We start from the raw sequence: 144,179 nt of genomic DNA, 5'->3' as shown, positions 1-144,179 counted from the left end.
TTTATTAAATATTTATGAAATTATTAGGGTAAACAATTTAAATATTATAAATAAATAAAATAATAACTAAAAGATATCTTACTAAAAATGTATATTTATATTTTAAAAAAGTTAGTAAATATTGTATAATATTAAAATCAAATTTCATAAATACAATTTTAAGTAGATGACAATAATATCTGTGTTTGGGAATATTCGTGGATAAAATTCAGAAAAGATAATTAATATATGTAGATATTAATTCCAAGTAGCGAGTATTTTAATAATCTTTTATAAACGAGTCGGGTGTAAATATCATCTATCTATATTCATGGGTATTCTTTATTCACATAAATTTAAAATTAAATTTTAATTTAGGTTTGATTAAGTTAAATTTAAGTAAAACTAAAATTTAATTTATATTTTATTTGATGAAATTTAATTAAAATTAAAATTTAATTTATATTTTATGTTATACTTTTTTTGTAATTTTATTTTTAAATTTTATAAAATGTTTTTTTTAATATTTGCAAGTATTCACAAATACTTGCAGATTCTAAAAGATTTTTTAAATGGATAATCGACAAAGTAATAATGAATTTTTTTTTACGGATCAAATTGCGGATAGACACTATCCATATCCAATTTGACCGGTTGTCATTTCTAATTTGTAAGATATGTTTTTTTCCTTGATTTAATTGATGTACATGACCTCCGAAAAAGTATTGACATGAAAGGATAATAGAATAAAGTTAAAATCCTTTAATGGATTTTTTTTCTTTTATTCGTAGAGAAAAATAGACTAGATTTTTTGACGTGGAAAGGTAATTTATCCACCAAGTGAGGTTGATTCTAGAATTGAATAACTGCTTTTTGTGTGATCAATTTATATTTATAGGTCTTTTTTACATTAGTTGAAGTATTCAAAATAAATAAGAAATACAATCGATTAATGCATATTTGTCACTCAACTAAATATTACTATATATGCATATATAAATGTTAGTTATACGGTTGCATCTAAATTGATTGGATTGCATATTGTTTTAGTTGGATTGAATACGATTTGATTGGATAAGATATTATTATATTATAATATATGCATATCGTTCCCCAGCTCGATTAAATTTATTTAGAGGTTTTATTATTTTTTTTAAAATTATTTCTTTCGTTCCTAGTTTTGTAAGAAAATCTTAAATCGATCATTTTTTGTATGCATCTCAATTTTCTTTTTATTTTGGAAAATTTGATGTAATTAGTAATATTTTATTAACAACGTTAAAGAGGTATCATGTGTCAGTTCGTTGTTTATTTAATTGTTTTTAATTTTTGACTATTTACTTATTTTAAAAATTTTTAAATAAAAAATTTGTCATGTATCAAACTGATATCGTGCACGTGACAATGACAGTGACTGTGACAATGACCGTGACAGTACCACATGTCATTGTCATGTGTCATTTCTATTAAATAGTTGTATATTTTTAAAATGTATAAAATTCAATAATTTTTATTCAAATGATTGAGAGAGATGAAATTGCACAATTTTAAAATAATTTGAGATTAAATTGAGGCAAATTAAAAAAGATTAAATATGTTTTTGGTTCCTTAACTTTTAGTGAAGATTGAAATTAGTCCATGTTAAAAATTTTGGCCTAATAGAATTCTCTAACTTTAAAAATGCATGAATTTAGTTCTTTTAACCAAATTTTATCAAGTTTTTTTGACATTTTAAACATGTTTCTCAGCGAACATTGAAGCAGACATGTGTTAAACGTGTAAATAACTTAAATACTATCATGAAACGCATTTAAAAAGTCAAATAAACTTAAAAAAATTTGGTTAAAAGAACTAAATTCTTACATTGATAAAGTTGGAAGACTAAATTGGACCAAAATTTTGAAGATGAACTAATTTCCATTTTCAGTTAAGTTAATGATCCAAAAACATATTTAATCCAAATAAAAATTAAGAAACCAAATTGAGACTCCTAACGTGACAGTGGCACGTGGCACTGTCACTACCATATCACACTATCACTGCCACGTGGCATGACATAAACTTGACACATAATTTTTTTATTTATTTTTTTAAAATAAATAAAAACAAATAAAATTAAAAAATAAAAGAAATAAAAAAAATCATGAAATGACATGTGACACTTCTTTAAGAACAAATAATTGTTTAAGAGCAGAAATGGTATAATTAAGAAGAAATATAAATATTCTATTATTTAACTAAAAAACTCAAAAATAAAAAAAGTTAATGTTGTAACACAAATGACGTCTAACTATTATCCAACAAATGCACTGACTCAATTATAGCACAACAAGGTTGTATCCACAAGGATTTGATATGATAAAGTAGTAATTTATAATCTACTTTAAGTTTGGCAATAAAACAATACAAAGGTTGGTTTTTATAAAGTGAAAACATGTTTGAATATAAACAAGGATCATTGATGTTGATTATTGCCCATGATCCTCAATAGATTACATTCTTTATCTTAGTGTTCTTGGAAGTACTCTTAGTTGTAATTCTAACCTCATGTCTATAGCGCTAGTGCAGAAATTGATTTTTACCTCGCCTTATATGCCTCGGTTGTCCAGGAACCGAAGCATATAATGGCGCGGTGGCATTTTTGCAATTTCAGACAACTTTTATGCCTCGGTTCAGCTTAACCCGAAGCAAAAGAGAGGTATATGCTTCGGTTCGCCAAAAACCGGTGCCAAAGGAGGCTCATATGCTTCGATTACATAGACCCGAAGCCAAAAACCCACTAGTCGTTACCTCTTTGGCCCCGGGTGGGTCTGAATCGGTGCCAAATAGGGCTATATGCCTTGGTTCAATTAATAACCGAGGCCATATGGTTTAATTAGGACACCAAATTCGCGAGCCCCCTTTCTCTTCTTCTTCCCCGCGCCCCTCTTTGCAATAGTACCCTTTCTCTTCTCCCTTTGGCATGGCTGTTTCAGGCGCGGTGGTGATGGTTGGATGCGCTGCTGCCTGTGTTTCTTCTTCTCCTGTGATGTGGCTGTGCGACGGAGATGGTGGAGTTGCGGTGGCTAATGCAGGTTCCATGGCTCGTTGACGCTGCTGTTGCAGGTTGTGTGTCGCGGCGCAATGAAGCTTTGCGTGAACGTTAATGGTGCAGATCAGTGTTGGAGCGTTGCGGAGAATTCGTCTTGCTCTCGCTGCTGCAATGGAGGTGTTGGTCGCAGTTGCAGATCTGCGCAGCGTTGATGATAGTTCGAATCTGGCTCGCGTGCAGGCAGTGGATCTGTGTTGATGGTGAACATTGCAGGTGCTGCCTTAGTGGTTGCAGGTCCAGACATTGTTGTTGCTGTTGCGGTGCCGGAACTCGCGGTCACGGTGGTGCTGCTGAGCGTGACGCCGGCGAGGAAGCTTAACACTATGGCTCCGGTTCATTTAAAACCGAGGCATAAAAGGAACTCTATGGCTTCGGGTAACGACCGAGGCCAAAAGAGGTGCCTTTAGGCCTCGTCCCAATATGCCTCGGTTCCAGACCCAAGGCAAAATGAGAAAAATAACCGGGGCAAAAAGCCCTTACTGCACTAGTGTAGTATTACAATCTAAGGGTATCAGACGTAGGATGTCCCTATCTAGGTGAAGGAACCCTTGCATTAAGACAAGACTCTTTAAATCAACTAAAGTCGCATATCCATGTCTGGTATATGCTAAGTATTAGGATATTTGATTGGATCTAAACACTAAACCAAATGTCTTTATTATCTAGTGCTGATGAAGTATGATAAGTGATCAAGTCATCAAATTAAATAACTAACACGTAAAGACAAGAGCATAATATATATCAAACCAAGTGCAGTATACAAAGTTTAGAAGTTACATCCAATCCCAATTAGAAAGAAGTTAGCTGCTCATAATGATGTATACAAGAAGAGTATGGAGTAGCTTTCCTTCTTTCAAAGCTTACAAGAGATATACAATATAAACTTAAGCCATGGAGTTAATTTTCTATCATTTTTGCTTAAGTGAGACAATCTATAAAGAAATCAACATTTACTCTCACTTCCATCTTTGCTCAAGTGAAAGATTTTTGCTCAATAAATATATATATATATATATATATATATATATATATATATATATATATATATATATATATATATATATATATATTACATAATATGATTACTAACATCAATAATAAATATTTATATATAAATTTATTAATTTGTTAATTGTTATATACTCATGTATTCATAAGTGTGTTTTTTACATGATTTTATACGCTTTGGTCACTTAATTTTGCTGAACCTTAAACCTTGAATTACCAAATTATCACTTTTTGATTTTTCAATTCTCAACTTTTCAGTTTCAATGAATTTTCAATTTGTACTAATTTTTTTTTCAATTAAATACAAAAAATAAAGCCTAAACAAATTTCCCAATGGACAATTTTCTTTATGTTTGAGTCATACATATAAATAAATAATTAAATGTATTTATATTGTTGTCGAAAATTTTAATAAACCTTAGGATATAGAATTGAGAAGTTCCACAATCTTCGGGAAAAAGGAAGGTATAGGTTTCTTGTAAGGTAGGTAAGGAACTTCCCTTTGGATTAAATTATAGAAAATTTAAAAGCTTAAAGATCAAATTTTTATTTTATGTTATTTCTTTTGCCCTTTTTGTCTCTTAAACACGAAGGATTAAATAATTAAATTTTTTGGTTAATGCATGCTAGTAATTATGATAATTCGTTTTTTTTTTTATTCTTTTACAAGTTAAAGTAACTTAAAGGGCGATTTTGAAAAGAAGAAAGAGGAATTATACTTTATATGTGGTAGATTTTTCCAAATTAGTTGAAAAAAGTTCTTATGATACATAGTAAAAAAGTGTCGAAGAAATGCTCTGGTTCAAATCATGTAACAATTATTGTCCACAAATCATATTACAGTGTTTCTTTCACACAGTCTTCTTTTACTAATGCAAAGATAAATAAATATTTTAATATTTAGTTAAAGACTATAAAAATTAAATTCAAATGAAAAAAAAGTTAAAACTTGTTATTATAATTTTTGTGTTGACACAATGGTGTAGTTATTACACCGTTGAAGTGTGAAAAACATGGTGGTGTAAAAATGGCATTAAGAGATTTGTTCATGGCGATGTGGCTTACAAGGATATGAACAAGGTACCGAAGAGTGTATTTCACTTAAGACATTATGACTCTGTTTTGTCCTTAAAAGTGATATTTAAAAGTGGTTTCACAAAAATTATAACCTTTTATATATATATATATATATATATATATATATATATATATATATATATATATATTTATTGACATTTAGTTCTACCAAAATAATGTGTAGAAGGTTGTGAATGATAAATCTTGTAAAAACTTGTAATGACATTTTATCTGAAAGTATTTTATTTTGAACTTTCCTTTTATTTTATGCGCTCATTTAAAAAAAATAATATATATGAATTATTTTATCTATATATTTTCATATTTTATTAATATTTTTAAATTACATACTATACTAAATACTACAATTAATAATTAAATTAAAAGTCTTTTTACTCAATTATATTCTTATCAAGATGAAAAATAAATCTATTTTGGCATGTATTGTCCAAATTCATCTCAATTTTGATACTAAATACTAATACAAAAATAATTTTTTACGTCTTTGAATTTAAGTCTGACATAGAGGTAATTAACTTAAAAAATATATGCAATGACATTGTTATAATTATTACGACATTATTTACGTATGTTAGTTGGGAATTAGACTTAAAATGTGATTTTTTACGTTTGATATCTCAAACAATACATAAATTTATTAATTATGTGTAGACATTAAACATAAAAAGTCACATTTTATATTTGGTCCCAACTAATAAACTTACAAACTTTTTACCTTACCTTCACATTTTCGTTCTCGCGTCATTGTTTTCCCTCACCAGTAGAAAGACTCTTGTTTACTTCATTAGTGATCAATTTATACAAATTTAGAGATCAATTCTTTTGGTAGCTTATGTTAGTAACTAATTATAGAACTATTCACTATAGTGATTAATTTAAAAACTATTTTAATTATCAATAATTTTTAGTTTATAAATTAATATTTAAATTAATCACTGTAATAATTAATTATTTTTTATCACAAAATTTAATTACTAATATGAGATTTTCTTAAAGTGATAGCCCTCTGATACCCTAAAACATGATTTGAAATTTTATAATATTTAATTTCTTTTATATATGCATTTCTTTTATTTAGTAAAGAAGAGAGGGTACTTTTGACAATTTCCATAAAGTACACCAGAGAGCACCAAAGGAAAATATTTAGTTAAAATTCTTGTAAGGTTATTTAGGTACATCAAGAATAATAAAGGACGAGGTGTCCCAAGCACTTACCTTCACTCATGACTCATGGTTGAATGGCTAAACATTTCTCAACATCGTCTCTGCTTTGACTCAAGGAACATTAGTACGGAATGGTTGTCTCGCTAAGTTCAATACACAAAAATGTCACAAAATGTACGAATTATGATTTAGTCATAATATCTTCAACTTTTTTGTTCTTTACTGTTTTTCTACCAAACCTTCTTTTTTTTTCTTTCATTTTCTTTCCTTAATCTTTCTTTTATGGCTACTACTATACAAATGAAACATTTTATTTTAATTTGAATAAAAAACATATTATATGTTCATGCATGGGAATTAAGATTCAATACGAAATCATGCATAAACATAACATGGACACACTCATTTATTACTTATTCTCTATAATTTGCTTGGTATTTGAAGTATTAGATCCTGATGCATGAGCTTTAAACGAATTTAACTTTTGACTTATTGATTGTGAAAAGTGCTTTTTTTTTATGTACTTTGAGAAGTTAGTAACCCTTTTCCTTTGCTGAATGCTTACGCTATGAATCATTCTTTGATGCATATACCCTTTTGACAAGTCTCATTTCCTTAAAAGACTTGTTTGAACTGTCTATAAGATAAAGTGGGAAGGAATAACATATCTCATGTGCCCACTTACGTGGAGTAAATAATCTTAGTTTAGAGGTTAATAATGAACACATCTTAGTGGTTTTATTACCAAGACATAGGAATAAGATATGTTCCTAGTATGTTTAAGACTTGTTAAAGTTCTTGTACTCTTCCTTATTCACTACTGTTATCAATAAATTAGATTATTAATCAATTAATGAAACAATTATCCACTTATATAACTATTTTTAAATTTTTTTAATATATTAATTATTATCAATAATTATTGTTAAGACACTAAGCTAATTTATTGCTAGACAATGAATGAATTCTATGTCGTGCTTTGTTTCGGAAAATATTTTTACTTGCAAAAAGAACAGGACAAACACATTACAAAATGAAAATGATATTTTTTAGCTTAATCAAATTTAAGTTTTTCATAAATTTAGGTATTTTCAATTAAATCTATATTAAAACTTTTTGTTTTATGGAGAATTCAAAATTTGTTTATTTTCATTTAATCTTTGTTGTTTATTTTTTCCATTGATTGAATGATGTGGTATCATCTATGAGGTTTTGTGAATATTGGTTAATGTAAAATGAAAGTGACCTTTAAATTTCGTTTAAAACATATTAAATAATGATGCCATTATACTTTCTTTTAAGAAATATACTTTAATTCTAACTCAATTTCATAAAACTAACTTCCAACACTCTTTACCCTTTACATTGAGCTATACAAATTTCGTGTATGAAGCTAAACATTAATGTGTGATCTGATAATGACCTGATAACAGATAAAATAATATGTTCAACAAAGAACAAATTTTGTTAGGATAAATTTTAACGATACTTTGATATCATATTAAAAAGTGAATTAGAAATTTAACTCAATCTCACGTAATTACTTTATAAGATAAAATATGAACCTACTTACATACTCTAAAATGACTTTATCTATCTAATAATAGATGTTAACTTCAAAAACTTTACGATGATTTCACATCATCACTAAAATTGATCATGAGACCGTTATTGTTCTCATTATTGATATAAGTATATTAAATTAATCACAAAATCCCATATCTTTTAACATGTAAAATTAAATAAACAAAACGATCTAAAATAACCGCTAGATCCCCTAGTTAATAAGAAATTTAAAGGAGATATACACAATTGAAATTTAAAAGAAATTATATTAAAAATACCCAAAATTTATGTGGAACTTAAATTTAATTAAAATTTTCTTATTTTTAATTTTTAACCTGTTTTTAAAATATTTAAAAAAAATGTTCAACTTTTTTTAATTAAATATACTTAAAAAAAACAGAAAATACTAAAAAAGAATTATTTAGTTAATAGTTCGAAATGTCTCTTGGCTAAACACACAAACATTATCAAGAAGGTAGTTTTTATCTTAGACACTATTTTGTTTTTCAACTTTTTTACTCTTTCAATCACGGATCTTAGCATAATAAATCTTATCTTTATCAGCTATTGATTTTTCTCATATTGAGGATAATTTTTATCAATATAGATTACATATGAGAACGTCGTAAAAGACATCATTTTTTTTCTGTTATTCAAACGCGTGAATAATTAAAACTGTATTAAATAATCAAAATTATATACGCCTTCACATGCTGAAGCACTCTGAATATCTAGAAATATAATTGGAACATTTTTTTTTTAACTTTCTGTGCATGCTAATTAAACACCAATGGTTACATACGATCATACAATTAATTTGCTTAAAATTGGAACTGATCTTTAACTTTCTGTGTCACGCTTAAACGCCAATGTTATATATGATCATTGATTTATCCATTTATACATATATATTCAAAGTAAGAATGCAAATAAATGATAAGATTAATGAAAATGCATAATTTATTAACATAAAACAATAGGCACACTATTGCATGAAAAATTAAGATCAGATTACTTAAACATATATATACAGATGCATCCCCTAAGTTTACCACCCCCATTCAAAAGTTAAAATTAAACATTAAACTGTACCTATATATATTGCTTTACTTTCCCTCACCACTGTCTAACTAAGCAACACTAAACAAGTGGAAAATATATGTATGCACCCAAAAGAAAAAAAAAAAAAACATAGAAAACTATTTCTCTATTCATACATGAAACTTAATTTGCTTATCCACTAACTCTGCGATCTCAACAGTGGCTTCATCTAAATGCACATTTTTTTGCGCATCAACTTCAATGGCCATGTTCAGATCCAAAGAAAGGCATGGAGTTTTCTCTTCTGAGTTATTCAGATTCTCTTTTTCCATGTTTTCATCAGAAGATGGAGAAGTAGTTCTTGCAGGAGCTGAACTAAAGTTTTCACTGCTGAAAATGACAATGGCATCCTTGAGAGGCACAGATTCACCACAAGGAAGGGTTATAGTTCCATTTTCAATAGCTTTCTTCACACCCTTTTTCGAAAAGTGATCAACTTGGTCCAAATCTTCCATGAAGAACACCCTATGAGGATTCTCATTCACAGCTTCCCCAAACCTCTGAAGATAACTGCCTCCAAACTCATCTCTTGGTCTTTTATTTTTGGACTCCTCGTTCGTGGAATCACCACCAGAAAAACTGCTTACACCAATGGGGACAAAGTTGGTGTAAGAGCCAAAGACAACTTTAGCTAGCTCTTTTGAGACCGTTTCTTTTGCTCCAGAATCCATACCTTGAAAGAAAAACCAAGTTTCTTGTCTATCTTCTCTCTTCACCAAGTGATTCTCTCCTTTTCTCATCCCTGACCTGCAAAGAAGCACAGTGCTTGCAATCTCCTTAGCCGTTTCTTTATTTTGTGGAACCATTTTCTGCAATGCATCGCTGAGAATCTTTAGATTCTCGTCATTGTGCTCCTTGAACATTTGAGTGCTATCCAAACCTTCCGCTGCCTCACTTGAAGAAGCAGAATTGGGACTAGAATTGGGATTAGACAAAAGATCTGGCTTAGGAATGTTTCTCTCTGGCATGAACATTATCAAGTTTCCTTCATAACACTCATCACTCACAGTAGTCTCAGTGTATAACTGACATTCTTTAGAAACTTCTTTTGGTTCAGAAATGACTGGCCAATTTAGGTGTGTAAGATTGAAGCTAGATTTTCTTTCATGTGAAGAGGCTGAAGTAGGGGATGAAGGTGAAGGTGAAGATGAAATGAACAAAAATTGTTTTTCAATATTGGAGGGATAACCATGTGCTGAACTGCAGAATGAGTTCCATTTCCTGCAGATTTCCTTAAGCTTAGCATTTTCCTGGTTCAAAACAAAAACACATAAACATGTCAAGACTTTTGCTCATAAATTAATACCTTATCATTGAGTATTTTGAATGAAGAATGATTAACTAATTGTGATAATTACCTGATCATCCATCACGTGACTTCTCTCTTCCTTGCAATTTTTGAGCCATGTTGGCAAGCTGGTAGTGCAATCTCTCTTGCTTATAGTAATACTATTGGCGATGCTTTTAGCTTCTTTTTCAAAATTCAATGAGCAATCTCTGCAGCAAGTTAAATGTTTGCGCACTTTGGCCCGTTCTTCAAAAGATTCGTCCTTGAATGTTGCCTTGCTTCTCTCCTGAACTTGAAAATCACTGAAACAAAAGAAAAACAAAACCAAAGTATATATCACTACGAGGCATTCACTTGTAATAATAATAATAGCAGTAAAAGCATTCCAAGCAGAGAAATGTAGGAAATTAAGTGTGGTAGTAACCATAAGAATGATATATATACATAGTTAAGCCTTGACTTCTAAACTATATGAAACTATACAGGTAAAAACAATAAAAATGATTTATAGTTAGTTACCTATCAAAATTTAAACCCAGGCTCAGGCTACCAACTGGAACTGTGAAAGGGTGAAGATCCCAAATAGTTTCAAGGGAGGGGTGACATGCTTTGCCCTTCATGTATGTTCTAAAAGTTGCAATCCCCATAAGCCATAATCTACCATTCTCCCCATTTCCACTGATTAACTTTTTAAGCTCCATCACCATGTGCTCCACAGAACTGTAGCAGTTTGTTCTTTGCTCACAATAACTTGACCAGAACTCAAACAACCACTTGAGATCACCCAAGTATAGAATAAACCCTCTTCCCACATGACTTTTTACCAGGCTTCTAAGCTCTAGCAGCTTCCTTTCAACCTCCTCCTTGCTAATGTTCCTGAAGGAGAAAAGAGGAAGACTCACAAATTGCACAAAATTCCCTCTCTCCAACCTTTGCATCACTCCCCTAGCTACTCCCTCAGCACTAGCAAGACTCTCCCCAACAATCACCGTGTTTCTCCTCTTGCTCACAAGTGCATTCAAAGCACTGGTTACATCATCTACACCAGCAACTTCATCACTAACATGGTCCATAGATTTGATGAATGAGCCCCCAAATTGGCTAAAAGATCTTGGTGGGGACGTGTTGCTGCCACCAAGAACTTGAAGTTTGGTGGTGTTTTGCTCGGAAGCTTGTTCTTGTGAACAAACATCCATCGAAACAGCTTGTTCAACCCTGGTTTTGACAAGGGCACTTGAAAAACCAGCTTCTCTCATGACCCTGCTAATGCTAGGGTCATCAAGGATAGAGACTATGAGCTGCTCCACCTCAATCTTCAAGGCCAAAATGGGTTGCTGCTGGTTCTCAATGGATCCACGGCGTTGGTGAGCCTGAGCTCGCTTGAAGGCTGCAACCAAGGCATTGGAGAGTGAGGGAGTGGTGGAATATGAAGCACTCAGAAGAGGGCTTGGTGTGGAGGCTGGTAAACGGTTGAGGGAAACATTGAAACAAAGTTCTAAAGCCTTGTATTGGAGAGGATGAGAGTGACATTGAAGGCAAGCTTTGCGGAGAAGGCCAGTGGAAGTAGCAAGCATGACAGTAGCAATGTGAAGAGGTGTCACTTGAGCATGTCCTCTTCTTGTGGCAAGAGTAACAGCTTGTTTAACTAGGGTTGCAGCCTCTGGTGTCAGAGCTTGTAGCTGTATGCTGCAAACTCCTGCTCTCATCTTTCCAAAACTTTGGTTAGAGAATTTGGAGTTTTGATTAAACCTAACTTGATGGATCTCAGTATTTTGGTTATGGTTGGGAGAAATAACTTAAATGGGGTTTGGTTGGTTCAACTGGGATCATGAATTTTTAGTGCTAAGATAGTGGTAGTATGAGGAAGATGCAGATATATATTTATATATATAGTGGTAGCTCATGGTAGTGCATTTGAGGACACCAAGACTAGTGTCTGCGCCATTGATATGATGAGGGTTTTGTGCCTTTCTTGTTGCCGAGGGAAATTTTGGCTTTGCATGTGAAAGTGGATTGCATGTGATGCAACTTTCTTCTCTCTCTCTCTCTCTCTTTGGTATGTATGTAAAAGTTATGTGGATTATCAAAAGCTGCTTCTATTCAATCTTGTGGTACTATAAAATATGTTGCAAAGCAACAAGGTAGCTTTAATCACAGTGAATGGAATAATTGCTTTTGTGACAAATAAGCTCAAAACTTGATGATGGAAAGACAAAGAGAAAAGAAGGTGAAAAAAAGAAAAGAGGGAAGTGTATAAAAGGAGGGTGTTCTGCCAATAACGAGGTAGTGAAGAAAAAGAGGAGAGGACGGTCTGTCTGTTTGAATGGACAGTGAACAGTGGTTGTTGATTGGCTTTTCTTTTGTCTAATCTCGAGGAGATCAGGAATAATCCTTGAATGATTGATGGAATAATGCTTCACTAAATCGAATAAAATACTAGTAACAGTTTAGTATGACAGCATGTGAATGTTCTTCAAATGTGTCTCTTTGTGTTTCTCTTCTACCTTCTAATTCATTCCAAAAGTTGGCTTTCTTATGCATTTAATATGTCCAAATCATGCTTGCATAAATAGATAGTCCTATAATAACCTGACAAATTTGAAGAATGATATATATATATAGCACATGGAAGATGGCTCATATACATATATTTAATATCATGGTTTTCTGTCGAAATAACATGACAAAATAGATGATATATAGTTCATACAATTTGTCGGCTTTTAGAAATGCAACGAAAGATCGCTAAAGAATGACGTGGCATTTTATTGAATTTTGAACATGCTGTTCCAGAATTTTGCAAGTGATCAGAAGATTCATCAAACAACATAGGAGAAAAACACCGGTACACTTTAGGGTTAGATTAACTATAAAATATTATCACTCGTAAAAAAAAATCATTTATGTCAAACTTTCCATATTATTGGTAAGAAAATACCAAAAAAATGCATGATAATGTTTAGATAAATAAATACTGATGTTTTTAAGTCCATTATATAAGAAACCAGATAAAAAGTTTTTTTTTTTTTTGTCGATAGATCATTATTGCATCTAACGTGAGAGTAAAATTTTATATTGGTTACAAAGAATCTATGTAAAAGGTTTATTTTTTCTTTTTAAATACTTCTTTACATTATTACTCATTCGTCTTTTTTTTTTAATGGTTTGTGTTCTCGTAATTGTATGTTTGGAGTTCATTGTCATCTTCATCCACTTCGCTTCCTTTCCTACTATGTCACAAACCCCTTACCTAGCTAGTTGCGCATTATAGTCATTGCATCCCGTTGTGCTCACATCTTGCTTTATGACTACCGCTATCCAAAGTTGCTTCATAACTTTTGGAAATTTTATATCGTTTAAAGATAAGATGAATTTATAGTATACAAGAAGGTGAACATTTCATCTTATACAAACCAGTTTGGAAGAGTTGAATTAAATTTAAAATCTATTTGTTTATATGGTATCAAAGTCTAACTTAACAAGATTTGTTATTATTTGTTGGGACCATCGTGGTACCTATCTTCGAAATTCCCAATAATATATAGTTTGATGTTAGAGATATATGTCTCAACATAAGATGATGTGTTGAAAATCTCATATCAACTAGAGATAAGATGAATTTACAATATTTAAATGAGAGTCACTACAACAAAAAATTACCGACGAACAAAGTCTGTCAATAAAAATTTATTGTCGAATAGAAAAATCCATCAAAATTTACTAACATCCATAATTCATCGGTAATTATCTATCAGTAATCAATGACGGAGGTCATCCCTAAATATCATGATCTTGTCTTCTCTCTTTTTTTACTTTTTCTTCTTTCTCCTCCGTTGGCATGCCAATTCTTCCTTCTCATTCCCCCCTAATCCTCCGATGTAGTTGCCGCTGCCATCACCTCTTGCTTCTCCTCCTCTCCCCCCTTCTCTCGCTTCTCCAACTTTTCTCACTCACTTCTAATTAGTTTATAACAAATATTTTGTCACATTTGAAAGAAAAATTGATGCGCACTTTAATGACAGATTTATTGACAAAATTACAAAATACAATGATGACAAATTTTACACAAAAATTAAATTACTGACGAAAAATTTAAAAAATTCAGTTACTAACGAATTTATCGACAAATTTAAAAAGAATCATTACCGATTGATTTATTGACAAATTTTAAAAAAATTCAATTACTAATCGATTTTATCACAACATGATTAAAGCCCAAAGCTAGAACCTTGGTGCTCATTTTACCACGAAATTTATTGATGGAAACATCCATCGGTAACAAACATTATAATTTACCGATTGATATTTTCAAAGGATTGTACCGAAAGATCCATCCCTGATGGATATTTCTGTTGATAATAACAATTTTAGTTTATTGACAGGTTTTAGCGACAAATAATTTATGGACATGTACTTTTTTTGGTAATTAAAATTTTACAATCTATTGGTAAAATTCGTTTGAAAATTTTATTTTACTAACAATTTTTATCAATAAATTTTCATTGGTAATCTCGTATTTTTCTTATGGTGTGCAAATTCAAACTTATAAACCGATTTTATAGAATTTAATTAGACTTGGAATCCACTTCATAAAACTCTCTATAATGCTTTATTGTTGTTGCGTTTTGATAAGTTATCCATATTATCTCGTTAATGTCACGAGTTTCTTTTTGCTATCAAGTGTGCAAACTTTGTTTCTCAATTGTCATTTATATAAGGTATTTGTATATGTTTCAATTGTGATGACAAAAAAAATTCTATTTATTTATTCATTATTATTATTTTTAACAATATACTTATAAAATTTAGAGGCAAAGTTATACAGTGATATCTAAATATACTTAATATATATATATATATATATATATATATATATATATATATATATATATATATATATATATATATATACAATATTGTATGCATCTTATATCCACACCATTTAGTACATCTTATATTTCCTACAATAAAAGAGGAAGAAGTGTTATTTATTTACACTTTCCCCCTCATATACTAGTTTTCAAACAAGTGGAGGGAACAAGTTATGGATAGGGTTCAATTGGACTCTTGGGGGTAAATAGAAGGTAACTCTGATTTGTCCTTCAATGACAATCGACGCATTTGGAGCAGAGAAAAATATTAGTAGAGTTTATTGTTTCCTGAAATGTCACAAAATTATTCACTACATTGGTTTACCATGCGTTCTCCAGGAAAACAGCCACAATGTCGGCGAAGAAGGATCATACATGTTGGGAGTAGCCATCTATGATAAGGTTATAAAATTTTGTTTTTTACACACAATCATAAAATAGGGAAGTGAGACAAACATCACATAAAAATATACAACATATCGTAATAAGATAAAATAAAATGAAAATTCTCCCAAATCCATAAAACTGGATTTTATCATACTTTATAAAGATATTGATTAATTTTGTAGTGACTAGTCAAGATAAATGAGCTCATGGCCAACAAAGTAACTCAAGAACATCTCATCTTGAGTAATACTAACTCGTTTAAATCTCCAAGGTCATACCTCCAACTACAATAATCAAATCTTTATTTATCATAAATTTTATTTCAATATTAAACCATATAATTGTATAAATAAATAGATAGGATCAATGAATAATTAAAATAAATATAAATAAATAAAAAAGACCAGTATATAATTGGAGATAAATATAAATAAGTAAATGAGAGTAAATATAAATTGAATAAATAAGACCAGTGCACAACTGGAGATGAATATAAATAAATAAATGAATAGGAACGAGAACTAAATATAATTATTTTTATAAATAATTATGAACGATAAAAATAATCAAAGTAAAAAGATAAAATGATAGATGTTTCCTCCCCTTACCTTAGTTATTGTAGAAATTATACCAAGGTTGTATTGAGACTTTGATGATATATAAATTTTTTTCCTCTTTCTTACTTCTCACACTGCACGACTCTTCTTGTGTTTCTTTTTGTTTGTTCTCAATGTTTCTCTTCTCTTCCCCATTTCATTTACCTCATCCTATTTATACTATCATATGTAATCATTGGATTAGTTTAAATTGAATTCAATTTCTTTTAGTTTTGCTATTTTAGTTTAAAAGGAATTTCTTGTTCATAGATTTTTTTTTTACAGTGAAATGATAGAATCCCATTAGATGTTACATTATCCTTTCATTTCCTTTTTATATATATATAATAATAGTTTCTCTGACGATATATATTTGTTACCTTTTTTTTTATCCTTTTGCTTTAATGTACAATAGAGAATATCTTTATTTTAAGTTTCTGTACGGTAATAAGTATTTAAAAGTGATTTTAATATTAATTCAATCTTATAAAATCTTATAGCTCTTTAATTTGAAAATTAGTCTTATCGAATATGAAAATATATATTTTATATATAAGTGATTTTTAAAAAGAAATCTAATTAATCTTATTAGGATATATTTTAAATTGTCCTTTAATTCTAACATTATATGAAAAAGAAAATTTTAGCTAAATATAATTTCCTAACATAAAATATTCTTCCTAAAATAAAATATATATTTCTTATATATATATATTATAATTTAGTTTTATTTCTAATTGATACAAAAATAAGATTTTTAATGTCTTTACAACAATCTATCATTGGAAAATGAAATAATTTTACACGTTGAAAGTATATTTTGATATTTTAACATATTGAATCCATTGGTTGTTATATCCTAATTATTGTATAACTTTGATGTTAGATTTTTATATTTTAGAAACCCAATTATTGGTGTTTAATTGACAAAGAAAACTTTGGTTACATACATAAAAAAAAAATGGAAGATAAAGAAAACAATCATCTCAATGACAGAAACCTAAATCAACATTTTAATAACAAATTTAGCAATACAACGTATGTCGTCGACTTCTATTTATTGTGTACATTTTTTGTTCATTACACTTACCAACATCGTCTAATCGATCATTATTAATGAGAAATTGATGTTCCAAGAATTTATAAGTAGTTGAGTAAGTCTTTTTAAAAATAATTAAGTTGCAGTGTCTTTTATTTTAATTTCATTTCAAAATTTATTTTATATTATTTTTTTTGATATTACATCAATCATGTACACACACCAATTTAACATCTCATTGAAGCATAAACTATAATAATAAATAGGGTAAAATTCTATTTTGATTACCTATTTTTTATAAAAAAATTAATTAGATCCTAATTTTTATTTGGTTCAATTTAGTTTTTAAGTTTTTAAAAATGATTCAATTAGATTATTTCCATTAGATTGAAGTTAGATTTCCGTTAGGATTTATGCATCAAATCCCTCTACCTAAAAAATAAAATCAATTTGAAAATTTAGATTTTTTAAGTAAAGTTATTTGATGTATAAATTCTAATGGAAATCTAACCTCAATCTAACATAAAGGATCAAATTGGATCATTTTTAAAGATTAAAAGACTACATTGAACTAAATAAAAATTAGAGATTTAATTAATTTTTTTATAAAAATTAGAGGTCCAAAATAGAATTTTAAGCTAATAAATAAAAGTCATTCAGTTAACTTGTTATTTATTAATCTTACTCAAAAGAAATTCTATTCCTTTATGTAATTAAGTGTTTCAAGTTTTTTCTTTTAATTTTTATTATATACTATAATTGTGACAAAATAACACTACTTTTAACAAATAATTTTTTTATTATTATTTTCAATATAATACTTGAGTATATATTATCTCATGTTATCAATATAGCAAAATTGATTTACGTTAAATATATTGGTTTTAGAAGATAGCCAAGGCATGATTAACTTATTAACTTGTTACCCTCTTCCGTAATGAACGACTTAGTTTTATTATTCTAAATTAATTTCGAATGAATTGTTGATGTTATCCTTTTCTTAGTTTATTTTTAAATTAATTGTTTCATTTATTTCAATAAAAAGTCATGTACTTATTAAAAAATAAGTTGCCTATTGAAAGTGATTAACAAATGCTATGGCAGTCATCAATTTATTGGTTTAATTAAGAAAAAAAAATGAGGTATTTTTTTTATGGAATACTAATCCAATATGCAATTTAAAAATCATGCAAATATTTGCATAAAGTTGAGTGGCTTTGGTGAAAAAAAAAAGAAAAAGAACCTACTAGAAAGTAAAAAAAAGAGGAAATAGGGAGTGTATTATGTGCAAATTTGTGTAAAGAAGCTATTTTGGAGAAAACATTAAAATGAGTTTCATCTCTTATTTAGGTAAATATACAATGAAGTTTATTTGTGTTGTTATTTATCATGTTGGTAAAGAAAATATTGCTTGATGCTTAAAAGCTCCAAGGGAACTTGTGATGTATTAATTAATTACTTTTATTGAAAGATTTTACTAAACTTTGGTGCATGTGTTTTTTCTTCGTATGAAGGCTTTTTTATTTTAAGCATTTTATTATTCTGCATATATAAAAAATATTTTATCTGAGTTTTGCTTTCACTTATTTATTTGTTATTTAAAAAATAATAATATATATACCATTGTATTGCATCGGCGTAAAATGATTTTATAGGGCAAATGTTACGCGGACGTATATTATAAACAAAGAAGTTTTATCATGAACTTATAGGTTACGAGAATTATGTATGCAAGTATTTCATGAATTTGAAATAATTATACGTGTAATTTATCCTAATTAACTTCCATTGAAGAATTTGATTACTTCTAATAATGCTTTTTTTTTTCTATCTACGATATATCAAAACTTTGCTTGATGAGGTCAGATTTTACTAGAGTCAATCTTATGAACTTGAGATTTAATGGTAAACCTTAGTAATTACAAAATTCCAAGCACGATATATATAGGCTTTTTTTATTTGGGGTCGATTTTAACTTCAATTTGTAAAAAATGTCTCTCTAATTTTTATTATTTTGCGAAATAGGATCAAGTCGTCAGATGGAAGACGACATTAAAGATGAAGTCATCCTCCATCAAGTCGATTTCATTTTTTTTTTGAAAAACAAAGTCCTTAGGGATGAGACTGGTTTCTCTTCATGTGAATAGTGAAATCATCTTCAACTTCACTTTTAGGTTTTTTTTTACAGTAAGTGATAAAAAAAATAGATTGAAATAAAAATAAACATTAATATAGTTTAATATTATTACGTCATTTTTATTAAGTCATTTTTATTATCTAATATATTTTATTAAATTAATTTATTGTACCAATAAAAAATAATTACCAAAAAAATAAATATAATCTCTATTATTAACAAAATTTTGTAAAAAATATATATATATATAAAAACTACAAGATTAAAAAAACTGAAAAGTGAAAATTTTGAAAAAATAAAATAAAACTGCAACAACGTTAAAAAGAAAAAACTAAAAGTGAAGTCGTTATATGAAACAAAGACTTCATTCTCACATGTGCAGAAATCGTAATCCGTCTTGACGACATTATTTTTTCAAACAAAAAAAATAAGAAATCGACTAGGGAGAGGACGACTTTACGTTTAATGTTGTTCTCCCCGTAACGACTTAACCTAAATTTGAAAAAAAAAATTCAATGGACTCTATTTTACAAATTCATGGTCAAAACAACCCAAAAATAAAAAAAACCTTATTTATACATTACCACTCAATAAAAAAGTAATTAATTAGCATAAAAATTAGGCAATAATAAAAAGATTTTATTGATGTCACTTAAAATAAAAAGATGATGACATCATTTTCCATCTTGATTCTTTTATATAAATATGATACAGAAATATGATATAAGAAAATTATTAAATAACAACTAATTTTAGATATTAAAATAATTAATTATTATATTGATTAAGTTTTATAGATTCATATAAAAATATTTTTTAATATTAATAAAAAATTATAAGTGGTTTATAAATTATATTTTAAATTAATCTATAATTTATAATTAGAAACTAATTTGGATTCGATAATAGTAACTTAAACATTGGAAGTTATTATCTGATATTAATTTAGACTCTAACTTATAAATTAGTTATAACTTTTTATTTATAATAAAAATTATTTTAGATATTAATAATTTTTAATTTATAAAATGATTTAAGTTAATCATGATCAGTTATTTTTTTATAAAATTATTTGTTATTTAATGATTTTCTTAGAGCGAACACAAGTATACAATTTTTAAGAAATTTCAAGTTTCAACAAAATTGAAGGTCAACTTAAACTTCATGAAAACAGTAATATATTTTAATTTTTTTTAATATAAAAGTGGTAAGTTTTCTTTTAAAAAATATTTTTTGTATATTATTATTTTTAAATAGAACTATAAGGTTCGTAAAAATAAGTCTAAATAATTTTAATTTTGGTCCATATCTGTTTAGTGTTTGGTACATTAAATTAAGAAAATCTTAAAATGGTTATTTTTATAATTTTTGTTTAAAACATTAAATACATTAATAGATTATTTTATGTGTACCTTGTACTTATTTAATAAGATGATGATAGTGTCATGATTCACTGGAAAATGTTTCACTTTGGTCCATTAAGTTTTTAAATGATTTTACTTTGGTCTTTTATGTTGTCTTAATGACATTCTCCCTAGAGTGTTGAACGTTAAATTAGTTCAATGTCTTGTTCTATAAGTTGTATATGGTATTGTTTTGGCTATAACATTCGTATAAAAGAAAATCGAATAAAATAATTAGAGATAAAATTTTGACCCAATTTGTTTTTTTTTATGATTACTTCTTTTAGTATATATTGTATACTAGAGACTACTTTCTAGATTAGCCATAGAAAAAAAAAATACAAAATTATGGAAAAAAGGTGAATTTTGAAAACATCAAAGAGTCTTGATTGACAAATTTGCGGCATAGATTGGTGATCCTAAAAAATTTGCAAAAACTCCCATGTTTACGATTTTTTTTTTATATTTTTAGCCATTTTCTTTTAATTTTAGGTATTTATTTCACTTAGTTAGATAAAATTCTGAAAATATTTGTAATATTTTATTACACCAATTTATTATTTATTATGGCCTTACATAGTTTTACATTGATGCTGCATGCAAGAGTTATAGATGCTATGTTAGATAAAAAAATTTCATGTATTAATATAATTATGAAATGCAATACTAATCATATTTTTAAATAGTCACGACAACTAAACTTTCAACAGTCTTATTATAAAGAATGTCAACAAGTTAAATCCTCCTTTCAGCAATATTTAATGACACAACATAAAAAATATATACAAATTGATATAGATATTACTCATTGTTAATATAGTGATTACGTTTTTAATCATTTAAAATATTTAATCTTAACTAGACGGTATTTGAAATTACGTGAACTATTTTAATAAGAACTTTCTCGATTGGATTATCTAAACCTCAAATAATATCATTTATTAAAATTGGTTTTTAGCCTTATAAACATTACAGTTTAATATGTTGAGCTTCATTAAACAATTTGATGAATCATTTATGTGCTATAAGTTTTGAGGATAAGTGACTTATATTTTTTAATGTATATTGGACACACAAAGTGTCATCCTGGCTCAGAATAAGCTAATCTCAGAACAAATGGAGGAGATCAAAAAACAAATGTCTATATTGGAGCAGTAGTAACTAACATATCTCATTCGATTTTGAGGTGTGATTTTTACATTGGTGATTACCCAAATGACCAATGTTTAACAACAAAATTGATTCAAGAAGAATAGGCCAATTTCATGAATGGCTCAAGGAAACCAGAAAATTTAAACTTCCATCAGAATTCGAATTGGAGGAACAATCAACACCATAATTCTAGATAGAGGCAGTGGACTGGAAATTCATAAAGACATAACTAACAGCCACCCTATCAAAGCCAACAATGTTTCTAGCAAGACAAATTGAACAAATTAGAGGACACTTTTTCTCAATTCATTCAGGTTTCAACAACAAATTAGAATAACATAGAGGCCTCACTCAAAAATATGGAAATGCATGTTGGACAAATAGCTAAACATATGGCTAATCAACAAGAAAATCATTTTTCAGCTAACACTCAAGTGAATCCTAAGGGACATTGCAAATATATCATAACAAGAGAAGGTACTATGATAGAAAATGAGATTGGAGACAATCTGGATAAAGAAAATGAGAAAGATTATGAGGAAAGAATGAATCAAGGTGAGAAAAATAATGTAGATAGAAAAACAATATATCTAGATACTATAGTAGATATAAAAATAGAAAAAGAAAAAGAAGAAAAAGAGAGGAAGAAGAAAGAAAGAAAAAAAAGAAGGATGTCGAAAAGACAAACCCCTTTTGACAAATTTGCCTTATTCTCATGCACAATCCAAGAAAGATAAAAAAAGAAAATTCATTAGATTCTTGGACATGATCAAAGTATTACCTATGCTAAATTCATGAAAGATCTGCTCACAAAGAAAAGAAGAATCCAAAAGGAGGAATCTTTGTGGAATATGAAGTTGACAACAATGCCATCATTCAAAAGTCCATACCTCAAAAGTCTGGGGATCTTGGTAGTATTGGCAACCTGATAGTGGGTAAGGCATTACTGGATCTTGGAGCTAGTACCAACTTAATGCCCTTGTCCATGCTGAAAATAATAGGAGATGTCTTTGATGAGGTATGTTGGTAACTTAAAGAAAAGGTTGCAATAGCATACCCTTTTAGAAGGTTTTGACAAATCAACTGGAAGGGTCCACTAATAGACAAGAGGAGACAATTTTCAAAAGTGTCTAAAAGATCTATATTAAACTAGAGAAATTCCCTCTGATGCTGCTCCACAATTAGAGCTCAACCCCAAAAACAAAGAACAATAGTAATAACCACAATTGGAGTTGAAACAACTACCATCACATCTAAAATGTTTTTCTTGGAAAAAATGGTGGACAACCTGTGATTCTCAACAATAACCTCACAAGTAAGGAAGAAACAAGGTTAATGGAGGCATTAAAAGCCAACAAAGGAGAAATAGGTTGGGCTTTATCTGATTTGAAAGGTATTAGTTCATCCTATTATATGCATAAGATTTTGGTAGAGGATGAGTATAGACCTGTGGCTCAACCTCAAAGGCATCTCAACCCCACTATGAAGGAAGTGGTAAGAAGGGAATTGATAAAGCTACTTGAGGTTGGAATGATATATCCAATATTAGATAGTACTTGAGTCAGCCTTGTCCAAGTTGTTCCTAAAAAGGGAGGAACTACAGTGATTAGAAATGAGAACAATGAACTCATTCCCATAAGGATAGTGATAGGACGGAAAATGTGTAAACTGAACCAGGCTACTAGAAGATATCACTTCCCACCTCCATTACAGGCTAAATGTAGAAAAGGAACTTTTGGCTATTGTCTTTGGGCTAGAAAATTTTAGAGCATATCTCATTGTATCTACCATCACAGTATTCATTGATCACGTGACAATCAAATATTGCTTACACAATCTTATTCAAATCCTAAATTGATCAGATGGATACTATTATTGCAATAATTTGATTTGGTAATCAAGGACAAGAAAGGAAGTGAAAATCTTGTGGCTGATCACCTATCCAGACTCACTAATTCTGAAATCACAAGCAAAGAAGAGGAGATCATGGAAACCTTTCCTAATGAGATGTTGTTGTCAATAAAAGAAAGGCCCTAGTTTAAAGCAACTGGTACGATTCCAAAAGAGTATCAATGACACCAAAGGAGAAAGCTATTAAAGGAAGCCAAGCATTATGTTCGGGATTATCCTTATATTTTCAAGATAAGTGCAGATGAAATGGTGAGGAGATGCCTATTTGGTGACAAAATAAAGGATGTACTATAACACTATTATAATTCACCACATGAAGGATACTATAATTGGGAAATAACAATGGTCAAGGTATTACAATATGGAATTTATTGGTTCCTTATTTTCAAGGATGCTCATGAACATTACAGGAAATGTAATAAATGTCAAAGGAATGGTGAAATAACAAAAAGGAATGAGTTACCCCTACAATACATGTTAAAAGTGGAAATTTTTTATTGTTGAGGAATAAACTTTGTTGGACCACTACCAATATGCAATATTCATGAGTACATTCTAGTGGTTGAGGACTCTCTATCAAAATAGGTTGAAGCCACAACAGTCCAAAGTGTTTATTCAAAAACAATTGTCAAGTTCTTGAAAAGGAACATATTTTATAGGTTTAGAACACCAAGAGTCCTCATTAGTGATGGGGGAACTAATTTTTGCAACTCAAAGCTTAAAAGGGTGCAAGAACCCTATTAGGTGAAATATAAAGTAGCAACAACATATCACCATCAAACCAATGGACAAGGTGTCCAATAGAGAAATAAAAAGGATTTTGGAAAAGACAGTAGCTAATTCATGAAAGGATTGGTCTGTCAAGTTAGATTAGACATTGTGGGCTTATAAAACAACCTTCAAAACTTCAATTGGACTCACTATATTTTAGTTGGTTTATAGGAAGACATGTCACTTCCCAGTAAAACACGACCACAAAGCATTATGGACCTTAAAGACCCTCAATTTTGACTTAAAATATGTTGGAGAAAGAAGGAAGTTGTAAATACACGAATTGGAAGAAATGAGATTGCAAGCCTATGAATTTCCAAAATTTACAAGAACAATGTAAAGAAGTATCATGACAAGAATATTCAAAGAAGAAAATTTAGAAAAGGACAGCCAATTTTGTTATTCAATTCAATGCTGAAACTTTTCCTAGGAAAATTAAAATCAAAGTGTTCAGGACCTTTCATTATCAAAGAGATAAGACCATATGGAACCATAGAGATAGAAGACCCTAAAATTAAGATAAATTGGGTAGTGAATGGACATAGTGTGACAATTTATCATGGTGGAGATTTTGAAAGACACTACCTTAACAAAACTCAAAGTTTCTTAATGAACCAGGCGTCAAGCTAAAGACGTTAAATAAACGTTTTTGGGAGACACCCTAAGTTGTTTATATTGTGAATACTTATCTTTTAATATTTATTATTAGGATGTATTTAGTTTTAAGAATTAGGTTGAGAAACATTGAGAGGAATGTAAGTAGAGTGAATAAACAAAGTTTTAATTGAAAATAACAGTGCTCAAGCAACAATCTTAGTGCTCAACCGCAAAACGAGGGTTTTAAAGAGAAAAAGTTTAAAATTTTAAACTTAACATATATATAAACTACTACTCAATTTTAAAACCCCACTACTCTTCACCACTCACTTTGTGCGCCTTTTCAACTTCCAAACCTCATTTCCTTGAGCTCATCTCATTCAAGTTCTCAAACCTACGTCTACATTTGCATCAACACCCATCCAGGTAAAAGAAAATCATTTTATCCTTCATCTTCAAAGCTCACATATTTTTGATTTAGGGTTTGCTCAATCACAAACTGTAACCTATGACCTCAAAATGAATATTTCTTGTGCATTTAGATAATGATCACTTTTTTTCACAGATTGTGTTGACATTTTAAATTAACCCCTTCAAGAAAAACTGATTTGGAGAATGGTAAAACCTTAGATTTCATACTTTTAGTCATGCATGTCCATTTCTCTTTGAAAAATTTATTCTTGCATTCTTGCATGAACATTGATGAGCAAACTGCATTACAAAATACAATATAAATGAAATGAGAATTATGGGTTAATGGTTAGAATTTTGTAGTGACATGACGATTTAGGGTCTGTTCGTTTTAACAGACGGATTTGAAATGATTTACTGTAAACATAAAAAGCGCAGTTTACGAAAAGAAAAAAATTAAAAAAACACAGAAATCAATGCAAATTTGTTACTGTATACTTTCTTCGTATAAGAGAAGAGATTTGCGGTTAAGTTTGAGAAAATGACTTAAAAGACCTTAACATACTTTATTATATTATATATATATATATATATAATAATTTATTTTAACTTAATAATAATAATATAAATAATAAATAATATAATATAATAATATAAATAATAAATTATATAATATAATAATATAAATTTGGTGGTCGAGTATACGAATTGTATAATAGTAGAGTTCCATACTAATTTTTTATTTATTTAAAATAAAATACCATTCACAAATGTTTTGTAATATTTTTTTCAATACTATGAAAAAAATTAATTAATTTTATTAATTTTTTTAATTTATTTCTTTAAAGTGTAGCACTAAATAAAAATTTAAAAAATAATTATAACTCATAACATTAATTTATACTACTTATTATTTAAAGGGCAAAATGGTAATCTCTCTTTTATATATATTAAAACATTTTTTTTATCTATCACATCAATCAAATCACTCACAAACTCCCACAAACTTTACTTCCAAATTCACTCACAATCACCTCTAAATCCCTTAAAAAAATAACACACATTTCCCTCTCAAATTCACTCAAATCCATCTTCTTCCTCTCCCCCAAAACCATCTATCCAAGTGAACAAAGCCTTAGATTCCTCACTAGGACTAAGAAAATCATATTATTCTAGTTGGGGGAAAGATTTATATTGACTAAAAGAAGGTGGAGATTATTGTGGGTGAATTTGAAGAATTCACCAGAGTTATTGAGCGGAGGAGATGACAAAAACTGATGAAACCAAAAAACCACTACAATGAACTCATTGTAAGGGAGTTTTATGCGAACATCTACCTCTAAAACAAGAAAATGAAAAAGGCAGATCATGTTGGGTCTAAGTGTAAAAAAATATGTATGACATAGATACAATAAGGGAATTTCTAGGAGTTGGTGGAGCCACATCAAAGAAGTAGAGGAAAGAATTTCAAATCTTAAGAAGGATGTTTGTCCAGACAGGCTCACTATCCTATTGTGTGTATTAGGGAGAACTTTTGAGGTAGGAAGAACAAAGCAGCCTCAAAGAATACCACAAGCTAGCATGAAGACAGTGCCCCAAATTTGGATGACATTTCTCTTTACAAATGTGACCTTAAACTCCTACGTATCAAGCCTCACCATCATACAAGTATAATTGATTTTTTGCATCATACAAGGATACCTATTAGATGCATGAGATTTTCACCTCATACGGCTCCTCGGAAGTAATTCAAATATCTATATCTATATGGATATAGATTCTATCTAATCGATAAAATAATAGAAATAGTCATATGTTTAGTAATTAACGAAATCTCGGTATTTTTTGAGATTTCATACAATCTTCGAAATTTTTAGATCTTGTTTTCAATATCGATTCTTAGAATTGGCAAAAATATAAAAAAATTCAATAAAAGAAAAATTCTCGCGGGCGAATATTGCAAACATGATTACAATGGAAATTTGTAAGATAGTTGTCTCATAGCCCACATCCAAAGGAACTGCAAAACCATTAGCTTTCCCAAGCCTCATCACTACATTGTGCAAAATGCAAGGGGTGGATATTCCACCTCATTCAAGAAAGAAGTTGAGATTGACAACCAACAAGGTATATATCCAAGCCAATTGCACAAATAAGTTGGATAATATGCAAGGCCTAATGCTAGAACCTCAGCCCAACGCAAGAGCACAATTTCAACACATATAGCTCAAGAAACAAGAAGAATCCCTATAATCCATTGATTCACATCTTTCATACGTGTAGCAGTAGTTGCAACAAGCCATAAGGCTCAAATGGCCCTTCAATTAATCCTATTTAATTTTTCTCAACAACAACAACCTAATCAACCTCTTCAATGCATGGCCCTTAAGGAATTCATGGCCTTTATAGGTTTTCCTGAGGGGGAAAATTTTTTTCAAGAAGAGATGGTTGTTGGTGCGACACCAAATGCAACAACAAAACCACAATAGCCTGAGCTACCATAATCAGAGCATGTGCCACAACAACACAATTCAAGCAACAATACAACCACTAATGTTGGTGGTTCAGAAAATGTAGAAGGCATTAATGCATATGTTGGTGCCTCAGAAGAAAAAGGCACCAATAATGAAGTTGATGCATTTGAGGAGACTGAAGATGACCCCTTCATTGGAGGATCTAAAAATGAAAGAGAAAAAGGATATGAACAAACTTCTAACAATGAGGAGGCAACAACAACAATAGAAGGAGAAGGGCAAGCTTATGACGAGTTCTTTGACTTTGAGATAACCTTTGGATCATCTAATCTAAGAGAGCAACGAAGGAACCATCACAACCATCAACCAATAAAAACAAAGTTCATTTTAAATTTTTTCACTTTAAATTAATGCATTTGAATTTTAGTTTTAAATGTTTTTTAGACTAGTTGTTTTATTAAGTATGCATAGGTGTTATAGGATGTAAACACCTTTTTGGACATTGTTAGATTAGGAACAAGTAGAGAAAAAAAAAAGAGAGAGAAATGACACACTCTGATAACTATTTTGAAAATCTGAGAATGCAAGAAGAGAAAGAAGGATGAATCATGAGTTCTTAATAGAAATTGACACAATGTAGGACAATTTTATGGCTAAAGCTTGACACAAAGTAGTGAGTTTGATTTTGATAGATGAGTGAGCCAAACACTTCATGAGAGAATGAAAGAAGCACCTAAGTGATTGAGTCACTAGTTTTGTGTTGCATTTTTTATATCTATTAAGCATGAATGACATGGAAATGATCAAGGCAAGTTTTCTTGAGAATATTTTGGATAAACCAGAACCAAACAACCATCATACCTAATTTTCACTAAAAATACCATTTTTTAACCTTGGCCTAAAACACTCATCCCGAGTCTAGAATGTAGGTAATCAAACCCTTCTTAATGATGAAAAGGTTGCAACAAAGGTATGTGTGCCATGAAGGGAAATGATGAGTTTTGAAGTGGATAAAAAGGAACAATGTTGGGGTATGTTGAAAGCATACCAAAAATGCAGAATGTAGTTTGAATTGAGACACCTCAAAACAAAAGAAGAATGTATCAAACTCAATCAATAAAGTGTGTGCTCAAACGAATGTAAAAGAAAAAGAGATTGAGTTGCAAGAGAAAAGAAGGCAAAAGAAAAAGAAGATTGGAAAAGACTTAGATTCATGGCACTTGCATATTGTTGTTTTCCTTTTTAGCAGTGAGTCTTACTCGCTTTGTAAAACTAAATCATTTGATAGCTCAGCCACACAACAAGCCAGAAAGACCTTAGTGATCTTTGCCAATTATGTAAACATGGTAGTTAAAAATGAAATACAAAGCTAAGTGGACAGTTGCAAAGATGCCAAGAGAGCAAACACTTTGAACACTTGGGAAGATACAATTCTACACTTTAAAACAGAAAATTCATTTAGAGACTCTGTGTTGATCCTTAGCTATGTATTGGGAGGATACAATTCCATGCATTTCTAAAATCAAGGGACTAAATTGGGCTAAAATTTTGAAGAGGGACTAATTTCAATTTTCACTGAAAGTTAAGAGATCAAAAACATATTTAGCTTAAGGAATGAAAAGAAAGAAGTTTATTATTAAAAGAGAATAGTTCTATGTTCTTTATCTTGCAGTTTACCCATAATTGAATATCTCAATTTTCTTTCTTCTAGGATATCCCAGCATTTATGATGACATGTTTTTGTTAACTAATTTCAATATATGCTTTGATAATTACTTGAAAAATAAAAGCTAAATAAAATTTGTAAAACTAATAGATTATATATTTTAAAAGTGTTAAATATGTTTTTGATTCCTTAACTTTCAGTGAAAATTAGAATTAGTCCTTCTTCAAAATTTTGACCTAATTTAGTCCTCAAACTTTAAAAAAATGTGTGAATTTAATCATTTTAACCAAATTTTATTAAGTTTATTTGACATTTAAAAAGTGTTTCATGATAATATTTGAGTTAATATTGAAGTGAAATTGTGTTAAGCGGTGTGAACAACTCAAATATTATTATAAAATGCGCTTGAAATGTAAGATAAACTTAACACAATTTGTTAAAAGGTCTAAGTCCACATATTTCTAAAGATGAATGACTAAATTGGTCAAAAGTTAAAAAAAAAAACTAATTTCAAATTTTACTGAAACTTGAGGGACCAAAAACATATTTAATCATTTTTATAATTAAGGGATTCAATGTTTCTCTTTTTTTAAATAAAATAAAATAAAATAGGAATATGATGTTGGTGAACTGAGTAAAGGATGATCAAAATTGCATTTCAATAAAGATAAACAATAAATATTTCTACTTTCCAAGCAAGAAGTAGTATACATATTGGTACATAATATCATAACAATCTCAATAAAACCATCTCAGATATTCTATTTAACACCTAATTTAATATCCCTTTCATAAATAATGTTTCTGAAGTTTAATCAAATGACTTAAATATATTTTATTAAAAATATTTAGTGAAAAAATTATAACATGTTATTAATACTTTTATATATGATCTTAACATATAAAGAATTACGATAGAGTTTCTGTGTAATTTTCATACTATTTATATTTTTTTAAATACATATAAATATATATATTCTTTATTTTACTTTATTTTCTTTTTATTTATTTAAATAATAAATTTGCTTAGATTCTTGAGCTAAACAGTATTACGTATGTCATGTCAGTTTTGTCGCATGTTAGATTATTACGAGGCAAAACAGTTGACGTTTTGTGTATCTTTCGTTACGAGTTTTCTTGGACTCTTGTTTCGGTGCACTTCCTTGGACCATCTTGATTTAATTGCTTCTCTGCATCAACATGTACACATTTAATAAAATTATTAATTCACTCTCAATGAATTAGCATTCATTTCCTATGTTTTATTAATAACAATAATTTATGATTCATGGAAAACATAAATTATATTCATTAATAATATAAAATAAATTCTTAAAGGAAATTAAATTCATTATAAATGAGTTATTTCCTTTAAACTGTCTGATGCAGTTAAAAATTAAAAAAATAATAAGGGATCCCACGTTGATCAATTTCTGAGTACAACTAAGATTAGTACTAGAGATATTGTAAATGTATACTGCTTCTCTATTTTATTAACAAATTATAAACCTAATAACATGTATTTCTTTTAAATATCATATAAAATAAATATACAGTTAATTATAAACAATAAAATGTTCATAGTTTACAAATTTCAAATCATTTTTATTGATTGAGTATATACTTTCATATATTTTTGTATCAAAATATCTATATAAAAAACATTTTTTCTTGCTTCATGTAAATCATACGGATGTGAAATACTCACAACATTCTTGTTATTATATACTATAAAACTAAACTGGAACCTTTTATTATTACATGTCAAAAGTTAATTATTTCTTCGGGTTTGTCATTTTTAAAATGTAAATAATTATAAAAAAAATTATAAGAAAATACTTGATAAAATCTCATTAACATAATTAATTTTTATAAAATATCAAAAACATGAACTTTTTTTATAATAAATTATAAACTAATCAAAACTTTATATTTTGCGGTGCAATTTCTTATAATTAAATAAAATGGTATCACAATATTTATCTTTGAGGACATAACCTTGTTTATTCATCATAATAGTTCAGGATACAAAAGTGTTCAACACTGCGTAGAAAGATACTACAATGAACACAAACTGCTTTTAAACATAAAGGAAAAACATGAAACATAAACTGAGACACACACTGTCTCGAACTGAAAACACACAAACAAACTGAAGAACATAAAATAAAACACTTGAAACACTAGCATCATCTTCACGTCTCTGCATGTAGTAGTTTCACACCAGAATCATGGACCCTGTGAATGTAGCTGCATGCACAAACTCATTCACATGCAGTTATTATTATTATTATTATCATCAGCGGGTCTTGGATTACCAAAAGGGTCAAACTCATCTGGGGTTGGATTAGGGTTTGGATTAGCATAAGGGTCAAAGTTTTGAACAAATCCACCTGATGATCTGGAAGAAGAAGCTATGGAGTGTGATGGATCATAGTCAAACATTCCAAAACCATGAGGAGGATAAGGATGAAAAGGTGGGTCAAGCTCCATTGGAGGAACAGAAGTAGAACCACGTCTCCCCCCAGACATGCGTTCTCCTTCACTTTGGCGATAACGATTCAGGTAAACAGAAAGAGATTGAGCATAGTCATCAAAACCAAGTTTTCCCATAGCCCACAAAACATCTTCAGCAGTCACTGTCTTACGTTGTTCGCGCTGGCATCGGTCATTGGCTTCGGCAGTGATGAAGCTAATGTATTCCGACACACATTCTTGGACGGTCTCTTTAGCTTCGTCAGAGATTTTTGCATGTTGTGGCAAGATCCTTCGCATGATCCTCAGCACATTTGCTATTGGCATGTACTGATCTTGCTCCCTTGCTCCAGCCATAGCACCTGAAATAATTAAAAAGGAACATCCTTAGCAAACATCATAGAAAGCATAGAAAGAAAGAAAGATATATGCCATGCGACGGAAAAATAGATAATAGTACATGAAGATGAAAGCAAAGGTATCTTCGCTTACTTCACCTTCACTTGATGTTTTTATAAACCTAAACGGTGTGAGAGGCTCTATTTATTGAGAGTTTTCTTGAACAGAGAAAACAATCATGTGGACCATGGAGTGCCAGATCAGCTTGCGAGTGGATTTATTCATCAGAAGAAACTGTTACACAATGACAAAAGATTTATGGAAGAAGGTACCATTTATTGTGAATTTTTCTCGCCAATGAAATGAAACAATTATTTAATATTTTAAAGCGCGCTTAGGAAGTCATGTGAATTCGTAACAGGGAAAACATTTATTAGTCTTGAAAATCTCAAACCTATTGATGATAGTTTAAATTTTGTTTTAATATATATTAATTACTACTAATTCATTTTCATGTAGGTTACCTAACTGTGGATGATGAAATTCATTTTCTACATTTTGAGATTATTCAAATTGGACCAGCAAAGATGTTTGGAGAGAACAACTCAACTCAATGATTACTGTTATGATTATCTGTTAAAGAGCCAAACTTCAAGACATTAAGGTTAGATCCTTTTAACTATGATTTCATATTTATACTTTGTCCATTTTCTTTCCCCAATAATTGCACTCTCAGTTTACCATGATTTGGTCTTTCATTTGAGAGTAAATCTTATAAATGGAAATTATAATAAAAGATTATTAAAACATTTTTTTACTGTTTTTTAGATAGGTATTTTGACAATGAAATCAAATAAGGTACTCATAGTCACATTCCTTATATGAGAAGACGTTGCTTTAACTTGACCATGATTAACCTTTACCCAGAAATAGAATGAATATTGATAAAATGAAAAATACATGAAATATAAAGATTCTAATATGTCATCGTGTTAGAGTTTCACAGATACAGTTGAAAAAAAAAATATGACAATGGCACACATTTTAAGGAATTTAACGTACGTGGCTATTGTCTATTTCTATAAGAATTATTAGTTTTTTTAATAATAAGTTATATTTTTTATATTTCAGATAGATGTTTTCCCTTTCCAAATCCGGTCGAATAAAGACACTTGAAAATGACAACTCATATTAGGTGACATGTGAGATTATAAATCTAACATAGATTTTTCTTTTTATAAATGTTTTTTTTATTAAAGTAACACATTAGTATGAAAAACAACTTTTTTTTAATTAGTTATTTAAAACAAATTATGTACTTTTAAAGAATCAACTTAACCTAAATGTATATAATGTTAAAAATTGTAAATCATATGTTAATTATTCATGTGATATAAAAAAAAGTTTATTTTTACATCGGTTGATTGATCTTTTGTTATATGTTAGACATTTTAGATTGGTTTACTTGCACTGACTAACTAAAAATGTATTTTTTAAATTAAGTTTTTTTTTTATCAATTCAAAACCTTTGATGTAATAAAAAAATTTAAAATCACATAATTTGAACTACAAAACATACACTAACAAAATTGTGTCATTTCATGTTTGGGAATAACGCATGCATATAATAAACCTATTAACTAATAACTATCGTAGATACTTAAAAAAGGCATAAATCTTCTTGAATATCAAATTTATTAAGACACAAAAACAATATCTGATGGGTGGTTACGAGGTATTAATTTGATCTATATGTGATTCATTTTATTCTTTATATTTATTTGACTCAAGTGAGTCTTTATTTGTTAAGAAAGATTCAATTGAAACCAAAATTTTAAAACCAATAATATGATTAGAACATGTTTATAAATCAAAATTTTTATTTGAAAATTAAACCACATATGATTAGAACATGACCAACAATATGTTAAACATTTCATGTGTTGTATATTCACCTATTTATTTTGAATGGTTCTAAATACATTACAAAAATATAGAAATATGTGAGAAGAAAAGAGTTTGAACCAATAAGTAGAGGAGTGGACAGGAGTTGCAGAAATCACAAGGGCTACAGCGGTGGATTATGGAGGGCAGTGGAGGGGGGACTCTGAATTGTTTTAGATTTTCGAATACACCAACTTTTTATGTTGAGTAAAATATCAGATGTAAAAGACACTTTTTCAGTGGATTTCTAATTTAACCAATGTAAATAGTTTGTTTTTACACCACCACATTTTTTTTGTCAATTGAAATTGTAATATAAATAAGTCTTTTCAGTTAATTATGTGTCATAAAATAAAAAATCTTATCATAGATAAGATCCCGAGTCATGAAAATTAAAAACAAAAAATTAGCTTAAAACGTCAACAATTAAAGGAAAGGTTGATAAGTTAGTAATTTTGGGTCATGCATGTATATGATATATAATTAAATGTGTTAGGGCCATACAAATAATGAAGTGATCTGACTAAATTAAAGATTTAGCTAAAGACATATGTCATAAAAATAAATATTGTGTAGAGACCATTTAGTAATTTTTAATTTGATGAGGGGCCAAATTAGAAATACTAAAACTTAAGTAATTCAGTTTATAAATTGTTGTGGTCCCCTTCTGAGAGCACACAGAGTCATAACGTACTTTTCAAGTTACTGTTCCTTTCTCTCTATCCCCATCAAGAGAGAAAACCAAAGGGAAATAAAGGTGCTCTACAGGAGGAAGATCACTGAATAACGAAGAGAACAACATCGTTATGGCTAATTCAGGTACGCTTCCGTTTACTATTTACAACATGTTTATGAGTATGAATATTGTTTATGATTGATCATTAGAATCAATATTAGGATCATATTCTGAGTTTATGCTAACATATCCACTGAAATAAAACTCATAAGGTGGTTTATAACTCAATAGAATGCACTGGTATATAAAGAGTGAACAAAAGAATAAAAAGAATTAAGCGAACCAAGTTTATCTCTTGACTAATCTGGTACCAGAACTTTATTTAAAACAATATTTATAAAAATGTTAAATATGTTTTTATTTAACTTTTAGTGAAAATTAGAATTAATCTAACTTAGAAATTTTAAACCAATTTAGTCTATCATCTTTATAAATGCATAGACTTAGTTATTTTGACCAAATTTTGTTAAGTTTATTTGATGTTTCAAACATGTTTCTCAACTAACATTGAAGTGGAAATGTATAAAATGGTGTAAACAACTCAAACGCTATTGTGAAACCCGTTTAAAACTAGCCCATAAAGATTATTTAAATTCACCTAATAAGCTTCGGTTTCAAGAAAAACGAAACCTTTAAAAACGCGATCAAATTTTTGAAATTATTTGCACATTATAAGCTTCAATTATAGGATAAATCGAAGTCTATCTAGTTGTACAAATAATTTTAAAAATCGCCACGTTTTTTAAAGGCTTTACCTTAGATGTTGTCAATATCCAATTTTGTCCGGGTGAATAAATTTATTTTCGTAAAAAAGATAAAAAATAAAAAAAAATAGTTAATGGTAAATAAACATAAGGTGAAACAAAAAAATTCACAGATTTTCGAAATTTAATTTTAGAAAAAAGAAAAGAAAAAAAGAGATGAAAAAAAAAGAGAACAAAAGGAAAAAGAAGAAGGAAGAACCCAATTTGTTTTTAATTATCACACTCCTTCTCATAAACCCAAGAACCCAACGTACCCTTTGTTTCTGATAGAGAAAATAGTGATATGATTCTAATAATTAGAAGCAATATCTCTTCTAATGATTAGAATCAATATTATTGATGATGATTGATTTTGTGTTTTGATTTGCTACGATTTGATGATTCCCTAATGTATTGCTATCATGACCAATTCCTTTTGTATATTGTTCTTTACAATTAAGGCTAGAATTGCATTGATATTGCGATGTGTGAATATGAATGCGCAGTCTGTCATAGGAGAAAAGGATTGAAAAAAAAGAGAGAAAACAAAATATTATCTACACTTCCTCTCTCCTTCTTATTACCACCCACATAGACACACATTCTTTTTTTATCTCTCGTAAAAAAATAGAAAAGGAGGCAAGAAAAATAAGAGAAAAGGTAGTTATAATATACAAAATGAGAGAGTGAGATTGATACAAGAGAAGAGGCACTAGTGCAGTTTTGGCCTTTTAACTCGCGTTATAGGCATCGATTCTCGTTAACCGAAGCATAAAATGGCGCGATAACACTTTTGCAATTTTTTCAACTTTTACGTCTCGATTCACTAGAAAACCAGTGCCAGAAGGTCTTATATGCCTCGATTTTGAAGACTCGAAGCCTAAAAGTTGGCTAATATTTCAAAAATGCCACTACAATAATGATATTTAGCCTCGGTTGGAATTGAACCGCAGCCAAAAATTGTTTTTTACCCTCGGTTAAAAATTGAATCGAGGCCAAAAATTATTTTCTGCCTCGGGTGGAATTGACTCGCTGCCAAAAACTATTTTCTGCCTCAGTTAAAAATTTAACCGAGGCCAAAAGGTTCGTTAGGGTTCAAAAATTGCGAATCACTTTTTTTCTTCTTCTTCCTCGCGTGCGCGTTATCTCTCTCAGCCACCCACCTCCATTGTTGCTGCTGCACTCCGACCACTCGCGACTACTTGACGTTTGGCTCATTCGTGTTCTGGCTTGGCGAAGTGCAATTTGGGGCTCGCAAAGTGGGCATCAGTTCCTTGTGTTGCAGGTGCGTGGCAGACTGATGTTGTGCGTGGATGGAGATCTATCGTTGATGGTGGCGAGACGTGTAGGTGGCGGCAACGTGAAGAAACTTGTCGTTGCGACGAAGGTAGTTTCGCGATTTGGGGGAGGAGACACGATTTAGGGTTTGTGATTTGCTACAGATGGTTGATTTTTGTTTGCATTTATGCAAGTGTGATGTTCACATTTTCGCGTATGAAGAATATGGAGGTTCCATGGTGGTGGCACGATTCACAAATTGCTCTTACGATGAAGGAGAAGATTGCAGTGGCTGCAGATCTTTGGTTCTGAGTTTCGGATGTGGCGGTGGTTGATGGAGCTATGGTGGAACCATGGTGGCTGCCTAGGGTTTCTGGTGGAGAAGATGGGATGTTGAAAATGCAGAGAGGCACATATGGCCTCGGTTCTCAGCAGAACCGAGACAGAATATGGAGTTTCTGCTTCGGTTGAGATCCGAGGTAAAAACTTAACCTTTTTGGCCTCGTCCTAATATGTCTCGGTTCTAGAACTGGGCAAAATGACAAAAATAACCGCTGCCAAAAGCCCTTCCTGCACTAGTGAGGGATTAAGAAGTGTACTAGGTATGTCATTGTTATTATTATTTTTTATTTATTCATTCTCTTTTTCTTACATTATCTTTTAATATTGAATGCGTTTTTGTTTTACACCTAACTTTGGTCTTTTACTTAAGGGATATTATTTTCTACTTTTCATAAATATTTTATTCTAAAAATCACAAAAAATAGTTTTCTTCATCCCTTTTAATGTTTGTCCGACCGCTCGCATCACGTGACATCAATTTTTCAAAATTCGTTTTCTAAAAAATATAAAAGAAAATATCAAGAACTAAAGATAAAAAACAGTTTTCTTTGTTTAATTTTTGTGTTTTTCCGGCTGCTCGCGTCGCATGACACTCATTTCCAAATAATTAAAAATTCCAAAACAATATAAAAAGGTTTTCAAAATCCATCAAACAAATATCAATTTTTTTCTCAAGTAGGTTTTTCATATAAAACTATGTAACTCTGATTCTCTATGGTGAATGGAGATACGTAGGAGCGATGATTAATCCTCATCGGGTCCAAAAAACTAAAAAAAAATTGTTTCTTTAGTACATCCTTTTATTATTATTTTTGGGAAAATTAAATATTTTGAAAACCACATCCTTTTGCATGTTTAATTAAAGGTACCGTCTTAGGATAGACACTATGGGGTGTTAATACATTCTCTACGCGTAACCGACTCCCGGACCCAAAATCTGATTTTTTGCAGACCTTGTCTTATTTTTTTTTGTTTTTCCGTAGTTTTCCAAAATAAACTATGGTGGCGACTCTAAACTCTGTTTTTGCAAATTTTATTTTTGGTTTGTCATCTCCTCGTGATTTTGGTCGCGACAAGTGTCAAAGTATAGGGTTCAGTTCTAGGTTAAACTGAAGCTTATACCTTAGCTGCATGAGTATAGGTTTCGGTTATTTCAAATAACTAAAGCCTATACTCATGCAATCAGGGTATAGGTTTCACATTTTTCTAGAATCGAAGGTTATATTGATTTTCATAGGGTTAATTTATGAATTTTTATAATCCGTGAAAGGTCCTATTTATTAACGTCATTGCATTCTTCTCCTTTGTCATTGCAAATTCATGTTTTCCTACATTATAGCTATCATTAGTCGTTTTTGTCTTCCATTTATCTCTTCTCCTTCATCACTGCATTCTTCTCGTTTCAAATTTATCTCTTCCTTTCGTTCTTATTTTTCTCTTCCTCCTATTAACACATTTTTTCTTCTTGTCTTGATGCGCCATTGCATTTTGGTGGCCATTTTCACCTTTTCGCATTGGGGCACCACAACATTGCATGTTTGTATTGGTCTTGGTCTATTGTGTTTAAGGTGTCACAACATTCTTATTGTCTTAGATGTTTGGTTCATGTTTGTTGGTCTTTCTCTCTTACTCTTACTCTTGTCTCATCGTCGTTCTCGCTCTCTCCCGCTCTTCTGATCCTTTGTTGTGCCAAATATTTTTACATATTTGAAATATGATTTTAATATACGTTATTTAATGAAATTATTATATCCTTAATACATTGATTTACTATTCTATTTTTAAAATTGGTGAATTATATGCTTAAATTTTGTTTGTTTGAGATTGTTGTCGCATTGAGATTCAAAACGAAAATTCTTTATTGTTTCCAAGTTTTTTGAAAAAAATTATATTTGTTTTTATAAAATTAACATAAATCTTGAATTGTTCGGTTGGACAGTTTAATAAGATTAATCATTTTTAATGGTTTATTAGTGCACGAGTTATTATACTTAAATTAAAGTTCTTTTAGTCTAAATCCAATGCAACAAATTTTTGCTCAAATGGACATATGTGGAAGAAGTTATAAGTCAAACAATCAACAATGGTCAAAGCATTACAAATCTTAATTTTAATTGAAAAACATGCATCTTAAGCTGTATTTACTATAACTCATAAATTTCCAAAAATTTGCAAAACTAAGCTAAAAATGAAATAAAGAAATAAAAATCCCAAGGGAATGTAATAAGTCATAAAATGAGAGCATGAAAATTGAATTATCAATATTCTATCCATCAATAAGGCTCAAAATCTCACGAGGTCAAAATTCTACCACAAAAGATTCAATCAAATAATTTTCAAATCAACTGAATTGACAATTTTCATAAATAATTCATTCAAAAAAAAATCAAGACTCCAATCTTTCCAAAATTATGACAATCCCCATCATTAAAACAAATCCAAAAAATTCAATGAAAATATTTTTGAAAAAAAGAAAGAGAAAACAAAAGAAGTTTTGTAGAGAGAAACATTGTTGAAAGTATTTCGGGTAGACTCTAAAAAAAGAGAGAAGTCTCAAATGGACAAGCTTAAGAACCTAGTCTTCCCTAAATATAACAAAATAGTAATGTAGAAAAAATTCCATCACCGATGACAATTACAACTTCGACAATGGTGGCTGCCCCAACAAACGACATCTATGAAAAGAATAAAGGTAGAACTACAAGTTGGATGTACTTTAGACAAACCCGATAATCAAAGGAAATGGTGCACTTCAAGCAACCTTAAATTAAACCATAGCCAAGTCGATAAAGAATAAGTTCAAAAGAGGGACTCCCAAGTTCGGGACCTTTGATATCATCTTAAGAAGTAGACCTTTAAGTCTAACTCAACACTACAAAATCAACTTGTAAGGTAAAATTTGTATCCAGTTATATAATATAAATTTACCTTATATCTAATAGATGTAGGGTCATCAACACACCCCTCTCATGCCAAGACATGTACATCTAAAATGTAAGACAAAATATTTAAATGTAGTCTAATAATGGATAACGTGATAACTCAGACAAACAACAAACTTCCTTAAAATATGTTTTAAATAATTGTAATATCAACTTGAAAAGATTAAGCTGAAAGAAAAAAATATTATGTAATTGACTGGTTTGAAACAATACATCAATTTCTATATATAGAGAACTCTAACCTTAAATCTAAAACACCAACGTGCTCGTACTATGCTTCTATTACTCCTATGTCAATTATTTCTCTTCATAACTTCAATAATTTGGTATTGCAAGTTGTCTTCTTACGGACATGTGAAAAATGGATGTTGAATCAAGTTTCTCCTAAGTAGCTCCTCCTGTCCTTGATGGGGCAAACTACGATCTCTCTAGGTTATGAAAATGGGAGCTTACCTAGAGGCTTTGGATCTTTAGGAAGCCATTGAAGAGGACAACCAAGTACTTCCATTGTCTGACAATCCCAGCATGGCCCAGATCAAAGTCACAAGGAGAAAAAAACTCAGAAAGCCTGACAATCCCAGCATGGCCCAAATCAAAGTCACAAGGAGAAAAACACTCAAAAAGCAAAGGCAAAATCATATCTCTTTGTTGGTGTTTCAACAACTATCTTCACTAGAATAACAACCTTGTTAGCATTGCGAAAAATTGGGTCACCCACCATTCAAATGTTGGAAAAGACCAGACACAAAGTGTAATCAGCTTGGACATGAAGCTATAATTTGTGGAACAAATTTCAACATGAAGCCAATGCCCAAGTTGTTGAGCAAGATAAAGAAGTTCATAATTCTTCTAGCAACATTTGCAACATCTTTTTTAGGAAACAGTAACTCAGAATACTGGTTGATTGATAGTGGTTGTACCAACCACATGGTGTATGATAAAACTATATTCAAGGACTTAAAGCCTACTAAAGTCTCCAAGGTCATAATAGGGAATGATGACTATATTTCTACAAAAGGAAAAGGAACCATAGTAATTTCAACGAGCTTAGGTACAAAAGTAATATCATATGTTCTTTATGTACCTAACATTGATCAAAATTTGTGTAAATCAGCTAATGGAAAATGGATTTAAAGTGTCCTTTTGTTATGTGAAAAAACGGCAAGTGCACCGATCGCATGTAACAAGTAATAAATTTCATTCTCTCTACATGGACTTGTGCAACACATGACAACTCTCCTAAATCACAACTCAAATAAAAAACAAAGCTCACAAAAACACAAAGAAACTATTTTTGGTATTTTATCAAACATTTGGTGTGCAACAGAATTTTATCATAGATTATATACAATTGTCAAGACTAGATTTCATTCACTTTATTCTCATGCATTGTCAAACATCTCAATTTAGATTTAATGTCAAAAACAACTCACAAGAATACTCAAATCATATTCCTAGCGACTTTCAGTCTATGATAACTCATCAAGATCCATTAGGTATTCAATTTCAGTTCTAGGTTCAAAAGACATTTTCCAACACCTCAAGAACCACAAATCATGCATGGGTGACCAAACCAAAGTAAGCATTAAGCATGGAAGTCAAATACTAACATAGAAATGGAAAAGCATATGGATAAACATCACACAATACACAAGAATTCAGTTCATTACATCTAATCTCAACAAATAGGTTTAGCTCTCCATGATGGAGAACCTAGGTTTTACAAATTGAAGAGATAGGGAAGAAATAGAAAGCAAAGAGAAGATGCAAGCCTGATAATGTAGATTTTTACCATTATTTTGGCTATCTTTTGTTAAGTAAATCAACTCCTCATGAGCTTTTAACCCACTTAATCCTCACTTTTACTTTGCTTTTGTTAATAAATCCAATATGGGTTACATAGATCTAATTATACCACTAATCCCAATTTTTGTGTCTAATTTAATGATAGGAAGCTTTTTGTCTCAAGCCCAAATCATATGATTCATTACTCTTTATGTAAATATTTGTATTAACTAAGTTGATTTATTTCCTTTATGGATTACATGATGTATCTATAAATAGGACTATTCCTATCAATAATAATACATAGATGAGTTGCTCCCTATTCTCTCATTCTCTATTCTCTATTGTTTCTTCTCTTCTCTGTTATCTATTATTCTCTCTGTTATCCGCTTTATTTCATAAAATGTTATCAGCACGATGCTCAAACCAATTGAGGACTAGTGGAAGATTTTTCTCTCTAACGACGGTGCTATGCGTGTCTCAATCCAAACTCTTTCTAATCCTTTCTCAATTTATAATTTTACCTTATATTCTTCCTCTTGTGATAAGAATTGTTTGACTTTATCAATTTTCATCTTCGTCTTATTATTTTTATTTTTATTATGACAGTGATTATTATTATTATTTTGATGATGATTATTATTATTAATATTATTATTTTATGTGTTAGTTCTAAACACGCGAAACGTTGCAAAATTTGGATTTGTGACCCTTGATATTACAAGGAAGAATTCCTTATATTGAATTTTAAATGTTGAAATACATTTAGATGCAATGGATAGTGGGATACCATTAAATAAAAAAATAAAGCATCTAAACAACTAATTTGCTCATGCGACAAAACATTGTGAAAAGAGATTTCACAAATATTATGAATTTATTTCATGCCTATATATGGCTGGCAGGACAAAGTAATAAAGCTTTTAATGAAAAATCATGAGATCCGCCTAAACTGCTCATTCCCAGAAGTGAATGCAACAACATTTGATTTATATTTTCATGATCGTGACCGTGATATTGATTATGAACATGGTTATAAAGGAAATTTCAAAGACACATTTTGTCACCAGAAGGGGAACAATAATGTGAAAAAGGGAAAAGGAAAATGTGAAAATATTGACAAAAGAATATGAAAGTATATATTATCATTACGGTGGTAAAGACCATTTGAGTTGTAGCATCTTACAAATAATGAGAAGAACATAGAAACACATTTTGGTTATGAAGATGGTGATTCTGATTATGGTCATATGGATGTTACTCATCTTGATACTATTATTTTCTTTGCTAAATCAAATGGAAGCATTGATCACTTCATTGGTTATGAGAGTGTTAAAAAAATCATACTGATATTTACGTTTATATGAAGAATAAATGTTGACACTAGTACCAAAGGTTGTGTCTTATTGATAGTGCAACAACTTATACAATTCTCAAGAGTAATAAATTTTTCTCTTGTTTGATAGTGCGAGACATCAATGTTAGTATTATTTATAGTACTACAAATATATTTGAAGGCTTTAGAAAAACTATTATACTTCTACCAAGAATTTGAATAGAAACTTATTAAGTTTCAAGGATATTTGTCCAAATGCATATTATATTGAGACAAACAATGAAAAATATATGAAATATTTTTATATCTCTACGATTGAGTTGAAAAAAAGAAGTATATTGGAGAAATTATCAACATTCTCTTATGGTTTGTACTACACGTATATTAGTACAGTTGAAATGCATGTCATGGTAAACCAGAAGTTTACGAATCAAAATGAATGTCTTGTTTGACATGATCAGTTGGATGATTTGTACTACGCATATATTAGTACAATTAAAATGCATGAAGCATGGTAGGCTTGTTAATTCCAAAGACACGTTTGAAGCGTGATAGGCCTATTGGTTCCAAAGATAAAAAACTCTTGAATGAGAAAGGGAGCTAAAATGCAAAATGACCTAATAAAAAAGGTTGAAATCCCAAAAGATTCATTTGACGTAATTAATGGTTCGGTTGCAGAAGAACCTCAGGTACCTAAAATTGTTGAAAATAATGAGATCTCAATAAATTATGTCATGAATCATATAATATGGAACCAAAATGAAGTTAACATTGACAAAACTTTTACTTATAACATAGCGACGAATGCTATGAATGACAATGAGGATCAAAAAACAATGATCATTGAAGATTGCTGGCAAAGAAAATATTAGCCAAAATGAAAATATGCAAAGAAGCATAATTATATTTGCTTGCTAAACGAAAGGTTTTTGGACGTATAGTTTGCACACCTGAAGTTGTGAAACCCGTTGGGTACATATGGATTTTTGCGCAAAAATCAAATTAAGAATGGTGAAATTGTTAGATACAAAGCAATTGGTTGCTCAAAGTTGTTCACAAAACCTTGTATTGATTTGTGAAAAAAACATATTCACTGGTATTATATGCAACAATATTGCAATATTCGATTATCCTAGTTGCACAACAAGATTTGCATTTACATCTAATGGATGATGTTACAACATATTCATACGGTTCTTTTGAGAATCATATTTATATGAAAATCCCTGAAGGATTTTATTTGCCCAACAAGACAAATTCTAAAGAGGGTTATTCAATAAAATTGAACATGCTCTTTTATTGATTAAAGCAATCAGGACGTATGTGGCATAACCGTCTTATTGAGTACTTATTAAAAGAAGGATATAGAAATGGTCTTATTTGTTCTTGTACTTATATGAAAGGATCCAAAAATGAATTTGCCATAATTATTGTTTATGTAGATGACATAAACACCGTTGGAACTCCTAATGAGCTCACAAAGGCAATTGATTACTCAAAGAAATAATTTGAGATGAATGATCTTTGAAAGGCAAAGTCTTATTTGAAATTAGAAATTGAGTATTTAAATAAAGGTGTTTTTATACGTCAAGAGGCTTATATAATTAAGGTGCTTAAAATATTCTAAATGAACAAGTCATGTCCATTATGCACTCCAATAGTTGTGAGGTCGTTAAATGTTGATAAAGACTCTTCTTAGACCTCAAGAAAATGATGAAAATCTTCTTGGTCCAGAAGCACCATATCTTAGTGTCATAGAAACACTAATGTATCTTGCTAATTATACTCAATCTAATATTGCATTTGTTGTAAATTTGTTAAGTAAGATATATTTCTTCAACTACAAGAAGAAAATGGTTTGGAGTAAAACATATACTTCATTACTCTAAGGGTACTACGAATATGAGCTTATTCCATCCAAATGATTCAGATTCAGATCAATGAGTTATGTATATGCATGTTATTTTACATATTCTCACAATGTCACAATGGTTGATCACAAACAAGATGTTTGTTCACATGTGGTAGCACAATGGTTTCATGAAGGTATATGAAACAAATCATAGTAGCAACATTGTCTAATCATACAGAATTACGCGAAAAGTTGTGAATATGTTTGGCTAAGGTCTATAATTCAACATGTGCAAGAAACTTGTGACTATCCCCGAAAAAGATGGAATCAACAACCATATATGAAGACAATAGTGTATTGTTCAATTGAAAGATGATATAGATATCCAAAAATTCATTCATCTGAAAATATGGCAAGTCTATTTATGAAGTTTTTGCCAAGAAGAACTTTTGAATAAATGATTCACAAGTTCGGACTCTGTCACCTTAATCATGTAAGTTTACATGAGGGAGAGAAATAGAATATGTGATAAACTATATTGTATTAAAGAATACAAAATGTTGTACTTTTTTCCTTCACTAGGTTTTTTATCCCAGAGGGTTTTTCTTAGTAAGGTTACACATTCTTTATCAATGAACACTCAATGGGAGTGGTTATGAATTAATGATTGTCCATTAATTTGATACATTTACTCATATGATTGGTACTCATATGATTTATTACTCTTTATTAAATATTTGTATTAACTAAGTTGATTTATTTCCTTTATGGATTACATGTTGTATCTATAAATAAGACTCTTCCTATCAATAACAATATATAGATAAGTTGTTACTCCCTATTCTCTCATTATCTATCTGTTCTCTAGTGTTTTTTCTTTTCTCTGTTATCTATTATTCTCTCTATTATCTGTTTTATTTCATAACAGAAAACATTTTTTACACATAAATAATAAATTACAAATAACCAACAAATATTTTATAGTTTTAATCCGTATATTATATTTATTTATATAATTATTTGTACCTTTAAAAAATGTAATAAATTAATATCTTACGTATTACCCCTGCAGTGGAGAGTCGCGAGGTGGTGCTCACTACAACAAACAAACTTTAAACGATAACAATGGAACCCTTCTCTTTCAGCACCTCACACTTATCCATATCCACCAACACCACCATTTTCTCCCCCAAACACCACCCTCCCTCCGCCGTCACCACCACCATCTCCTTCTCTCTCAAACCTCCCTCAGACTCCGGCAACTCCGCCACCCCTCGCCGCCCCTCCAAATCCCTCAAAACACCTCCAACCTCAAACGATAACAAGGCGGCGATGCGAGCTGTTGAGTTTGACGGCGTAGATTTTCACGGGAGAGTTCTAACGGTGAAGCTAGACGACGGTAAGAGGATGAGGGAGAAGAGTCAAGAGCGGGCGCGGTGGTTGGAAGGGAATGGCGACAAGGGAGAGTATCCATCCACGTGGCATGAGGAGAGGGACGGATCAAGGAAAGGGTTCCAGAAGGTTCTGCAAACCCAGCCCGAGAATTGGCAGGCCGTTGTGACAGCCTTCGAGAAAATTAAGAAGGTTTATCATTTTTTTTATACATACACATATATTTATACATGAAGCATCAAAACATAAACTGAGACACACTGTCTCGAATAGAAAACACACAACCAAACTGAAGAACATAAAATAAAACACTTAAAACACTAGCATCATCATCAAGTCTCTGCATGTAGTAGTTTCACACCAGAATCATGGACCTTGTGAATGTAGCTGCATGCACAAACACATTCACATGCGATGATTATTATTATTATTATTATTTTCATCAGCAGGTCTTGGATTACCAAAAGGGTCAAACTCATGGAGGTTTGGATTAGGGTTTGGATGAGCATAAGGGTTTGGATTAGGGTTTGGATTAGCATAAGGGTCAAAGTTTTGAACAAATCCACCTGATCTGGAAGAAGAAGCTATGGAGTGTGATGGATCATAATCAAACATTCCAAAGCCATGAGGAGGATAAGGATGAAAAGGTGGGTTAAGCTCCATTGGAGGAACAGAAGTAGAACCACGTCTCCCCCCAGACATGCGTTCTCCTTCACTTTGGCGATAACGATTCAGGTAAACAGAAAGAGATTGAGCATAGTCATCAAAACCAAGTTTTCCCATAGCCCACAAGACATCTTCAGCAGTCACTGTCTTACGTTGTTCGCGCTGGCATCGGTCATTGGCTTCGGCAGTGATGAAGCTAATGTACTCCGAGACACATTCTTGAATGGTCTCTTTAGCTTCGTCGGAGATTTTTGCATGTGGTGGCAAGATCCTTCGCATGATCCTCAGCACATTTGCTATTGGCATGTACTGATCTTGCTCCCTCGCTCCAGCCATGGCACCTGAAATAATTAAAAAGGAGGAACATCCTTAGCAAACATCATAGAAAGCATAGAAAGAAAGATACACATGCCATGCGAAAAATAGATAATAGTACATGAAGATGAAAGCAAAAGTATCTTCGCTTACTTCACCTTCCCTTGATGTTGTTTTTATAAACCTAAACGGTGTGAGAGGCTCTATTTATTGAGAGTTCTCTTGAACAGTGAAAACAATCATGTGGACGATGGAGTGCCAGATCAGCTTGCGACTGGATTTATTCATCAGAAGAAACTGTTACATAATGACAAAAGATTTATGGAAAAAGGTATCATTTATTGTGAAGTTTCCTCGCCAATGAAATGAAACAATTATTTAATATTTTAAAGCGCGCTTAGGAAGTCATGTGAATTCGTAACAGGGAAAACATTTATTAGTCTTGAAAATCTCAAACGTATTAATGATAGTTTAAATTTTGTTTTAATATATATTAATTACTACTAATTCATTTTCATGTAGGTTACTTAACTGTGGATGATGAAATTCATCTTTTACATTTTGAGATTATTCAAATTGGACCAGCAAAGATGTTTGGAGAGAACAATTCAACTCAATGATTATTGTTATGATTATAAGTTAAAGAGCCAAACTTCAAGACATTAAGGTTAGATCCTTTTAACTATGAATTCATATTTATACTTTGTCCATCTTCTTTCCCCAATAATTGTACTCTCAATTTACCATGATTTGGTCTTTCATTTGAGAGTAATCTTATGAATGGAAATTATAATAAAAGATTACTAAAACATTTTTTACTGTTTTTTAGATAGGTATTTTGACAATGAAATCAAATAAGGTACTCATAATCACATTCCTTATATGAGAAGACTTTGCTTTAACTTGACCATGATTAACCTTTATCGAGAAATAGAATGAATATTGATAAAATGAAAAATACATGAAATATAAAGATTCTAATATGTCATCGTGTAAGAGTTTCACAGATACAGTTGAAAAAAAAATATGACAATGGCACACATTTTAAGGAATTTAACGTACGTGGCTTACGTGGCTATTGTCTATTTCTATAAGAATTATTAGTTTTTTTAATAATAAGTTATATTTTTTATATTTCAGATGATGTTTTTCCTTTCAAATCCGGTCGAATAAAGACACTCTAAAATGACAACTCATATTAGGTGACATGTGAGATTATAAGTCTAACACAGATTTTTTTTTGTTATAAATGTTTTTTTTTTATTCAAGTGAGGTAACACATTAGTATGAAAAAAAACTTTTTTTAATTAGTCATTTAAAACAAATTATGTACTTTTAAAGAATCAACTTAACCTAAATGTATATAATGTTAAAAATTGTCAATCATAGTAGAATCCAAGCTTAAAAAACTCTTTGGTTATGTTAGACATTTTAGTACCTAAAATAAGAAGAAAAAAAAATTATATCAGTTGATATAGAAAATTGGATGTAAAAACTACATCTTAGGTTGGTTTACTTGCACTGACTAACTAAAAATGTCTCATTTTTTAAATTAAGTTTTTCTTTTTTTAATCAATTCAAAACCTTTGATGTAATAAAAAAATTTCAATCACATAATTTGAACTACAAAACATACACTAACAAAGTTGTGTCATTACATGTTTGGGAATAACTGCATGTATATAATAAACCTATTAACTAACTATCGTACATACTTAAAAAAGGCAGACATCTTCATGAATTTCAAATTTATTAAGACACAAACAATATCTGATGGATGGTTACGAGGTATTAATTTGATCTATATGTGATTCATTTTATTCTTTATATTTATTTGAATCAAGTGAGTCTTTATTTTTTAAGAAAGATTCAATTGAAACAAAAAATTTCAAAACCAAACAATATGATTAGAACATGATTAGAAACCAAAATATAAATCAAAATTATATTTATTTGAAAACTACACGACATATGATTAGAACATGGGCAACAATATGTTAAACATTTCATGTGTTGTATATTCACCTATTTATTTTGAATGGTTCTAAATACATTACAAAAATATAGAAATATGTGAGAAAAGAAAGAGTTTGAACCAATAAGTAGAGGAGTGGACAGGAGTTGCAGAAATCACAAGGGCTACAGCGGTGGATTATGGAAGGTAGTGGAGGGGGGACTCTGAATTGTTTTAGATTTTCGAATAGAACAATTTTTTATGTTGAGTAAAATATCAGATGTAAAAGTCACTTTTTCAGTCGACTTCTAATATAACCAATGTAAATAGTTTGTTTTTACACCACCACATTTTTTTTTCGTCAATTGAATTTGTGATATAAATAAGTCTTTTTCAGTTAATTACGTGTCATAAAATTAAAAATCTAATAGTATATAAAGAGTTAGTATATAAAAGTGAACAAAAGAATTAAGTTAATCCAAATTTATCTCTTGACTAATTCGGTACAAGAACTTTATTTAGAACAATATTTATAAAAGGATTAAATATATTTTTCTCCTTTAACTTTCGGTAAAAATTAAAATTAGTTTATATTTGTAATTTTGAATAAATTTAGTCAAACATTTATAAAAATGCGTAAATTTAGTTCTTTTAACCAAATTTTGTTAAGTTTATTTGACGTTTCAAACGCGTTTTTCAACTAATATTGAAGCGCAAATATGTCAAACAATGTAACAACTCCAATGATATCATGAAACACATTTGAAACTAGTGTATAAAGATTATTTAAATTCACTTAATAAGCTTCAGTTTCAAGAAAAAAAAATGGTTAAATTATGTCTTTGGTCTCCATTTTCGTATCAAAATATTGATTTGGTCCTTTTTTTTTCCATTTCAATTTGGTTCCTGTTTTGGGAAATTTGATGCAATCAAACTCTTTCCGTTAGTAGTGCAATAACAACGTTAAAAGGGGTGTCACGTGTCAGTTTCTGGATTTTTTGAATTTTTTTTTATTTTTTTATTTTTTTTAAGAAAATTAAAAATTTTCCACGTGTCAAGCTGACGTTGTACCACGTGGTAATGACAGTGTAATGTGACAGTGACAGTGTCACATGCTACTCTCATACCAGGTGTCATTTTCTCATTCTCAATTTGGTCATTGTATTTTTATTTTTGTCTCAATTCAGTCCTAATTTTTTAAAAAATATTTAACAATTTTGTCCCTCTCCAAATTGAAACCAAATTTAATTTTTATATAAATATACACAAATATTTCTATCAAAATTGATATTTCTAGTAAATGTTTTTAACAATATTAAGTTTATTTAAATTTATATTTTACATTAAACTTTATTTAAAATTGTTTTAAAGTTGTAAATAAGAAATAATGCTAACAGGAAAAAAAAATTCATAAATTATATTGATATTTTATTACATCATACCTTAATATTGTTTTTTTATTTGAATATATTTTTCAAATAATTGTATATTTTTAAAATGTGTAAAGTTCAATAGTTTCTAGAAAAATGTTTGAATTGGTGTAAAAATAACAATTATATAAATTTTAAAAATAATTTTAATTAGCTTATGTAATAATAGAAAATAAATAAATTTAAAATTTAAAAAAAAATAAAGTTGAATGTGAAACACTAATTTGAAATAAACTTAGTTTTGTTAAAAATATATAATAAAAATATCAATTTGAATAAAAGTATCAAATTTAATAAAAATATTTGTATAACATTTATATAAAAATTAATTTCTGTTTCCATTTGGTGATGAACAAAATTGCACAATTTTTACAAAAAATTGGACTAAATTGAAACAAAAATAAAAATATAGGGACCAAATTGAGAATGAGAAAATGACACCTGACATAATAGTGACACGTGGCATTTTCACTGCCATATCACACTATCACTGCCACGTGGCACAACGTCAGTTTGACATGTGACAAATTTTTTATTTTTTAAAAATAAACAAAATTAAAAAAAATCTAGGAACTAACACGTGACACCCCTTTAATGATGTTATTGCACCACTGACGGAAAGGATTTGATTGCATCAAATTTCTCAAAATAAAGACCAAATTGAGATAAAAAAAAATAGAGGGACCAAATCGATATTTTGTTACGAAAATGGGGACCAAAGACATAATTTAACGAAAAAAACATTTAAAAATGCAATCGAATTTTTGAAATTATTTGTACAAATATAGGCTTCAATTCTAAGATAACTGAAGCCTGTATAGGTGAGCAAATAATTTCAAAAATGGCACCATGTTTTTGAAAGGCTTTACCTTGGGTGTTAAAGTATATGCTTCAGTTTTAGGTTAAATTGGCTGCATAAGTATAGGTTTCAGTTCTTTCAAATAACTAAAACCTATACTCATGCAGTCAAGGTATAGGCTTCACATGTTCCTGAAACTGAAGCTTATATTCATCTTCATAGGATGAATTTTTACAATTCGTGGAAGGTCCTATTCATTAGCGTTGTTGCATTCTTCTCCTTTGTCATTGCAAATTCATGTTTTCCTACATTATAACTTTCGTTGAGGTGGCTTTTGTCTTCCATTTAACTATCTCCTTTGTCACTGCATTCTTCTCGTTTCTCATTCATCTCTTCCTTTCGTTTTGTTTTCCTCTTCCTTCTCCTAACGTGCTTCTTCTTCTTGTTTTGTAGCACCACTACATTTTGGTGGCCATTTTCATCTTTTCACATTGGGGCGCAACTTCATTGCATGTTTGTGTTGATCTTTGTCTTTTGCGTTTAGGGTGTCACAATATTGTTGTTGTCTTAGATTTTGGTTTGCGTTTGTTGGTCTTGGTCTTTCTTGCTTTTACTCTTGCTCTCAATCTCGATCTCGTTCTCGCTCTCCTGCTCTTATGTTCCTTTCTCGCGCCATATATTTTTAATTATTTGAAATATGTTATTAATATACGTTGTTTATTGAAATTATTGTATGTTTAATATATTGATTTACTTTTTTAAAAAAAAAAATTGGCCAATTATATGCTTAAATTTTGTTTGTTTGAGATTGTTGTCGCATTGAGTTAGCTTTAGTTTTCAATTTGAGATTCAATGCGAAAATTATTTGTTCTCTCCAAGTTTTTGAAAAAATTGTATTTGTTTTTCTAAAATTAATATAAGAGAAGGCAATACTAACAATTTATATGTATTGAATCTTGAATTATCCAGTTGAACAGTTTAAAAAAAAACTAATCATTTTTAAATAGTTTATTAGTGCACCAAGTTATTATACGTAAATTAAATTTCTTTTTAGTCTAAAATCGAACGCAACAAATTTTAGCTCAAATGGACATATGTGGAAGAAGTTATAAGTCAAACCGTCAACAATGGTCAAAGCATGAAAAATCTTAGTTTTAATTGAAAAACATGCATCTTAAGCTATATTTACTGTAACTCATAAATTTCCTAAAAAGTGCAAAACTAAGCTAAAAATGAAAGAATAAAGAAACAAAAATCCCAAGGGAATGCAATAAGTCATAAAATGAGAGCATGAAAATTGAATTATCAATATTATATCAATCAATAAGGCTCAAAATCTCACAAGGTCAAAATTCTACCACAAAAGATTCAATCAAATAATTTTCAAATCAACTGAATTGGCAATTTTCATAAATAATTCATTAAAAAAAGTCAAGACTCCAGTCTTTCCAAAATTGTGATAATCTCGATCATTAAAACAAATCCAAAAAATTCAATGAAAATATGTTTGAAAAATAAAAAGAGAAAATAAAAGAACCTTTTTAGAGAGAAACATTGTTGAAAGTATATCGGGTAGACTCTAAAAAGAAGTCAAGTCTCAAGTGGACAAGCTTAAGAACCTTGTCTTTCCTAAATATAACAAAATAATAATATAGAAAATTCCATCAACAATGACAACTACAACTTCAACAATGGTGGTTGCCCAACAAACAACATTGGTGAAAAGAATAAAGGTAGAAATACAAGTTGGATGTACTTTAGACAAACCCAATAATCAAAGGAAATTGTGCACTTCAGGCAACCTTAAAATAAAACCATAGCCAAGACAATAGAGAATAAATTTAGAAGTAGGACTCCTAAGTTCGGGACCTCTGATACCATAATAAGAAATAGACCTTTAAGTTTAACTCAACACTACACAATACTTGACGTTGCATTGAAGCTTCATGTTGTTGTATTATAGCATTACCCTGTTGGGTCAAGGCTGCAGCCATAGCCTCTATCACCGTAGCTATATCGGGCACATCTGGCTGAGAGGGTGGATGAGGTAGTCTAGGAGGTTCCATAACTCTGCTCACACAAGAGAAAACCATCAGTCTAACTTGAATAGACTAAGAACTTAGCTAGAACAACACTAGGAAAACACGACAAAAGCTAAGCAAGCACAACCCCACAAATATCTAAGGAACAAAGGCTCTAATACCATAAAATGTGACATCTCATTTAATAGAATAACTCTAATAAATAAAACATCACATATCATAATAAAATAAAGCAAAAAGCAAAAAGTGTATCAGAATTTAACCATTATGGTCATCCTAAAATATACTTAAAACAGAAGTACCATGGGCACAGAACAATGTCATAAACATGTCTTAAAACATAAAAAGATTAGCAATAGATTGCTCACCTAAGCAAGGAATTACATAAGATAAGTTTTTCAAAAGATGCTCAAAAAAGAAATAACCAACAAACCTAAACTACACAGCAACATCTTCGTTGTCTTGATGTCACCAAAGGTCTCCACATCTGCTCACACCAAAATTTGGTGATCATTGCAAAAAGAAAAACACAACAAGAAAACAAACACAGAAAGAAAGAAGGGTAGGCTAGTGTATTTAAGCATTCATATGTAAATATAGTTACATAAGTACATCACCCAAGAAACATATACATGAAAATAAAAAAAGAAACATTAGTTCACAAAGTTTTTACTCACTTAAACACTCAACCGACTCTTGACTCGATATCCAGATTATGCGCTTGATATAAAATTCTAAGGAAGTATGCACCTACATTGATTTCTAAACTCTACAGAGTTTAGCCACAAGGGGTTATCATCCAATCAATCACAAGGTAAATCTCAATATGTCTTAGGCTCAAACACCTCACGTGCCACTCTCACCACTTAATCACTTTACTCTACGTGAGTATGAGTGATTATTAGAGTTCAAAATATCTTCCTTATCTAGACATTTCCTATATCAAGACATGCATTAACCACACATTCACCAAGAATTTCCCTTGAAACTCTTTTGTCATCAACATTCCACATGTTATCTCAGAATAATTATCATCACAAACTAAACACATCAAGTATAGGTCAAAAAAATGCCACATCATTCATGCATAGCTTTATAAATCATATTTAACAATAACTCAGTCAATCACAAGTTAAAATAAGGAATTAAAATTTTACAGCAATTCTCGCTTAAGCTAGACTGATCTTGCTTAAGCTAGAAATTCTCGCTTAAGCTAGAAGAGCAGGTTTTCGCTAGTTTCAGCATGCAAAAATAAAAATTCTCAAACAAAAAACAAAAAAACACAACCACGAACATCAAGCCAACATTTTAAGCACCGTTCAAGACCAAAAACATGCAAGACATGTATAAAAAAAGTTTTAAAACCCTAGCTTCTCTTTTCCTTGAAACTAAAGCGAACCTGCAGGGAGAGAGCCCTAACAGAAGGAGCACCACAGCTCCAGAAACAAACTAAAAAGCTGAAAACATGATTCACAAGGACGAAAGTGAGGCTCCAAAGAAAGAACCCAAGACAGAACCAACGCAACCGAACTGGAAAAGAAGGAAAAGACAACAATTTAATGTTCAACATAATTGGAGGAATGAACTGTTCAGTTTAATCCGTGGAGCACGAAGCAGGGACTCCAAATTCAGTCTCTGTTTCACGAAAGTTTTTCAACTGAGTTAGAGGGAAAAGAACAATGGTTGTGAAGGAAGGAAAGAGTTGAGAGAAAACAAAAGAGTAGGAAATTGAAAAGGTTGTTGATAATGAGAAAGCAAGTAGCTGAAGTGGACCCAAAACTTTAAAATAGAGAGTGGGCTTTAGATTGAATGTAATTAAATTTGATAAACTTAATTGTAGTTAATGAAAAAATGAAGAAATAAATTGTTTATATTAATGAAATTTGTTATACAATTTTAATAATATTACTTTTATGTTCAATATATTTAAATTAATTACTTAAAAATATATCTCTCCAACAATAGTGTTAATAGTATTAAAAGTAATGATTTATAGATATATAGCTAATAGCTACATTTAAACAATACATAATATTTCATTTTAACATCTCAATTATTAATTAATTAGAGATATAATGTAAAATAAATAAAAATTAAATGACTGATATGTAAGAAAAAATAAAAGTGTATTAAAGTTTTTACTTTTATTGACTAAATAACCTCCAATAACTTATGTTTTATATATTATTCCAAAGCGGTGTACCCTACACAGTATTTCTTGTACAATCTTGTACAACCATGAAATGCAGATGGCATGTGTTACCATGACAATCACAAACAAATCTAGCAATAATCACTAGGTTCCCTAACAAATAAAAAATGTATATAGGTTATGTGAGCATCTTCAAAATAAGCACAAGATTGATCCGCAATACTCTATTCTATAGATTTTCAAAAAGTTCTTCCATTGATTCAAAACATATCAAAATAAAATGATACAGGCATAACTTCTCTTAGTAAAACCGAAGTCCTAAACCCTAACTTCCAAAGTCCAACGCATTAGAAAAAACGATTATGAAATAGACAGGAACAAAGAAAGCATTAAAGAGTTATGATATTCAATACTAAAGAAAGCGAGAATAAACTCTCAGATCGTGAAATTAAAATGGGAACAAGAGAAGAAAGGAAGTTACCAAAATGCAAGCAAACAGTGACGTTTCTGGTGACTAGTCTGTGTGTGGACAGCTATGAGTGGAACTGCTGAAAGAGGAGAGAGAATGAAAAGTCAGTTCCCGCCTTTTTACCTTCCTCCTTTGTGTTTTAAACTAACTAACAAAACATGGTGTCACTGTTTATGTTTTTTTATTTTAAGAAAACAAACATATTAAATATAATTAAAAAGAACATATTTTAAAATACTTATGTTAAAATATAAATGTAAGCAAATTATATATATCTATATATATATATATTACACAAGGTTCAAAGTTGGATTTGGTCTATACGACTTTCTTTTCTTTTTTTACACAAACAAAATAAAACTTACGATATTTTCATTATTAATAGAAATATAAAATAATAGTCTTCAAATTATTTTAAATAGTTGAGGAATGTAAAAATTATATTCAATATATACCTGTAACGTCCCATTTAATTTAATACGTAAAATTAAAGGACACGTCACATATAGATAAATCGACAATGCAGTCCTGGGGTTCATAACGTCACCCCTACAAAACCAGGCACACCACGATGCCAACAAAAGCAGGATAAACAGTTTGACTAAGAGTTTACAAATCCGGTAACAACAAATACAGGGGCCATAGCCCTAAAGAAACATGAAAGAAAGACGTTCGAATTCTAGCCCGGATGGCTAAGCTGCTGGATCACCACTCCCTTGCTGACCACGAGGACCTCGCCCATCTGCTCCCATCAACCAAGTTGATGATCATCGCAAGAAGAACAACCACATACATCACAAACATGCAACAAAACGGGTAAGCTAGAGCCAATCAACATATTCAACATGCAATCAAATGTATTTTTACTATCTCATCCACATAGCAACCAAACAGGTTATGACTCTTCATTCAATACACTACGACTCGACTCGACTCATCCGGATACGTATAACTTGGTCGGATTCAGCGGATGCTTGCACTTGTGTGGGTACCCCTGCTCGAACCTGAGCTGCTCGATCCTGAGCCATGTATTACCAGTGTTGCAATGAAACAAATCTCTCCCACCACAAGGTTAGCCCTTAGTGAGTTTCAGGCCTCCTGCTACTCCCACCACAAGAGTCAGTCCGCTCTAAGTGAGACTAACTGACTCCTCGGAGCGTCAGGATGCAACCTTACCTTGAATCCTTACCTAGTTATACAGATGGGGCACCACCATGAACACCCACTAGCAGGGGGCCATGGAATTACGTCCCGACCACTGAAGCGCGACCCCGGAGGTCTCACCTAGAGACCCCCAAGGAATTACACGCTGACACGGACCAACATTCATAATTCATCGATAAGAGAATATTAAATCATGTTTTTCAATCCCATATCCACCCTTGGAATTAACATCTTCATATGCATCACCTCTCAAGTCCATACCTCTGATCATCACCACCCCAATGAGTCTGGGGTCTCATCTCATATTAATCATGTATCCCTTTAGTTCCAACGCATTCATTCATTTCACACGTTAAGTCTCATACCAACCCATTCATTCATAATTCATGAATCATGCCAGAAATATATCTCATACTCCATTATATACACGTCCATCATCACACAATCATACCCAATCAAAACAGATCACTCGGGGAACATCAAACGTCCAAATTATAGCACAGTCTCGCCCAGCATCTCGCTCAGGCTGAGGGGTCTCGCTCAGGCGAGACGTGCTCGCTCAGGCGAGCCTCCCCCTCGCCTAGGCGAGGGCGCCAAAAACAAGGGCATGGGCAACACGGGATCTCGCTTAAGCGAGATCCCTCTCGCTTGGGCGAGTTGCCTGCTCGCTCAAAAGTTGAGCGAGCCGCCCGGGCGACGTTTCGCGCAAAAAAACTTAGGCGAGCTCCCTGTTTCATCTCGCCTAGGCGAGATTGACTCGCTTGGGCGAGATTTACAGGTCTCGTCACTGTTCTTCACTGTAACAGTCATGCATATCCAATCAACCAGGCATAACAAGCATTTAATCACACCAAAACGAAGGATTCATTCATGAAATCATTAACTCACTCAAGAACAGCCAAGACAACACCTAAAATACTGGAACCCTAACTTCCCGTACCTGGAAAAGGGTTCGCACAGACCTCGACATTGGGCCCCGAAGCACAGCAGTTCGGGAGACGGATCAGGAACTGGTGGAACAGTGGCACAAAAGGAAGAACAGAGTCATCAACCAACATTAAACAGTGGAATACGAAGAAGGGAGGCGAAGACGATATGTTTTAGGGTCACTTACGTCGTGCAGGAAGTAGGACTTGAGCTTTGAGCTAGCTCGAGGAGGACCTCAAGGCAACCCTAGCAGAGCTCTAGCGGTACGAAGGGGCGGAGCGACGGCTGGTTCAGAAAGGGAAAACACAGACCTCCCATTAGGGCAACGTAGCAGGGTTTATATACACTGGGCCAACCCTTAGGCCCACTTAGGGGCAGCCCACTAACTTTAGGGCAGGAATAAAATGGGGCCTTACAGTAACCATGAAAAAAAGTTTTATAAATGTTTTGTCTTTATATTTATAGTGACGATTCAATATTTTTTTTTAACTAAATGTGATTTCTCTACTTTTTTTTAAAATACTATAAGACATTCACTTTTTCTTTAACAACCATAGTGGCCATGACAAAGTTATATTTACTGAACTTCCATTTATTATAACCAAACAATTTGTCATGATCATTATCCGAAACATGTTTGACTCTTTTGAGTAAACATTGCACTTCCATGTTGGTTTCCAAACAATCATCACCAACACCAACAACCTTTGACACACCATCGTTACTCATCTTCAACACTCCAAAATCACCAAAAGTGTAAGATGTGAAGAACTATTTTCTCAGTGTAACATGTAGTGTGACATTACTATTGATATCCACATGCTCTCATCAAATAGGTAGATTAACAAACTCATAGTCATGAAAAAGAACAAGATCAATACTGTAATAATAGTAGTAACACAATCATGATCATCATCATTATCTTTCTGTTTGTCCCTTTTGTCTTTATTCTCATTTTTCCTCTTAAACAATATTTTTGAATATGCTTAGTTTTATTACAATAATGTCAATCTATATTTTTTATCTTGACTTTGATTTGTTCCTGTTTTTCTCTCTACCACCATTCAATTTATTTTTCTAATTTTTTTATATTTTTTGTGACAAACACCTCAAGCTAAGATAAATACCTAGGGATGGCAAACATTTCTCTACCACAATATTTCTAATTTGACATGCCCTACAAAAAACTGACAAGTTGGCATGTTGCGCATAAGAAATGCAGACAAGTTTCTCTAGCCTGTCCCGCATTGATTTTGGCCCACGAGTTTGTGGGTGGCTCGTGATACGCATACGAATTTTAATAACTTTATTTTTATTTAATTAAATTATTAGAAATAATAATTTATATAAGTCAATTTCTTAAAATAAGTTATATTCATACTTTTACAATCTATAATTTTTAAGTACAAGCCTACTAAAAATAGAAATGGCTTTGAATTGGAGTGAAACAAGGGAAGAAACGCAAATGAACAAGATACTTTTGGATGGACTGAACACGAATGAACGAGCTACTTTTGGATGACCAAGTTGTTTAAAATAAACACAACTTATTGTGCTGATGTTGCTAGATTTATGAGATTTAAGTCAATGCGGGCTATGTAGACTAAATGTGGACTAGACATTCGTTGTGGGACGGGTCTAAGCAGGTCGATGGGCTAAAATACTCATCCCTACTCGCCCTTTTTAGTGTGGGTCTACAGGCCAAGTTGCATGACCCTCCCTACATTGTCATCCCTACGAATAGTCACACGTCTTCCTTCTCATTAGAGTTGTCAAAATAGGCCATCTGGCACAACCCAACCCGGCCTCCCACGAGTTGGCCACTTAATGAGTCAACCCAATCCGACTCACTTATTAGCAAGCTTAAAAATTTTGAACTTAGCCCCGCCCACTACGGGTTGATGGGTTAAACAAGTCGACTCACTTAATTAAAACAAATATTTTGTTTTCTTCAATCCTAAAAAAAATATAATTTTGATTAAAGTTTAAATAAAATTTAAGGCATATTATAAGTTTATAGGTTGACAAAAGCTACATTTAACTGGAAGAAAAGGTACTAAAAGACACAACAAAGTGACATTAAGTTGGTAATTGTGGCTTTAATGTATCATTTTACTTTTTGAATTTTTATATTATACACTTTTACACAATTGTATTTGTTCTAAATATTTGTATAAAGTTGTATAATTCATTTTAGCTATAGTATTTTAGAGAGAGAAGAGCATTTAGGGTTTTCATTTTTTTAATATAATTTAGGTTTAATCACACGCAAAGTCCTCGTTTTGGTTAAGAAATCTCAATTGGGTCCTCAAATTCAAAATTGTCCCAATTGAGTCCTTAAGTTTGAAAATTTGTATTAAATAAACCATTTCCGTCAGGTACTGTGAAACGACGTTTGATGTTGCTGTGCTGTAATATTGAACAGTGCACGTGTAATTTGTTTATAAATTTCATTGTTGTTGACGTGTATATAGGAAGAGGCAATGCTTATGACTTTGCCCTAACATTTGAAGAAAGAAGAAGTAAAGTAGCTATGTCATTTTCAAATTCGTCTGGATCTTCAACATGTGGGGGTAAGCAACCTAGTGATGGGTCTGATGGTGGTCGTTCATCTCACGGTGGTGGATCTTCCTATGGTTGTGGTGCAAGGATTTTTGCTATTAAGCCCATAAGCTACTGTGGTCATACAACTGTATTGAGAACGACAAAGCCCCCTAAGAATAGGGGCAAACAATTTTAGGGATGCCCTAAGTTTAAGGTAAGATGTGGGGAAAATTCATTTTTTGTTCAATTTAAGTTTTCTGGCAAGAAAAAATGATAATGTGATTGTGGTATTTTGTGGAACAGAGTGGGTCTCAAGATTTGGGTGGTTGCAATTTTTTCAATGGTTTATTCAACAGGAAATCGAAGAAGTGTGTGTGAAGAAAAACCTAATTGATCGAGATGTTGTGAAGATGGAAGAAAGAGATTTTGGAGGGAATAAAATGTTGAAATTAGAGAAGATTGAAGAAAACGATGTGGTAAATATGAGAGAAAGAGATGGTGGATTGATCATAACTGAGAAACTAGATAAGGCTATAGTTAGTTTGCAAAAGTGGATGAAATTGATGTTAAGGATGATGGTTATTGTATGCGTTATAAATGTGATAGTTATATCATTGTTATTGTAAAGACCTCTCGTGTTGTATGGGGTGGTTGAACTTTTGTGTTATTTAATGTTTCCAAATGAATTACACAGATTTGGTTCTGAATTATGCATTATGAGTCATGTTTTTTGTATGATAGGAAAAATAAAGTTTGGTTAACTCATAAAATTAGGTGTTTTAACAGTCATAATCGTTCATTTTTAAATTTAGATTTCAAAAAACATCAGACATGTTGTAGACATAACAATTTTCTTTCATCCTGCCAAACTGAAAATGCACCAAAATACATAATCATTCATCCTGTCAATGCTTTGAATCCAACAATTGTACTTAAACATGAAAGTGCACCAAAATACATAATCATTCATCCTGTTAATGCTTTGAATCCAACAATTTTACTTAAACATGAAAGTACACCAAATACAATACATTATTCAAAGTCCACAAAAGAGATGTCATAACAGAGGCACAAAATAAAGGCACCCAAATAAAAGAAATGCCCACAAAATAAAGGTCTAAAGAGACCCATAAAAAAACTACTTTCAGTACACAACTGCAATTGGTGTGAATCAAATAGGACCCCTCTTGGGCTTCAATTTTTCCCTCATCTGTGGTGTGGGTGTAGGCTATCTTGATGGTGCTGGATGAGGTGATGGCCGTGGCTGGGTGGTCCTGGCTGTTGATGTAGTTGGTTGTGGTCCAGATAATGTAGCAGTACAGTTGATTGAGCCAGTCTGGGTGGGTGGTCCTGGGTTGTCCTGTCTGCTTGGATGGTCCTGTTGTAGATTGTGTTGATTAAGGCTCCTTTGGATGAGTGTTATGGGGGCAGAATATTCTATTGTGTCCAACACCCCTACACACAGTACATCTTTTCTTGTAACCTCCCTTTCTTAACTGAATGTCATCCTTCTTAATCTCCCAAGCCTCTAGTCTCCTCTTCTTTTTAGGCCTTCCTGGCATCACTCTTTTTTGTGGGGGAAATACATCTGGATATGGAGTTCTTTCCCATGCTTGTTGGCCGTTGATGGGGTAAACGATAGAATTGTAAGTTTCTTCATACATGGTCTTTCTAAACCAGTTAGACATGAAGTCCTCTCCATTTAAGTTGAGAAATTTCATTGCAGTAAGGGCGTGACAACAGGGCATGCCACTGATGGCCCACTTTCTGCATGTGCAGTCCCTTTTGTCAATGTTCACAACAAACTGCTCCCTAAGTTGAGAAACGTGCCTAACTTCGAATAACTTATCTACTGACCACCTAATTTGGAATAAGAAAATGTTATGTACAAGTAAGGACCAAAAGAAATAACTTAAAGCACAATGTGGACCAGATATTAAAACTGACCTTGGTATCCAATATCTTGTTAACCATTTATCAAGTCTGTTTTGAACTTTTAGGCAGATTGAGCCTTGACGTGATTTGAGCTTTGTTCTGTTGTATGCCCATCTTTTCATTATGTAAACTCTAATATCTTCCAACATGCTAATGATGGGCTTACTTCTGGTATGAACTATTGTACTATTGAATCTCTCACACATATTGTTCACTAATGTGTCACAATGAACTCTTGAAGTGAACCTTGACCTTGACCAAAACCTAATGATTACACTAAAATTTCAAAATCAATTCAGGAAACAAAAATGACGTGCCTTGGTGGAATTGCAATCAAATGTTTGAAAGCATCAAGATTGACCTCCTTAATGTTCCTTATGTGGGCCTCCCAAGCTTGTGGATATGTGGCTCTTGCAGCCTTCCACATGAGTTGATGCAGTTTTTCCCTGGGAATTTCTTTCTGAAGTTGTAATATAAGTGCCTGACACAAAAGTGTTGGTCCACTCCTGGTAAAAGCTCTTGTATTGCAGGTAACAGACCCTTACATGTCAAAATTAAAAGCATTAAAACCATCTCCCCCCTCATGTTCACCTCCACCCACACCATCCTCTACCTCATGTTAACCTCCACCCACACCATCCTCCACCTCATGTTCACCTAAATCATTACCAGCTCCCACCTCTTTATCAACTTCACCACCACATTCAAACTGATCATCCTCTTATATATCTTCTAATCTAGGTTCAACTTCAACTTGTATCTGTTCTCCTTCACCAACACACCCAAACTCAGTACCCTCTTTTATCGCTTATAAACCAGGTTGAACCCCCTCAATGGCCTCTATTATCTCTGGTTGAGTCATCTTATGTACCACATACAAGTGCACTACACAATTTAGCCCAGCTAAGTTAACCATATGCATAACACCCTTATCATATGTTAAAAGTTCTAACCTATCTTCCAGCACTAACGCATCTCCTAAAGAGTACCATAACTCCTTAATATTGATGTGTCATAACTCTTTCAATCCACCTACAATCTCAAAATAACTCCACCTATCTGGGTCACAAAACCACTATGTAGTTTCCCCTTGAAAGTCCAGTTTCCCATTATCATGACATACAAAACTTCCACTATGGTGGACCACAACTTCAAAGTGGTCGTCACACATACCACCCTATATATACAGATATACCCACAAATCAATTAAGAAATTATAGTCCCTACCACACACACTGAAATGGGGGACCACAGTTTGTGAAAATATTTGGACACCCATGTGGGAGACAAAAACCATAAAAGAGAACCCCACCACCACACCGAATATGGAAAAGCAAACAAAATTTACACACAACCAACAAAATAATATAAAATCAAACATACTTAAACAACATTATCCACCAACCAAATCATACAGAAAACAAAACAATCACAGAATAAAGTGCATCAAATCATACTTAAAGGAATAAAATCAAATTTAGTAGTAAAACCCAACATCCAAAGCTAACTCACATTCGCAACAGTGCACCTCCTACAAATTCTGCTTCGATGAACCACGAACGCCTATGAAAACGACCCACCAACAAGTGAAACACACAAACGCCAGAACAAATGCCCTAATCTTCCACACTACCCAGCTTTTCCTTGGCTTAGCGCTCCACTGCTCAGTACTTGCGAGATGAAGTAAATAAACCCTAATTTCTAATTTGGGGATTTCTTAACTTCCGAGATTTCTTAACCAGCCAATTTCGTTCCAATTCTTTTTCTTTTTTTTTTCGTTTTACAATTTCTATTTTCCACGTTAGTAAATAAGTCGAACGCAAACTGTCTACTGTACATCGCCGTTAAACATTTTAACAGTGTTAGTGATTTGTCCTTATTTAATACATATTTTCAAACTTAAGGACCCAATTGAGATTTCTTAACCAAAACGAGGACTTTGCGAGTGATTAAACCTATAATTTAATATTTAAAATTTATAGATGGGTTGGTGAGCCAACCTAGCTCACCATGAGTTCAACTCGGGTGATCTGAGTTCTTAGTGAGTCGGGTTCAATTTTGGTCCATACCAAAATTTCCAAAAAATTTTTAACCTAACCCAGCTCGAACTCGTGATGGGTCGGGTTGGCTCACGGATTTTAACCTATTTTGACAACTCTTTCTCATTTATCCATTAAGAGCACCTCTTTTTGACACTTGGAAAGAGACAATGTCTTTAGGAGTTGAGTTTTTAATTGAAACCCAAAATATCTTTTAGGACTCTAGTAGAGTATTTAGTAGTCATAGTCCAAAAACTTCATCATCAAAGTTGATATCCATTATTCCCAAATGATTTATAAGCCCTTGAAATTCTTTTAAATGATCTTAAATGAATGAACTCTCACTACATTTTAAATTCATTAAACAATTCAACAAATATAATTTATTATTATTTGATTTAGATGCATACAAAGACTCAATCTTCTCCCACCAAATTAAACACTGTCTTCATTAACATGTGATTATAAACATGTGTCTTATTAACAATTTGATTATAGACATTGTCTTTTATATATTGTCAAATGAAACCACACACTTGTTGATGCTCATAATCTCATTCTTTTATTAGACATAGAATTTAACTTTTGTGTAACAAAAACGAGAATATGCCATTTCTTCACAAACAATAACTATTCTATCTTGTGCTTCCACAAATGATAATTTATATCATTCAAAGTAATTATCTTTGTAGTAGTGTTCACTGATCAAGCAAATAAATATAACCTGAAACCAAAGAACTCTAATGCCACTTTCATATGAGAAACAATAACAAACAACAACAGAAAAAGAAATCTAAAAATAATTTCTCAAAACTTACAAAAATACACAAAGAAGGAACAATACATTAAAACTATAACGCTCTTAAGCATGAACAGTAAAATAAAAAGAAAAACTTAAAATAAAATAATAATAGGATTGAGATATTAAAATTTAGACTTAATTAGTTTAAATTTTAATAAATTTAAGTATTTTTAACTAGTTTTTATTATTTAAAAATTACCATCACCGACATTGTTTTTGTTAAGGTTTTCAATTTTATAAAAAAATTATTAATATAATTCATTTTTCAAAATTTCAATATGACACTCCAATATAACAAAGAGAATAATATAATTAGAATAAATAAAGGTTACAAAAAGTTATAAATGATTAAAATTGCGTGGAAAAAATTTAAACATCCATATCATGGATAATTAGAAATTAAAGAACTACAATTGTTAAAAAACGGAAAGCATTTTTTACACATAAATAATAAATTACAAATAACCAACAAATATTTTATAGTTTTAATCCGTATATTATATTTATTTATATAATTATTTGTACCTTCTAAAAATTGTAATAAATTAATATCTTACGTATTACCCCTGCAGTGGAGAGTCGCGAGGTGGTGCTCACTACAACAAACAAACTTTAAACGATAACAATGGAACCCTTCTCTTTCAGCACCTCACACTTATCCATATCCACCAACACCACCATTTTCTCCCCCAAACACCACCCTCCCTCCGCCGTCACCACCACCATCTCCTTCTCTCTCAAACCTCCCTCAGACTCCGGCAACTCCGCCACCCCTCGCCGCCCCTCCAAATCCCTCAAAACCACTCCAACCTCAAACCCCCTCGCCAACAAGCTATGGCTCACAAGCAAACTCTCCCCACCCCCTCCTCCGCCACCGCCGCCACCACCGCCGCCCGTGAATGAAACTGAAACCGTCGCGGAAGATAGCGGCGGCGACGAGGACTCGAATTCCGATTCCCAAACCGATTTCCGGCAGCCGGGGAAGATCTTCGTGGGGAACCTTCCAGCGTGGGTGAAGAAGCCTCAGGTGGCGGAGTTCTTCCGGCAGTTCGGGGCGATACGTAGCGTCATTTTGATCAAGGGGCACCACAAGACGGAGCGGAACGCGGGCTTCGCGTTTGTCATATACGATGGTGAGGACGAGGCGGCGGACAAGGCGGCGATGCGAGCTGTTGAGTTTGACGGCGTAGAGTTTCACGGGAGAGTTCTAACGGTGAAGCTAGACGACGGTAAGAGGATGAGGGAGAAGAGTCAAGAGCGGGCGCGGTGGTTGGAAGGGAATGGCGACAAGGGAGAGTATCCATCCACGTGGCATGAGGAGAGGGACGGATCAAGGAAGGGGTTCCAGAAGGTTCTGGAAACCCAGCCCGAGAATTGGCAGGCCGTTGTGACAGCCTTCGAGAAAATTAAGAAGGTTTATCATCTTTTTCTATACATACACACATACATTTATACATGTATATAAACTTCCTATACAAATAGTTCCTAAAGTGGTTTGTTTCAAGTTATGCTGCTGCATTATGACAAATTACATTCTCAAGATTGTTATATATGTCTAAAAATGTGTTTGGATAGCATTTAAGGATTCTAGGAACATTTTTAATTTTAAAATACTTAAAAATGGAAAAGTAAAAATAGATGTTATAGTGGGGTTAGTTGGTAACTTTTACATTTCCAATTCTTTTAGTATAGGAATTCTTAGAACGTAGATTTAGACCTACCTAACTATGAAGATAGAGCTGCCCTTACTTATGTTTTCCTCCACTAGGTTGTAACATCATCTTAGAATGAGAGTTTAGAGTCAATCTTACAAAATTAAGGTTGTCCTTTATATTGTGTAACAGGTTTTTTTGATAGGAAAAAAATGTGTGAAGGCATGAGAATGCAATTTTTCTGCAAATAAAAGATATCCAAAATTGTTTTTGATAATCTTCTAGCTAGCATGGGATAATATTCTCCTATCACATTCAGAGGAATATCCATCAATTTAGTCTTCTGATAGCCGCCAACTTGTGTCACATGAATCAGAGACTCTGGCCCTATGGGTATAAGTCTTCTCCCCCATACTCACCTACAACATCATAAATACTTAACCCTTTTACCAGAGATCAATCCTTTCGAATATATATAAGCAAATAATTTGATAGGACTTTGAGACACATTACAATAAAATACAAGAAAGTGTAAATTTTACTAACCTCCATGTTCTAATTTGGAGAGGTTCTTTATAATTTGTTTATTTAAAGGATTATGCAAGTGGTAGTAATACTTTAGTGATGAAATGAATGATTTATTCATTGGTTACTTGTCTAGTTTTTTTCAGTAAAGTGGATAAGTATACTTGCTAGAGACACTTCTGATTGTACAGCTATTTCACTTTGAGGAAACTTTTTCCTTTTTCAGTGACATCTTAAAAGTAGAACTTGTTATGATTTCTAATTTCTTGGCATTACAAGGACAAGGCATGAAAGTTAAATTGCTTGATTTTTAAGTTGCTATTGTGTCTGACATTTTGACATTACATGAACCTAATGTCATTACATGAACCTTTAGGAAGCAGTGAAAACAATAAATGAAAGTAGAAAATCATGAAGAGTTGTTCGATGTTACTTTACATGCCTCTCGAAGTAGGAAATAAAGTAAAACGAATATTTTCTGAAAGCAAACTTCCCACAATTGTAATTTGTAAGGTTCATCCATGAATTATGTCTCCCGTGTACCTAAATAGTAACACAAGTGACATTGGTAAAAGTTATATTAAAACAAGGGGGCTTCAATATGATGGCTTAGAAATTAAAGAGAAAAGTTGATATTAGACTCAAATGAATATGGAATTAAAGGTGCAATTTTGAAGACATGTACATTTTATTTTGGCTTCTAGTTTCAATTTCTGAAGGGCAATTGCTAAGACGTTTTATTTTGTATTATTCTTGTTGAATAGGTGGGACTCTTGAGGGTAGCTAGAGAGGGTAGATTGTAGAAAATAAAGAAACATATGAAGAAGGAGATTGTATATTATTGAGTGAGTATGAAATGTTACAAGATGTGTGCTATATATACACAAAGGTAACCCTAAGAGCAATAAGTAAATGAACCTAAAACATGGGCCTACGTTAACATCCCCTCAAACTTCGCCTGATGTGTGAGAGACACCTGGTGGTGGAATCATGTAGACTTCCTCATGTAGATTACCATTCAAAAAAGCATTCTCCACGTCGATTTGAAAAATCTTCCATTGCAAAATCGAAGCGATAACAATCAAGGTTTTTAACAGTAGTCATCTTTGCCACAGGAGCAAATATTTCCTCATAATCTATGCTATACTATTGAGTATATATTTTAGCAACAAGTCTAGCTTTATACCTTTTAATTGAACCATCTGCTTTTGTCTTGATTTTGTATACCCAGTGAGATCATAGGATGTTTTCCTGGTGGTAGGGGAACTAGATCCCATGTCTGAGTCTGATGTAGAGCAGTAAGTTCCTCAGCCATAGCATTCAGCCAAAGTGGATCACACATAGCCTTTCTATAGGATGAAGGCTGATGAAGACGATGAATAGAGGCAATAAAAGCAGTAAATGAACCAGAATAAGAGGAATAAACAAAATCTAGTAGTTGAGTAGACTTACGACTACGACTAGGTCGAATAAGTGGCAAAAGAACAACAACCTAAGGAGATGATTGAGCAAGCGTAGTAGGGGAATCAACAGGTACAACCTCTGGTGCAATATTTGTAATTGGTATGAAAGTAGGTGTAGTGTCATCAATATCAAAAGGATCAATTTTAATGACATCATATGTAGTCAAATAATGTGAGTTAGCTGGAATAGAAAAGAATAGAATATGTTCTAAAAATACAACATGACGTGAGACATACAATTTTTTACTAACTGATCAAAGCAACGATATCCTTTTTTACCAAGTCCATATCCCATAAAGACACACAAAGTAGACTTAGCTGATAATTTAGTACGCTCAACATATGGTTTTAGAACAAAATATGTACATCCAAAAACACTCAAAGCAGAGTAATCAGGTGCATGACCGTACAATTTTTCAAAAGGAGACAAACCAGAATTATGTGAAGTCAGGATCCGATTCACAACATGAGTTGTTGTAAGAATAGCTTCCCCAAAAGATACTTGAAACATCTGCAGATAATAAGAATGATCTTGCAATCTCAAGAAGATGACGATGTTTTCTTTCAGCAACGCCATTTTGTTGAGGAGTGTCATTTGATGTATAATTTCATTAGAGGCAAGTAAAGTGGTAAAATCATTAGAAGTGTATTCACCCCCAAGTCACAATGAAAGGTTTTTATGGTAGTAGAGTGTTGTCTCTTTACAAGAGTAATAAATTTTTTGAAATTGTGAGAAAATTAGATTGACGTTTCATAAGATAGATCCAAGTGAAATGAGTAAAGTCATAAATGAAAGAGACATAATATCTAGAACCTCCTTTGGTGGATACAGGAGAAGGTCCCCACACATCAGAATGCACAAGATCAAAAGGAGCAAGAGAAGAAGAAATACTTTTACAAAGAGGTAAAGCAAAAAAACTTTGCTAGTTTACAACCACTACAATCAAAAAATATCATGAATGCCCAAAGTACCAAAAACTCTTGTAAACGCTAAAAATTTTAAACGAGATGCAGAAATATGACCTAAACGAGAATGCACAAATAAAAAGGATAAGAAGAAGACAAACTAAACGAAGATAAATCCACACTAGAAGCTGCAACTATTGATTCGTTGAACTGATTCAAGACATAAAGTCCACCTTACCTACAACCTATCTCAATCACCTTTTGAGATATGCGGTCTTGTACAAAACATGCAGATGGAGAGAAACACACATTATATCCAGAATCACATATTTTCCCAACAAAAGCAAGATTCATAACAATATCAGGTGACAAAGACAAAGATGGGTGGCAATGGTACCAATACCAGATAATGGAATTAAACCATTGTTAGTAGTTGCACTTGACATGGATGAGTCAGGTGATAACGAAACAAAAGAATGATAAATGATGTGACATATTATTAGTGGCACCTGAATCAATGGTCCATTTGTCAGAGGATATATTTGGTGATGATGTACTTTGAGATTGCAAGGCTATGTTGGGTTGTGATTGGGAAACAAGTCTAATTTCCTCTGCTAATAATAAGTGATCCCAGACCTCCTTTTGCAGTATCATATTTTGTTAATTGAGCGAGTATCATATTTTGTCAATTGAGCGTCAATCGAGTGTGTAAAAGAATTATGGACCTAAGTGATAATTTTAGAGTTGTCAACATCCCATACCGCTAAAGAAATAGTATAATCATAGGCTTTAGTATCAATCAGTTTTGCCTTAGCACTTGAAATATAACCCACATAGAATTTCCACGAGAAAGTTTTTCATAACATAACTCCAGTAGGAATAATTTTTATTATTCAATTGCACATTAATAGACTTAAGAGAATCATCTTTACAAGTCATAACAAATCGAATACAAAACCACACAGCGGAAGCAACAAACAAAAAGAGTACAAACCCAATATTAGAGGATTGCAAATACCTTAAAGTCGTACAAAATTTTCAAGCCTCCTCGTACAAACTTGCAAAGCCTCCTTGTACAAAATTGCATGGACAAAACTGCAAAATCTTCAAAAACGCCTCAAAGCATAAAATAAAATTGTAATAAGGTGAAACCTGAAAAATTGCAAAAGAGGCTTTGGGCTTGGTGCTTAAGAGAGAAGAACTACTGCAAGAATTCCTTCCAATCATAACTTTTGCTTTTGCGAAATAGGTTTAGGGCGCATGACTAAGGGTTTAGGAAAGAGGAACTACTGCAAGGATCCCTTCTCAATCATGGTGCTCTTGATATCCCTATTATTATAGAAACACATGAAGAAGGGATGGTATATTATTGAGTGAGTATGAAATGCCACAAAAGGTGTATAACAAAGGTAACCCTAAGAGCAATAAATAAATGGGCCTAAAACATGGACCTATGCTAACATAAATAATAGGTATCTTGATTTTCTTCAGTTATGCCAGCATGTTCTGTTTGATTTTTCGCACAGTAATGTATGCAACATAAAAATCGTTGAGACAAGGCATTACGGTAATGCTACTTCTTTTTGTTATTGGTTAAAAATTCTTGTTTACCTTAATTATTAAGTTTGTCTATTTCTTGTGTGAAATTAAAGAAAAAGAAACCTATGTTTTGGGTCAAAGCCAATACTTTTATATTGGTAACAATGCTTCCTTTTATTTTTAGAAAAGGTAATAGCGTTTTTTAGTGCATACCCATAAAAGTTGCAAGGAAAATTTTAGTGTGCCAGTTTTGTAATTTGAATTATAAGTATTGTTCTTGAATTCATTTCATTTTCCTTAATTTTTCAGCCTGCTAGAAAGGAATATGGTTTAATGGTTAAATATTATGCACGACGAGGGGACATGCATCATGCACGCCAAACATTTGAGAGTATGCGAGCAAGGGGAATAGAGCCTTCTTCACATGTGTATAGTAGGTAAATTCTTTAAATTTTTTGCTCTGTATCTGGGGTATAATTTGAATATCAGCATCGGCAAAAAATGTTTTTAGCTTTTAAGCTATAACCACATTATGATTGTGAGGTGTTATCTTTTTAGAGATGAGCATGTGAATCCATTAACTTTTCTTTTCAAAGTTGAATACTATTAAATATTGATTTGGGAAAAAGAATATTTAAATGTTGAATCTCTGATATTTCTAATTTTCACCCTTCAAACAATGTTCTTGGTTGAGATCTCGCATCAACTAAAGATATAGCTAAATTGTAATATATAAGTGAGTGCAAACCTCATTTTACAAATAATTTTGTGAGGATGAATCAGGCTGAAAGTCCACTTTCTATGATGGTATCAAAGTCTATTTTAACAAAATTTATTGGGTCTATATCATGTCACCAACTATTGGGTTGCTATCGAACCACCCTCAAATATCTAGTTTCATGCTTGAGCCAATTTTTGGTGAGATGGTGTTTGGAATCCCACCTTGTTATCACATAAGTAGCTTTTCATCAATTCAAATTACCTTTTCTATTTCTCTTTTGTTCTCTCTCTAGAACTCTAATACTTCTTTAGGGATTTTATTTGGAATTCTGTATTTGTTATGTTTTTCCGTTTTTATTTTGTTCTTTGGTTTAAGGAGAGTTTATCCTAGTTTTTTCAACTCTTTCTTCTCTTCAAAGTTAAATTAAAAAGCACAATATTTGCTGTTTCTTCTGACCTTAGTAATTAATGCATGTTAAATGTTTGCAGTCTGATTCATGCTTATGCAGTTGGTAGAGACATGGAAGAAGCTTTACATTGTGTTAGAAAGATGAAGGAAGAGGGCATTGAAATCACTATAGTGACATACAGTATAATTGTGGGAGGATTTGCTAGAATGGCCAATGCTGAGTATGTAAACCAGATAAATTTCTGGCCATTATTGAATCTTTTTGTTGAAGTATTGTTTCTGCTTGTTAGTTATTTCTTTCTTTCTTTTGGTCATGTACCCATTATCCTTGTAGATTAAGCTATTAGGTGAAGTTATATATGGTTTGGTGAGTTTTTTTTCTCTCTAACTTGCCCCATTAATTTGGGCTTGATGTATGGTTAGTAAGCATGCCCACTTTAGATGTGCTGAATTTTTGAATTTTATCTTAAATTTATGAACAATGTTGTTCAGACTACTCTGTTGTTCAGCTCTGATACCATGCCAAAGGGAAAAAAAAAATGAAAGGTGCCAATGATGATTCTTGTGCATCTCGTGTGACTAGTCCAAAACTATCATTTTGGTCAGTTCAGCAGTGCACTGGGATGAATCTTGAAAGGATAGTTTCTATTCCATTTTTTTCTTTTAGTGGAAAAACATTGTATTTATTGTGTAATGGAGAAACTGAATCCAAACAATAAAAAGTAAACTTTCAAAACTTCAGTGAACATATCCAGAATGGAATCGTAGCTGCTGATTGCCCCTGGACTTTAGAAATACAATGCCTATTTTTCCAGTTTTTAAGGAAGCCATAGACTGTATATACTTTATTGTGAAAGTTATTTATGTAGGTTAGATGCCATCAGTAACTCTGTCATTTTTTTGGCCCTTCTACTTTTTTCCCCATAAAAGCCTGGTAAACTTTAACGTTGCAACACTTACTGTTGTGCTCACTTGGTCTTCTCATCCCCAACCACCAAAGTGTGAAGACTGAAGTGTACTGCTATGGTTGGGTTTGTTGTTTTTCTCTGATGTCTAAGTGATTGGATATTTTTATCTTTGAATTTTCTGGTTTCTTCCTGATTTCTATTTTTTCATATTTAAACAACCTCAGTCTCACATTTCGTGGTGCTTGTGTGAAAGTTTTGATTAGTTCTATATGGGAAATAGTTTGATGGCCTGTTAATGAATGAGTTCAGATTAATGCATCAGTTTGTATCACGGAGATAACTAGTTGATGTTGTTTTGGAAGTGCTGCAGATCATTGGTTTAAGGAGGCAAAAGAGAAGCTGCCATCTTTAAATGCTGTCATTTATGGGAGCATAATTTATGCGCACTGGTAATCATTCATATTTCTTTAAAGGGTTCATTTTTATTTGCGTGATAGACCTTTAATTGTCATGTGCTGTAGGTATTGGGTAGATCATTGCTAAATGGAGAAATTTCCTCCAAATTTACTTTTGTCATTTCCATATTTTTCTTGTGAAACCTTTATCTGGGAAATAAATACTAATAGGTTAATTAAATTTCTAGTCCTTAAATTTGGGGTGAATCTTCTTGTGGTTCTCCAAATAAAGTTGATTTTTGTGTCTCAAATTTGAAAAAAAAATGGTTTTAGTACTAAATAATAAATTTGAGGGACTGAAAGCTGTTCTAAAAAATCATTTCAGCCCTCCAATTTAGTGTTTAGGGACTATAACCATATTTGTTTATATTTGAGAGACTAAACTGTTTTCTTTTTAAATGGGGACCAATATTAGATTTATCCTATATTTTGAAGGACTATAAACATAATGTTAGTATCAATATTTGCCAAGACAAAAAAAACTGCCGATCAAGTTGTCAGTTAATTCAATGTTGGGTAAAAAGTTAAACAAAACCAGTTAATTATTCAGTAGTGTGTTTAATGTTTCTGTCTATTAAGTTACATTTCTGTTTCTGTAAATTTCTAATTTTTGTTCATTTTCAAATGATTGCCATTTCTATTCAATTTTCTTCCTTCTTTTCTCTCATTGTTTTTGATATCCTGATGCATTTTACAGTCAGACATGCAATATGGATCGAGCTGAAGCCTTGGTGAGGGAGATGGAAGAACAAGGGATAGATGCTCCCATTGACATATATCATACCATGATGGATGGTTATACAATGATTGGTAATGAAGAAAAATGCTTGGTTGTGTTTGACAGACTAAAGGTATAAGCTCCTTTTAGTTTATCATTTTCATCACCAATAGTTTAGTCTTTCTAGTTTCTACTTTTGGTATGTATTGAAAATAAAGAAAATAGGGTTTGAGATTAATCTCCCTTGTGTATAAACCACACATAGGGTAATCTATTTATAATAGAGAGAGGTACAATTAAAAAGAGTAACTGAAAATAAATAGAGTAAATAGAAGATATTGTTTGATATTGTGATTAACAATATCTAACAATATCTTAATAATATCAAACAATATCTAACACTCTCCCTCAAGCTGGAGCATACAAATCGTATGTGCCAAGCTTGTTACAAATATAATCAATAGGCTTAAAGCCCAATTCTAACATGGTATCAAAACCAAGTTAGAGCCTATCCTAGTGAATTTTCTTGGACATTCTGTTTCACCCGATATCGGGCCGCTAACGGACCACCCACTAATTTCTTGTCCCACGCACGAGATGAATATACCTCGGCGTGAGGGGGTGTGTTGGAAGTCCCACATCGACTAAAGATAAGGCCAATTCACAATATATAAGTGGGTGCAATCCTTACCTTATAAGTCGATTTTGTGGGTTGAGTTAGGCTTATAGCCCACTTCTAACAGTATGTTATGTGTTTATTTTGTTGTCATCAATTGTATCTTTAAAAGAAATTGTCCCACACCATAAGAATGTTGAATACTATAGGATGACTTAAACATAAACATTCCAGATTGGGTAGGATTCTCTTCAAAAGAGGGTAAATGTTGTCTTGTGTTTTTTGCTGTACGCTAGTTTTTGTCTTACCCATTACTCACATATACTTTTCAAGATAACATTAGTGCTTTAGTGATTTTATAAGTTTTGTTCATTTCCACAACATGATATTCTTCCCACAGCAGCTATCATCTCTGTTTCTCATCACTTATAGTATTGAATCAATGATATTTTTGGACTTGAAGTATCAAAAAATCTCCCAGCCAGCCATGCTTTTTCCACTCTCTAGCGATAGGTTTTCACATAAGAGCAAGTCATGGAGAATCTTCACTCATCGTTGGTGCCAACCATTGTAGATTAGCTCACCTCCCCATGTTAGGCTGGGTCAGGCCTAGCCCAGATCAAGATGAGTGGGACAAAGTCAAGCTCAAGTTAAGGTTGGTCAGGTTAGACCGAGCTCAAGTGGGATCAGTGTCAGGCTGAGTCGTGTTGGACCCAAGTGAGGTTGGGTTTATGTAACATCCCAAATTTTCACATCCTAGAATCTATAATTAACAAAAATTACATAATTAGAATAGAACTTTTCATCTCTTATTTGAAATCTCAATAAATAAATAAACATTGTTTTAAAAACATGGAATTTATTGAAAAGGAAAAACCTAAGACTAAAATGCTCTCCCAAATATCTCTCAATATTAACCACTTTCTCTAATGTTGTGGATTTTCCTCAGCATCGATAAGATCATCTGCTCGTGTATAAAAATACGATCATTAGAGTCACATAAATAAAATAAGGGTAAGATAATATACAAACAACCAACCTTACATTCATAATTCACAACTAAACAATATAAAATTCACATTATATCCCTCAACCAACATTCTAACCTGACCCATGATCATAACCTAGCTCAAAACATGTTATCTAAGCAACAATGCAACCACTCATGATCTCGCACACAAGTTCAACACACAAATGGTCTGAACACAAGACATCGACTCGTACAAAACCACCTGATAAACTATTTCCGCAATTGTTACACCTTCTCACAGAGTTTTCAGCCTTTCGTGCGCCGAGAACTACGCAAATATCAGGTTCTCAACTACAACTCACACATGTAATTTACCAATCATTCACTCACCACTAGAGCTAGAACCCCTCATTGCTCCCAAAGTCTCAGACGAAGTTCACTCATCAATACTCTCTTGGAGAGACTCACGGGCAAAGTTAACCAGCTTTACCACCATGTAGAGTTTACCAAGAATGATGACTTGGGCCCAAGCATAGGCCCAATCACTAGAGGCATGATGAGAAGGATATAAGAGATGGAGCTTCAAGAGTCCAATGGGCTTCATGGGCTTCAAATGCTATTTTCATAGGCCAAGGAAGATATCAAGATTTGTGGGCTTGTCCTAGTCCGTTAGTGTAGATTTAAATTGGGCCAAGCGTTTAGACCATGCTTTCAAAATAAATTGTAAAATGTCTAGAAAGTAGATTGGACCATAACTCACCTAGCTTTTGAAATTGGATCCATTCAAGCCCAATTTAAAAAGCCAAGGTTGAGAATGTTGCTAGCTTGTCACATGTTGTAAATGATGCGAGGCGTGACCATGCCATGTGGCTAGTGATCTGAGAATTGTGGATCTAGGAGGTTAGATCTAGATCTAGGCACCATTTTTCAGCTTGCATTTACATTCAATTTCGGTGCACATTTAGGTTGCATTTGGAGCTTGTCTTCTACTATAAATGAGACCATCACTTGTAAAATCACTCTTGAATGTGTAAGGATATGTTGTTGAGATCACTCCACACTTGCACTTGAGAGTCACTTAGCTAAAGCTTCTTTTTGAATCTCCTCTAGCCTTCCTCCTCTAAGATTGACCCAATGTTCTTAGAGTTTCTTTACCACCACCGAAACTAACTTTTTGCACTTATCTTTTGCTACATCAAGCCATGGAGCCTCCTTGTTCCATTAAGCACGTGAAAGGAGTGTCATCAAAGAGCCCAAGACGTAACCTCTTGCTGAGAGACACACACACCCAAACATGTCAACAATCATCCTTTGTTGATACAAGGTTTCTCACACCACATCAATATGCCACCAAAACTCGTTATATATATTCTCAAATTCTCAAATAAGATACAAAAACAAGTTTAAACAAATAAAATAGTTAAAACAACTAAAACAGTTAGCTCACCTCACTGGATTGTTATTCCTGCTCTAACTCTTGATACTTTTGTGTTTCCTTTTACCCTACCCACTCCCAAACGACACTGTCCCAAAAATATAGACTATCCCAAAGCCCTTACTTAAGAAAAACCCTAATCACCACTTTAGGTCTTATTTGACATTTATTACTTTTCTCAAAGACCAAAGAAACAAGCTCAACTTCATAAATATTCCAAAATAAATTTTAGAAATTGTTTAAAAAAAATTGAACTAAACATGTTACCCAAGTACTCTAACCAAATGAATTATTTAACTTGTTTGATAATTTTACTCATCCCAAAAGTTATAATTTATTATTCTACTTAATTAAATTTTCTAGGGTCTTACAATTTAAGTCAAGAAAAGTCTAGTTGGATTAGGTCCAACCCATGCTAGGTAGGTGAGACCAAGTCGAGCGGCTGAGCCCTAACCTTGCAGTTAAGTTGCATATAATAAACATTAAGTATCAATTTACAATTAATATGAAATATTTGGGGATCCATCTCAATTTAAAATATTTTAAGGACTTATGCAATTCTAACAATATGTAGGAGTTAATTGAAGTCTTATTTTAATGTTATAGTGGGTCAAACATAGTTTCACCTTGGGGTAGGGGCTTTTTCAACCCACTCATTTGATGGGTTAATAAAAGAGGGCTTATTTTAGGAGTGGGATGGATTTGATTCATGGGCCATGAGTCAAATTGACAATTCCACATTTGAATATGGTGATTCAACTTATATTCGAATCTCTTAGAAGGTGAGTTTTATACTTAACTCAATCTCACAAAACTAGCAAGTAAGATAAAGTTTTGATTCACTTATATACTACAATTTGTCATATCTATAGTCTATATGAGATCTCGAATACACTCCCTCAAGCCAAGAATTAGACATATTGAGAATGAGACGTGATATTTCTAGGTAGTCCAATAACATTTCGATACTAAGTGACAAGATATATTAGCAAACCTTGTTAGGATAAGTTTTGATCTCATCTTAGAAGATGAGTTTTAGGCGTAACTCATTACTAAACTACCTTGTAAGGTGAGATTTACATTTAATGATATACTATAGTTGATCATATCAATAGTTGATGTGGGATCTCAAACACAATAAATTCATTATAGATTTTTTTTTTTTTTTTTACATTGTCCAGCTTGTTTCTCAATGAATTTATCTGTCACCATGCAGATATTAACAGTTTTTCTTACTATGTCTGTAGTTTTTAAAAGAAAAAGGTGGTAACAATTCCCAGTTGTTTTATTATAGTCTAGAGTTATTTCATCAAGTATACATGTACCCTTTAAGTTTTGTTTCTTAACACAATTGTCTCTGGTTTTTTTAAAAAATTTACCCTTTAATTTAGCCTGTGTTATATTACTCAGATAATCACTGATTTATTTGGATTTGGTATGTAAAACTGTTATGCATTGTTGCACTCTTCATTAAATGACACAAAACTATTTCTTTGTTTTGATGAAGGAATGTGGTTTCTCTCCATCAGTTGTCAGTTATGGCTGTCTCATTAATCTTTACACCAAGGTAAGACATAACATTCTACATTAATTGGATCATTTATATATCCAGTAGTTACTGCCTGATTTTCTTGTACACATTTTATTGAAGTTCCTATCATATACATTTATTTATTTTTAATAAAATGGTAGTGCTAAAGCATCACAATTTGCCATCCCAACTATAACACCACAATTAATAATAATCCACCGCACCCCAATCCATAAAATAAAGGATATGAAAACAATAATAGTGGGGGTATAATAAGGAAGTTAACAAATTGGCTAGCGAAAGTGGGGGGTATAACAAAAGAAGGTATATTATCCCACCAAGCACAGCTCTTTGAACTAAGACCAAAATTGGCTAAGCATATTCACTCAATAGTTCCCTAAAGATATGAGTGCGCAAACCTCATGTTTTGTCTTATCATGTGGATCATACCAATAAAATTCACATTATTTAAGGCACCCTTCATATTAAGATTAGTATAAATTTCAAATATATGGAAATATCAATTATTTAATGATGTTCTAGGAATGGGAAGCAGTGAGACTTTGGATGTTTGACGACAAGAGCTCTTAGGTTTAAACATCAAGCGTCAATCTACCAATTTGAACAAAAGTTGTTCATTCTCATGAAGAAAAATAAGCTCCCCTGCAATTATTAATCCTTTTATTTATCTGTTAAGTAAGTCTCTGTTATCAACTATTAATCCTCACTTTGATCCTTGCACTCTGTTATAATTATAATTAGTTTTTGAAAGCTATGAAAGTTTTGAGGAGTTAAACATTTTTTTTCTTTTAATTTTGTCAGAACAGCTTTTAAGCCTGTCATACTATCTTTGAAATACAATGATCCAATATCAATGTTTTCAATTCTGAATCAAATCCCTTGCAAAGCCCATGAAATCAATACTTGATAGACAATTCATTTCCAGCTAATAAACTGCCCATCATGTCCAATCTGTTTATATTTGATACCCAATTTTGGTCAAGCAAGTAAATGTATATGCCATCAGTAGTTCTTGCTTGTTGATGCCAATCTTTGTTATCTTTTTTTTTCAGATAGGAAAAGTTTCTAAAGCATTGGAAATAAGCAAAATGATGAAAATGAGTGGCATAGAACATAACATGAAGACATACTCTATGTTGATCAATGGATTCTTGAAGTTAAAAGATTGGGCTAATGCATTCTCCATTTTTGAAGATTTTACTAAGACTGGTTTGAAGCCCGATGTAGTTCTCTACAATAACATTGTAACAGCCTTTTGTGGAATGGGTAATATGGATCGCGCTATTCGTATGGTGAAGCAAATGCAGAAGGAGAGACATAGACCTACTACACGCACATTTTTGCCCATTATACATGGTTTTGCAAGAGCTGGAGAGATGAGGAGAGCCCTGGAGGTATTTGATATGATGAGGAGGAGTGGCTGCATTCCCACAGTACACACATATAATGCTCTGATTCTTGGCCTTGTTGAGAAGCGCCAGGTAACCTGAGGTTGATAAACAATTGTTTATTATAATAAGCAAATGACATGACTTGGTCTTTACTTTTCCTTACCTTTATATGTTTATTTATTCAATTTTCAAAAAATAAATAAAAATAGCCAATGAGCTAACTGTGGTATACTCAGTAGTTATAATGCACTTTCTAGAAAGGAATTAAATTCGCCTGAATTTGTTTAGTTTTAGTTCTTTCTTGAAGTTCTGGTAGCTGTAAACTTTTTAATTGATTGCTATGAATTTAAAATTGGCACAGCTGTTGCATACACTGGCTTCCATTGCTTCTTACTGTTATAAGATTTCAACAATTCTGCCTACTTGAAAGAATTGGGGAAACACTAAAATAAAGGCTAACCATTGACGATAAAAAGTGCTATCTCTTATTGATACTGAAGATAGCAGTCTCAAGAACTTATTCACATGGGCCATTTCTTACACAAATGTTCTTTAGCACTAAGTTACTTCTGGTTTTCCCGAGTATTTTATTGTTGCTACTCTTGGCTACAAAACAAAGTTGTTTGAAAGATTGTAAGGAAATTTCTTTTATGAGAGGATATGACCTATGGTCACTCTTTGTTCAGAGAATACATTTCACAAAGTGAGGGGTTTACTAAGAAATGTCACTCTGTCTATTGCCTATTAGATTGTCTATATAGATTCAGCATTTAAAAGATTTGGCAACAACTAAGGCACAATGCATTGATTTTTTACGGAAGATCATTGGTTCGTTTTACATGGAGAAACTTCTATTTATAGGCATCTTGAAAAAGACCGTTGAAGCTTGCATGTTGATTTTTTCCCTTGTCAGTACTTTAGCAGAGGATGATACCATTTTGTTTGATATCTTCTTTTGTTGCACTCAACTTAATATGCAAGGACAACTTTTCTTCTGAACATCTCTGTCTTACTAACAACAAATTAATCACACAAACTAAGGAAAGGTTGATTTACTGTTTTATAATCATTGTGGAAATTCGTTACTTGCATTTGGTGAAGATTAAATAGTAGCAAATGAAATTTGAATCTTGTGTTGTACACGTGTCAATAGCTTCAATTGATTTTATATTAACATCCTGTGATAGTCATCGTCTAATTGTTGTACATATGTGTGGTTTCGATGTCTATTGCTTTCATGTTGACCCTCTCTGATGGTCATCATTTAATCGTTGTATTGTACATACTCTATACTGTTGTATTGTACATACTCTAGACGATCTTGCTTTAACTGATCAAATCACTTTTAATCATAAGAACTTTTATTTTTTTCTTAATACACACTTAGAGAGACTATGATTAGCTTATCAAAATTTATTATTATTTCTAATCATCCAAGCCATGGGTTGTCTAGATGAAACTATTAATCGATGAGGATTATACTCTTCAACGAAAGGTTGTCTTTTCACTTATCAAACTGTCTCTGTCTTAACAAGTTCTTGCTTAGTGTGATTGGATTACAATAGATATTCTGGGATTTTTCTGTTAGCTTTCTTGTTTTAGTGGTCATACATTATGTAACCTTTTCTGTAAATAATGTTACATTTCTTGCAGATGGCCAAGGCTGTAGCAATATTGGATGAAATGAATCTGGCAGGCATTGGACCGAATGAACACACATATACAACTCTTATGCAAGGTTATGCTTCACTGGGTGACACTGAAAAGGCCTTTCAGTACTTTACCGCGTTGAGGAATGAGGGTCTGGAGATTGATGTCTATACCTATGAGGCATTGTTGAAGGCATGTTGCAAGGCAGGCAGAATGCAGAGTGCCCTTGCAGTCACAAAAGAAATGAGTGCAAAAAAGATTCCAAGGAACACTTTTGTCTACAACATACTAATTGATGGGTATGAATAAATTGCATCTGACGATGAAAATTGAAGTTTTCATTTTGTCTAACATTTATTTATGTCTGTATTCTTGAATTATCTTTTTATGTTCATATATTTTTCGATGTCTTCGTGCTTGGAATATTTAATATTTTTATCCATTAGCGGCTTCACAACTTGCGCTGTATTTTAGTAACTTTGTTGACTTTCTTAGTTGGGCTCGGAGAGGTGATGTCTGGGAGGCTGCAGACTTGATGCAGCAAATGAAAAAAGAAGGAGTTCGACCAGACATCCATACCTACACGTCTTTTATAAATGCTTGTTGTAAAGCTGGAGATATGCAGGTATGATGAATTTAACTTGTTAAGTTTGTGATTACTTAAAGTGGACTAAAAGCAAGGCGACAAGTGTATTCCTTGCATCTTCATTGATATGTTTGGATGAACTTCTTCATAAACACGTTTGGAAGAAGAAAATAAGAAAAAGAAGTTAAAATTAGCTTTTCCAAACGTTTGTTTTTAGCTTATGAAATTTTAGCTTTAGAAAAATTTTCGTTTTTCCCTAACCACCTTAGGGCATGATTTTGGATGGTAATTTATTTATATCACCTGTTAATCAGTTTTTATTTTCTTCCTGCCAGAAAGCAACTGAGATTATCCAAGAAATGGAAGCATCTGATATAAAACCAAACCTTAAAACCTACACCACTCTAATAAAAGGTTGGGCACGAGCCTCTATGCCCGAGAAAGCTTTGAGTTGCTTTGAAGAGATGAAACTAGCTGGATTGAAACCAGACAAAGCAGTGTACCATTGTCTTGTGACATCTTTGCTATCAAGGGCAACCTTTGCTCAATCATACGCATATAGTGGCCTGTTGTCTATATGTAGAGAGATGGTAGAGTCTGAGATGACTGTTGACATGGGAACTGCGGTTCATTGGTCAAGATATTTACGTAAGATTGAAAGAACAGGAGGAGAACTAACAGAAGCCCTACAAAAGACCTTTCCTCCTGATTGGACCTCACATAATATTCTTGATGTCACTAGTGAAGCAGAAACTGCAGATCTTGAGATTGATGATGATGATGAAGATGAAGATGATGATGATGACGACGTCAAAGATTATAATGTCAATGGAATCAACAAAGATGATGATGACATTGATGATGAGAATTATGATGATGTTATTTCATAGTCACACAGTTGATAGTTTTGAATGATGTATCGTAAAGGAATCGGCAGAATGTCATGATTGGTGCGAATCGTTTAGGTATTAATATTTTTTTTCTTTGATAGAAATAGGAAAAATAGTAATTTTGTTGAATCCCCTTCCCGGCACCCAGAAATTACTGTGAATTTTAACTAATTTTGTATTCAATCAAAAAATCATGTAAGATTTATGCTGATTGTAAATAAATGTATAAAGCCCTTATTTTTCTTTTATTTAAATTTTATCTGTAAAATTAATTTAATCAACATATACTAGTTTTAGTATGTGACATGTTTAAAAGAAAGAAAAAAGAAAGGGAAAGACAACTTGCAACTTGTGTTTATCTCTTCTTCCTCGCAACGCTCCCTTCCACCATCCATTCTTCCTTTTCATTTCTTTCAATTTTATCTCCAAATTTTATCTTTCAGAATCAGATCGTATCCCATCGTAACGGAGAATCATTTTGAACCCATCGAATTTTTTATTAGAGTAAGTTTTTATTTATATTATAAAATTATTCTTCTTTCAGTTATTCTACCACATACTAAATTTTTGTCAAGTTTGAATATTTTGTTTTAGGTCTCTAATAGTTGTCGTTATCAAATAGATGTTAATCGTCCATAACAACTGTATAATATATAAAACATTAAAACTAACTTAAGTCGTCCCCCGATGAAGTTGGTGAAAGAAGTCACGTAGAACAATTTCTTATGATGCTTTATATAAAAGGTGTTAGACAAAACTCTAATAGAAAAATGGGGCTTTTGAAGAAAGCAGTAAATTATGCAAAATGGAAAGACCTAAACAAAGATGATGAAGATAGGTTGATTTTCTAGTTTTCTCATATTAGGATTTTTCATTGATTTACAAATAATTATCACTCAATAAACCTTTATTCAGATTTTGAATTAATCAAAACAACTTCTTTATTAATTTGTTCAAGTTTCTTACTTTTAATCTACTCGATTACAATAAATACTCTTTTCTAAAACTCTACACGTGCATACATGCTACTATGTATAGTCTTATCTATTTTTTTACCTCTTTCATTAAAAAATAAGCGAATAAGTCTTAGTTCCTACCTTAACTCAGCTAAGACTCCACTCACCCTTCATAGTCAATACAAAACTTTGAATATGACTATGATGCTAAGTCTTAAAGCTATAAGACTTAGTGAACTACTCGTCCTCAAACAATCCTATAAACACAAACAAGAATTCAAAAGGAATAGATTAAAGCAAATTTGTTTTGACAAGAATTAAAAAATAATTCATTCATTACACTTAGTCTTAGATTTATGAAATAGAGAGAAAATAGAGAGAAAACTAAACAAATGTAATTGATTTTATTAACATGTGGACCAATTGAAGTGTGTTGTACAATTTGGTATTTATAGATAATTACACATATTGACAATTGTACACTAACATATACTAGTAATCCCCTCAAACATAAGGAGAAGATTTTTTTTAAACTCAAGGACAATTTTAAAAAGATTTTTTAAATTTTTTTAAACTGGAACGAGCAATGACTTGTTGCTTTCGTGACCACCATGAGATCAAATTTGTACCAAGAAAACTAGCGACACCCAATGTAGAGCGAAGATCATCAACAGTCAGAGGCCCACTCAGCATCACGAAAAACATACGGTGGGACAAATCGAGTAAATGATGTTGGCTGAAAGTGCAAGCCATAAAATAAAGTTCCCTTTAGGTGCTGTAAAATTCGTTTCACCACATTTCAATGAGAATCAAGAGGGTTCGCCATGAACTTATAGACTTTATTGATAGTGTTTCGGGTATAGGGATCAAACATCTATCTTCAACACTCAAATTACTCTCAAGTCCTTTTGCTTGGTGTTCTTCTCACCTAACTTGTTTGATCCTTTCTCTAATTTGTTCGATCCTTTCTCCTATTCAAAGTCTTCTTCTCCTTCCGTTCGACCTGATCGGACGGTCGGGGTACCTGTCTAAAAGGCTCCGATGCTTAAGTCAGTTCAACGTCGATCAGCGGGTTGCAATAAATGCGAGTTAAAAGGGTTCTTACCAACCTACCTTGGGCCTCTATTTATAGTTTTCAGTATGGGCCCATGATTAGGGTTTCCTAATCATGACCCAATTATTTTTTAAACTTGATTACTAACTTGTTTTACTTTAATTCACTTTTCACTTACTAATCCAGTTTTGGTGTGGCTGTCTAACCGAAGGGTCGTGCATCTTGTCGACTGTCTTCGTAAATGAAGATGTCTCCAGAGGTGGAGACAAAGTTCAACTGAAAATACACGCATGGAGCATTTGGTCACGAGTCCCCTTAAAGCACTCGGGAGAGATTACCACATCAGCAGTCCAAGGGAAGATCCACCTGTAGCGGGCGGCTTGGGACTGCTTGTCCTTGATTCGCTCGACCAATGGTCCGGCAGTGGGCCATATAGTATAGATAGCAAAGCTGATTTTAGGCGGGGTAATAATGGGATACTGCAATGCACCAACCATTGACCTATATAAGGATTTGCAAAGAGATACGCACCATATTTAGATCATTTGCAATTAGAAACCATATGGGAGTAGAAATAGTATGAGCTTCAACTAGATGAGTCTTGTGAAGAAGATCACGGATATATTTGGATTGAGGTGTCATTATAATTGAACTGTCTAGAAAATGCTTGATTCCAAGGCCAAGAAAACAATCCAGATGACCAAATTGTTTTAAAGAAAAGGTAGCATGAAGTTTGGCTGTGAAATGCTGAATCAAGCCAACAGAATTTTCGGTCATGATAATATCATCAACATAAACTAGGAGATAAAAACCTCTAAATACTTCTTGTATATAAATAAAGAAGTATAGAAGGTGTTGTTAACACATCCAAATTGATGAAGAGTATAATGTAGTCTAGTGAACCACTGTCTAAGGACTTGTTTCAACCCATAAAGCGCTTTATTCAACTTGCAAACCAAAGACTTGTCAATCACTTGAAAACCAAAGACTTGTTAACCACTTGAAAATAGGAGGTTGTTGCATATAAACAATTTCTTCAAGAAAACCATCCAGAAAAACATTATTCACATTTAGCTGAAATAACTTCCATCCTAAAGAGAGTGCAATAGTCAAAATTATACGAATAGTAACAAGCTTCACCATTGGAGAAAAAGTTTCATAAAAATCAAAGCTTGGAACTTGATGAAACCCTTTGGCTACCAAGTGAGCTTTATATTTATTAATAGAGCCATCAACATTTTATATGATTCTAAATAACCATTTATAACTAATTGCCTTTTTGTTGAAGGGTAAAGAAACAAACCAAGTACCACGTCTTTTGTTGAATTAAAGCTTTATATTCTTGTTGCATACTAGCCTGCCTATTAGGATCTTTCAGAGCCTAACGGTACTGGTAGGCTCAGAATGAGTTATCAACAAAGATGGATGAAAATCATGAAAAGGTATATGAGGAACCTTAGACTGAGAGGATGAGGAATCCATTGTATAAAAAATTATAGGAGATGCTTCTAACATGGAGACAGAATGAGACAAAGACATATATGTAGAGACAAATGAGGTTGTAGAGAACTACTAGATACAATAGTCTGAGTAGGTAATAAGAGATTGAGATTTAAATTAAAATACTAACTTACATCATAGGTAGGATTTGGTGTTTTGGAAAGCATCTTAGAATAAGGAAATCATAGTTCATCAAATAAAGCATCTTTATAAATGAATATATGACCACTGGAAGAAAGACATTTGTAGCCTTTATGTAATTGAGAATAACCTAAGAAAATGCGCTCTTCAGATTTCAAATAAAGTTCATGGGATTTATATGGTCGTACTAGAGATCCTTAAAAAAAATACCTACTTCTACCATGTAGCAATACATAATTAGTTTAATCAAATGTTGAAAAGATGAAAAATTGATAATTTAGTTTTATAACAATTCAATAACATTGTGTTTGGATATGAAAATTTTCTGCTGAGATATTTAGGTATATTAAATTTGAATTTATTTCATTTTAAATTCTTCCTTTTTTTTCAATCGTTTTGTTTGGTATATACAATTCAAATTCGTTAATTTTTTTTTTACATTGAATAAAATATTTTAATTACCGCCGAATGTAAAAGATGTTTAAGTTTTTAAATGCCGAACAATATTTAACAACTAAAAATATTAAGAAAGAATATACCTTGACTGTACAAATGTCTTTCTTTATAAACTTTATATGCCAGGTTTAAGAAAGAATAATTCACGTCTGAAAACAAAATAATAAAAAGTAATTACATAATAAACACAAAAGAGCTATATTTATACATTCAGGAAAAAAAAAATCCTAGACCCTTATTAAATTAGATAAAGTGAATAAATTGGGGAGTTTTGAATTAGTGTATACCTATGATGCACATATACGATATATGATATGTGTATTGGATACAACACGTATTCAATACGTAGATACATTTATTCTCAAAATAATAAGATATGATACGTGATAGATACTACGTTGTATATAAATATTAAAAAATATACAATAATTTTTAAAAACATAATAAATATATGATTATTTTTGTATGAATCAAAATTAAAACTATATGTACTAAAGTTGTCAATATAAAAATATAAGTTATTATCATCATAGAAGTACTATTTAAAGAAAACTCTTAAATAATGACCAATTTTAGTAACCAAAAATATGTTAGAGACTAATTATTTTGGTAGCCAAAACCTGACAGCTCATTTTAATGACCAATTTAAAAATCAATTCATGATTGAAACTATTTTAATTATCAATTTAGAGACCAATTATAATTTTCTGGAACTATTTTAGTTATCAATTTGATCACTATATAGTGACTAATTATTTTTTGTCACTAAAATTGACCACCATTCAAAGAAATATTTACTTGTAGTGTGCTACGACTTTATAAATTACATATTTCATTTATCAGTGCATCATAGGTGTATACAGTAGAAACTAAACAATTGTTAAAATAATATATATATATATATATATATATATATATATATATATATATATTTATTTATTTATTTATCTTCACGAAACTATTTATACACGAGAGAAGTTGATAAATAATTTAATCAAATATTAGAAATATGAAAAAAATGACAATTCAATTTTATAAAAATTCACAAAACCAGTTATATTTTTAAAAGCTATATATAATCTTGAATACCATTCTTTAATTAATTATAAGTTACATGTAAATTACAATTTTAAAAGATCTATCATGTAGGTTTTTATATTAATTTTTTCATTTAGTCGTTCCAATTAATATTATTTTCCTCTTCTTTCGTAAATATTTTATGAATAAAAAGTTCCTCTATATAAATCTGGATTATTTAATTTATCAGTTACATCACTGTTTTCATGAAAATACTTTGAATGAATAATGATAGCGTAAATAAGTACTTTTTACACAAAAAATCAAAATCAAAATATTAGTTTTTAAAAAAAGGTAGAATTATAGCTACCATATCTTATAAATTTTTGTCCATTTTATTTAAGATTATGACTATTAAATTATCGGTTAAAAGAGATTTGTTTTATTATATTTAAACAAGATTAAAAACAGTCCTACAACGATGAGATATAGAAAAGTAGAAGAATTAGAATTGTGTTTTTATTAGTATAAAGAATTTATATATATATATATATAATAAATATATAAATTATTCATTAACAGAATTTGTAAATATAATAATATTCATATATATATATATATATATATTACTATATTTTAATAAAATTAAATAGTAGAAGCTAAACGTGTACTAAATTATAATAATAAAAAATTACAAATTACAACCTTAATACCAACTATTATTTATAAAAAACACGTGCGAAATTATTTAACCACAAAATATTGAAATATTCGTCTTAGTTTAGCCTAAGAAAACCCCTTTTAAATTTTTTATTACATTATAGCTTTGTTATAATATATGTAAGTAAGTATATTTTCTTATAAAAAAAATCTAGGCATATTAAATTCATTTTTTTAGTATATCAAATTAAAAGATGAACATATAAAAATTATCTTATATCATTATTTCATACTAATAAAAATATCAAAAAACCAAAATTTTATTGAATTGCAAATTTAATATGTCGATTATCTACTTTTACCTTTTAAAATATAAATAACAATAAACCCCAAACTTGTTGCAAAACCCTAATTATACAGCACACACTCATTCACCTTCCTCTCTATTCCCTCCACCGCCTCCTCAAATATTTTGGCTTATTCTCTCCGTTTTTTCTTCTGACGTGATTATCATTCTCATCTCTTTTCTCCTGTGACGCTAGAGACCACAAAATGGTGAAGAAGAGCAAGAGTAAGAAAACCGTATTCCCTGTTCTTTGATTCCAGCCGCGTGCAATGATTTTAATTGTTTATTTTTTATTATTGTTGTGAAATTGCGTTGCAGAGAGTAAGAGTAAGAGGGTTTCGTTGAAGAAGAAGTACAAGGTGATACGGAAGGTGAAAGAGCACAACAGAAAAAAAGCGAAGGAAGCGAAGAAGCTTGCGCTGAGTGGGAAAAAGAAGGTTGAGAAGGATCCTGGTATTCCCAACGATTGGCCCTTCAAGGAACAGGAACTCAAAGCCCTTGAAGCTCGAAGAGCGAAGGCCATTGAAGAATTGGAGCAAAAGAAAGCTGAACGCAAGGAGAGGGTAATTGCTTTATCTTTATTAAACTCCACGTTTCATGCATTCATTTTTTTTTTATTATTATTGATTATGATTTGTTATGTTACATGATAAGTTAAATGAATGTGTAAACCTTGTTCTTGTAGAAAGTGATTCATGGACAGTTGGGTTTTGATTGTTCTTAATGAGAGAAGTGTAGGAATGATAGGTGGTGTAATGTGATAGGAAGAAAGAGATAGATGATAATGAGGGTGTTTGAATGTTGGTGTTTTAAAGTGTTATTGATTATTATATCAGTATAGATTTATGTCCACGTCAAACTGGGGTGGGAAAGAGAAGAGTGGTGCGAAGGAAAGTGGTCATTTGTGATTTCTGTTTTTCTTGCAGTTAGGAACTTACTATTCATTACTTGTTTCAGGCTCGTAAAAGGAAATTGGGCTTGCTAGAGGAGGAAGATGACTCCAAGTTGCTAGAGGATTCTAAAAAAAATAGTAATGATTTTGGTACCGCCTTAAAGACCAGAGGTGTGTACTTATTTGTAATTTCTTGACAGTTTGGTTAGTTTGAACTATCAAGTGCTTACTTGCATATGTTCTTACAATTGCTATTTTTGTTTTTAATTATTCCATAGACAGCTCAGATAGAGCCTTTTACAAGGATCTTGTTAAGGTCATTGAAGCCTCTGATGTCTTACTGGAGGTTCTAGATGCCCGGGATCCTTTGGGGACTCGCTGTCCCGAGATAGAAAACATGGTGATGAAATCGGGTCCTGATAAACGTCTCGTCTTGCTTTTAAATAAAATTGGTAGTTTACTGATCACATTTCTTTTTGTCTGCTTTCTCCATTTTGTGGAATATTTATTTTTGCATTGGCTAATCATTTGACCCTTATGATAGATCTTGTCCCTAAAGAAGCTTTAGAAAAGTGGCTCAAATACCTTAGAGAAGAATTACCTACTGTGGCCTTCAAGTGTAGCACGCAACAACAAAGGTCAAACTTAGCTTGGAGGAAATCTTCTAAGAAAGCCAAATCAAGCGATATTTTGCAACTAAGTGATTGTCTTGGAGCTGATACTCTACTCAAATTGTTGAAGAATTACTCAAGAAGTCATGAGGTAACAGATTTAATGGTGATGACTGCTTGTAAAATTGCAATTTCATAATGAAAATTTTGTGCTAAATCTGTTGCTTGTGAATCATTTCACAGTTACAATTTTGGTTCCTGTATTGTGCTTCCCTCCATGGAATTATTATCAGATATATGATTGAGAATCCTTTATGTATTCACTGCTGTTATTTTTGGTGTGTATGAGTGTGGTTTTTTATGTGTTTCCATGCATTCTAGCCTGGGATATTGTAAATTTATGGTCTTGCTAATGTGCATTGGATACACTATATTGACATGAAAATTATAGAATAGAAGATACCTTTACTGGAAAAGCAAACTTAAATGTTGAACCGAATATGAAATCAAAAGGTTTCGCAAATAAACTTATAGTATATAAACTTAGGGAGAAGTGAAGACCATAACTGGGTTGGTTTTCGTTTTTTGTCACTTACATTTGGAGTCAATTTGAAGAAATGTTTGCAGGTGGATGTGTCTTGTGCACTGGGTAGATGTGTCTTGTGCACTGGGTGGATGTGTCTTGTGCACCAGGTGGATGTGTATTGTGCACCGGCTCAAAAAGAAAGATAAAGTAGTAGATCACACTTTTTTAACATTTTAGTAGAAATTAAATTATTACTAAACCTTATGTCTATGGTACTTGCTCCCATGGTTATCAAATGCACTTGTAGGATGTACGTTCCCACACCCATATTCTGAGTTAACTTGGAAGTAAACTTTATTTTGGAATAGTCTCGCTAAACTCATGAACTTACTCAACTAAACTTGTGATCCAACAACAGAGTTGGCAGTCCATATGACTTTTCTTCGAGCCAAAAAGACCCCAAAGATTATTGTTTCCTATGCACCGCTGTCGTGCTGGTGCTGCTCTCTTAAGGGTAGGAGTGAAGTTTCGTGAGAGATGATGTTTCAGGGGTCCTTTCTTCTCTTATGAGCTTTTGGGCCTCAATCCAACAACCTTTTCTCTTATATAAAATATAAAATCTAGTATACAATCTGACCATTCAAGTTATATAAAAGAATAATTAAAGTTATTATAAAAGAATAGTAATATTAGAAAAATATAAAAAATATTTAAAAATATAATATAATAATCTAATAGTAATAATAATAATATTTCATTAAAAAAATATAAAAAGTTATTTGTAGAATTATATAACAATAAAGTATTATATTATTTATAGATATTTTAATTTTTTTATTTAAAGTAAACTCGTAGTAATAATAATAATAATGTAAACTTGTTACATATACTCGACATAGACTCTCGAGTTTGACAACCTTGTTTGTTCCCATAATGATATCACCTCTAAATGGGACTTCAGAATTGTTGGCATTAATGTTCTCTATATTGTTGATGCCTTTTTCTGAATCATTGTTTCTAGTGTAAGATAAGTATCAATCTTGTTAGATAGGGTTTCTCTTCTTACCTAGTGGTGTGTTTTTGCTATTTTATCTGTTGGAATGACTTTGTTATCCAAACATTTTCTTTTTAAAATCAGTATAATAGAAATGTCGATTTATGTCTAACTTAAATCTACACAAAAGAGTGAAGTTTGCACCTAGCTAAAAGCACGCACACACAACACACATACATATGTTCTATTTTAGTCATCTAGGTGACACTGATCTCTGACATTTTCATTTGTTTGCTTGTGCATAAATGTACCAACATTTGGTCAATAACACAGCAAAAAGCTAAATGTAAAGATTTTTAGTTGGAAAAGTATGCCTTACTGTGCATCTTCATGGTTTATCGTTGCTACCTTTTGGGGACTTTTGCATTTGATTGATTATCTATTTTCCCTGTTGTAGTTTCTTTTTTAGTCTCTATAATGTCTATTGCTTATCCATTAATTGTTTGGTTTTTTCTGCTTTTGTCCTTTGATTTTGGATCATTCATTTTTGTTGTTTTGCTTCCTTGTGTTGACAGATTAAAAAGTCAATCACGGTGGGTTTGATTGGCTTGCCCAATGTGGGTAAGAGTAGTCTTATTAATAGTTTAAAAAGGTCTCATGTTGTCAATGTTGGCTCTACTCCGGGGTTAACAAGATCAATGCAAGAGGTTCAATTGGACAAAAATGTTAAGTTGCTAGATTGCCCTGGTGTTGTTATGCTCAAGTCTAAAGAAAATGATGCTTCCATTGCCTTAAAAAATTGCAAGAGGATTGAGAACTTGGAGGATCCAATTGGTCCAGGTATACAAAGTCATTTCCCCCCTTATTATTTGGTTATTCAGGTATTTATTTACATTACTTCATTTCAAAAAGAATGGTAGAAGATTTGAAGGAATTTTACATGAAAAAATAGTAAAAGAAAAGGAGATTGTGACATTGAAGAAATATTATTCCATTTTACAACAGTTCCCAATTTTTGCTATTTTTTGGTTCATTTGGTTTGACTAGTGGCTGCATATATAAGGGTCGCACTCTGTCCTTAAAGATGTTATGTTATGTCTGTTTTTAAGCAGAAGAGCTATTAGCCCATTGTAAGTTTTTTATTTAATGTCTGGTTTGCTGTAAATTTCTTATCTTCTATTCCCCCATTTTCTCTAATAGAATGGCTTTCAATTATAATTCGATTATTTGCAATATTTTCAAATTTGCTCCATCTTTACAACATTCGTTAACTTCTGTGTTAACAATGGTGTGAATGAGCTTAGTCCTTGTGACACTGAGTGCGTACATTGTATTATATTATATGGTTGTGTGGTTGATCTACCAGGGTCAGGATGTCGGTGATAAAAGCACCCATTGATTAAATATTGCCACTTATCCTAGTTATAAAATGGAGTTCTGTTAGGTTTTAAAAGTGCAACTGATAGGTGATGTAGTAGAACTTTGGATTTTTCTATGTACGGGCTGTTGGATTATGTTTCCTGTTATCTTGTTTTAAAATTCTATGGTTGTTTTATATTTTGTTTAGATATAAATTAACATTTGATTTAGTAATGAGAATTCTAATTTCCAAAACACTTAGAAGTTTGCATGATACGATTATTTTATTTAAGGAAAATCCTGATTTAAGCTGTACTGACTCTCGTGAAGTAAATTGAAAGACTTATTCCTTTTCTTTTAACTTGGACAACGCAGTGAAGGAAATTCTAAAGCTCTGTCTGCCTGAGCAGCTGGTAACTCTGTACAACATTCCCAGTTTCAATGTAGGTGATGTTGACGACTTTTTGCGGCAGGTAGCTATAGTGAAGGGTAAACTCAAGAAGGGTGGAATACATGACATTGATACTACTGCAAGAATCGTTCTTCGTGATTGGAACGAGGGTACGCATACATGGAATTTCTTAAATTATGATCAGAGAACTGATTACTTTTCTGTGTGTTGAAGTTAAAATTGAGAAAGAACTAAGCGGAGAAAATTCTCTTTTTGTTTGTATGTTTCAGGTAAAATTCAGTATTATACCATGCCCCCAAATAGGGATCAAGGTGAACCTTCAGAGGCGAAGATAGTATCTGAATTTGCGAAAGAGTTTAACGTTGATGAAGTCTATAACAATGAATCTTCATATATTGGGAGCCTTAAATCTGTTGATGACTTCAGTGCTGTTGAAGTTCCTTCAAGTCACCCTCTCAATCTTAATGAAATGATGTTGGAGGTTTGTTTCTTGAAACCGTTTAGAGAAAATTCCTAGGGAATTGACTGTTGATATCACACTTAATAATTAAAGCATTCTGTTGTAGGATGAGACAGAAGCGAAGTCAGGTGACCAAGGCGAAGGTCCCGGAAATGTGGGTGAGGTGGATGAATCCATGGAAGATGATGGTGGAAAGAAGAAGGATAACAGTGCAGCAAGTAGGCAAAATGAAAAATTATATACTGCGGACGGTATGCTTAATACAAAACTGAGGCGCGCAGAGAAAAAGAAAAGAAAAAAGGCTAAGAAAGCTTCAGCCTCTTCGGATCCCATGGATGGTGATTACGATTTCAAAACTGATTACTTCCAAAAGGGGGACTCAATGGATTCTGAAGACAGTCAGGGTGAGGATCATGATGATGATGAACCTGTCAACTCTGAAGTGCCTATGTCTGCTATCCAAATTGATGAATGATAAACAAGGCGGCATATTCATTATTTAAATATGATATAAAGTTTTGCCTTTTCACTGAGGTATCTGCAAGATCTGTATAATTTGAGTTCTGTTATGAATTTTGATCTTTGTTTAGAGTTTATATAAACCATTATTAAATTATATGCAATTCTAAGACAATAATTTTGCACTTAGTTGTTTATTGTTGTAATACTATTCTTCACAAATTCAGTATTTAATCTGGCCCAACAACTTAAGAATGATACCTCTCCTAAAATCCAGTAAATTGAAAGGTAATGTTTTTTTTTCAATGTTTATAAACCACATTAAAAAATAGACATGACATATTTCATCAAACAACTGTATTAAATGAAAATCCTAGATCGTTAAGGTAAAACGAAAAAAAATAGACGGAAGAGAAAATATATTGAAAATTAGGTTATTTAAAATGACTTTAAAGGAAAAATGTTATTCAAATTTTAGAAATCAAGATAAGATTTCATGAAGGGGAGAGAGTATTACGCCTTTTTAGGAAGAGTTTACACACTTCTAAAAAGTATAAAATTGATATAAAGTGATAATAGCTACTTATATTAGAGTCTTAAACATTCAAAGTGAATTAGAAATAAAATGTTAAAAAGCTTCTACTTTAATTACTCCTTTTTTCAATTTTAAATTTAGAATTTTGGCACTAAATTGAAAATTTCAATTTTGCCACAATGCCCTTGTCTTGTTTCAAAAATTACTTAACATTAAATACAACTAATCCTGTTATAAAATTACAATCAAATAAGAATTTGTAAACAACATAAATTTAAAAAATTAAAAGAAGGAAATAAGAATTCTATAAATTTATTTTCTACTGAAAATATAATATAATATTTGAAAAAAAAACATCTTTTTAGTTACACATGCCAAGTTCATATATGTTTATATAGATGAATTTGCTCCTAACAATAAAAATATGTAAATTTATTCTTTCATTTTTCAATTACGTATTTTTATTTTAAAGTTAATAAATGTTTATATAGATTTGAATTTCATCCCCAGTCTTTCAGATATATTGGATTTAGATTAATTTTTCTAATTTAAATTTGAATTAGTTTAATTTGTTTTGATATAAGTGAATTTAGTCTTAGTTAGGTTTGGTATGACTCAATTCAATCCAATTTATGTTTGATTTAAGTTAATCTAGTTAAGTTTAACTTCGGTCCAATCCAACTTGACCTTGCATTAGCTAGGTTCAATCAACCTAACTCAAATCAAGTCAATATGAAACTTTTTGACTCTGTCCGTCTCGACCTAATGTGGACCAAGCCTATTTTTGACATGACTTGGCTTTGCCTAACATGAGCTTGACTCGACTTGACTTTACATACATCCATGTCTGCTTGACTCATGAACTTGGTCCGACTCGACCTAACATGAGTTCGACATACTTAACCTATCTCAATCAGACCTAAACCAAATCCATCTTGGCTAGACATGGGTCCCAACCTTAACCCAAACCATCCCAAGCTCACCTAGGTTGGGCTTAACCTAATGTGACTTGGTTTTAGTTTAACCTAACTTGACTTTAGTTCGGTTCAACTTGACATTGCATGACTTGGGCCTAATTGACCTATTTTTTTCTTTATTTTCAAATATTTTCACTTTTATCTCTCCATCAAGAAACAACCTCATTTTTACTTCTACATCCTCTCAAATCCATTCTTGGAAACAAACACATCATAAATGCAAGCATGATTTCAAGATTTTGACACCCTTTCCATCTGCCATCGTTTTTGTGCAACATCAATACATATTACTCAATACACATTAATAATTACAACGCACACATTATTTAATATATAATTGAAATATTTAAAATAGGTTAAAATACATTTTTGGTCTCAATTTTCGTCAAGTTTTTTCAAATAAGTCCTAATTTGGTTTTGTGTTCAAATAGGTTCCAATTTTCGTCAATTTTGTTCAATTGGGTCCTTTTTTGCTAACACCGTTTAAATCATTAACGACCATTAACAGTGACTACCACGTGTCACTTCGTGGTTTTTTTATTTATTTATTTATTTTTATTTATTTATTTTAATTTTTTTTAAATTTTTTTTAATTTTTTTAAATGTACACGTGTCAACCCAGGAGTGTGCCACGTGTCACTTCATGGTTTTTCTGAATTTTTTATTTTATTTTTTTTGAATTTTTTTGAATTTTTTTAAATGTCCACGTGTCAACCCAGTAGTGTGTCACATGTTAAAGTCAATATTCTATATTCAATTTGGTCCCTATATTTGTTATTTTTGTTCAATTAGGTCCCAATTTTTGTTAACATTAACCAATTTGGTCCCTATCGAAGATGTGACCAAATTTAATTTTTATATCAAAGTTGTAATGATGTGAATTTTAATATATTATATAAAAATATTTAATAAAAAATGTGGATTTTAATATAAAAATTAAATTTGGTTTTAATTTGGAGAAAAACCAAATTGGTTAATGTTAACAAAAATTGGGACCTAATTGAACAAAAATAACAAATATAGGAACCAAATTGAATTTAGAACATTGACTTTGACACGTGGCACGCTACTGGGTTGACACGTGAACATTTTAAAAAAATTTAAAAAAATTTTTAAAAAATTTTATAAAAAATTCAAAAAAAATTCAAAAAAACCACGAAGTGACACGTGGCACACTCCTAGGTTGACACGTGTACATTTAAAAAAAATAAATTTTTTTAAAAAAATTTTTAAAAAATAAAAAAAAATTAAAAAAATAAAAAAATTTTAAAAAACTACGAAGTGACACGTGGCAGTCATTGTTCATGGTTGTTAATAATTTAAACAGTGTTAGCAAAAAAGGATCCAATTGAACAAAATTGACGAAAATTGGGACCTATTTGAACACAAAACCAAAATTAGGACTTATTTGAAAAAACTTGACAAAAATTGGGACCAAAAAGGTATTTTAACCTTTAAAATAATAATGTTAACGATTGGTCACACACGTTATATTAACGCAGATTATACTTTTGGAAATTTTAATTGTAACACAAATTATGTTCTTTTGTACACAATTTCTAAAGTTATTTAACTAATCAACACTAAAGAAAACCCATCCAGCGAACATCAAAAAGCCATCACTTCTTTCAAAGAAGTTGCGTTGAGGCTAAGATGCTTGCACCCAACTAGAGCTCGTTAGAACTAAATTTTCAGGTTGTGGCCAACGGTCCCTTGGAGATGCCTAACACCATACCTTTGGAACTCACTAAAGTAACTTCCTTTGGTGTCTAATGACACTAATGTACCGCTTACCACTAGTGTACCTTGTGAATCAAATTGGCCAATTGAGTTTTTCTTAGCTAATTTACTATTTTCTTAAATAAAAGGGTATAAGTTAACTCTAATTATGCTCGAGAAGCATTGATTAACCAATTTTATACATGTACATACCTAGCCCAACAAATATGCAAAGTGATGCGGTCCAATAAGATTCATTCAACTTTACTGACCTAAAGTAATTGGAAGATATTATGAGATATATTTGTTGGTGCAAATATTCATATATTAATAGTATATGTGATTAAATATCGGTAGTTTGATTATGTCGTGATATTCCTTAATACCATATATTTAAAAAATATTTGGTATATCAGGTAATGAATGTATCATATTATTGTTATTATTCCACTAATTTAACATATAAAGGTAAGTTGTTATATTTGTTTATATTATTTTACATTCTCTTTATATTATCTATTTTTATCACACAATCATAAGTTACACCTAGTATTTCACCAAGAAATACACACTTTGTCATACTCAGCCTCTCTTACTTTAAAAGATCCAAAGTCTCTTACTGACTTGAGCGTTAGAGAGTCGTTTGTAGGTGGATCTTCCCCTGTGTTCTAGCCCTCAAGAGCATACATAAGGATTATCCAATCCATTCAAATTTTGCCACTTGTCCAAAGGTCCACACTTCGGATCCCGGTAAAAACATTTGACACCCATCGTGGGGCCCATAACAGAACCATCAATCCCGTGGGATTGATAACGAAACCTTTAGTCCCTTAAGCCATCCACTGGGGATGATCCGCTCATTCCCCTTAGACTTCGACTGGGGGCTTTATGTTCCTACCACATCCAATAGTCACATATCACTTAGAAGTCGAGGCCTAAGATGGTTTAAATACTCCTTCCTCCTTTCAACCTCTAAGGCGCCTTTTAAAGACAAAATTGTGATGGAGCTGACGCTCCAAAGCGGATAATACTTCTATGTATAGTGATTGACCCTAACGATGTCTTAGGATCAAAACAATGGCGGCCGATTGTGGGCCCCAAGTAAAACTTTATCCTGCCTTAACATTTTAAACAATCTTTACATGATGAGACAACTCATTATTAAGATCGTCGATGAAGATTATCCATAACTGCTCACAATTAGCCACCATGAATATTTATGGTCAGAATTTGGCAATGCCTTGTAAGAATGCTATCTTGACACTCTATTTCTTTCATTAAATATGTTTTATTCAAATTTTATGAATAATTAGTGTAAACAAAAACATTTTTCCCATTGCTTTGATAAACCTGACTCAACAAGCACTCCAAATTCCAATGGTGGCGTCGTGAGATAAAAACACATTGAATGTAGTATTTAAGTTGTGTAAAATAATTTTTTTCTTGGATATTATAATATTTGGTGATACAGTTGAAGTTATGTTAATTTCATACAAGGTATGAAAATAAAGAAATTACAAAATGCCTTCAGAATAAGGCTAAATTCTGTTGGGTTTATATTTTATATTTTTCACATATATGGGTTATGGTTATAGTCATTGAGAGATTGTGGTTCTATATGGTTATATGACATTAGTCTTACACATATAAGACATTTGACACTAGTTTTACACCAACAAAACCTTAAGATACCACTAATGGGTTTGTATATATATTTTTTCACATATATGGGTTATGGTTATAGTCATTGGGAAATTATGGTTCTATATGGTTATATGACATTAATCTTACACATATAAGACATTTGATAGCAGTTTTACACCAAAACCTTAAGGCAATGGTATTATGGGTCTTTATTCTTATATAGTATTTAACTTTGTTTATTTACCCAATGTGGGACTTTGACTCTTTTTGACTTACACTTGGACTACTCCCAACAAATTCCAATAGTGGCCTCATGAAAAAAAAAACACATCGAAAATAGCATTTGAGTTGCATAAAATATTTTCTTGGATATTATAGTGTTTGTTGATACAGATGAAGTTATGTTAATCTCATACAAGATGTGAAAATAAAAAAAAATTACAAAACACCTTTAAAATAAGGTCAAATTCCAACAGTAGCCTCGTGAGATAAAAATGCATAAAAAATAGTATTTGAGTTGTATAAAATATTTTCTTGGATATTTTAATATTTGTTGATGCATCTGAAGTTATGTTAATCTCATACAAGGTGTAAAAATAAAGAAATATTACAAAACACCTTCGATAAAAGGCCAAAATTGGCAAATCTAAAAACAGGTATAATAATATATCATAGAAAAGACTTTTAATAAATCTTAAAGATAACTATCTAATCTTTGAACAAAGTTCTTAAACATTTAAAATTACTAAACTAAATCTAACTATCAACTTCTAAATTCTTATATTTAGAAAGAAAATATTTTGCCCATATTTTCTAAACTTATGGTAGTGCTTTTGAAACCAATGGCTATTTGTCAACAAAAATCCACAAAAGTAAATTGAAGATAAAATTATTACATATGAAAATTAATTAGGACATATGTATAAATGAGATATATCATATTATCTCATCCCAACCACTTTTATAATTGACTTCCACAATAGTTATCATCCATTATATATGATGTAGTAGCAACACTCAAGCTACTAGTTTGCTTATTGCACTACACCATAGTTAAACTCATTAGATAAATTATATAATAATAGATAGTACATGAATGATATAGTATTATAAATACCTTGAGTGCCATGTTATATGTTGAGTTGTGACACTTATAATAACATTTAATGTTAGAAAACATGACACTACATGTTCAAGATCAATGAAATAGTAGAATTTTCTTAAAATAGACTTATGTATTTCCTATATTTTTCAATGCACTATGAAACTTTTTATGCAAGGAACAAATCCATGCAATGCGATACGATCTATATAACTAGTAACGGTTAGTAACGACTAAATAAAAATTAGTTAATACATATTTAAAATGTTAAAATATAACTTATTAAATAAGGATCTTACTCAGTTATATATTTGGGAAGCGGTTTTAACATATATTTTTATCTACTACACTTTACCTTCAATTTCATTCACGAAATTAATTTCAGTTTTAAAATCTAATATTATTATTTTTAAAAAGATTTATAATTGTATTCGTATATTTTTTATTTTTAGCAATTAGTTAATTGTTTATGCACATATTTATTTATCCTTTTTGTTTTATTAAATGTAATGATTTTTTATATTTATATTCAATTTTTTGTTTACATATCTAAAGGTATTATTTTATATTCACATCCAATTTTTTACTTACAAATCAAAATGAATTTCAATTTAATAAATAAAATTTAATTATATTAAATTCTTTTAGAAGTCTATTACAATTCTCGACTTAAAATTTGACATAATAGGTTATTTTAATGATTTTAACAGATGTAATTTTCGGATACAATTTTAGTATATTTTTATTCACAAGTTAAAGTAAATCAAGTTTAAAAATGTAATATTGCATTATTTAAAAATATTCCTAATTATATTTAATGCTATCTAATTATTTATTATATTTATGAGTTATTATATATATATATATATATATATATATGTTTATTAATTATGTTAACAATTCTATTGATGTTTCCATGTGCAAGTAAGTTGATAAGATGTCGAATTAGAAAATTACACGATATTTATATCTTTAACATTATTTTAATTTTTCTTATTTCTTTTTTATTAGTTAATTAATTGTTATATTTTGAAAACTTAAAAAAGTTTTTTCAAACGATAAATGTTATGGGCTTTACTAAGTCCTCCTACTGTTTCAAATCAAATCATTTAAACACTTATTTTTTTTCTTCTCCATTCACCCATTTGAAGAAACATATTTTTTTACAGTTTTGGATACCGTTGATCTTGCTAAGAAATCCAAATCACACATTTTTATAGGAACCACAGTACAACAACATCAAACTCCAACGTTAAAGGAAGTGCAGAAGCATCGATGGAAATTTTATTTCAGTCACCCATATCTTTAATTTGTATTTGTTGTTTCATACAATCTTCATTGGCCAAGTTGATGGATGGGTAGCTCAACTGAGTTATCTTGTCAGCTTTAAGGGTAATCATGAATTAGATTTGTAAAGATCCATTCCAGATCTATCTTAGATTCAATTGATCAAATTTTGTATCCAAATTCAGTTTTTCTACCGAATTAGTTTGAATTCTTTTTTAAGTCCAAGATATTTGAATTAAAATTAAAATTAAAATTAAAATTCAAATATTTAAATCAACTTCAAAATGTAAAATATATTTTTTATAAAAAAATTTGAATTAAATTTTCTAAAACTAAAAGTGAATTAGATAAAAAAATGATTTTTTTTCTCATCCCTAACCAGTCACCACTGTAGGCATATAAGTAGGACTTTAGGTGACTACAAAAATGAAAAATGATATACAACTTATCTCACAACCATGACACTGACACTTTATTATTATTTTTTTTAGTTTTAATTGATTTTCACGGTGGCTATATTTGAAAGACATAAATGGTTTAGGCTTAAATATCTTTTTGTCCTCATTTTCGTAGTATTTATTACGGATGATCCTCATTTTGACAGAATGTTTAAAATGATCCTCATTCTTACCAAATGTTTAAAATGGTCCTCATTTTCGCAATTCGTGTTTTATTTAGTCCTTTTCTGTAACGTCGTTTAAATCATTAACGGAGCATTGGACATGTGGCACGGTTTGTATTAGGATGTGTTACGTGTACTGTACAGGTGTGGTAATTAGATATTTGGGGATGAATAAGTAAGCTAGGGTTTTGGTAAAGAATGTTTGGGCAGTTGGTGAGTTTTGGCAATCTTGTTCCTCCATTCCCAATTGATGTTGCTGCAGTATTCTTCTTCATGCAATCTTATTATATAGGTATAGGTATGTTACAGTCCCAATCTTCTTCCTTTACCTCTAGTTGTAATCGTTGGAGGCAACCGTGTTGTATCACTTCGTGCACTGTTGGTGGTTCAACGAGAAATGGATTAACTCCGATTTGTAGTTGCGGAGAGATGGCAGCTTTGAAGATGACAAGAACTCCAAAGAATATTGGTAGAAAATTTTGGGTACAATCTATTTTTATTTTTGTGTTAATAACAAATTGGTTTTAATTTTTGGTTTATTGATTTACTGAGTGGTGATTCCAATAATGTGGGCTGCAACTTTTTCAAATGGTGGTGTTGATGAAAAGGATGTCATCATCATGACACAAATGAGACAGATTAATGGATTTGGAGGAGTCATTGAAGGTTGCTGAGAAGAGGCTGCAATTAGTAATAGGGTTCACTTGTGTTGTTATTGTATTATTCGTACTATTTGTCTGTAATCTTTTAAAGTCCAATCTGTTTTGTACTATTGTTAAATGAAGAAATGAATTAGTTTGATTATGTTGATATTAGTCCCAACATGTTCAAAATGACATCTTAATCTGAGCATTGAAGTAAGTGATATTGATCTAAGCTTGGAAAAAAATAGATTGATCTAAGTCTAGAAGAAGTTAAATTCATAACATTAATTCATCCTCATCAAAATATGCACTACATCAATGTTTGGCAAAAGTGAGATTGAACGAAGTTTAAGGAAAGTCAAAATGTAGTACATCAATAATGAATTCTACATCAGAAATTCCAAAAAATAACTAAGATGTTTGTAGCTGCTATCATGGCCTCCTCGTAATCTGTAATTTCATCCTAAACTGCTGAGATGGTTCTTCTGGTGTTGATAGGTTCTTCTGGTGTTGGTAGTGGTGTTGGTCGACTCTCCACTTCATTCCTTGGTGGTTGAGTTGTTTGAGTTTCAGCAGTTAGTGCAAACAAACCTCGAAAAAGAATTACGAAAATCCTAACCCACGAGCAAACACAACCCAGAAAACTCTAAACCCACTTACCTTGTTGATGATGATTAATTGGAAAATTGAAATGAAGAGCGCAACTACAATCCAATGATGAAATGACAAGTATTAGATGTTTCCTCTACAAATCCGAGCTCAAGAAAGACGAAGATGAAGAAATTTTCCTAATTGCAAAATTTCCTCTAAATTGGAAAATTAACGTTAATTAGCCATATGTACAGTACACGTAACACACCCTAATACAAATCGTGCCACCTGTACAATGCTTCGTTAATGATTTAAACGGCGTTAATACCAAATAAAACACGAATTGCGAGAATGGGGATCATTCTAAACATTCGATAAGAATGAGGACCATTTTAAACCTTCTGTCAAAATGAGGACCATCCGGAACAAACACTACGAAAATGAGGACCAAAAAGATATTTAAGCCAATGGTTTATAAGACAAATTTATTGAAAGAAAGCATTCTTCTGAAACTCTTTTTGAAGTGGTCTTCTTGAACTCATCTTTGTCTTCATTAATGTCGCGTTAACTTCTTGAAGCGTTATTGTTGTTATGCATTGTAGTTGTACCGTTGAATCCATTCTTTTTCTATGTCTTGAAACCCTTATTTTTGGATTGATGTTATGTTGAACCTTGATTATTGTTGATGTTGTAGAAGTCGCTTTTGTTGTAAGTCGTGTTCATCTTAGAATCCTTCTTTTCCAAAGGATGTTATACCTAGTGCATCGATAGTGGAGGTAAGTTTTGAAATCCTTAAACCTAACTTAAATTTGATACTCTTTTTATAATGGGGATATTTATTTGATGCTCTATTTTCAATGAGGCTATTTATGGTGGATTTATTTGGTTAGGGACTTGGTGGTTGGTATTGTAAGGATGGTAATTGGTAGTTCTGTATATGTATGGGTTGCCATATTTGTTGGTGTTTATTGGTGATTCCTTAGGAAGTGTGAAGTGATTCAAATTGTCATTTTTAGTCTTGGTTTCATTTTAGCGGTGGTGTTGCTCATAAGTTGCATAGGTTTTCTTTTAGTAGATTTAAATGCTTGTAGAGCACAAATGACATTCATTTATTGGCTTACTGAGTAAATGGTAATGCTAAATCAAAATATATGGTTAAGATGTATGAACTCATGTTATAGTATTTGAACATTACATATTCGTCTTAGTTAAAGTTGACTATGGATGATTTAGATTGTTAATAGTTTATATGTGCAAACCCATGGTATAATATTTTCACTTTACATATGGTTGTTAAAGTTAACCAAGTTGAGCAAGGATTACTTTGATTGCTTGGCTTATTGGGTAAATTATAAACAGATATATGTGCCAAATCTTGAGTCAATAAATGTCAAACCATGGTATAATATTTGCACATTACATATCCATGTTATTGGTATGTTGACCATGTGTCATATTCTTTGCTTGAGTAAATTGGTTTTCCCATGATGTGCTCAATAATGTACATGTCAAATGATATACATGTCATTTTTCCTTTGAGGTTTCTTGATGTCATAAAATTCATTAGGTCATTCAAATGCACTACTTAACAACCTTCTTATGTTTGGTAATCTGACTAACATTAATTGTTTGCATGATGTATGGTGACATCAATTGACATCAATTTTTGAATACGGTATTGTATAATGGGTGATTATAGTGACAACAGTGATTGTGATGGTGATAGGTAGGCTAATACGAAGGTATGTGATGTATTTTTCAATTATTTTATATTTAAACAAAGTGAAGTGGTAACTTATAATGATAATTTTCTTGTAGACTTTTAGCCATTCATGTCGGACGAAATACATTGGTTTATTAAATAACAAGTTAACTACTGAACAAAAGTCGCTTCTTGAAGGAACACCCTTTGGAAAGGATTTGTCAAAATTTCTAGGACACTTCTTAGGTTGTTAATTAGTTTGTGGATTGAAAGTAAGTAGGGTTTTAATAAGTAAGGAAGTTGTTGAATTTACTTTATTGGATGTATGTTTGGGAATGGGTTTAAGGGTGGATGGTGAGAGTATTGGTTTACAAAGAAATTGTAATCAATTATTTGATAAGAAAAGTGTTGATGTTAAGATGGTTTATCATCTTCTACTAGAACATAGTGAAGAGCTTAGTTTAGAGGATTTTTGTAGGCTTTATATTTTATTGGGAATATCTAAGTTATTATGTCCAAATCATAGTGGAAGAGTTTTCCCCATATTGTTTACGATTGTGGAAGACTTTGGTAGCCTTGAGAAATATAACTAGGGTGGTGTGGTTTATGATTACTTGGTTGAGACCATATGCAATGCTTCTATGTTCTTAACAGATAAAGGAAACACCACCCACTTCCATATTGTTGGTTGGTGTATCTGTTACAAGTATTTGTTGTTCAATCTATTTGAATTATAAATTATTATTTTTACTTAATTTAACATGGTTGAGTACTTCCTTTGGTGTGAACTTCTTTATGTTATGGTCGTTTGACCATTTTTTGATTCCAAAATCCAATGTTTGCAAGTCCATCATAGAGTTCTCTAGAATATTACATTAGATGGATATGAAAGTAGCGAAGGACAAAATTAAGAATTGTTTGAATAAGGACATGGTATGTTTAATTTCATAAGATTTTTGGATTGTGTTTTGGTTGGTAATATGAGTTGTTTAATATGTGAGTTTGTTTTCGTCAAACGTTGTAGGTTGTTATTGATGTTGGTGTGTCCAACTTTGAGCTTTGTCAATTGTTTGTTAAGGAAGCTTTTCAAAAATATGGTACAACATTTGAGGAAGAAGAACAAGAGTATGAACAATTAAGACAAGTTGTTGTGGAACAAGAAGCAGGGATTATTAAACTAAGGAAATCAATGGAAGAGTTCAAAAAATTGATGTCCTTAAGGAGGAATCATCAGTTGAAATAGTAGGATGAAGTCCAAGTTTCTGAAAGTGGGGAAGACCATGTTATTTGAATTTTTTTAAAATACTATTGAACATGTTAACTAGGTTAAGGAAAACGTGGACACAATTGTTGAAGACACCGACCAATGCCAAAGCAGTAATTTGTATCACCAATTGAGGGATCAACCAAGAAAACGTTTCAAGAGTCAATCCATACGAACTCCGTTTTTCACTAATGCGAGGAGGAAGGGCCAAAATTAGAACAATATTAATTATTGAATTTTGCATGGCTTTGTTTGCCAACCTACCCATGTTGATATTTATGTTTTTGCATGTGTTAAGACTATGACACATTAGTAGTTGTGTGTTTATTTTTTTAATTATGAATTAATTATAAATAAGTTGAACTGATATTACGATGATGTTGATGTCATTACTTTTATTGGAAACCAATACTTGGTTTAAACCAAGTTTAGGAGATAATTCTTTTTTCAATTGTAGTTTTCACAATGGAAACCAATACTTGATTTACAACAAATGGGATGGGGGTGGGGTTTCTAAATGGAAGCATGAGAGTTTGGGAATTTTTTATAGTGAAGAGGAAAGGGGTTCTCTTGGAAAGAGAATGGAGTAAGGGTGAGAGAGTTAGAATTTTTCAGAGTGAAAAAAAAAGGGTTCTGTTTCAAAATGTTTCAAAAATGTGGTAATGTGAGAGTGAGAATTTTTCAGCCCACGCGTGAAAGTGAGCTTCCACTCTCATCTGCCACATTATTCAGCTTTTAATTAAATTAAAAAAAAAATGGAATGTGGCAGGACACGTAAGGTGATAAGCGAAGTAGTCAAAATTAGTAGTTATTTGACCATTTTCCTAGGATAGAAGTTTTTTTGCTAATAGTTAAATAGTAACAGGATTAATAAAGTAATATTACAATACTTTTAAGGCTAAGGCTGAGAAATATGGGAAGATTTTACTCATGAGATGCCGAAGTTCAATGATGCTAATACTCACAACTCATGACTTGGCCAATGCTTTGTTTCACCAACGCAGTAATATTTTCTAAGAGAAAATGAGTTTAGGGAGTCCGAATATCCAAAAAACAGAAAATGGAATCACAAAAACTACTATTACTCTTAATAGTATCAATTTCTTTATCAGAAAACAAATTATATAAATGTAATAGGTAGAAGTGGTACCATCCAAATGCATAGAAGCTATTTATACACCAGACACTATTGGGTTGAATTTAGTCACGAAAAGCCTATTTTATTTCATATGATCCTTAACTTGACAGTGTAGAACGATGCTTACACAACCCTTCACAGCACATTTATCGAACCTTCATAGCAGTGTAGTACTCAAGAAAGAAATGTCGGATGGCTTCCTCAACCACCCGTATCAGCCTTAGAAAACATAAGGCTACTTAATTCCTACACGGAAAAACCAAGCTCTGAACATAATCATAAGAGAAAAGAGACTGTTTGTTCTCGTTATAAATTTCGCGAACCTTTATTCTATTGTCTCTGATATTGCACAAGGTAAATTCTGCTTGCAAACCTGTATCTGCAAGCAGCACAACATCATCTTTCTCACGGATACAAATTATTTCCATGTAATGTCGACAGCAATAACAAGTTGAAGGACGATTCTTATAATTCAGCAACTTTGACCAAGATTTTTCATCACTGAAGTCCCTCTTTAGCCACACAAAAAAATTATCATCATGATGATGAGAAAGACACAAACAACCATTCAAAACCTTAAGCTCAGTGTCAAAAGGAGGGACTTCTAAAATGCCATCTGGCATAGAAAAATAACTACAAGTCTTCTTCTTTAGATCGTAACAAAATATTTCTAACTCGTTCATTTTAGTTCCTCCTCGTTCATCATCATCACTACAGCGGGATTTGGGATATACTAACCAATTTAAAGTCCCACTCACAAAAGCACCACAAGTTCCATGACTTTGAAGCCCAATCATAGGGGCAACAGCATCACAAGTTAAAGTATTTCTCCAACAAGTATCTCCTAAACAACAAACTCTTACTTCCAGTTTCTGCGATTGATTCTTATTATTATCCAATAGCACAACTTGGTAGGTGTCATTCCATTCATCATACCCAAATCCAAACATGAAAGGATGTTTATAATCGCTGAGATTAAGACGAATATGTGGAGAGTCTTTAGTCATGACCCTTGTTGTTGGATTCCCAATCCGAAACCAGTATTCTTTAAATTTATCTTCAAAACAAGAATCTTGTAAGCATACCAAGCCGTTGCAGGCACCCAAGATAGCGTAACTGCGGTTGAATGGGAGATGTTTGTGATGTAAAGTTTGAAGGGTGGATGATGGGTTGTCAAATAAATCTTGTACAGGACAAACTATGGCATAATCCCTTCTTTTGTCCCAGTCTTCAAAGGTCAATAGGATGTGAGTGTTTTTTGAAGACCTTTGAAGGTGAAGTTTCACAAATGCAGGATTTGTGACAAGATGGTGGAACCATCTTGAAACGCACTTGAATCGCAGGAGATCCTTCACAGGAAGCCACGACAAAATTTCCATGATCATATCTTGGGAGAGAACACAACTATTCTGAGGAGAAGACATTGATGCAGAAAAACCTACTCTACGTGCAAATATTTAACTGAGAAAGAAAAAAAGTGCATATTGAAAAATGGAGAAACAGGAAGTAAAACAAGTGATCACAATGAAGATGAAAAGTTGTTGCATGCTGCAAAATTTTATAGATAGAATGTCGACCCCACACACATTCAATTTTCTCAAGAAGATGAAGAAATACGATTGAAAATGATAATATCACACCCTACAAATTTTAACAAATTACATTAATATTTTTTACTACAATTTTCTCTTCTAACATAAAGTGTATTTTTTAAATGATTTTTGAATATTAAAAATGAAAAAAAATAAAAATAAAAAACTAATTAAAAAATAACACATAAAATTATAAGAGAAAGTTATCAAAATTTAATAGTCAAAAAATTGTTTTCCTTTACAAATCACTAGTTTATTTTAACAATACAACATTATACTAATCACTTTTGTCCATTGTTCTTTTTTTCTATTTTCTAAAAAAATAAAGAGATCCAAAAGAACCTCTTTCCCACTTTTAACTTTTTCTTTAATAATTCATTTCATATATCTTTTTCCCAGAAGCACACAAAAAAAATATTCTGTTAAAACTCGGAAATAAAAGTGGTTTAAAAAGGAAAAAAAATTCCATGGTAAGAAGTTGCTTTGAGATGTTTAAATCTGTTGGTCCCACACGCTTTCACTAAATGTTTAATACAAACGACCATTTAATGTTAACTGCATACCAATACAAACGTTCCAATTTATGTCATTATTAGACTATTCAATACAAATAGACTGCATTAATTTCGATAACTAATGCTTTTAAAGAAATACTCAATTAAAACAACTATTGAAAGTTTTAAGAAAGAATATTTTCTTCTTCCCACACAAAATTCAAAGCTTGTATTTTTTTTGAGAATTTAAGAAAGAATATTTTCCTCTTTCCACACAAAATTCAAAGCTTGTGTTTGTGTTTGAAAATGAATTTAGGAAGTAAATTAATAGATTTGAAGATGATGAGAGTAAAAGTGGTGTTGCTTATATTTAAGGGAAAAATAGTAAATAAAGGAAAATAAGATGAAAGTTTATAAAGTTCAATAAATAATGAGATATGTTTGATAAATTAAAAAATATGTTTTAATTAAAAAAATGAAAGATTATAGTTTACATTTGGACATAAAAGTAGTTTAAAGTAAAAATGTAATTAATGTAAATTATGTTATAATAAAATGAGTTATAATTTAAAATTGATGAAATTAAATTCAAATAAAATAAAATTGGTAGAAATTAAGTTGAAATAGATCGTAGATACAGTACTAAAATTCTCATATTACATGAGAATTTTTATGTGAATTTTCTTGCAAATTTGTTAAAAAAATTTGTAAGAAAATTTTTTTTTCTGCTATTTTTTATTATAAGAATCTTAATTGACAACTTTCGTGGGTAATTATTTCTTACAAAATTATAAAATTCGTAAGTATTTCCTACAAAATTTGTTGCGAAAAATTTTATACAAAAGATTTTACAAAAAAATTGGCAGCAATTTTCTACAATTTTTTTTATAACAAAATTTGTAAGTATTTCCTGTAAAAAAAAATAAAACAAAATTAGGAGAAAATATGAATTTTTTTAGTAGTGATATATAATTTAAATAAATTATTATTATTATTATTATTACAATAATAATTAATAATAATATAATAATTATTTTTATTATTAGTATTATTAGTATTATTATTGTAATAATAATAATTATTATTATTATTATTATTATTTATGTATAGTGGAAAAGTAAAAAAGAATTGAGAATAAAATGGTATTTATGCACACACAATATTCACCCTCATCATGCTATAGTAAACAACTGGAAGCTCAATAATTTATATGATTTGTTTTGTATATGTGACGAGAAAAAAATTACATCTATTTAATTAATTATTTTTTATTTTTATAAATCAATCTTAAGGAAAAAAAAAGTTCAATATTAAATTAATTACCATTTAAATAACATGTCAAATGATTGCATATAATATATCAATCTCAAAAATTATTTTTTATCATTAATTACTCTTTTATCATTATTTTACCATTAACTGTATTTTAGAATATATATATATATATATATATATATATATATATATATATATATATATATATATAAAATAGAATTTTCATATTCTCTCTGTATATAATTTCTGTTTTTCCTTCTATTATATTTTAAAATTAAATAAATTATGTAAATTTATCATATATTAAAACTAATTATATATATATATATACATATATATATATATATACATATATATATATATATATATATATATATATATATATATATATATATATATATATATATATATATATATGTATATATATATGTATATATATATATATATATATATATATATATACAAACAAAAACTAATCATATATTAGATTAGAAGTAACTTTAGAACATATTACAATTTACTAATTTATTTTAACAACACAATATATTACAATCTATTTACTTTTTTCTGTACTAATACAATATTTTTATTTTCTAAAGAAAAATAGAAGTGTTTGCAATAATAATAATAATAATAATATATAAATAAATAAATTTGCCTATTTAATATATATATATATATCATATTTATATTTTACTCCTAATTATATTTTAAATTTTAAAAAATTATTCAATCCTTAAAAGGAATAATTTAAGTATCAATCATATCAATTATAGGAATAACTCTATAAAAAATTCTATGACAAAATTTTAGATCCTTGATATTACAGTTACCCATATATGATTCATCGTAGATATTTTATATTAACTATTTAATCTGTATCCTTTATGGATTACCATGTTATATCTATAAGACTCTTCGTATTAATTATAAGAGACATAAAATCGTTATTTCCTATCCTCTCATTATCTATTATTCCTTCTATCATTTTTCTTTTTCTGTTATTAGTTTTATTTAATAACAATATTATTATTTTTAAACAATAAAAGTATTCATTTTGTTTATTTTTCAAATGATAATACTCTGAAAATAAAGAAAAGAATATATTATTTTACTTATTAAAAAATTGTATTCATATATTGTATTTCATTAATTATTTTCAACATTAAAAAAGTATAAAACATATGTACTTTTTGTCTATATATACGAAATATTTATTTTCAAAATCATAATTTAAAAATATAATAAAAATAGATAATAGCAAACAAATTATGCACAAATTTAAACACATAATTACTTAAACCGTAAAATATATTATCCGCCCCCGCATATTTTATAGTAAAGTTTTTGTTTATACGTGTATATTAGAGATTCACGGACTAATACATTTACTAATGATCAATACAATTTACTAACAAAGAAAAATTAAATAATTTAAAAAAAAAAACTTTGCTTTCAAATTAAAAGTTTTTTTTTTTGTATTTTATAATATGATTTTTATTTAAAACTAAAATTCATAAATTTTAAAAAATGGATAATTTAATTATTTTCAAAATTAAAAGAAAAAAATTGTGTTGACTCGGTGAACTGAGAATTCTTATATTACTTGATGGATATATTAGGTTTTTCTAATAAATGGGTTGGCTTGGCTGGTAAGAAGATGCACGGAAACATCTATAATATCGGTATTGGTAAACAAAGCCTTACTTAGGAATTTCAACTAAAAAGGGGTTGAAATCTAGGATTGAGATGTTTTAATCTCTTTATCCATTTCAAAAATTTAATTTGATCTCTTAATGTTTTAAAAGTCTATTTTATTGTTGTTCAAAAATTAAATTAATAATGTTAGAAACCATTATTCTAATTCAAAAATCTATTTTATTGTTATTAAAAAATTAAACTAATGTTAGAAACCATTATTCTATCAGAAGATATGACAAAAGTCTCAATCTTTATTGAGTGAAAATCATCATGTATTGCATAATTTAAAAATTCATTCTAAATTATGTAATTTTCAAAATATAGTATGAATTACGTACATATTACATTCTACAATTTCAAATTCCTAATACGTCTAAACTGAGTAATCTAGAAATATATATGACGAATTATACAATTTTGAATTTATTTTTGAATTATGCAATATACTAATGAATTTTTATTACATAATAATTTGAAAATTGGTTATATATTTTGAGATCCAAACACTATTTGAATAATCTTAAATGCAGTTTTATATCATGTAAGTTGAAATGTAACACTATTCACAGTTCGGCCCTAAAATCCTATGGTATTTCTAAATTTTTGTTCATTCGTGTTGGTGTAGACATATTTCTAGTATGTATATGTTGCTGACTTAGTTTTTATATCATAGGTAAATTTCATCTTTTCAATTCTACTTTTTTGTTTTATAGATTGTGTTAACTGTCCAATCACTTACATTTTGAAATTAACGAAATTTAATATTTTATAATTACAAATTTGAGAATGGTTCTAGAAATATTGATTTAATCTTTAACTAAACTATTAATCAGAAAGTTGGAATAATTACAACTTTACAAAAATGGTAAAATTGGACAAGTGTTCATCGTTCTCATGTGGGAGAATTTCTAAGAAGAGTGGTGAAAATGAGAAAGTAAAGTTAACCAAAAATAGAAGATGAAACCATTGACAGCAAACCTTCATAGCAGTGTTGAATTAAGGAAAGAAATGGCTATTCTATTGTATCTGATGATGTTGTACCAAATAAAATGGTTTGTATATCTGTTTGCACAACATCATCATTCTCACGCATCAAGTTATGTGGAAAGGAGTACCGGAGACTGCAAGATCATTTCCGTAATCTACATTCAGCCACTTTGACCAAGATTTTTCATCACTAAACTTATGGAAAACATGAATTTTTAAAATAATTTTTTTAAAGAAAATTGAGTAGTGTAATGCTTAAATATATGATAAGTACTACTTTCAAAGGGAGAAGTAAAAAAATCAATTGTCTTTACGTAACATAAATAGAAGAAAATCATAAACTCTAAATTACTAGCTCAAACTCATTCCACCTTCCATTCGTTTATCTTTATTATACATCTAAATCTACTTCATCATAAGCTTCAATGCAACCTAACGATTATCACATGTGAAAATAGAACTAGCAACAAAATGTTAAGCTAATATAACAAATATTACAATCAAAGAATCATTAATATTATATATATATATATATATATATATATATATATATATATATATATATATATATATATATATATATATATATATATATATATATATATATATATCACACCAATCATCCGGTATCAGTTACTAAGACCTGCTCAAACCGTAGCAGTCATGGGAATCTCATCAGATATTTAAAAACACTCATGAAAATATATTCACACTCATCTAATCATTAACACAAAACATGATAATACATATCAAAACTCATACGACCACAAAAATATTAACATCCATAATCTGAATTTGGTATGCAAACTTCAAAGTTTCTCCCTATGTGTTTGAATTTACTCTAACTTCTCCTTCAATCTATTAAGGCACATTATTTCTCACCAAACATAACACTCACTCATTTAAATATTTGTAAGTTTTATTCTCACATTTAAAATTCTAGATATTCTTAAGAGATTTTATGCTGTCTTTCTAATAACTCTAAAATATCATATACATATTTTCCTACCTTTCTTTTTTTTTTTATTTCTTAGGAAATCTTTTTAAATCTCATGTATATAACCATATTCACCCACGTAACAAATCGTATATCTTTTCAATAAATCCATTTAACAAATAATCATCATATATAACTCATTTATAGTGCAATAATTACTTTATATATCCTTCAAAATAATCTCTTATCTTTTATATTCTAGAACATCATTTAAATAAAATAATAAATCTTTTAAAATAATAAATCATTACGTTTCTTATAATAACTTTCTAAATAAATACTTTTTAAATAATTAATGGTCACTTAAAAATATTTAACATCTTTTAACAATATCTCATAATATTTAACGACATATATATAATATCTTTTTAATTAAATAATTTTTAAACCATTTTGTCTTTTACTTTAAATATTTATTTAATCTCATTTATTTATTTTTCTAATTATTATAATTTTTTGGATCTCATATTCTCTTAACAAATAAAATTTTTCGTCCTAAAAAATGAAATTTCTAGAATGAATTTTATACAAAATACAAAATATTTTAAAACTGTACAAAATTAAATTAATATTTTAAAACATTAATTTGATCGTATAAAATCATATTATTAGTATCTATATCATATATAGATTAAATATTCATACAATTGTATAATTAGTTATTAAATTAAATAATTAGTTATTGTAATATATATATATATATATATATATATATATGATTTTTACATAATTTTATTTATTAATTTAATCACCATGAATAATCATATCATTAATAATAATAATATTATGATTGAAAAAATAAAAATAACTGAAACTTCCTAAAATTTCCCAATAATATTATAATATTATTTGATAGTTACGTTTGACGGATTTCACTCCCAGTCATTTCAGTATATATAGTTATCATTCCTAACATTAAATATATGCTATAAAAAGTAACAGAAACATATTCGTATATATTTATATATTTATTATGTACATTTAATAGATCTTGCTTCTACTAATATAAGCCGAAATAGAAGATACATAAATCTGAAACTTTTCCGATTCACAAGCTTAGAATATATATATATATATATATATATATATATATATATATATATATATATATATATATATATATATATATATATATATATATATATATATATATATATATATATATATATATCAACATTTCGAAAAATAAATACAGTTCACAGCATTTAATACCCATTAAATCTATTCAATTCTAAAAATATTAACAAATCAGCAACATCAAATAAAAAGAATATATTATTTATCAAAAAACACGTGTGAAATTATTTAACATCAAAATATTAACAAATTCGGCTTAAGTTAGCATAAGAAAACCCCTTTTAAATTTTTTGTTACATTATAGTTTTTTTATAATATATTTAAGTAATTATATTTTCTTATAAAAAAAAATCTAGGCATATAAAAATTCATTATTTTAATATATCAAATTAAAAGATGAGGATATAAAAAATTTGTTTTAGAATACTAAAACAAATTTTATTGAATATCAAATTTAATATGTTGATTATCTAATTTTACCTTTTAAAATTTGAATAACAATATACAACAAACTCCTTCACCCTCTTCTCTATTCGCTCGCTCCAGGGCCTCTTCAAATCTTTTCTCTTCTTCTCTCCATTTTCTACTACTTTTGACGTGGATTATCGTTCTCATCTCTTTTTCTCTTGTGAAGGTAGAGAACACAAAATGGTGATGAAGAGCAAGATTAAGAAAACCCAATCCCTGTTCTTTGTTTGATATCAGTAGCGTGCAATGATTTTAATTGTTTATTTTTTTTATTATTGTTGTGAATTTTTCGGGTTGCAGAGAGTAAGAGTAAGAGAGTTTCGTTGAAGAAGAAGTACAAGGTGATACGGAAGGTGAAAGAGCACAACAGGAAAAAAAGCGAAGGAAGCGAAGAAGCTTGCGCTGAGTGGGAAAAAGAAGGTTGAGAAGGATCCTGGTATTCCCAACGATTGGCCCTTCAAGGAACAGGAACTCAAAGCCCTTGAAGCTCGAAGAGCGAAGGCCATTGAAGAATTGGAGCAAAAGAAAGTTGAACGCAAGGAGAGGGTAATTGCTTTATCTTTATTAAACTCCACGTTTCATGCATTCATTTTTTTATTATTATTGATTATGATTTGTTATGTTACATGATAAGTTAAATGAATGTGTAAACCTTGTTCTTGTAGAAAGTGATTCATGGACAGTTGGGTTTTGATTGTTCTTAGTGAGAGAAGTGTAGGAATGATAGGTGGTGTAATGTGATAGGAAGAAAGAGATAGATGATAATGAGGGTGTTTGAATGTTGGTGTTTTAAAGTGTTTTTGATTATTATATCAGTATAGATTTATGTCCACGTCAAACTGGGGTGGGAAAGAGAAGAGTGGTGCGAAGGAAAGTGTCATTTGTGATTTCTGTTTTTCTTGCAGTTAGGAATTTACTATTCATTGCTTGTTTCAGGCTCATAAAAGGAAATTGGGCTTGCTAGAGGAGGAAGATGACTCCAAGTTGTTAGAGGATTCTAAAAAAAATAGTAATGATTTTGGTACCGCCTTAAAGACCAGAGGTGTGTACTTATTTGTAATTTCTTGACAGTTTGGTTAGTTTGAACTATCAAGTGCTTACTTGCATATGTTCTTACAATTGCTATTTTTGTTTTTAATTATTCCATAGATAGCTCAGATAGAGCCTTTTACAAGGATCTTGTTAAGGTCATTGAAGCCTCTGATATCTTACTGGAGGTTCTTGATGCCCGGGATCCTTTGGGGACTCGCTGTACCGAGATAGAAAACATGGTGATGAAATCGGGTCCTGATAAACGTCTGGTCTTGCTTTTAAATAAAATTGGTAGTTTACTGATCACATTTCATTTTGTCTGCTTTCTTCATTTTGTGGAATATTTATTTTTGCATTGGCTAATCATTTGACCCTTATAATAGATCTTGTCCCTAAAGAAGCTTTAGAAAAGTGGCTCAAATACCTTAAAGAAGAATTACCTACTGTGGCCTTCAAGTGTAGCACGCAACAACAAAGGTCAAACTTAGCATGGAGGAAATCTTCTAAGAAAGCCAAATCAAGCGATATTTTGCAATTAAGTGATTGTCTTGGAGCTGATACTCTACTCAAATTGTTGAAGAATTACTCAAGAAGTCATGAGGTAAAATTGCGATTTTCATAATGAAAATTTTGTGCTGAATCAGTTGCTTGTGAGTCATTTCACAGTTACAATTTTGGTTCCTGTATTGTGCTTCCCTCCATGGAATTATTATCAGATATATGATTGAGAATCCTTTATGTGTATGAGTGTGGTTTTTTATGTTTTTCCATGCATTCTAGCCTGGGATACTGTAAATTTATGGTCTTGCTAATGTGCATTGGATACACTATATTGACATGAAAATTATAGAATAGAAGATACCTTTACTGGAAAAGCAAACTTAAATGTTGAACCGAATATGAAATCAAAAGGTTTCGCAAATAAACTTATAGTATATAAACTTAGGGAGAAGTGAAGAGCATAACTGGGTTGGTTTTCATATTTTGGCACTTACATTTAGAGTCAATTTGAAGAAATGTTTGTGGGTGGATGTGTCTTGTGCACCGGCTCAGAAAGAAAAATAAAGTGGTAGATCACACTTTTTTTAACATTTTAGTAGAAATTAAAGTTATTATAAAAGAATAGTAATATTAGAAAAATATAAAAAATATTTAAAAATATAATATAATAATCTAATAGTAATAATAATAATAATATTTCATTAAAAAAGTATAAAAAGTTATTTACAGAATCATATAACAATAAAGTATTATATTATTTATAGATATTTTAATTTTTTTATTTAAAGTAAACTTGTAATAATAATAATGTAAACTTGTTACATATTCTCTTGACATAGACTCTCGAGTTTGACAACTTGTTCACATAATGATATCACCTCTAAATGGAACTTCAGAATTGTTGGCATTAATGTTCTCTATATTGTTGATGCATTTTTCTGAATCATCGTTTCTAGTGTAAGATAAGTATCAATCTTGTTAGATAGGGTTTCTCTTCTTACCTAGTTTTGTTTTTGCTATTTTATCTATTGAAAATACTTTGTTATCCAAACATTTTGTTTTTAAAATCAGAATAATAGAAATGTCGGTTTATGTCTAACTTAAATCTACACAAAAGAGTGAAGTTTGCACCTAGCTAAAAGCACGCACACCCAACACACAGACATATGTTCTATTTTAGTCATCTAGGTGACACTGATCTGACATTTTCCTTTGTTTGCTTTTGCATAAATGTACCAACATTTGGTCAATCACACAGCAAAGCTAAATGTAAAGATTTTAAGTTGGAAAAGTATGCTTTACTGTGCATCTTCATGGTTTATCGTTGCTACCTTTTGGGGGTTTTGTCATTTGATTGATTATCTATTTTCCCTGTTGTAGTTGTTTTTCTAGTCTTTATAATGTCTATTGCTTATCCATTAATTGTTTTGCTTTTTCTGCTTTTGTCCTTTAATTGTAGATCATTGATTTTGTTGTTGTTTTGCTTCCTTGTCTTGACAGATCAAAGAGTCAATAACCGTGGGTTTGATTGGCTTGCCCAATGTGGGGAAGAGTAGTCTTATTAATAGTTTAAAAAGGTCTCATGTTGTCAATGTTGGCTCTACTCCGGGGTTAACAAGATCAATGCAAGAGGTTCAATTGGACAAAAATGTTAAGTTGCTAGATTGCCCTGGTGTTGTTATGCTGAAGTCTCAACAAAATAATGCTTCCATTGCCTTAAAAAATTGCAAGAGGATTGAGAACTTAGAGGATCCAATTAGCCCAGGTATACCAAGTCATTTCCCCCCTCCCTTATTATCTGGTTATTCAGGTGTTTATTTGCATTAATTCAGTTTGAAATGAATGGTAGAAGATTTATAGGTATTTTATATGAAAAAAATAGTAAAAGAAAATGAGCTTGTGACATTGAAGAATTCTATTCAATTCTACACAGTTTGAAGTATTTTCTATTTTTTGGTGCATTTGGTTTGACTAGTGCCTATATATATAAGGGTGCTTTTTGTCTTTAAACATGTTATTTTTGTGCAAATTTCTTATCCCCTTTTCCTCCATTTTCTCAAATAGAATTACTTTCAATTATAAATTCAATTATTTTTAGAATCGTTCCCTCTTTACAACTTCCCTTTACTTTTGTGTTAACAATGATGGTGTGAATGAGGTTAGTAAGTGGGTCGCTGGGTGTGTACATTGTATTTTAATATATGGTTGTGTGTGGTTTGATCTAACCATTCTCCGAATGTCGGTGATAATAGCACCCTTTGGTTAAATCTTGTCACTTACCCTAGTTATAAAATGGGGTTTTGTTAGGTTTTAAAAATGCAACTGGATAGGTGATGTTATAGAACATTGGATTTTTTTATGCGTGAGCTGTTGGGTTATGCTTCCTTTTATGTTTTTTTAAAATTCTATGGTTGTTTTTATTTTGTTTAGATATAAATTAATGTTTGATTTAGTAATGAGAATTTTAATTTCCAAAACGCTTAGAAGTTTGCATGATACAATTATTTTATTTATGGAAAATCCTGATTTAAGCTGTACTGACTCTTGTTAAGTAAATTGAAAGACTTATTTCTTTTCTTTTAACTTGGCCAACGCAGTGAAGGAAATTCTAAAGCTCTGTCTGCCTGAGCAGCTGGTAACTCTGTACAAAATTGGCAGTTTCAATGTAGGTGATGCTGACGACTTTCTGCGGAAGGTAGCTAGAGAGAAGGGCAAACTCAAGAAGGATGGAATACATGACGTTGCTACTACTGCAAGAATCGTTCTTCGTGATTGGAACGAGGGTACGCATGCATGCAATTTCTTAAATTATGATCAGAGAACCGATTACTTTTCTGTGTTTTGAAGTTAAAATTGAGAAAGAACTAAACGCAGAAATTTCTCTGTTTGTATGTTTCAGGTAAAATTCAGTATTATACCATGCCCCCAAATAGGGATCAAGGTGAACCTTCAGAGGCGAAGATAGTTTCTGAATTTGCAAAAGAGTTTAACGTTGATGAAGTCTACAACAATGAATCTTCATATATTGGGAGCCTTAAATCTGTTGATGACTTCAATGTTGTTGAAGTTCCTTCAAGTCACCCTCTCAATCTTACTGAAATGATGTTGGAGGTTTGTTTCTTGAAACCGTTTAGAGAATTGACTATTGTTGATATCAATCGTATGTTGGGAATTTTGGTGTTTTCACACTTACTAATTAAAACATTCTCTTGTAGGATGACACAGAAACCAAGTCAGGTAACCAAGGCGAAGGTCCCAGAAATGTGGGGGAGGTGGATGAAGCCATGGAAGATGATGGTGGAAAGAAGAAGGATAACAGTGCAGCTAGTAGGCAAAATGAAAAATTATACACTGCAGACGGTATGCTTAATACAAAACTGAGGCGTGCAGAGAAGAACAAAAGAAGAAAGAATAAGAAAGCTTCAATGGATGCTGATTACGATTTCAAAACAGATTACTTCCAAAAGGGAGCCTCAATGGATTCTGAAGACAGCGAGAGTGAGGATGATGATGATGAACCAAATTGATGAATGATAAACAAGCCAGCATATTCATTATTTAAAGATGATATAATAAGGTTTTGCCTTTTCATTGGGTCTTCACATATTTATTATCCTTCAAATTTCTATAATAATCTTCTTCAAAAATTTAATAATGATACATCTCTTAAAATCCACTAAATTGAAAGGTGATATTATTTTTTCAATGTTTATAAACTACGTTCAAAAGTAGATAGGAAATTCATATTCCATCAAACATTGAGTCATGGATTTTAACTATAATGTGAAATGAAAATCCAAGACCATTAAGGTAAAAAGAAAGAAAATAGACGAAGAGAAAAGATATAGAAAATTACGTTATTTGAAACAACTTAAAAGATAAGCGAAACGTAAAATATTATTTAAAATTTTAGAAATTAAGATAAGATTTCATGAAAGAGAGAGTATTACGGTATTTTAAAATTTCACGTACTTCTAAAAATATAAAATTGATGGAAAGGGATATTATCTCCTCGTAATAGTTAAACATTCAAAGTGAATCAGAACTAAAATGTCAAAAGGATCTACTTTAAATTACTCCTATTTTCAAATTTGAAATGAACTTTTAGAATTTTGTCAGGAACTGTATTTCTGCCCGTGCAACGCACGAGATATCAAATTTTAAAATTAAAAATTATAGTATATTTATTAAATTAATTTAAAATTATAAAAGTATAATTAAATTTAATATAAAATTTATTTTATAAAATTCAATAATAATATTTTATTTGATTTTATAATAAAAATGTATTTAAGTTATTTATATATATTTTTAATAAAATGTATTATATATAACTATTTTAAATAATATATTAAGATTTAGTTAATTAAAATTAAGAAATCAAATTTAATTTTGAATGAAATATTGAGTAAAAAATGTAGAAAAATATAATAGTTGTTTCTCTAATAATAAAAATAATGGACGATATAGAAATTGTGGAGTAGACATAATAAAGATACAAACATTAGACGATACAAAAAATGTAAAGAGTAAACGATATAAAGCTACAAATGATAGATTGTCCATATAAATGTAATGTTTAATTAGTCAGATAGTACTCACTCTCTTCATATGTGTCAGTTTGATACTCACTTTAAAAATGTGTCAATCGAATCCCAACTTTTGAAAAAATTGAAAAAATGTCTCAATTAGGTTCCTTTCACTCTTGTAAGTCATTTTAAATATCGATACCATTAATGGCGTTAATACTTTTTTTCTTAAAGGGAACTGATTGAGACATCTTTTCCAAAGTTAGGACCCAATTGACACATTTTTAAAAGTGGGTATGAAACTGAGATATCCAAACAAAAGTGAGTATTATCCAACTAATTACACCTAAATATAAATAGTAGATTCTTTAAAAATACAAATGTTAGACTGCAAACAAAATATAAATAGTAAACACTCAAAACTTACAAAATATAGACTATGTAGACAAATATAAATAGTCCTTTTTTCACAATTTTTTTGGATTTTGAATTTCAAATTTTAACTTTGCTCCCATATTTTATAGCTTTTAAAATTTAGAATTTAAATTCAAACTTTATTACTATATATTTTGAATTTCAAATTTGACAATATATATCCTAATTTAGAAAAAAAAAATTGAAATCGAGATCATTAGTGATCTTTATATCTTTAAAAATTTTAAGAATAATTTTTAGTGATTTTTATATCTTTAAAAATTTTAAGAATGTATAATTTTAACTTCTAATGATATACCAATGTCTATGTTATAAAAATTATTTTTTTAAATTATTGTTTAAGTTTGTATAAAATGTCAAAAATATGTGAAAATTATTTTAAAATATTTAAAAATTCATATTTAAATTTTATAATTATTTATTATTTTACACCATATTTTAATTATTTTTACTATTATTATTATATTAGGACTGATATGTTAATATATTATTATATTATTAACAACCATAGAGCTTTTGTTCCTAAATATTATATTACTTGTTTATTTTCTATATCATATTTTTAACTTTTATTGTTTTTAATTGTGAATGTTAATGTATTTTCATTAAATTTTTTAATTTATCATTTTTCAGATTTTGATAATATATAAAATACGAACATTTCTTATAAGTTAAAAATATTTGAAAGTTGTTTAGAGACATTATAAGAATTTATTGAAAAATCTACACTATTTTACAATTTTGTTTTGAATGTTAAAATTTAAATTTTATTGGTATATTTTTGGTTTAATTAGTCAAATAGTACCCCTTTCATTCTAAAGTTTCAGTTTGGTAATTGCTTTTAGAGAAAATGTTACTGTATATATTTCGAATTCCATTTTTCACAATATATGAATCTTAATCTTGCAATAATATTGAAATTGAAATAGTTAATTATTTCCATATCTTTAAAAGTTTAAAAAATTTATAATTTTTATTTTTTACCTTATATTTTAATTATATTAATATTTTATATTTTATATTTACATTATTACATATTATTATATTTTATAATATATTATTATATCATTATGGGTCATCAAATTTTTTGAATATTTGAATTTATATATTTTTATCAGAAATATTAAAGTATTTATTACAAAAATTAACTTTTTGTATATATTTTTCATTTTAAATGTTAAATTTAATTTTTATTATCACATTCTTTTTCTTTTATTGTCTATTACGATTTGAAATTTGAATCCAAAATTTATTAATATTATTATATGTATTATGATTAATTTTTCACAACTTAAAAACGATATTATTTTCAATGAATTAATTTTGAAATTTATTCTAAAAACACACGAAAGGAATATATTATCTAATATTATCTACTTCTCGATGTTTAAAAAAATCAACTACAAGAAAAGTTCAGTTTCGAAGGACATTAAATGAACAAAAATAGTTTTCAATGTAAATTCAATGTAATGTAATATTATATAAAAATATAAAATGATAATATTACATTAATCCTACATAAATGTAAAATTATTCTTAAATTAATATTTAAATTTAATCATAAATTGATATAAAGTTAAGAATACAACCATAATCAGTACTATTAGATCAATCAGTTTTCAAACACATTAATAGAAGAAGATTTTGGTTTCCAATGCAATATTTTAAAACCATAATTGATATAAAGTTAAGAATACAACCATAATAAGTAATATTAGATCAATCGGTTTTTATGCACATTAATAGAAAAAGATTTTGCATTTTGTATTAATCATTAGCGATAAATAAAGAAGCATATAACATCTCAAAAAACAACATGATGATATAAAAATTTTATATTTTTTATATACTTAAAATTGATAAATAATATATTTCGTGAATGTCTTAAACTCTAATTATGTGTTTGATTGATACCTCATGATTCATTGAGTCCCACAAATCATGATTGTTGTTGTTCATAATAAATAGTCATAATTCAAAATGCAAAATTCTTGGAAGACGAAAAGTTTTCCATTTATTCTTTATATTTTTGACATTTATATTGAAAGACGTAAGTGTTGATTTATAAAGTTTATTCAATAAGCTACGCTGAAATTTAAGTAGATTTTTGAAAACTGTATAAAGCTCTCTTAAAAAGGTAGGTAGATTTTTAAAATATTTTCCATTTAAAATTTTAATACAATAAATTAATATATAACATTGCAATGAGAAACACAACAAGTTGTTGGTTTCTAATATTTAATGTTATTTAATGACAAAGACATTCATCTTTGAGAAGCCGTAAAAATATATCTTGGAAGTAGCTTGGAAGAAACTGAAAAGTTCTTTAAGAGGTTGAAAAAATATACCTTGAAAGTAGTGTTGGAAAAAACTCGAAAATTGTTTTAATTCTTCTTAACATCTTTATATTTTTGGAAGATGAAAAGTAGATTTTGAAAAATATAAATATATTTTTCAGTAAGCTAGATAAAAAAAAACAAAGTCTTAATTTTTAATTTGGTAATTAAATATATTTAAGGTAAGTAATTTTATTTGCATTTATTAATATTGTTATTAATTATTAAGAAACTATTAATTGATCAGATTTTAAGAAAAGTGTAATATGTAATGACTATTTTTAAAATAAATTAATAAAATACATAATTTTTCTGTAGAAGAGGAGAAAATATTAATACTTATATAAAAAATATTTGTTAGTTATAAATTTTGCTTCTACTTTGAACTTTTTAAAAGTCTATGTTATCATTAATGAGACAAATTCATGGAGTCAGAACTTTATTTTAATTTTGTTTGTTCAAAAATTTAAAAACTTGGATTATGCCTTTATAATTTGTATTTATTATAAAAATAAAATGTAGTTTATGATTTGCATTTACTTCACTATAAAAATTCTGAAATAGTAAATATTATCTTATCAAATAAGATTTAATATTATATTTTAAAGTATTGACTCTCGATGCTACAAAATATTTCAGTCGTGTAATATCCGTAAATTCCACACAAAATCCTAATTAATTTATTATATTACAATTTTTAATTAGATTTATTTTATAAAAATTATCTACCTTCTCCAAGAAACTTTGTAAAAGTTTCTAAAGTTGTTATTTTGTCATATTTACTTCAAAATATTAATTATGAAAACCACCAATTATGTATATTGTGGGATAATGCACATTAGAACTCAAAACAGTATTGTTAGCTTTGTAATTGTATATAATTATATATTAGATTAGATACTATTAGAGATTTTGGTCATTCAAAATGACTTTTACTCTATGGGAATGTGAGAAGATTTTTGGACCCGTATAAAACTTTTTCAAGAAGGTATGTAGATTTTTTAAAATATTTTTCATTTAAAATTATAATACAATAAATTCAAATATAACATTGTATTGAGACACTAAAAAAGTTGTTGGTTTCTTCATAATTAATGCTAATTAATTATAAAGATGTGTTGGAAGAGACAAATTTTTATCTTGAAAGTAATGTTGAAAGAAACTGAAAAGTTGTTTTTTATTCTCCTCAACATCTTTTAATTTTTGGAAGATGAAAAGTATTTTTTGAAAAGTATAAAATGGATATCTAACAAGCCAAGTAAAAAAAAGTTTTAATTTTTAATTTGGTAAATAAATGTATTTAAAGTAAATAATTATATTTGCATTTTTTATTAATAATAAATTATTAATTAATCAGATTCAAAAAAAGTGTAATATGTAATATTATTTTTTTTAAATTAAAAAATAACTAATTTTTCCTATAAAAAGGAGAAACTATTAATATTTATATAAAAATATTTGTTAGTTATCATTATGTATTCTTTTAATTTTAAATTATAAATATTTTTCGTACTTTGAAATTGTTAAGACGTGGGACAAAATCCTGGAATGAGGAAGCAAACGAATATATTTCATTCATGGATTTAACTTATTAAATTTTAATAAATATTTATTGAAGCATGAACTTTATTTCAATTTTGTTTGTTGCAAAATTTAGAAAATTTAGATTTTATCTCGATTTGCATTTATTTTAAAAATAAATTGTAGTTTATGATTTCCATTTACTTCACTATTACAATTCTTAAACAATAAATATTATTGTATCAAATAACATGAAAATTATATTTGAAAGTATTCACTCTCAAGACTATGAAACATTTTGTAAATTCCACACCAAATCCTAATTAATTTATTGTATTACCATTTTTAGTTTAATTTATTTTAAAAACAATAGTTACATTCTCTAAAAAACTTTGTAAAAGTTCCTAAAATGTCATCTTATGATACTTACTAAACCCTAATGGCTCCAAAAATTTTCAAAATACTCGTTATTTTGATTTTTTTAATTTGAACGCAGAGGTTTATGCTTCGGTTTTGAAGGAATCGAAGCATAAAATCTATTCTATTTAAGTATTCAAGTTTAGTTGAGTTTGTCTGTGACCTAAGAGTTATGGGTTTGTCATGTCTTGCAGGCTTAAGTATTCAAGTTTAGTTGAGTTTGTTTGTGAAACCAAAAGTATTAAGAATAGAAAACGTCTTGATAAAATAATGAGGGTGCACACTCATGACTAGATCAGAGGTTGCTTTCCTTTCTTGATGTTCCTTGTTTTAAAAGGGCAAGTAAGTGGTTGTGCATCAAGTGTGGAACAAGTTGAAAAGAGAAGACAAAATGCTACATGTATGAGTGTTTATATAGAAAAGGTCAACGAAGAACAGAAACAAGGGATCTCGATGGTGGAGAAGTTTTTTGGTTTTGTTCTGGATCATATACTATAACTATCACCTAGAAGCGGTGAGGTTTACTATTGCATTTATGTCTGAAGCATAACTAGTGTCAATATTTCCTTATTGGATGGTTCTACTGAAAGTTTGGAGTCAAGACAACAAGTGGAGGAGTTGTTAGAAAAGCAATGGCTTAATAACAATGTGTCACCGTGAGTAATATAGTCTAACGAATTTGGAAAGAGAAGTAGTTGTATGTTAAGATATACGAGAGTAAGTGAGTTTAAAGAAGGGGAATCTTCTAGGATGGATGGTTAAGATGAGTGGAAGCATGATGAGGGAAAGGAAGTTCTAAGAGTGACTTTAAGTAAATGTGAAATACTGGCAAAATTTCGTGAAATTTTATATATGTTTATTAAAATTAATATGGTTAAATAAACTAAAGAAAATGAATCTTCTTGAATGGGATATGGTCACACCTTGAATACAAAAGTGAGGTGATAATTCATTTAAAGATTATTGAAATTGTTCACATAATTTTAGTATATATACGTATACGTCGAGATTGGATTAAGTAATTCACCACGCATCAGTGTTGAGTATGAGAAAGGAATTGAAGAATTTATACAATTTATGCAATGTAATGAGGATAGAAGTGATGATGAAGTGAAGTTTAGATGTCCTTGTGTCAACTGTTTGAATAGGAGAAAGTTGAATGCAACTACAAGTAGGGAACACCTTAGATGTGATGGTTTCCTTCGAAGTTGTACAACATGGATATGACACGACAAATTAATAGACTTTCCAACTATCCCCATAATTGAAAATGTTGTGAATTCCACTGTGGAAGATCTACTTGAAGAAGACAAATTAGAGGACATGATCCGCAATGTTGGCACTAAAGCTTTTGTCCAGGTGCATGTGTATGAGACAATGTGTAATATCCTGTCAAGATATTACTAATTTAAATAAATAAAACTATTAAAATTATAAAGCTACCGCATTTATGAATAAACCTCATTTCCCAAAAAGGCGGGAAATTTAAATTTTATTAACTTCCAAGAGTAAATCAAGATTCATAGTTCGTAAAACGAAAATAACATAATAAAACCTCTCATAAGAGTCTACAAAATAGTCCCACTCAAAATAAATACAAAAATGTATAAAACTCCCAAGCATTTCCCACGCTCCGTGACTAAGCCTCACCGACTCCACCTACATCAACATTTTCTACTCCCGTGTACCGCGTACACGATCATCGCCAAACACAAGCAGATAGGGTGAGCTTATGAAAACAACATATATCATAACAGATATCAAATAACCAATTAAACAGTTGTAAACTCTACAAGTATCAAGGTACCATCTCTTAATCAATTCTCTAACGTCTGGCCACAACCAGACCATTCGTGTTCTACCTCTTCTAGTGATTACCCCAAGGTAATTTGCTGCCAAACCTATCGGCCACAACCGACAGAGCACGTGCGGGAACCAATGCCACGGATCACACATCGTAACGCCAGGTGGAGTTCCCAATTACGAACATAGTCCGTAATGTCCCAAGACTACCAAACTCGTCAGTCAACAACTGAGGAGGGCAATCTAACTGGACCCATCCGTACTGGCCACAACCAACACACTCACACCAGCAACACTCGCCAACCCAAGCTCAACTCAAGGGTTCCTCGTGTTCATCCGCCATCCCGAGCTCAACTCGAGGGATGCCATTCCGAGCTCAACTCGAGGAATGTACGTGCTTAACCCCTATCCCGAGCTCAACTCAAGGGATACGTTCCGAGCTCAACTCAAGGAACCCAACAATCTTACCTTTAAAGCACCACCAAAAGCCTTGTAGAACACCCTACAAAGTCCAATAACTTGGACTTACAGCAGCCAAATCGCCTAGCAGGGGACACGTACCGCTAGGCGCCATCCGCTGCCAGACTGCCTGGCGGGGGACACGTATGGCCAGGCGCCAAGCGCCTCAAACACGCAAACACAACAGCTACCGCCTGGTGGATCAGCCCCCACCGCCAGGCGCCCACTCTCCATGACCCCACTGTTTCAGACACAACCGCCTAGCGGATTCTCCTTCACCGCCAGACGAACGTGATACCAGATCTCATTATTTCTATCACCATCGCCTGGCGGAATCCTATCCCTTTGCCAGGCGCCTCCTGCACCATGAACCCACTGGTTTCTCGCTGTCACCTGGCGGACCTAGCCTTGCCACCAGGCACCGTATCAGTACTTGTGTTGTACTGGTTTGTGGTCAGATATTCTTCGCACCTTACTCCCAGACCTACTATCAGTCCATTACGCTCCTAACTCAGTGCAATGTATTGTATATTGTATAGACATATACCACTTTTTCCCTCTACAATAACTCCACACGAAATAATTCCACTTCAAGAGACTTCCCAATTGTTGGGGTCACCCATGTTCTTCCAAACCAATACCTATATGTAGTTTATTAAGGTCCTAGCAGTGCTGGAATATTTCATGAGCTACCATGCTTACTATATTTGTAAGTTACCATTCTCTCACTACGTTATACACCCATAATATTCAATTTATAGCTAGATTGAAAATATCACCATACACCTGCCTCTGCACCTGTCTTTTCGTTTAATTATAAATCCTACTGTAAAGTCTTACTAGATTACTTTTCCTAGCAGAATAAAACACCAAACTCATAATTTACACTTGTCCTACCAAGGCTTTTATCAATCTCGCATCACCAACCCCTTCGCAAATACTAGAATTGATTTACCAAAGAACCAAACGCCTAATATCCTAAAACACGATTACAGTCCCGACAACCACTCGTATCCATGTCACTATGCTGGCGCCTGGCGGCCATTCCCGTGCCGCCAGACGGTGCATCAGACTTCTGGGAAAATTCCAGAATTTTCGCACCTACCTGCTTCCACATTTTTCTTCCGTTTTGGTTCTCCCTTCAAGATCAGTATCATTACTACTCTCGCAACACTCTCGTGACCATAATACCACACAGTCTATACATGCATCATTATAAATTTACAAGCATTCTAATCGGGAGCAGTAATCACAACCTCAAGCCCCAAGTGTTCAACCCTCAACACTTTGCCACTTTCTATTCATTCATGCCTGCCAACGCCATTAATTTAACATAAAACAATATCAAGATCAATTCCATATAATCCCAGTTACCTTCTCCAACGTTCAAGTACAGCCCAGAACCCTAAAACACCCAGAACGAGCCGAATTAACTCGCGTCGCCTGGCGGGTCACTAGCCACCGCCAGGCACTTCATCCAAACACAACCATTTAAGTGATTTCTCTATGCATCGCCTGGCGGTTAGGAATGTGCCGCCAGGCGGTCTCTTCCCCAGAACCACAAAACCAGTTAAGACAGATGTATCGCCTAGCAATGATTCATCACCCGCCAGGTGGTTTCTGGAAAATTTCCAGAAACGCATAATTTCACGAAGAATAACAACATACAAGCACCCAATTTTATCATACATCAAACATTATTATCGAATACATAAAAATAACGGAGTCCAGCTCCCCTAACCTGGATCCTTGAGCTTAAACTTGAAAATTGAGAAGTTCTCCTTTGAACACCAATCCTCCTTGGCCCCTCTCTATTCATCCCCTCAAGTCTCACTCCAAAACTCACAGAATTCCAGATTTCGTGCTCTCTCTCTCTCTCTCTGGTGTATTTTCAGCTTGCCAAAACCCTTCCGTTTTCCTCACTTTTACCTTTTAAAGTATGCCTAAAAACTAACCAAATGCCTTAGGACGAAAATTTACTATTAAGTGGTGTTTAATGTCATTTACCAACTCATTATGGCTATTTTCCAGCCACCCCTCAGCTGCCATACCACTAGGGTTTCCTTTCAACCTTTTCATATTCAATCCAAATCCAAAAATTAACTCATGAATGGTGTTAAGACTAATTGGTGGACCGATTAGAGTTTCATAAAATTGTTGGTTTTGTTGAATGAAATGCTTCCAAATGGAAATACACTATCCACTTGCAACTATGATGCTAAAAGTATTCCTTGTCGGATGGGTATGTAGTATAAAATGATATATGCATATTTTAATGATTGCATATTATTACTACAACAAGACTGCTCGTTTGCGAAAAAAATTAACGTGAAAAGATATTTTTTACTAATTTCTCGCTTTCTGGGGACGACAAAAACATTCCGTTTATTAGTGTATATATAAATAAAATATATCAACCACCAAGTATAGAACATAAAAATAAAAGAAATTCCAAAGTATAGGAAATAATTCACCGAATAAGAAATAGAAGAAGACTCTTTGACAAGAAGAAGGAGAACTCAAGCTGAATTACATTTCTTCTAATTGCAATAATATATGATTGCGAGACAAAAATACAAGATCGGGGAATTGTTAAAAGAACAAGAGTTATGAAATCGGTAACCCATGTCCTACGTTTAAAGAGAGAAATCGTTATAAGAGAAGAAAAATCGTGAACAACTTTAAAATTATTTTATTATTTAATTATATTTTAATTTTTTTATCAAATAAATTATTAATTACAACTGTATAATTTATTTATGAGCTTATTGAAGTAAAAACTTATTTAATATCATGAATAACAATTTTTTGTAAAATTAAATGTTTATTAATTATTTTAAACCAATAAAAGTTAAAAATTATTTTCTCTATTCTCTTACAAATAACTCTACCTTAAATTCTCTTCTCATCTTTAAATAATTTATACATATTTTTATTTATTTTGTGTACGTGAAGAGAAAAAAAAAGTTACAAATTTTTAATTAATTATTTTTTTTATAAATTAATCTTAAAAGTACAAACAATAAGTATTTCAATATAAAATAATTATTCACATGTCAAATAATTGCATATTCTAATGAAATCTTTTTTTTTTACATTAATAAAAATTATAATACATCACTTAATCAAAATCACAAAAAATACAAAGATTAAACTAATAATAATTAAAATTTAACAAAGATCTTTCATCTTTTGAATTTTAATATATGTTGGAGGGTGATAAAAAATATTCATGACAATTACATGAAATTATTATATTACAGTAAATAAAATTTACCTATACAATTATAGTGATAAAATTACACGTATGAAAATAAGTTAGAAAATAAAAATAATTATATAAAAAATATTAATACATGATAAAAATGAAAACAACAAATAAAAATATTAAAAAGTGATCAAATGAAACAATTTTACAAACCGTTGAATGAAATCGCATAAAAGAAAGAAGTATATACTTAAGGGTATGATAAGATGAAAAAGATTTTAGAGATAATAAAAATTGATTTAGTAAAACAAAATAGTTCTTAAAGTGAAACAAAAATCAATAATAATATAATAAAGAATATAAGTTTTTTATATTAAAAAGATTTATGATATTGAATTTCATGACAAGCCGAAGAATTCGAAAAAGTAAAAATAGAAAGTGTGTCTGTGTATATATATAAAAATTGAATTGCCATAAAATTCATTTGCATCTCCAATATATTTTCATCTTATCATAAATTTTGTGCAATTATGTTCAAATGATGTATGTCAATTAAATATTTTTTATATCTCACATTTGAATATTTTTATTTATTGTATATTTTCTCTTCACATGAGAACATTTAACACTCCCAATTTAAGTGTTCAATAACATAAACTTATAATTTACTAGGTAATATAAAAAAATTATCTTTTTTACTCTATTATTATTAATGTTTTCTTTATTTGAAGAACTATTTTTTTTGTTCGCTAAAACAATTTTCGTTATTTCCCAACAGTTGAGTCTGATCATATTTGAAAAATTTTCTTAGATCTCAAAGTATTTTTCATTTTATCATATACCCTTCATTATATATTTGTTTTCCTTTATGCGATTTCATTCAATGGTCTCTCAAATTGTTTCTAAGACACACATTTGATAATTTTTTTAATTTTTTTATTTGTTTTTTATTTTTATAATGTAAAATACTATTTTGATATATTTTATATAATTTTTTATTTTTTAACTCATTATCATACTTTGATTTTGTCACTATAATTGTATAAATAAATTTTATTTACTATAACATAAAATTTTGATGTAATTGTCATGAATTTCTTTTTATCACCATCCAATAACATATATTGAAGTTCAAAAGATGTAATATCTATGTGAAAATTTTATTATTATTAGTTTAATATTTGTTCTTTACATTATTTGGATCAAGATACTTATTATAACTTTTATTAGTGTATAAAAATGATATCCATTAGAATTTAAAAAATTGAAGTAAACATACATTTAACATATATTTTAATTTGAATATTTGTTTTACTTTTATATTGTTTTTTTAAAATAAATTTGATCAACTACAATTCATTAATGTTTTCAAAGTTAATAGATGTTTTGATTATCGTAAAATTTGATTTCGTATTTTAATTTGAAATGTATACAATTATCATATAATTTCTTTATAAATATTTGATATTGAAGAAACAACCATCCTCTCAATGTTGAATATTTGATAATATTATATTTCATTTGTCGTAATTTTTTATTATTTTATAAAAAATAATTAAAGAATATTGAAACAGTAAGAAAAAGGGTACGGGGTATAGGTATGAGTATATATCTGTTACCCGGTGGGGATGAGACAAAAGTTTGATATATGTTGGGTTTGGGGATGAGGATGGGGATCCATTTTTTTCGATGGGAATGCGTATGGAATAGCGAAACCCGTCCCCACCTGACCCCGTTGCCATCCCTAATTATGACGGGTATGAGGACATGGACGGGGCAGATATGCACATCCCCATATCCAATTAAAAATTTCGGGTAGTCCTCATAACCATGCCACACCTAGTCAAAACGGCGAATCCCGTCAAAATGGAGATGGGTTTGGGCAATACCCAAGGGGGGCAAGTTTATTTGTCGTTCCTAATTTTGCAAAAGGAAAAAACCCACATAGGGATGGCAAAAATTCTCGTGTCCGCGAGTATCCGCAGATAAAATTTACGGTGGATAGTTGGTAATCATAAGTATTTATTATTCACATGTAACGAGTATTTTGGTACCTGTTCATAAAGGGTCGAGCATGGGGTTCATACTATCTGTACTTGTGGTAATCCCTTACCCATAAAAAAATTTAAATTTAATTAAAATTAAAATTTAATATATATTTTATTACATTAAAGTTAATTAAAATTAAAATATAATTTATATTTAATTTTATACGTTTTGTAAATTTTTTTTAATTTATAAAATATTTTTTTAAATATTTGCGATTATCCATGAGTACCTATGAGTTTATTCTGTAGGTATTATTTTTAACGGGTACTTGACGAATAACAAGTAGATTTTTTCTGTTGTAGGTCAAGTTGTGGGTAGGCACTATCCGTGCCTGACCTAACCCATTGTCATCCCTAGACCCACATTACACAAACGTGCAATTGTTTAACGATTGAGAAAAAAGTTGTAAGACCCGAGAAATTGTAATCAAGTATAATAAATAAATTACAAACAAATGTCGGTTGAAAGTACTCTAAGAGAATTTATTGACAAATCCTAGGTAAGGAATAATGCTAGTTTAAGTGGTTAAGAGTACTTGGTTATGTGGAGAGGACTTAGGTTCAAGTCTAGTGTGTGACATTAGTGTGATTTTAATTGTGTTTTATATTACCAAAATATTATGAATGCGGAAACATGGTTTAACCTTGTATGAATGTGTAAATTGATAGGAATAATGTGATGGTTTGTTGGTGTGCATGTGTTTGATGGGTTGGAAGGTTGTGGGTTCAAACCTTGGCTAGAGTAAGTAGGCCTTTTATATTTTTATATTTTTGCTAAGTGATGGGAAAAAAATCTAGAAACTGTAGAAATCCCGAGAAATCGGAGAGGTAGCAGTTTGGGGTGCAATAATCAAAAGTAATGGTCATAAAACCTTGAATTTAAATTAATTTCGTTTTTATTATTTGTATTATTTATTTTGGGCTGAATTTGGGAGAGAGAGAGAAGGGTGAGTGGGGAAACAAAGAGTCATAGTGTGTGTCAAATGAGGGCTGAAAATTGCAATCCAGAGAGGGAATTGGAGTGGAGACAAGGAGGGGAGCTTTGGGAACAAGGAAGAATTCATTGGAAATTGTTTGAAGCTAAGAAACCGGGTAAGGGGAGTTGTATTTCGTGCTTATCTTTGTTGGTTGTCTTCTCTTTGGTGTGTATTTTTGTGTTCCTTGTGGTTGGTGATTTGTTGAACCTATGACCAAGTTGGGTGGCAAAATTGTGATGTGGACACATGATTTTTGTGGCATGAACCTTGTTTATGAACTTTTATTTTCTTTCCTTTCTGTGAGTATTACGATGAATTGGTTTGATGTGTGATTCAAACGTTGTGATGGGAGGATTATAAAAGAATATTACTTTTCGTTTCTATGTTAGATGGTAAAAATAAATATTTGATTTTTATCGTGATTGTTGCCGTGACTAAAAATATACCATGCACTGGTTTTTTTTTTTGTAGTGGTTACTATTATACATACGACATGCCATCTTTGTTCTTCTTTTTTTTTTTTTTGCTGTGGTGGTAATAGTAGGGTGTTGGATGCAAGGGGTTTAGAGTTGAGTTTTTCATTGGCAATCTTTTAGGTGAACCATTATAATAATAGTGTTATATATATTATATATAAACTAGACTTCGCGTGTGGGTTGTCATACAAGTATGAAAAGCAATTTTTTTATAAAGAAAGTTTGGATGCAGTGGGGTTATGATGATCGATGATTATAAAAAGTAAAAGAGGCTTCCTTTTTGGTTTTGCACTTACGTATTTAGTATGAATTATAGGAAGTTTGCAATTGATATCATGATAATATATTACATATAGAAATATGTCTACATGGAAGAAATTAAAGTAAGGAGTATTGATATAATGAAATATTAGTATATTAAATTAGTTATTGTTGGGTATTATTATATTGTAACATACATAGATTATTATCTAGCTTTATATGGATATTATTTATATCTTGATCGATGATATTCTGATTTGGTTTTTAGGTAATATTTATGATATAAAGTTTTGACGTTCGAAGATTGTCAGTTATATTTTATAGAAATGAGTTGGATATAAAAGTTACTTAGGTTGAAAATTGGCAGGGTATCTTTTATTTTATTTTAACTGAAATGTTTAACGTTTTTAGGTAATTGTTCGGTTTGTGTGTGTTTTTTCTTTTTCTTGTTAATAAGGGTTCCTTTTTGTAAGAATTGTGAATTTGAGATAAAGAGGAAGGGTTCTGTGATTGGAGTGAGAGGCTTGCTGTCGTGTTAAATACCTTATTACGGTTTCTATTTATACTTTATAAGTTTGGCAACTTTAGGGAAAACTTTAAGTAGCGGAAATGTTTTCTTTGCATTGTATGTTAAACTTTCAAGTTGGAATAGATACAGGGAATTAACTTTTATTATCATTATATTTATAGAATTTTTTTTACATCACGTTCGATTGTATAATCGTTTGATATATATATATATATATATATATATATATATATATATATATATATATATTTCTTAGAAATATATTCTCGATAATTAAAATACTTAACGTATTTTAATGTGGCTTAGTTTCTTAATCTATCATTCTCTTATTTACTTGGCGGTAGAATAATCATAAATTTTGAATTATGGAACTTGTGGTCCCCAACAACATGTTAAGACCGTTAGGCAGTGCATAGTCCAATTTCGCCTGGTGGCGCTTAGGCAGCGCCGGGTAATAGTGAAGGGGACAGGGGTCCATTGCAGATGGATTTGCATGGATGAGTTTGATGGCTTGGTCAGGGATATGCTGGATTAGTTACGAGTGGGGAGGTTTGTAACGGAGATTTGAGATGCATGATTGATGCGGGCGGGAAGGTCCGTATCTGTTGTACTCTTGTGTGGGGATACAAGCGGGGAGGTTCGTATGTTCCGTGCTCACACTTGAGGCTACTATGAGCAGGGAGGTTCATAGTAGGTGTTCACGCATGTTGGACTACGAGCGGGCAAGTTCGTAGAGTTGGACTACGGGCGGGGAGGTCCGTAGAGTTGGACCACGAGCGGGTAGGTTCGTGGAAGTATGATAATCCCTAAGGACCAAGGTTGTGAATGGATCTTTCTCATATAGGTTATGAGATTGGGGTGTAATGTTATAAAGAAGTCAATAAACTAAAAATTGGCTAAGATAGATTGGGTGAGGCTTAATGTTTATTATTTTATTGTTTGTATTATTTTTCTTTCTCAGCTCACCCTGTTTGTGTGTTTGTGTTTGGCGATGATCACGTGACTTGTCACGTGGGAGCAGATGTGAATCTAGGTGAGAACGCCAATGCATAATGACAGAGCGAGGCAGACGATGGAGGATTTTTCTCTATGTTTTATTTCATGCATTTTGTAATAAATTTTATGATGTTTTTTCTCTATTATGAACATGTAATAAAGATGGAGCAGTGTGATTGAACTACAGCGAGATAAGTTTTAAATTTTCCCGCACTCGGGAACTTTATATAATATCTTAATTTCAAAAGAAATTTTATGATGTATGCTTTATCTAGTAATATCCATCTAGGGTGTTACAAAAGTGCTTATTGGAGAATGAAGTAACAAAGAAGAGGGAAAGAGAAATGGTCACAAAGATGAAAAAATGTTTTATGTTGCAAGTGATGACAACGGGTCAAGTCGGACACAAATAGTGCCTACCCGCAACTCGACTCATAACAAAAAAATCCATTCATTACCCACCTCGTTACTTGTTGGGTACCCGTTTAAAAAATACTTGTGGATTTTATAAAACTTGCGGCTACCCGTGGATTCCCATGGATATTTTAAAAAATATATTTTATAAGTTTTTAAAATAAAATTTAAATATAAAATATAAAATAAAATATTAATTAAATTTTTATTTTAATTAAATTTAACTTAATAAAATATAAATTAAATTTGAATTTGAATTTTTTACGCGTAACGAATACTCGTGGTATGGTTAGAATGATACTTGCACCTGACTCGTTTATAAACGGGTATTAAAAATACATGTTACCTACGGGTACATATTTTCTATCACAAATATTATCTTGCAAACACTTTTATAGAGAGAATAGATGCACACACTTTGAGATGTTTAAATTTGTAGGTCTCACACGTTTTCATTAAATTTTAAATAAAATGACCATTTAACATTAACTACAAATAAATACAAAAAATTTACGTTAGGATCACACATTTTTTATTTATTTATCAAATAAACAATGATATTATAATTTAATGATCTATCTATAATTTGATTGTGCATGACTCTCTTGGCTAGAATTCTTCGACCCTGGGTTAATGTACTAGTGAGTCAAGGAAGAAGATACATAGGCCTGCACATCCACATTAGTTAAGGAGGACACCTTGACTTGCATGTCCACATGAGTCAAGGAGGAGGATGTCCTATTTATACTAGTGTAGTGGTTGGATGAGGACACCTAGGCCAACACTGAGGATACCTCAACTAATGCACATTGAACACCAATGGATCAGGATACCTCAGCGAATGCACATTGAAGACCCAAGGATGAGTACACCTCGGCCTGTACCACAAAGTTAAGGACATGTAAGTCACTACTAACGGGTCTACATAAGCAAAAGGATTAAGGATAAGAAAATACATTAGGAAATCCTAAAAGCAGGTAATCTGAGGAATCCTAGGCCTAATAAATAGGACCCATCCTGGTACTATATATAGTCATTATTTATAAGGTATGTGAGAAGAATCAATTTTGTTATATATGCACATTTGTATCACGTTTCTAACTTGAGCGTTGGAGTGTCTTTGTAGACACTCCCTCCATATGGGATACCCAAATCATTCCAGAAAATGACACGATGACACATCAAATTAGATGATATATCAACACCAGGAGTGCCCCCTACAAGGCTTCCTCGTCAAGGTCACATTATCCTCATAGGAAAAGAACATCCAAGCATTTGTACTTGATAATCAAATTTTGTTAATATTTTTCTTAGTTTTTTTTGATATTTTGACTTATGTACAAAATAATAAATATGTAAATCAAATACTTATTTTTTTCAATTTTTAAATATGTCAAAAATATCTAAAAGAATAATAATAAAATAAAAAAATAAAATATGATAATGCCAATTATCAACTTTATTATCCGAATAATACAAGCAATAGTAAAAATCGAGACTATATGTCTCAGCCTGGACTTATGTACCTCTATACATACTTAGGCGAACAAGAAAACAATACAATATTCTACAAATTACTTCAAAAGATAAAAAAATCTCTTTCCCACTTTTAGTTTTATTTTTTCAAATTAATTCATTTCAAATATCTTTTTCTCGTAAGCACACGGATAAAAACAATAATATATTCTGTTAAAACTTGAAATTAAAAGTGGTTTAAAAGGAAAATGAATATCATTATAAGGAACTGCTTTGAGATGTTTAAGAACAATGAATACAAACTTTCTAATTTATGTCATGACTCTTTAATATGAATAGAGTGTATTAATTGCAATAATTAATGCTTTTAAAGAAATACTAAATGAAAACAAAGATTTAAAGTTGTAAGAAAGAATATTTTCTTCTTTACCAAATTTTGGTTTCCTTTTTACTTTTTGTTTTAAAAAGTTAAATATCATGTTCATTATTCTCTTCCAAGTAACTCTACGTCGAGTTATCTTCTCATCTTTAAATTATATATATATATATATATATATATATATATATATAAAACTATTTAATTAATTATATTTTTACAAATTAATTTTAAAAGGATGAATAAAAATAATTTAATATTAAATTAATGGTTAAATATGTTTTTAATTTTTAAATTGAGTACATAAAATTAAAATATATCACTAAACTCTAGAAGAGATCCTTAATTTGTTCATGGTGGATTTAATCATGTATTGCATAAAATGATTAAAAATTATGCAATGGAAAATTAAAAATACAGCATGAATTACATAATTCAGAAAGACAACTTACATTCTAGAATTCATAATACATTTCCAGAAAGACTATGGAACTTCATATCATCCTTAACCTCATATGATGTGATAGCCTTATCAACATCAATTAAGACAACTTAATTCATACACGGAGAAACCAAGCTGTGAGCATACTCATGAGAGAAAAGATACCATTTGTCATTCTCGTAGCGTTCATCCCCATCTACTCTATTATATCTGGTGTTATACCACAAAAATCTCGGTTTAAATATACAAGTGTTTGCAAGCAGCAGAACCTCATCATCCTCCCAAATTATCGACAACTCTAATGGAAATTCATCATTGACATATTCCTGATAACTAAAAGTCAGTAACTTGGACCAAGATTTTTCATCGTTAAACTCCCTCTTCAGCCAAATAATTAAGTTATACTCATAATGATGAAAAAGACACAAACAACCCTTCAAAACCTCAATCTCAGGACCATAAACATAGACTTCTAAAATGCCATCAGGCATAGGAAAATATCTGCATGTCTCATCCTTTAGATGGTAAGAAAATATTTCAAGCTGATTCATTTTAACTCCATCAGAATTATCAAGGTAAAATTTGGGAAATGCTAACCAGTTTAAAGTAGCACTCACAAAAATTCCGAAAGTTCGAGGACTTCCATACGCATACCCAGTAGAAACAGGGTCACAAGTTAACGTATTCCTCCAACAAGTATCTCCTAAAGACCAAACTCTTACCTCCAGTGTCTGCGATTCATTCTTATTATTATCCAAGAACACAACTTGGTAAGTGTCACTCCATTCATCATATCCAAACCCAAACCTAAACCAGGAAATATCTTTATAATCGCTGTTTCTAAAACGAATATGTGGAGAGTCTTTAGACATGGCCCTTATGGCCGGATTCCAAATCCGAAACCAGTATTCTGAAAATACCTCTTCAGTAGAAGAATCCTGTAAGCATACTAAGCCATTGCAGACACCCAAGACAGTGTAACTGCGATTGAATGGGCGATTGTTGCGATGTAAAGTTTCAAGGGTGGATGATGGGTTGTCTAGTAAATCTTGTATAGGGCAAATTACGGCATAATCCCTGTCCTGTGCTCCGTCGTCAGCGGTATCTACAAAGGTCAATAGGAGGTGAGTGTTTTTTGGAGACCTTTGAAAATGCAGTTTCACGAATGCAGGATCAGAGACAAGATGGTTCCACGCTTTTGAAACGCATCTCAATTGCACGACCTCCTTCAGCGGAAGCCATGACAAAATTTCCATGAGCATATTCTCGGGAAGAACACAACTATTCTGAGTAGAAGACATGTTGAGAAAAAGGTGCAGATTGGAAAATGAAATAACAGATAAGAAGGAAAGAGAAATGGTCACATTGATGATGAAAAGATGTTATGCTTAAGAAGCTTTTATTGTGAAGATGCGGAACACACGCTTCAATTTTCTAAAAAATGTAAGGGCAAGAGTATATAAATAGGATTCTCAATTCCTTCTACACATTTTAACCAGTTCTCCTATATTAAAAAAACTTATACAGCCACTAATTTTAACACTACAACATTTTTCTAATCACTCTTATCCATCATTTCTTTTTGTATTTTCTAAAACAAAAATAAACATCATTTCTTTTTCTATTATCTAAACAAAATAAATAGATACAAAAAGCCTCTTTCCTACTTTTAATTTTATTCTGTTTAATTAATTCATTTCTAATTTTTTTCCATAGGCACATAAATAAAAATAATAATATATTCTGTTAAAACTTGGAATTAAAAATGGTTTAAGAAGGAAGAAGAA

General features: G+C 30.8%; 7 protein-coding genes and 1 pseudogene across 9 annotated transcripts; 3 read left to right on the top strand and 5 right to left on the bottom strand.

Moving 5' to 3' along the window:
* Window positions 1-8,894: 8,894 nt before the first annotated feature.
* Window positions 8,895-12,256, bottom strand: LOC114190144 (protein SMAX1-LIKE 3-like). Its single transcript, XM_028078926.1, has 3 exons — window positions 10,815-12,256; window positions 10,366-10,597; window positions 8,895-10,257 (listed from the first exon to the last, which is right to left on the bottom strand). The coding sequence occupies exons 1-3, from the start codon at window positions 11,999-12,001 to the stop codon at window positions 9,118-9,120; spliced, it is 2,559 nt and encodes an 852-aa protein (XP_027934727.1). The 5' UTR covers window positions 12,002-12,256; the 3' UTR covers window positions 8,895-9,117.
* Window positions 12,257-31,704: 19,448 nt separating this feature from the next.
* Window positions 31,705-32,754, bottom strand: LOC114192597 (nuclear transcription factor Y subunit B-9-like). Of its 2 annotated transcripts, none has more exons than XM_028082374.1 (2): window positions 32,678-32,754; window positions 31,705-32,547 (listed from the first exon to the last, which is right to left on the bottom strand). In XM_028082374.1, exon 2 carries the CDS (start codon window positions 32,540-32,542, stop codon window positions 31,979-31,981), a length of 564 nt encoding a protein of 187 aa, XP_027938175.1. In that variant the 5' UTR covers window positions 32,543-32,547; window positions 32,678-32,754; the 3' UTR covers window positions 31,705-31,978. The 2 variants fall into 2 exon arrangements, with proteins under 2 accessions (XP_027938175.1, XP_027938174.1); XM_028082373.1 differs by having other exon boundaries at window positions 32,646-32,689.
* A 13,780-nt stretch (window positions 32,755-46,534) lies between these two features.
* Window positions 46,535-84,745, top strand: LOC114191465 (pentatricopeptide repeat-containing protein At5g04810, chloroplastic-like). Its single transcript, XM_028080637.1, has 11 exons — window positions 46,535-46,771; window positions 66,902-67,526; window positions 72,507-72,634; window positions 73,407-73,547; window positions 74,597-74,683; window positions 75,387-75,540; window positions 79,936-79,995; window positions 81,033-81,461; window positions 83,025-83,320; window positions 83,517-83,646; window positions 83,943-84,745. Exons 1-11 carry the CDS (start codon window positions 46,608-46,610, stop codon window positions 84,495-84,497), a joined length of 2,769 nt encoding a protein of 922 aa, XP_027936438.1. The 5' UTR covers window positions 46,535-46,607; the 3' UTR covers window positions 84,498-84,745.
* LOC114191466 (nuclear transcription factor Y subunit B-9-like) lies at window positions 47,059-48,092 on the bottom strand. Of its 2 annotated transcripts, none has more exons than XM_028080640.1 (2): window positions 48,009-48,092; window positions 47,059-47,881 (listed from the first exon to the last, which is right to left on the bottom strand). In XM_028080640.1, the coding sequence occupies exon 2, from the start codon at window positions 47,874-47,876 to the stop codon at window positions 47,280-47,282; it is 597 nt and encodes a 198-aa protein (XP_027936441.1). In that variant the 5' UTR covers window positions 47,877-47,881; window positions 48,009-48,092; the 3' UTR covers window positions 47,059-47,279. The 2 variants fall into 2 exon arrangements, with proteins under 2 accessions (XP_027936441.1, XP_027936439.1); XM_028080638.1 differs by having other exon boundaries at window positions 47,977-48,073.
* Window positions 84,746-90,687: 5,942 nt separating the features above from the next.
* On the top strand, window positions 90,688-96,525 carry LOC114191808 (guanine nucleotide-binding protein-like NSN1). The gene is made up of 9 exons (XM_028081210.1): window positions 90,688-90,852; window positions 90,946-91,190; window positions 91,585-91,690; window positions 91,798-91,971; window positions 92,064-92,281; window positions 94,226-94,490; window positions 95,385-95,570; window positions 95,691-95,902; window positions 95,988-96,525. Exons 1-9 carry the CDS (start codon window positions 90,834-90,836, stop codon window positions 96,354-96,356), a joined length of 1,794 nt encoding a protein of 597 aa, XP_027937011.1. The 5' UTR covers window positions 90,688-90,833; the 3' UTR covers window positions 96,357-96,525.
* Window positions 96,526-109,804: 13,279 nt separating this feature from the next.
* LOC114190276 (F-box/kelch-repeat protein At3g23880-like) lies at window positions 109,805-110,989 on the bottom strand. The gene has a single exon (XM_028079095.1). It carries the CDS (start codon window positions 110,987-110,989, stop codon window positions 109,805-109,807), a length of 1,185 nt encoding a protein of 394 aa, XP_027934896.1.
* Window positions 110,990-115,676: 4,687 nt separating this feature from the next.
* LOC114190272 lies at window positions 115,677-123,216 on the top strand (annotated as a pseudogene).
* Window positions 123,217-142,357: 19,141 nt separating this feature from the next.
* On the bottom strand, window positions 142,358-143,801 carry LOC114192746 (F-box/kelch-repeat protein At3g23880-like). Its single transcript, XM_028082543.1, has one exon. The coding sequence runs from the start codon at window positions 143,691-143,693 to the stop codon at window positions 142,503-142,505; it is 1,191 nt and encodes a 396-aa protein (XP_027938344.1). The 5' UTR covers window positions 143,694-143,801; the 3' UTR covers window positions 142,358-142,502.
* Window positions 143,802-144,179: the final 378 nt, after the last annotated feature.

Source organism: Vigna unguiculata, chromosome 7 (assembly GCF_004118075.2).
Source record: "Vigna unguiculata cultivar IT97K-499-35 chromosome 7, ASM411807v1, whole genome shotgun sequence".
Taxonomy (NCBI): Eukaryota; Viridiplantae; Streptophyta; class Magnoliopsida; order Fabales; family Fabaceae; genus Vigna; species Vigna unguiculata.
The sequence above is the reverse complement of the archived record's forward strand: the minus strand, read 5'-3'. Positions and strand labels throughout refer to the sequence as shown.

Excerpts from the sequence above, each read along its gene's own strand:
- LOC114192597 (XM_028082374.1), bottom strand. The coding sequence starts at position 32,542 with ATGGCTGGAGCAAGGGAGCAAGATCAGTACATGCCAATAGCAAATGTG.
- LOC114192746 (XM_028082543.1), bottom strand. The coding sequence starts at position 143,693 with ATGTCTTCTACTCAGAATAGTTGTGTTCTTCCCGAGAATATGCTCATG.
- LOC114191808 (XM_028081210.1), top strand. Across the intron at positions 91,191-91,584 it reads AAGCTGAACGCAAGGAGAGG|GCTCGTAAAAGGAAATTGGG; the intron begins GTAATTGCTTTA and ends TACTTGTTTCAG. Across the intron at positions 95,571-95,690 it reads TCTTCGTGATTGGAACGAGG|GTAAAATTCAGTATTATACC; the intron begins GTACGCATACAT and ends TGTATGTTTCAG.
- LOC114190144 (XM_028078926.1), bottom strand. The coding sequence starts at position 12,001 with ATGAGAGCAGGAGTTTGCAGCATACAGCTACAAGCTCTGACACCAGAG. Across the intron at positions 10,598-10,814 it reads CTGGGTTTAAATTTTGATAG|TGATTTTCAAGTTCAGGAGA; the intron begins GTAACTAACTAT and ends CTTTTGTTTCAG. Across the intron at positions 10,258-10,365 it reads GTCACGTGATGGATGATCAG|GAAAATGCTAAGCTTAAGGA; the intron begins GTAATTATCACA and ends GTTTTGAACCAG.
- LOC114191465 (XM_028080637.1), top strand. The coding sequence starts at position 46,608 with ATGGAACCCTTCTCTTTCAGCACCTCACACTTATCCATATCCACCAAC. Across the intron at positions 74,684-75,386 it reads AGCATAATTTATGCGCACTG|TCAGACATGCAATATGGATC; the intron begins GTAATCATTCAT and ends TGCATTTTACAG. Across the intron at positions 83,321-83,516 it reads TACAACATACTAATTGATGG|TTGGGCTCGGAGAGGTGATG; the intron begins GTATGAATAAAT and ends TGACTTTCTTAG.
- LOC114191466 (XM_028080640.1), bottom strand. The coding sequence starts at position 47,876 with ATGGCTGGAGCGAGGGAGCAAGATCAGTACATGCCAATAGCAAATGTG.
- LOC114190276 (XM_028079095.1), bottom strand. The coding sequence starts at position 110,989 with ATGTCTTCTCCTCAGAATAGTTGTGTTCTCTCCCAAGATATGATCATG.